General features: G+C 44.2%; 2 protein-coding genes across 5 annotated transcripts; both read right to left on the bottom strand.

Annotated features, from left to right (window-relative positions):
- Nucleotides 1-3,937: 3,937 nt before the first annotated feature.
- On the bottom strand, nucleotides 3,938-17,302 carry RAB39B (RAB39B, member RAS oncogene family). The gene is made up of 2 exons (XM_069942610.1): nucleotides 16,068-17,302; nucleotides 3,938-7,388 (listed from the first exon to the last, which is right to left on the bottom strand). The coding sequence occupies exons 1-2, from the start codon at nucleotides 16,280-16,282 to the stop codon at nucleotides 6,962-6,964; spliced, it is 642 nt and encodes a 213-aa protein (XP_069798711.1). The 5' UTR covers nucleotides 16,283-17,302; the 3' UTR covers nucleotides 3,938-6,961.
- A 14,369-nt stretch (nucleotides 17,303-31,671) lies between these two features.
- LOC138765656 (synaptotagmin-like protein 2) lies at nucleotides 31,672-112,483 on the bottom strand. 4 transcript variants are annotated; one of them, XM_069942615.1, is made up of 17 exons: nucleotides 112,402-112,483; nucleotides 82,273-82,675; nucleotides 76,543-76,694; nucleotides 71,421-71,508; nucleotides 70,438-70,525; nucleotides 69,567-69,651; nucleotides 61,391-62,383; nucleotides 58,296-58,394; nucleotides 55,879-55,970; nucleotides 55,655-55,756; nucleotides 53,327-53,496; nucleotides 50,907-51,009; nucleotides 49,174-49,335; nucleotides 47,201-47,279; nucleotides 46,798-46,897; nucleotides 34,575-34,780; nucleotides 31,672-32,588 (listed from the first exon to the last, which is right to left on the bottom strand). In XM_069942615.1, exons 2-17 carry the CDS (start codon nucleotides 82,392-82,394, stop codon nucleotides 32,443-32,445), a joined length of 2,787 nt encoding a protein of 928 aa, XP_069798716.1. In that variant the 5' UTR covers nucleotides 82,395-82,675; nucleotides 112,402-112,483; the 3' UTR covers nucleotides 31,672-32,442. The 4 variants fall into 4 exon arrangements, with proteins under 4 accessions (XP_069798716.1, XP_069798717.1, XP_069798715.1 ...); XM_069942616.1 differs by lacking the exon at nucleotides 112,402-112,483 and adding an exon at nucleotides 112,283-112,379; XM_069942614.1 differs by lacking the exon at nucleotides 112,402-112,483 and adding an exon at nucleotides 82,801-83,147.
- Nucleotides 112,484-144,179: the final 31,696 nt, after the last annotated feature.

A 144,179-nucleotide genomic window follows, 5' to 3' on the forward strand; every position in this document is an offset into this window, starting at 1 on the left:
CTTACACTTAAACGCCGCGGTCGCGGCGTTTAAGGGGTTAATGACACGCGGCAGCGCGATCGCTGCAGCGTGTCATTACCGGTGAGGTCCCGGCTGCTCACTGCAGCCGGCCCCCACCTGCTATGAAGCGCGCTCCGCTCCGGAGCACGCTTCATAGCGGGAAAAACACCCAGGACGTAAGGTTACGTCATGGGTCGTCTGGGGGTTAAATGCAGATAATGGCATATTTGGCTAATAAACCCAATTACAAAGTTTCTTAAAATCGCCTGGACTATTGATCTCTGCAAAAAATAAAAATAAAAACAAATGACAGTGACTTTTTAAGGAACAACAATAGTTTTGAATTTTGTATAAGCTATCACATAATATAAAAGTTATACATGTTACATATCATTGTAATTGTAACGACTTGAGGAACATATATAACAAGCCAGTTTTACCCCAAGGCGAATGGCGTAAAAAAAAAGTACCCTCCAAATAAAAGAAATGCTTTTTTTTTATTTTCAATTTCACCACATTGATTTTTTTTTTCTGGTTTGTAGTATACTTTATGAAAAAATTCAGCCTGTGATTGGGGGTTTCTAGGTGAAAAAATGCAACTGCTATGGCCTTTTAAACACAAGGAGGAAAAAACGAAAATGCAAAAATTTAAATTGGCCCGGTCCTCTAAGGGTTAAATGGACAGTTTGATAATCCTCCAGTGTAAACATTTCCATACAAAAAGGATAATTTCTCCTCAGCAATGTAAATGGCTAAAGAAAGATTGCAAACATGACTGATGAAGCAGCTAAGGGGCCACAACTATTTATTGGGTTTAAGGGGCAACGTCTTTATTACATGAGTGATACAGGTTTTGACTGAAAATTTTCAGTAAATTTGATCATTCAGAAGCTGTGTTTTGTAGCTGCTTGTGTTTTTATATTCTAAAAGATTTCAATGTGACAAATAGTAAAAATTGGTTGAGGGGCAAATATAGTTCCACAGTTGTATGCAGCCATATTAAACGGGTTCAAAGACTTGGCTTAACTCATTTGTGTCTTCTTTTTTTTTAAATATATACTACCATGCGGATAATCCTGGCTGATAGATCTTTATGTATCCTATACAGGCCAGGACTATATTATTCATTAGGGTTCACGTGTACAGGACTCGCAGCAGATTTGAAGCTCTGTTAAAGGGGTTATCCAGGGCTACAAAAACATGGCCACTTTCCTCCAGAGACAGACCCAGTCTTGTCTCCAGCTTGGGCGGGGTTTTGCTGCTCAGTTCCATTGAAGTGAATGGAGCTTACTTGCAAACTGCACCTGAACTAGAGACAAGAGTGGTGCTGTCTCTGAAAGAAAGCGTCCTTATTTTTGTAGTGCTGGATAACTCCTTTAACGGACACTTAGCACCGCCTTAGCGGCACTGTCCATCAATAATAAAAGCATGAAAAGTGGGGTGACAGTATCATGTTAAGTTCTATACTTTACATAATTTATTGTCACCTTTTTCGTCAAACTTTGAATCTAAGAGAAATAATCTGTGGGAGATGTTCTGTTTGTGTTGCATTACAGGTTGTCTAGAGTAAAGGCCATAAGCGATGGCCCAACCCACCGTGTAAGTAAGCACCCATCTTCTACACAGTATCTCGCTTAAAGAGCCTATTACATGTCTCGACAATCATGCAACCCTTTCTTTTAATCGGGTGTCACCAGCACATATTCTATTTCACTGAGAGATGTGTAATCCATGTCTTCCAGCCCTAAGGCTGCCTCCATCTTTTCCAGCCCGTATCATAACATATTATAGTCCTTACTTTCACAATTGACTTTTTTTTTTTTTTTTTATGAAATAAACACAAAGACTTGTTACAAGTTTTATCATTTCACATATTACCAGTAGTTTTTTCTAGGTACAAGCATGTTTTGTCATTCACATACAGCTAGATAGCATATGTTCACATTTACAGTGCAAAACAGAAAGCAAGGAAGTGTACATTTTTATATTCTGGAGATTCTGAGGAATGCAAAACCAACATGCAGATTTGACTTATTTTAGAATGAAATCTTTTATATATCTATAGAAATGTGTAGATCTTCTTGTTTCTAGAAAATTGAAATCCTTACTCTTCATGAGATTCCATAAAAAGGGACAAAACATGTTCTGGAACGGTGTAGACTTTGTTTAGATAGCAATCTGTTAAGTTCTTAAAATTGAACTTTTTAATATAAAATCCAGAAAAAAAAAAAACATCTAAAATGAAAGTGGTTGTGTCATTGGGACAACTATTGCCTATGTGGCCTGTTATGTGGGCTCTCCTTCTTGGATCCCTTCTCTACCAACCAGAGCTCTTCTAACAAGCAGCATCTGTCCTACTGCCATTCAGGCTGTCTACATCTTACATGGTTGCCAAGTACTGTAATTCCCTTGCTGCAAAGTGTCTGACTTTCCTGTTATGCAATCCAATCCTGTTTATGTTACAGAGCATGATCCCTACACAGACTGTTCATAAATCTATATGAATAAAACCTTACTTGTTGATAAATTGCTCTGGGTTATTTTATCAACTTCCAGAGCCATTATAGCCGTTACCATATTTTCTGGACTTGTGGATTCCTATAATCACATCCTATAAGGTAAAATCGTATACACGTTCTCGTTTTAGCTGAAACTAAGTGCAAAAAGAAGTTGTATAGAGACCTGAGTGAGGCCATTTGGTAGCATCGTGTTGTAGTAATAACGTTATTTTGAAACCAAACCAGCAATGCTTGACACACAAGAAAAAGAGTAATAAGTTCACACTATGGAATCAGCGCCGAGATTCCGCGAGGAATGCCCCGCACGGACTCTGCGCTGAATCCTGCTTTTAATCTCTTTGAACGGGAGGGCTTGCACGCCTCTGCTCAATTGACATGTCAATTCTTTAGGCGGAGAGGCACGCAAGCCCTCCCATTCAAACACACTGAAGGTAGGATTCGCCAAGTCCACACAGGGTTTCCGCATGGAATCTCGGCGCCGATTCCGTAGTGTGAACAGAACTTTTATATCTAATGTCCTGTGTGGATACCGTTCTATCACCATGCCTCTACACTGGCCCCCATCATGTACCCTTCTTACATGAACAGCCAGTGTGCATAAGAAAATAAGGGAAGTGGCCACATGACACTTGTCAGATAATGCAGTTCTGCTTTGTTACAGAGGTTATCTGGGGAGCACTGAGGAATTTAGCCCCCCTGCTGCATTTCTTGAAGAGCCCTGGTTCCACTGCACAGCACTTCCAGGTTTGGGGACGGCACATGGCCACTCAGCTGGACTGGTATACACAAACTGTGGACAAGTGTGGTGCTATTTGCTGAAAACACTTTTTGTTTTTTTTTAAAGCGACTCTGTACCCACAATCTGACCCCCCCCCCCCCAAAACCACTTGTACCTTCGGATAGCTGCTTTTAATACAAGATCTGTCCTGGCCTCCATTCAGCAGGTGATGCAGTTATTGTCCTAAAAAACAACTTTTAAACTTGCAGCCCTGTGCCAAACGGCCGTGGCAAATTGTGTCAAATTGGCGTGGCCTAGAGTACCCATACTCTAGGACTGCGACGTCCCTCCTCCCTGTCCTCTTCACCATTAGGAATGCCCCTGGAACATTTTCTCCTATTCCTCACCTGTGTGAACACTGCACATGGGCTGGATCATTAAGGCACCTGTGCAGTGTTCAAACAGGTGAGGAATAGGAGAAAATGTTCTAGGGGCATTCCTAATGGTGAGGAGGGATGGATGGGTGTCACAATCCTATTGCACACAAACTCTAGGCCACGCCAATTTGACACAGGGCTTCAAAATTAAAAGTAGTTTTTTAGGACAAAAACTGCATCACCTGCCGAACGGACTCCAGGACAGATCTTTGATTAAAAGCAGCTATCTAAAGGTACAAGTGGTTTGGGGAGGGGGGGAGGGGACAGATTGTGGGTACAGAATCACTTTAAATATATATTGCTGGTCTTGCACTACCCCTTAAAGATGAAGTTTGTGTTGCTTTCTGTGTTACTCTGCCAAAATAGGGTTGGATTCCAAGTATGTGAAGAAGGAAAACAATTCATAAGGAAATGCTATCCTCTGTTAAAAGATAAAATAGAAAATATAAAAGGGAACACATGACTTGGATATGAAAATGAGCCCTAAAACTATGGCTAAACTATGACATCAGCACTCACATTAGCACCCTGACATGAGATAAAGGCAATTTCATTTTATGCCGCTTTAACACAGCCTCATTTTAGCATCTGTATTTGGCCAAAATACCTGGAAAACTTTAAATTCTACAGAAATTTAAAGCTGGCAAAACATTTTAGATAGCTCTTGGTCAAACAGACCGCTGTGTCTCCCAATCCTCAAATACGATTGGCCAAGGAAGTGTGTGTGCTGAATAAAGATGAAGCCACTGTTAGACACTTCTGGTGGTGGTTTATCTCCTAAGAAACAAAGAGATTAGGCATGTTGAAGTCTAAAATGCCTGGTTATTCTATCCCTCTGCATCAGGAGATAAGTCAGGAGGCACCATACATATTTAGATGATAGGTCCAATCCAGCTGAAATTGAGTTTAGCTGACTTTTATATGTTTAGAAAGGTTAAGATCAGCTCAGTAGAACTGTAGGGTGTGGGGTCTTGGTGCGCAATAAGTCTTAGTTGAAGAACCAAATAATTTTTTTAAACTGATTTAGCACATGTCAATCTAGAATGCAGACAAGACGACATTAGTTTGTTAGAACAGAATGCAGACACATTTATTTTAGATAAATGTTGGTTACTCGAAATCTTTGTCACTTATGTTAGTAAACATTTTGGAAACTGGCCACTGATCTCTTAATAAAAAGGGCACCTGACAAGGTTAGGCAACTCTAATCTCATTGCTGAATACATAGTTCAGGGACTAAGGGTACTATTACACAAAGCGATTATCAAGCCGTACTTGGCCCATTACCGTCCGATTTATCGTTTTGTGTAGTAGGTTAAGCTTTAAATCAACAATCAGCAGACAAGCACAAAGTCGACTGATCGTTGATTTAAAGCGTGACCGAAAATCCAGATAATGATAGCGATGGTCAATAGTAACAGAGCAGGAGTAGACTGCCACTCTCTCCTATGGGCCACCCAGACCATCTGAAGACCGTCCTGGCAGCCCCTCCTGCAGCTCCTTCCTGCTCACTGTTGGTTTGTGTGATAGCACGGACAGCGAGCGCTGACCTGACAAGTTGGTGCTCACTTGCTCCTTAATGTCGGGCCGTGTAAAGGACCCTAAGGCCATAATGATAACTAAACCTAGAGTGTTACAAGAATTAAGCAACTATCACATAGGTACAGTAGTTGCACTTATATTACTTGCTGTGTGCTGTAGTCTGGGATATCTGGGGTAAATTCTATCCACTAGCACTATTGGAAGATGAGTAGCCTACAAGCCATTGTTCGTCAACATGTCCAGTTTCTTCAATATTATTATAAGGCGTGAGGCTATCTTGGAACCCTAAGAATGTTTGTGGGCTCCTTAAAAAGCTTGTCCAAGATTCCTTGCGTACTTTAAAAAAACAGCACTTTGCCTGTCCACAGGTTGCATGTAGTATTACAGATTACATGTCAAAGAAGTCGAGCTGCAATATAAACCACAACCTGCTGCTGTTTGTACTGTTTGAATTAAAGTAGCCATGTTCTTCTAATCCTGAACAACCCCTTTAACACAGTTACAAGAATAAGCTGCTGGACCATAACCTCATACTGTACACCACTATATCCTACCATAGATATTTATAGGGTTATAGTTTGTATGTCTTTCCTATAATGTACAACCAGCAATCTTCTATGCTCCTATCTAAAGTTACCTATATGAAATAAACAATGTGAAATTATTGAACAATACCCAGTCTAAAGGCAGTAACGGTATTTTAAGCAGACATTGTGAAAAAAAAAGGCCAAAACTTGCTCCTCTACCTTGTTACCTTGTAATCTGCATCTAGGTTGTATTGCCACAGAAGAAAAAAGGGAACATGATCTATTGCTTACATTACATGTTCTTTCTTTTGGAATAGTGCAAAATATTATATTTGGTCAGATTACACAACTTAATCTACAAAACTATTTACCACTCAAGTAAGTACAATTTAAAGTACATTGGTAATGAATAGCAATGCAATAGACTCTCAAATTCCACTTGTCAAAGCTTCAGTGATTTAATTTTTATATTAGTATACTCTTTTACTTGTTACATATTCTCCATTAGTATCTACATTTTATTTAGGACGAGTACCTCCACTGTGTATACATAAAGTGACCCGTCTCCTACATGAAACTGAAGAGGCCGAGAGCTAAAGCTCCTGCTACCAATTTACTAGGAGCACTGAGCCCCATGATCTCTTCAAATTGATCTTAATGAATTGGTAGTGGACAAGTAATGAATGTTATTCCAGTTGGTATCATGGCCGCCCCTTCTGTATGTGAGTGACTTGTGCCTTAAAGCCACTGGTCTGGTTAGGGTCACAGCAAATGACAAATTTTTCAGTAGAAGCTAGAAAATCCTTTTCAATGTGTCTGTTTCCAAAGTACAGTAAATAAAAGGGTTGCTTTTTCTATAACTATATATAATGACCATTACACTGTGGTATTAACTCACGGCATAAACTACCAACATTAAACTACACAGAATTTATCAAATGAATTAGGATGTATCTGAATCCTCGGTATCATTGATTTATGAATCCCAACTCCTAAACATAGACATGCACACTTGGCCCTTGCCAGAGATGTAAGAGCTTCCTTAAGTTTGAGATGTATTTTACGGATTTTACAATTTTTTTTAAAATTCTTCCGCTGTCCAACCTCCCTTCGCTCTATAGTACCATCAGCAATTTCAAGGAACCCTTTACCTCACAGATTGGTTACGGCTGTGTTATTTTAGTTCACAATGGCGACCTTAATATTTACTTCTACTGTTTAGCAAAGGCACCGCCTGTCGGATTTAACTACCTCCTCAGAGGAGTGGACTACATTTGGGACAAAGCCGCTTTTTACCCCCTCCCAGCCTTCTTGGATGTTTATCTCTCCCTTTCTAACAAGCTCATATATATCGCGAGTCAGATCGGTGAAGGCTTTCTCTACGTTGATGGCATCTCGGGCTGAGGTTTCTATGTATCTCATGCCATAGGCAGTGGCCAGTTTCTCAGCCTCATGTCTTGTCACTTGCCGTTGTGTGTCTAGGTCACATTTGTGGCCCACCAGGACAAAAACAATCTGGTAGGGCTGCACATGAGCTTTGGCCTCTTCCAACCATTCATGGACATTCTGGAAGGAGCGGCGGTTTGTGATGTCGAATAGCAGGAGCCCTCCAACAGAATTTCTGTAGTAGGCACGTGTAATGGACCTGAAAAAAAAAAAAATAGTACAGTCAGCAAGTTTTAGTAGGTTTAGTAAGTGTAAAAATATTACATAGAAAAGGGGGGGGCGGCGGCTCACAGTTACCTCCTACCTTAGTTGCCTGTACAGTCAGAGAATGGAGGCGCGCGAGCCATCCAAGTGACACACTAAGGCAGGTGGGATTCTGCGGCAGGGCTCCACCTGTATTACTCAGTATGATCCTACCATGTTGCAGTTACAGGGTGACTGCACTGCGGTTGGCTATATGCACTTAAAGGACAAGTGCCATGAAAAACTTTTTCCCAGTAATTGAAGCACATTACAAAGTTATATAACTCTGTAATATGCTTCAATCACCTATCTGCCTCCCTTCCCTGTCTTTTCCCCCCTCCACCCCCCACCAGGAAGTGTCCTAATGCCCCTATTCCACGAGTCGTTTGAAGGAGCAAACGAGCACTATTAGCGCTCGTTTGCTCCTCGTTCCCCGCACGCTGCCGCCGCTATTCAACGCAGCGTCAGCGAGCGGGTGAGTGCGGGAGGGGCGGCGGGGAGCTGCTGGGGGGGCTGCCCGGGGGATCGCTGATCGTCCGGGCAGCCCATAGGATACAGCAGCGCCTGCTGCAGATGCTCCTATTCAACGGAGCGACGGCAGCAGATCGCTGCTATATCAGTCGCTTGTTTTTCAACATGTTGAAAAACAAGCGACTGCAACGATCAGCCGACATGAACGATGTCGGCTGATCGTTGCACTCTATTCCACGGGACGAATATCGTTCGTAGCGGTCGATATCGGCCGAATACGAACGATATTGCTCCTCTAAACGACCCGTGGAATAGGGCCTTAACTCACACAGGCCTGATTACTGTCGTCACCGTCACCAAGCTCTTCTCTCAGCTCCTTCTCCTGTTACACTAGCCTCCCCCCTCCCCTGCCTTGTCAGGTGACAGGCTTGCTCAGCTCCCATTGGCTAAACAACTGCAAGCCATCACTTGTCACATCTCACTTGCTTATCTTCCCTCAGACTGACTCCGGCAGATAGGCAGCCCCCCCCCCCCCCACCTCATACCCTCTCTCCTGCTGCCGTGGACTCAGTGAAGGAGTCATGTCACTAGAGAAGATAAGCTGAGCAAGCAGAGTCACCTGACAAGGAGGGGGAGGCTGGTGTAACAGGAGCTAGAGCAGCCCTCCTGCTGATGACTCATCCTCACAAGAAGGAGCTGCCTGGTGACGGTGACGACAGTAATCAGGTCTGTGAGTTTCTTACACTTCCTGGTGGGGGGTGGAGGGGGGAAAAGACAGGGAAGGGAGGCAGATAGGTGATTGAAGCATATTACAGAGTTATATAACTTTGTATTGTGCTTCAATTACTGGGAAAAACATTTTCATGGCACTTGTCCTTTAATACTTCTGAAATGCTGCTGTTAAAGGGGTTATCCAGCACTACAAAATCATGGCCTCTTTCATCCAGAGACAACACTATCCAGAGAACCCCACCCAAACTGGAGACAATAATGGTGCTGTCTCTGGAAGAAAGTGGTCATGTTTTTGTAGCGCTGGATAACCCCTTTAGGGTGCTAACACACACAACCGATGTGCAGCAGATTTGATGGTGCAGATTTGATGCTGTGTTCAGTTATTTACATCAAATCCGCTGCATATCTGCTGCGTATGGCAGCAGAAAATTCACTGCGATACGGTGTGTGTGAAGCTACTCTAACCTGTTTTTCTTCCCCACTACTTGACAGTTTTAGCAATCACACCTTAATTGCTAAATAGCAAAAAAGTCAAGTATTAAAAAACCCACAGGGTAACAGCAGTATATCAGAAGTACTTACTGCTTATGGCCAACTGCAACACAAATGTAATACAACTGCAAGCAGACGGCGTGTTTCCACCAAGGCCATTTTGAGGTAAAATATGGCCATATTTTAATCATTACAGTCATAAATACATGAATGGTGATTTAGTTAGTTCCAAAGTCTGTTACGTAGCATAGTATATATGGATTGTGCATGGTATGTGTGAATACCCCTTACTGTGTAGATATGTCCTTTATACGCTCATGCACTTTAAGCCCTCATATACACCAGTGTAGTTGGGTCATACATATCACGATACATATTTGCACCGCAAAAAGAAAAAAGGTTATGTCTTAGTATGGACCCAGATTTTTTTTGTGGATTGCCTATCTGAAAAATACAAATTTCCCAAGAAATATTACAAGCTGAAAGCGGTCATGTGACCTTTTCAGGAGTTGGGCATCTTTATTTAACCTTTTTAACTTTATTAACAAGCACTGTATTTTTTTCTGTAAAAAAAATAGATTATTTTGGACTACAGATGCACTTCATACAGATTTTTATAGCACATACAATGTATGGACCAGAAAAAAACTGAACATGTGAATGAGGCCTAAACAAAAGATGTCCAAGTGCTCCACCACATGCCTCATATCAGACCCGGTTCTCCCTTACAAGCACAAAATGCACAGCCAAGGCCAAAGCTTTGTAAACATGATGGGAATTGTAGTTTTACAACAGCTGGAGGGGCAATGGTTACCCATCCCTGGTTTAAATGGAGTATACCGCCAGTTCCCCACACCAAAAACACTTATACATAAAGACATGACTGTGTGACTGACCAAAACTTTGTTTTAGAGCTACCCTGTATTATGCAATGAGTTGGTTGAAGCGTGGACGTGGGTGTAGCTCTTGAAGCCCCAATATAGCCACCCAGACCACTCCCCTCACATCTTCTTGCCACATGTTGCCCAGTAGAACAAGCCGCCCCTCGTCACTCTTGTCATGAAGAGGTCGCAGCAAAGTTAAATGTTTTTCACATATATATATATTTTTTTTTTACATACAGATTTTTTACCAAATCTTCACAAAGGTTAAAGGGGTTGTCCAGCGAAAATCTTTTTTTTTTTCAAATCAACTGGGGTCAAAAAGTTATATAGATTTTTAATTTACTTCTATAAAAATAAATCTCAAGTCTTCCCATACGTATTAGCTACTGTATGTCCTGCAGGAAATGTTTTATTTTTAGTCTGACACAGTGCTCTCTGCTGACATCTCTGGCCGAGACAGGAACTGTGCAGAGCAGGAGAGGTTTTCTATGGGAATTCATAGAAAACCGAGACAGAGTTCCTGTCTCAGCCAGAGATGTGAGCAGAGAGCACTGTGTCAGACTGAAAATAAAACAACATTTCCTGCAGGACAAATAGTAGCTAATAAGTATAGGAAGATTTAAGATTTATTTTATTAGAAGTAAATTACAAATCTATATAACTTTCTGATATCAGTTGATTTGAAAGAAAAAGATTTTCGCTGGACAACCCCTTTAAGGCTGGGATGACAGTGTTTTTGCAACCTGTTTTTTTCCCCTGTTTTATGCAAAAATGGATGAAAAAACTGATTAATTTGGGTGCATCCGTTTTGATTTGTCTTTTCATTGACTAGTTGACCACATTTTTGTGTACGCTAAAAAAACGTGTTTTAACCCTTTTTTTTATAATGGAAGTCAGTGAAAAGACAGATCAAAATGGATCAGTTTTTTGGATAAAACAGATGACAAAAAATGGATTGCAAAAACGCAGTGTGAACCAAATCTTACTCATGGCATTGGACTGTATGAACTTCCTTTGCAAAGAGCTGGAGTTTTTTGGATGGTGGATGGGTGACATGAAACGTGGGTGGCACAGAAAAAAGTCACATGTCCATCAAGTTCAACCAAGGAGGGGATGGATGAAGGGAAGGGGGTTGGTGATGGGTAGCGTATGCTGCCTTGAGGTACTGGCTTCCTCCCTGTCTGCTATCCCCTGCATGGCGTTTTAAAAGTATCTTCATTAAAGCATTCAAGTTTTTTATGGTGAGCACCCTCTACATTCTCTTTTTTCTACATGTGGATATTCATCTATTTTCTGTCTCAAAAGGAGCACCCCATTTACTCTATAGCATACTCTTAATTTTATCACTGTAAAAGTAGAGATTATTTTTTATCAGTAGTGCCGATCTCTTTGTCCTGCTATTAACGAAGTGTGCAGAATAATTCCCTATAAAAGATGTACATTATTCGTGCTTTTGTTGCCCACAGGCCCTAACCACTGACTACTTATCAGTTTTCCTATGCAAGCTAGAAAACAGGTTTCTACATTATCACCCAGAACCTAATCCCTTCATTCAACAACCCTCCCCCCCCCCCCACATATATCTTGTATCCCAATGCACCTCATATCTATTCATGCGGCTAATGGCCAACACAGTTTTACATGTCTTTCTTTATTTTTTATAATATAATAGATGGCTGAAACCAGGGCTGTGGAGTCGGAGTCAGAGTCGTGGAGTCGGAGCTAGTTTTGGCTGGAGTCGGAAAAAAATGTACCGACTCCGAATCTTTAAAACATTTAGAATTGAGTTTTGATATAAATTTTATAAGTTTTGCTCATCAATATATTTTATGAGCAACATTTTAATAGGTCACTGAGCTATTGTTTCTGAGCTGGAAGAGTCCATTGTGTGTGGGGGGATCTTTGCTGTTCTCTTCCTGGATGCTAGATGATTGTATATGAGCAGCAGTGTAATATGAAGATATCCTGTGTAATATAGAGGAGGAGGTGAAGACATAAGTAGTGTAGCAGTAACCTCTGTCCTATGGTGTTTTCTCTCTGGGAGAAGATTGTGTGTTTTTCTTCAGTGTTCTATGGCTGCAGCTGTGTGTGTGTGCGTGTGTGTGCGTGCGTGCGCACGCGCTATGGCTGCAGCAGGCTGTGTGTGTGTGTGTGCTATGGCTGCAGCAGGCTGTGTGTGTGTGTGTGCTATGGCTGCAGCAGGCTGTGTGTGTGTGTGCGTGCTATGGCTGCAGCAGGCTGTGTGTGTGTGTGCGTGCTATGGCTGCAGCAGGCTGTGTGTGTGTGTGTGTGTGTGCTATGGCTGCAGCAGGCTGTGTGTGTGTGTGTGTGTGTGCTATGGCTGCAGAAGGCTGTGTGTGTATGCTATGGCTGTAGCAGGCTGTGTGTGTGTGCTATTGCGTGCCCCCACAGTGCCCCTCAACATCACTATGTGTGGCCCCTCTATATCACTATAGCTGACCCCTCTGTATCACAGGTATCTGGCATTGTTAGCAGTGTTTCTTTGTGTATGGAGAATATTTAGTTAGAAACATAGAAGACTGTCAGCAGGAAAAGACCCCCTGCTTCATCTAGTCTAGTTGTGAGTAGTTCAGGACATGGAGGCTGGAGACTGGCTGCATCCACTGCACACACAGAAGAAGCTGCTTTATATACAGTATTCCTTTATTCACTCAGAAGTTGCACCAGGATCATGTAGGACATTAGGGAGAAGCTGCTGAGCCAGTGTGATAAATAAATCCCCTGGTATCTGACCGGCCATTTATGAAGGAGTCTGACTCGGGAGTCGGAGTCGGTCCTGATAAAATTCAGGAGTCGGAGTTGGAGTCGGAGTCGGTCCTGATAAGATTCAGGAGTCGGAGTTGGAGTCGGAACTGCGGCTTACCGACTCCACAGCCCTGGCTGGAGCCCTGAACAGATCTTCACGCTTCACCTTTTCTGTCACGCCCCATTTCTTTCTAGATTGTAAGGGTCCATTTACACACACAGATTATTTTACAGATTTTTGCAGCCAAAACCAGAAATGGATTTGAAAAAAAGAGAAATCTCAGTCTTTACTTTATGACCTGTTCCCTGTTTATAGTCCATTCCTGGCTTTGGCTGCAAAAATCTGTCCGATATCTGTCAGATAATCTGTGTGTAAACGGACCCTTAGGGTCCATTTACACGGAAAGATTATCTGACGGATTATCTGCCAAAGATTTAAAGCCAAAGCTAGGAATGGATTTGAAGAGGAGAAATCTCAGTCTTTCCTTTATGACCTGATCTCTGTTTATAGTCTGTTCCTGGGTTTGACTTCAAATCTTTGGCCCTCACTCTACAGCTATATTCCCACACAGTTTTTCCAATTCTAAACAAATGGCCCAAAACACCCACTCCAGGTCTCTTCTTATAGGACATGTCAGCTAATTCAGCCCCCCTGCATATGACATGTCACAAGTAGAGATGAGCGAACCTGGAGCATGCTAGAGTCCATCCGAACCCAAACTTTCAGCATTTGATTAGCGGTGGCTGCTGAAGTTGGATAAAGCCCTAAGGCTATGTGGAAATCATGGATATAGTCATTGGCTGTATTCATGTTTTCCAGACAACCTTAGAGCTTTATCCAAGTTCAGCAGCCCCCGCTAGTCAAATGCCGAAAGTTCAGGTTCGGATGGACTCAAACCCAAACCCGGTTCGCTCATCTCTAATCCTAAGTAATGACAGTACATACACTAGATCTGGTGGAAGGAATGATGAGATAGGCAAATGGCAGGTGAGAGGAAGCAGAGTAATTTTAGCAGGGTGGCATCACGTGACCTGCAATACCATCTGGTCATTTATTGACTTTCAGGACTCCAAGTAAATTACAAAGTTACACTGTTTAATATGTAACAGCCTGGAGATACTATGTATTTACCCTTTCTTAAAACTGTAAGGCCGCATTCACATGTTCAGTGTTTTTCACGGTCCGTGAACGTAGTACACTAGCTATCTCCATGATCTGTGCAAAACCGTCCGTGTTTACATCAGTTTTGCATCCAAATCTATGTCCTTTTTAATTTGTTTAAAGCATTTTAAATTACACTAATTACATAACATCCGTGTTTTACACAGATGTCACATCCGTGTACATCCGTGAAAAACACAGATCTCAATGGGAATCTGTGCCGTGCTTCCGTTCCAAGTTATGACCTATTTTTAAACGGAATGGACTGGAGATCCGTGAAAACGCTGAACATGTGAAAGGCCCAATACAAAGCAATGGGCTATAAATTTGGCCGTGCACACGGACAAATTCATGGAACAGGTGAATGCAGCCTAACATGTTATCTTAATTTTTGTTAGATCGGCGGTTTGAACCTGTGACGGTCAGGCATAGTGGGAGATGTACATATTGGCCAACACTCCTGTATCATCATGCATTAGTAATGACCAGTCACAAAAACAGGTTTACACCCAGAGAAGGAAGAACCATCTGCCAGGGTAGGCCAGGTTCACACCCAAATCTATGGGAAGTGAGTGCTTGCCCCATTGTTTTCATTTGAAATAAACACCATAGTTTTATACTGGGGACTGCGTTGTGTATTTCCTTCAGCACCCTTTCCAAATACACTAGAACAAGCAATATGTCACATATTGTGCATGGAAAACACACCAATAAAAGGTGCTAATCCGTGTCCAAAGCTGTGACAACATAGGAAGCAACCCTACCCTATCGCTGGTGGAATGATACATTGTGTGCACATACCCTTAGGCTATATTCTCATGTATTTTCCCCCACATTTAGCATCAGGATACACGTGAGACACGTTTGTAATATGAATCACAGAATGGAAATCCTAGACGCATAAAAATAACAGATGCGTCACCTATTTATGCATTTTCCACAACACATCTGTGGTAATGGAGAAATCTGAAGGTATGTCTTGGATCCCTGCTATGTATTCCATGGTAGATGTTTTTTTACAGAAAAAATACACTGTGGAAACATAGCCTTAGCCTTACAGATAGAAGAAAAGAAAGGCATGGTGTCTAGTAACACCTGACTACAAACATGGTTTGTTTGTAGTCTGGAACCATGGAAATATAAAAAACTGCACAGGAGCTGTGTACACAAAACAAGGCCATGTGCAGACTATGGGCTGCAGGGGGGAATAGTAAATAATGCGTATGTCATTTTAAGCTGAGATTACAGACTGAGACTATGTACTTTTCTAAAGCCTTTGATCTAATTGTGTAGCCATGTTTAACTTTCAGTAACATGGAGGCCCCACCTGGACTACTCTCCAACCACCATCTCTATAATACTGTAAATTTAGTTCAGGAGACTTGTTTGAGGTCCAGGTGTCCCAAAATAGAACCGGTCAACATGGGTAAAGTACACCCATCTGAATAAGACCTTTCTTACACCCGTTTCTCTATATTGTGTAGCATGGATTATGCACTAAAAATCTGCAATATGAGAACCTGGCCTAAAGACAGCCGTACACATTAGACAAGAACCTCCCGATCATGGAAAGGGCTGGCTCACCATCCATTGTGTATAGGACCTCCAACAATGTTTCATTATAGGAGTGAGGGATTGGCCTTGTTGAATGTCAACTGCTCAACCATTTTGTTCTCAGGGAGACAGGCCACCACCAGAGCTGTCTGATAGCAGATTACGTTCTCTCTTCTCAATGAAAAACACATGTACACTATACAGAGATGAGAGTGGGGGGTGCATCCTATGTGTATGTCCAGCTTCCCCTGTGTGTTACCATATGGTGTTCAATTGGGTGCTGTATGTTGGAGAAGTCCTTTGTAATCTGACAAGTTATGGAGCACATCACGATAATAAATTAGAGGTGCACTAATGTGTATTGGGGCCCCATGCAACCCTGAGGGTGCTATATTCCAGCTCAGTACATTTGCGGCCTCATGGTATCAGCTACCCTTTTCTATAGATATTTCGGATACCGGGATGGAATTGTCAGTTGATAACTTTAGAATTATTAAAATTCTGGATACAATTGGTTGCCATGGACAACAGAAGACACAGGTATTAGCCAGGCGGTATAGTGGTTCCTCCTTACCTGAACCTCTCCTGACCAGCTGTGTCCCAGATCTGCAGCTTGATTCGCTTTCCTGGTTCAATTTCCACCAGCCGTGAAAAAAAATCCACCCCCACTGTGGGGTCAGACACCTGGGCAAACCTGCCCTCTGTGAATCTTCGGATGAGGCACGACTTCCCTACTGTGGAGTCCCCAATCACGATAAGACGGAATTGGTACAACCAGATTGCTTCCATGATTGCGGCTTGTCCTTACGATAAGATATCCTTACAGAATAAACTATTGCTTTCTTAAGCAATGATGGATGAAGTCTATTAAGATACAGTAGCCCCTTTCTTAGGTCTCAGCACAGTAGAAACTTTATTCCAAGACTACACCAAGGAGATTCTCCTAAACCAGAGGACAAAGCCAATAACCAGGCAGAGCTCAACAGTACATGTCCCAGCTTGTTGTGTGATTCAGCTGGATGCAATAGTCCCATGGACCTCCAGGGGGCGCTGTATACAGGTGTGAGTGCAGGGCAGCTGCAGGGCTCACAGCAGCAGGAGGTTCAGCACAGCCATGTTGTTCAGTATAGGAGGAAGGTCTTCTTCCTGATCACTGGCAGCAGGGGAGGGAGGGGTGTGATGCAAAGGTCAGACAGCCTCCATTTTGCAGCAGTCTATAATGCACAGGCCTGGCAGAAGTGAGAGGTGATGGGTGGCATACAAAGGGTTACATTAGAGGGCGCTCGAGGTGTGGACAAGCACATTGCACAGGGCGGCTGGGGCAGGATGCAGGGGCCGGGGGGGTGACGGGATGCTGCCGCTGCTGGACGGCGGCTCCGGGCACCTACCTCTACACGGCAGACAGGAGGCGGCGGCGGCCAGGGATCAGTCACCGGGCACATGCATGGGGCAGCCGATCCCGGAGCACAGCCACGTAATATCAGCTGATGGGCGGCCGCCACCACGCAGCAACAAGAAGCGGGGCAAGGCCGGGGGTGCCCGACAGATGGCAGTGCCCGGGAGACAATGGAGGCGTCACAGGCAGGCCGCGGTAAGATGGAGCGCTGGGCTACAGAGGAGGAGGATGCTGCCCGCACCGAGCTGATGAAATGGCAGCAACATCAGCACCAAACACTCTGACTCATCATTGGCATCAGCAGCTGCCGTAATCACCGCACTAGGCACGCCGGCCCGGCCTCTACCGTACTGCTTACAATAGCTGCGCACCTCCCATCGTCGCTTGTTTTTTTTTCTTTTGTTATAGGGGAGTATGTTAACCCAGTTTAGGCTTTCTTACACTTACTTTCTGCATTGCGTTTTTGCTATTAAAAATTGCAGTTTATGTTCACCATGATGGTGTTTTCCCCACACTCAGCTCCCATTCATTTCAATGGAACTAAGCTGCAAAATCACACCCAAACTGAGGACAAGAGAGGTGCTGTTTCTGATAGATAATTAACCCCTTAAGGTCAAAGTCTATTTTCGTTTTTGCGCTTTTGCTTTTTCCATTTTAAGTTTAAAAGTCCATAGCGCTTGCTTTTTTTCACCTAGAGACGTATATGAGCGCTTATTTTTTGCGAAACCAATTGTACTTTGCAATGACAGGCATTATTTTTCCATAACATATGCTGCGAAACCGGAAAAAAATCATTTGCGCTGTCAAATTGAAAAAAAAAAATGAATTTGTTTTGATTTCGGGGAGTTTTGCATTTACGCTGTCCGTCCTATGGTAAAACTGACTTGTTATGCATGTTCCTCAAGTCGTTACGATTACTATGATATATAACATGTATAACTTATATTGTATCTGATGGCCTGTAAAAAATTCAAACCATTGTTAACAAATATACGTTCCTTAAAATCGCTCCATTCCCAGGCTTATAGCGCTTTTATCCTTTGGTCTATGGGGCTGTGTGAGGTGTCAGTTTTTGTGCCATGATGTGTTCTTTCTATCGGTACCTTGATTGCGCATATACGACTTTTTGATAGTTTTTTATTAAATTTTTTCTGGATTTGATGCGACCAAAAATGCACAATTTTGCACTTTGGAATTTTTTTGCGCTGACGCCGTTTACCGTGCGAGATCAGGAATGTGATTAATTAATAGTTCGGGCGATTACGCGCGCGGCGATACTAAATATGTTTATTTATTTATTAATTTATATTTATAAAATGGGAAAAGGGGGGTGATTTGGACTTTTATTAGGGGAGGGGATTTTTTTATTAATAAAAACACTTTTTTACTTTTTTTTTTACTGTAACTAGAAGCCCCCCTGGGGGACTTGTATATAGACAGCACTGATCTCTCATAGAGATCAATGCTGTGTATACACACAGCAAAGATCGATTAGATCGGTCATAGATTACTATGGCCTGCTGCAGGCCATAGCAATCTATTGCCGAGTTGGGATCAGAGTCATTCCGACGCTGAGGCCCGGGACGGGCCGAAGAACGGATCTCCCCCCCTCGATCGCATCGCGGGGGGGAGATCCATCCCACTAGACACCAGGGACGTGAGGTCTGAAGCCTCTAAGTGCAGCTGTCAGGTTTGACAGCTGCACTTAGAGGCTTAATTAGCCGGCGCGGCAACGGGACCCGCGCCGGCTAATAGAGGCACTGCCCGGCTGCACATGTCAGCCGGGATCAGCGCCGTTCAGAGCGGGGTCCCGGCGGGACCCCGCTCTGAACACCCCGAGCGGCACCATGACGTATCAGATACGTCATGGGTCGCTAAGGGGTTAAAAGACATCTCTCATGTCACCCTGGCTGCAGGATCCAAGCAAAAAAACCCTTCAACTGTTATAGCGAGCAGTGTATGGAATTGTCGGAGGCCCCATAGACTTTTATTGCGACACAAGTCTATAGTACGTCTGGCAATTTCGTGTATTGCCGGCTTCGGCAGCGAAGAAAGCAGTTGTATGGATTTTACCCTAAGATCCTGCCACCTGGGTGTCCTTTAAATGTACACAGTCCAGAGTTACAGATGGCACAGGCTGCTCACCCATTGGCTCCTGCTGGATACTTCTGCTGCTCGTAGTTTCCCAACTTCTTTACAATGCCCAACAGCGAGAGTAGACAGACAGTGAACACAGTGAATAGGACAGGTTACTCCTGGATTTGTTATCTTCACATTGGGATGGGAAATATTTTTGTTAAAGTATTGTATTGCCCCCCAAAAGTTATACAAATCCCCAATATACACTTATTATGGGTAATGCTTATAAAGTGTTTTTTCCCTGCACCTACTACTGCATCAAGGCTTCACTTCCTGGATAACATAGTGATGTCACTTCCTGGATAACATGGTGATGTCACTTCCTGGATAACATGGTGATGTCACTTCCTGGATAACATGGTGATGTCACTTCCTGGATAACATGGTGATGTCACTTCCTGGATGACATGGTGATGTCACTTCCTGGATAAAATGGTGATGTCACTTCCTGGATAACATGGTGATGTCACGCCCCGACTCCCAGAGCTGTGCGGCTGTGGTTGCTGGAGAGGATGATGGCAGAGGGATGCTCAGTGTCCCTCCAGTGCCCTGTTCCCCTCCCATCATCCTCTCCAGCAGCCACAGCCCACACAGCTCTGGGAGTCAGCTCGTGACATCACCATGTTATCCAGGAAGTGACATCACCATGTTATCCAGGAAGTGACATCACCATGTTATCTAGGAAGTGAAGCCTTGATGCAGTAGTAAGTGCAGGGAAAAAAAAACACTTTATAAGCATTTCCCATAATAAGTGTATATTGGTGATTTCTATAACTTTAAGGGGAATACAAAACTTTAATAAAAATTTTAGCCGGACTTCTCCTTTTAACCATATATGAGTATGTAGTGCCAACCTAGTGCCATACCCTAAAATATATTTGCTCTGCAATTATACAATTCAACCACTAGATGTCAGCAGAATACATGACAAACATAAAGGGTATTCCAGTTTATACATTTTTACAATAAAGCTATATACTGAATGAGGTCCGATGAACACAACCGTAGTGTTGCCCGTAGCTGCAGATCTGCAACCCCAGACAAGACTACGGATGTGCATCTGAAAATGTTCATTTAAATAAGCGGACCCTAGCATGGATCCGTAACACTGACAGATGTGTCTATGAAGCTATAGGAAACAATGGTTTCTTATTGGGTCCACAGACAGAGTAAAGGGATGTGTGAAAGAGGCCTATCTTTGTAATATGAAGAGAAAGTGTTCCCGGCACTCACTAGTTCATCTTCAAAAGTAGTCTATTTACATCTATATATACATAACAAGCTCTGCATACCAGACAGCGACACGCTTCAGCAAGTCCATAGGCACGGTACACTCCCGGAGGCCGACTGACCTCCATTATACGTGTACCTTTGTACTATAACTTTAATAGGAAAATGTATCTATTTATTTGTTACATTGAGTAGCAGTAGTAAGGGGCCAGCATGACCCCTCTGCTGCCACCAATGGGAACCGCAGGGCTGCTCAAGCCCTGAACCTGGCGCAGTTACATATCATTAGATTCTGAACCTCCCCTGATGTTAGTTTTAATACATGTTTAAGAGCATTACAGTAGACATCAGACTTGTGGAAGCTGTCTGTGTCAGGATCCCTGCAGGGGCGGCAGCCTGTACCAGATAGAGTCATTGACCCTGTGGCATGGCTGCAGCAATCTGGACACAGAATGCTTACCCAGGCCTAATGTTTATTGGAATGCTAACATGCATTGCCACTACTCGAGGCCAGGGTTTGGGGGGCAATCCATGCAATGCCACTGTGGCTGATGCACTTATAAATCAGGTTTTGTTAGGTTAGGTTTACACTGCTTTAAAGAGTACCTGCCACTTTGACATGTCCCGTGTTCAATCCCCACTTTGTGGTATCTGACCTGGGTGGCTGCATAATGTTAGTCTATGCAGCCAGCCAAGTCTAGGCGGTCAGAAAATGTCAACAAGCCGGGAATGAACGAACAGACTTTTCCAGACTTGTTCTCCGGATCAGACACAGTCCGAACACTTCACAGCTGATCAAAACTCTCTGACCACAACTGTTCGACAAGTGTTTTTTTCATGGCATTGCCTATTTAAAGCAGTACTTCTTAGCTATACTGTGATACTTTACCCGTTCACCTCAACAGCCCAAAATGCAGTCAGCTAGTGGCTATTGAAGTGAATGGGACTTACTGCAGCCTTAAAGCTTGTCGATTGGCTGCTCAGCCTTTTTGTATAGCGGGCACCATCCTGGTATTACTGGTTGCCAAATAGAATGCTGTAACTCAATATGTTACATTGCTTGGGTGGAAGACGAGGTTGCAGTAGTTTAAAGGGGTTATCCATTGCTACAAAAACATGGCCACTTTCTTCCAGAGACAGCCCCACTCTTGTCTCCAGCTAGGGCGGGGATTTGCTGCTCAGTTCTATTGAAGTGAATGGAGCTTAATTGCAAACCACACCTGAGCTGGAGACAAGAGTCGTGTTGTCTCTGAAAGAAAGTGTCCATGTTTTTGTAGCACCCCTTTAAGGGGGTGCCTTAATCTGCCCTGGATGCAGGAAAACCTAACTAGATTGTCAAAGCTCCTGAATGTGTGTGTGTGTGTGTGTGACAATACTTTGTTAGAGAATTAGCCGATCCTGCTTTACCAAACAATACTCCTGTGTTCTGTTCTGTTATATAATAACGAAAAGAAAACTACAAAAGCTTCATTCTATAATTGCTTCTTAGCTCCAGGACCTTCAGAGCGGGCCATGTTTCCAGGATTGCCTAGTAATGCACAGGTGAAAGGATTATTCTCAGGCATTTCTTATCATGGATTATCCTCAAATCCTGGTATTTCTACTACCTCCTTATATACACAATTGAGCAGGCCACAATTTGTGGTATACAGTGGTATACATACTGTACAGTCCCAGGTGTTGTCTCACCCCCACAGCCTAGGGCTTTTACATGTATAAGCCTAGGGGCCGATTATTTCCCCATGTAAAAGTCCCAACAATCAGTCAGTGAACAAGCAAATGCTCATTCTTCAGTTGATCACATCTTGCATGTAGCACTAGAATCAGGGCCGGACTGGCCCTAGGGCACTTCTGGCAAATGCCCTAATGTAGGCAAAAGGAGTCACCGGGCCAGGAGGAAGACGGAGGAGCGCACGTTAGAGACGCTCCTTGTGCCGGAAGTCCCAGGGAGCTCTATGATGCACGCGCTGCCTGAGGATAGGACGTGACAACCCCAGCAGCCGCGCATCCTATAGGGGACAGACCAGGAGGAGAGAGGATTGACGGGGGAGTGCGTTGTTAGGTGAGTTGTTTTCTTTTTTTCTAGCTTCTGTTAGGGGGCCATATATAAAGGAGGGGGGCCATCTATAAGGGGGGAGGAGAGAGGGGGCCATCTATAAGGGGGAGGAGAGGGGGCCATCTATAAAAGGGGGAGAGAGGGGGGGTCATCTATAAAGGAGGGGGGCCATATATAAGGGGTGAGGAGAGAGGAGGCCATCTATGAGGTTGGGGGAGAGAGGGGGCCATCTGTAAGGGGGGAATGGACCATCTATAAAGGGCTATCTATAGGGGGGCAACAGCTGTAGAGGGGGCCATCAATAAGGGGGGCAACATAGGGGGGAGAGGGGGCCATCTATAAGGGAGGGCAACTTAGGGGGAGAGGGGGCCATCTATAAAGGGGACAATATAGGGGGAGAGGGGGCAATTTATAAGGGGACAACATGGGGAGAGGGGGCCTATAAGGGGAGGGTGTAGAGGGGCCAATACAGATGTGCAGTTTGTAGAGAGATGAGGATGGTGACAGAGTGAGGAGCCTAAAATGTCTGTCTGGCAGATTCTGGGGATTTGTGGCTCGGAGAAGTTCCAATGGCCCCGGGTAGATGGAGTAGAAAATGAAAAGGGAAGAACTCTGATAAGAAAAGACATCCCCTGTGAGTCACCTGATGTAACTGCACTGTAATGTATATGGTGTACAGAACCTGTGTGGAGCTGGGTCTACCTCTATATTACTGTATGAGGTGATATTGGTCTTTTTAAAGTGGATTTTATTCAGTAGCAGTGGCGACATTAGTCAGCATGTGGTGGTATTAATCAGAATGTGGTGGTATTAGTCAGCATGTGGTGGTATTAGTCAGTATGCGGGGGTATTAGTCAGCATGCGGTAGTATTAGTCTGCATGCGGTGGTATTAGTCAGTATGTGGAGGCATTAGTTAGTATGTGGAGGTATTAGTCAGAATGCGGTGGTATTAGTCAGTATGTGGTGGTATTAGAATGCGGTTGTATTAGTAAGTATGCAGTGGTATTAGTCAGTATGCAGTGGTATTAGTCAGTATGTGGTGGTATTGGTCAGTATGCGGTGGTGTTGTTAAATTCAGCACGGTGACTGGGGCCAGAAACAGTCTGTCTCTGTACACTGTGTAGTGGTGAGCACCTGTAACTGCAGCACCGCGACACAGTACAGAGACAGAAGCTTCTGACCCCATTTACTGTGTTATTATCTGCAATTGGCCGTGATGATACAACATGTAGCCGTGCTGCACTCACAACATTATCTCATAACTTTTTACCGCGCAGTGAGTGGGCCCGTGTGCTCTGAAATGCCAGGGCTGATTTTCAGTCCCAGTCCGGCCCTGACTAGAATACATGTGCTGCTGACAGTAACGTAAAGGCGGCATGAGCAATCGTTTCTGTGCTCCAATTACTCACAATAATTCAGCTCCTTTTAACAGCCGATCAGCAATTGTATTGGACAGCAATTTGCTCATATAGAAGGTCTTTTTACACTACTATCTCTTAACCTAGGTCTGTACAGTACAGTTCATATTTACAGGAGTTCCCTTCCTTTCCTTCCTTACTATCTAAGGGAAGCATAAACTAGTGACAGAGAAGCTGAACAGAATGATGTATCACTTACATGGTTCTGTGCAGCTGATCCAGAGAGATCCTTCTGAATAACGTGGGCAATAAGTAGTCCTATCCATTATGTGCGTGAGCCCAGTAGTCCATAATATTCAATAGAGGCAGAAAACTCCACCCACCAGCTGTTAATTGGCAGCTATCTCTCCATGCTGTGTGTGGGGGAGGGGTGTGGCAAGAATCCTACTCTCCTGCATATTAGGAGAATGGCTGAACAAAATGATGTAAGTAATACATCGATCTGTTCAGCATATCTGTCACTAGTTTATGATGACCTTATTTAAGGCAACATAAACCTAGTGACAGCTTTAATCTGGAATGGACTTGGAGGTGTGACTAGAGCATTAAAGAGCCACAGCACATCTTCCTGTCCTATAGACTTTTTGTTTTCCCTGTCAAATTAATTCACTCTCTGTCCTGCAGTTGAAGGCCTTTTTACATGTGGCAATTATTGGCCAAACGGACTGATTATTGCCCTATGTAGAAGTCCCAGCAATCAGCTGTCAGCATCCCTTGAATCAACTATTAAAAGCCTGTCCTGTGGTTTTATTTTGGACAACCCCTTTAAGTACCAAAACACTAGGATTCTCCCTAGCACTGCAGCACCAAACTACAGAGACTAGCCCTCCAAATTAAATAATGGGTTGTGGTAGAAATTTGCTCAGTATAGCACATATTGAAAAAAACGCTAAATATTTGCAAAATTAAAGGAGGAACACCTTAAAGTGTCACTGTCGTTTTAACTTTCAAAATCTAAATTAACAGTAGATGTGATATAAAGCAAGATTGCAATTTACATTCATTATTTTCTTCTAGTTATCATGGAAAACACAGCACTTCCTGTGTTCTGAGTCAGAAAACAGGAAGTCCTGTGTTTCCCAGGTCATCTGAGCGCTCACAGAGAGAAGGCAGTCATGTGATTGATAGACACATTGATCTGTGACACTCTGTACTGGCAAGACATCAAGTGTTTAGTCTGTTTTTTACACCGAGCAAGCCTTAGGGTGCCTATACACAGAAAACTTTATCTGACAGATTTTTGAAGCCATAAGCCAGAAATGGATTTGAAAAGAGGAGAAATCTCAGTCTTTCCTTTATGACCTGTTCCCTGTTTATAGTCCATTCCTGGCTTTAGCTTCAAAAATCTGTCAGATAAATCTCTCTGTGGAAAGGCACTCTAAAAAATCTGCCTTCAGGAGACTGGACCTGGATTTCTGGTAAGTTCAGCTTTGTGTTACAGCATGATAACAACAACAAAAAATAATGAATGTAAATTGCAAACTTGCTGTATATCACATCTACTGTTAATTTAGATTTTGAAAGTTATAACGACAGGGACACTTTAACGCCAACCTACGGCAGAACATTGACGGGAAGTTCCCTATACTTTCTAGTTTCAATGCCCTGACATGTCACCCACAGTGCACAATTTCTTCACTAGAAGTAAGCCAGAAATGCCTCTATATATCCTATGTTAGAATCCAGTATGTTAAATTCTTGTTTTCTCCTGGAAGTTGATTCCCAGGTATAATAAAAGGGATTAAACAGGCTTGGAAAAACATGACTGCTTTCTTCCAGAAACAGCACCAATTGTGTCTTTTGGGAGTCCTGAAAAACATGTTTTCATGTTTGGTGAAAATCTTTTTTTCAAATCAACTTCTATTTAAAGAAGTATATTCTTTCCAGTCTGACACAGTGCTCTCTGCTGCCACCCCTATCTGAGACAGGAACTGTCCAGAGAAGTAGCAAATCCCCTTTTCTGATTGTCATTTACAAAATTTGTTATTTATCCTTTCCACTAATATAGTAATTTTATCCCCCCCAACCCCCCCAGTACAACACTGTTTTCTCAGTACGAAAATATTGTGTGATGTGATGTTATATTCCTCTTATTATGTCATCACCTGTCTTCTTATGTTACAATCTCCATGTAATTTTTCTTGATTAGATGTACACCATTCTTAATGTACCGAATTAATGCTTGTGCAGTTATAACAAAAAAACTTTACTAAAATATCTTAAAAAAAACAAACAAAAAAACTCTCCTGCTCAGGACAGTTCTTGAAATGGACCGAGGTGGCAACAGAGAGCACTCTGAGTGTGAGAGAGTGCCAGACTGGAAAGAATACACCACTTCCTGCAGGACATACAGCAGCTAATAAGTACTGGAAGATTTGAGATTTTTAAATAGACGTAAATTACAAATCTATGTAACTTTCTGAAATCAGTTGATTTGAAGGAAAAACGTGTGTTCAGATAACATGTCGAACCCAAACATTTTGACTCAAAACTATTTCACACTTTAGAATACACTGGCAAATTTCTAATACTTGCCAACTAATGGGTTAACTCACAGCGGCTAGTATCTACAGTATGACTGCTCCCACATTTTGGCAAACATTACTGTACCTACATAGACTGGCTATTCTAGTATCGCCTGTTTATCTGGGTGTGATCGAGAAGACAAATATCTGAAGCAATTCAATACAAAGGGCTAAGCCTGAGCACTGGGAACTCTTCTGGTAATATGCAGACATGTTAGAACTGCTGGATTTTATAAAGTATATGTCTTTTATATTATATAAGATAAACCTTTGCTGTCTGAATATTTTTAACCTAAAATCCTTGAAGATGGTTCTGCTGAATATTCTTGTTTTTTTTTGAGTTATAAAATGTTCTGTACAATATAAGTAGATTTAATATGTAGAAGTATCCCTTATGTTATGTACAGTGTTTATGTAGATAGAGAACCCATTTAAAGGGGTTATCCAGCGCTACAAAAACATGGCCACTTTCCCCCCCTCTCTTGTCTCCAGATTGGGTGAGGTTTCAAACTCAGTTCCATTGAAGTAAATGGAGCTTAATTGCAAACCACACCTGAACTGGAGACAAGAGAAGGGGGAAAAGTGGCCATGTTTTTGTAGCGCTGGATAACCCCTTTAATTCCCAACAAGAAGGTGCTGCTCTTTCTGGGGTGTGATAGTCTTTCATTTTCCAGGTTGACATCCTATATACAGTATAAATCAGCTTAGTTCAGCCTCCCTGTTCTGTAACAGAACTATCACTATGCCCAGAGCTGAGATCAAACACTTGTTCAGTCTGAAGTAAAGGTCAGCGAACAACCTTGTTTGTAAAATATGTAGGAAGCGGATTAGTCGCAGAGGTTCCAGTTAAGGGTACAAACCCACTTGACGTATTTACTGCGTGAATCAGTCTTAAAAATAAGCAGGCAAAACGCAGGTTGGCTTTATACAATTGTTCTGCGTTAAAATACGCAATTGCGTATTTTTGAAGCGTGAAGCTTGTTGTTAGCAAAGCATCAGTTGTTAACAACCTGTAAGAAAAACGCATGTAGCTTCACGCTTCAAAAATACGCAATTGCGTATTTTAACACAGAACAATTGTATAAAGGCAAACTGCGTTTTGCCTGCTTATTTTTAAGACTGAATCACGCAGCAAATACGTCAAGTGGGTTTGTACCCTAAATGTCATTCACACTTAGGCTACGTTCACACTGAGCAAAAGGGGCGGATTACGCGAGGAAATATTTCCGCCTGAAATCAACTGACGCTGAATTCCGAGCAGAATATAAGCAGAATGCAAGCAGAATCCCTGCGTATTCAGCTAGGAAAGTGTTCAGCTCGTAATCAGCTCTTGACAAATTCAGCGCGGAATATTCGAGGAATCCGCGCTGAATCCGCATGCATTTAGCGCTGAAATTCAGAGAGTATTTGGCGAGTAAACTAGACTATACCAGAATATATACTAGAATCCTCCCCCCCTTTTTTCCCCATTTCCGCGCTGATTCAGCGCGTAATTTCCGCTTGTATTACGCTTGTATTCCGCGCCGAATACGCGCGTATTCCGCGCTGAAACAGAAAATTAGAGCCCCATTGGTTTCTATAGGCTTCCGCTAGCGGAAGAATGAACATGTTCTTTCTTCTGGCGGAAAGCGGATTAGTTCAGTGCGGAAATTCCACTGTGTGAACTGCAGAGCAGAATTTCCATTCAACACAATGGAAATAAGCTCTGCACCTATTTTAACAGCTGAAATTTCAGCGCTGATTCAGCGCAGAAATTCAGCTGCTTTTGCTCTGTGTGAACGAGCACTGTGACATTTTTTCAGAAAACTATTATTCATTGTGACTACAGGAGCAATATATAGTACCAGGAGTCAAAGACAAGTTTATATACAGCACTGACATTTGCACCACAGTATCATACGTTTGGGGACACCTGCTCATAGGAGACAGCACTACAAGAATGATGGCAAGAATGATTTCAGGTATGTTTCATGAGTATAGAACATTCACATAATAAATCAACATTGCATTGTGTCTTATCTGTGATTTGTATACTTGCTATTAAAGAAAAAAAAAAAGCTAAGTGACTGTCTTCTAAATGTGGGGACTCCATTATTCTGCATGGGATTATACCATATAAACTGAATATAAGAGACAAAGATAAATCAATATTTGTTCTTGTTGGCTGCCCTTGTCTAGTCTGCAGCTCCGCTGATCATAACATGCGGATCACATTCCAATGTGGAAACCCAGCCTTAAAGGGCTTGTCCAGCGAAAATATTTTTCTTTCAAATCAACTGGTTTCAGAAGATTTGTAATTTTCTTCTTCCCATACTGCTATATGTCCTGCAGGAAATTGTGTTTTCTTTTCAGTCTGACACAGTGCTCTCTGCTGACATGTCTGTTTGAGACAGGAACTGTCCAGAGCAGCAGCAAATCCCCATAGAAAACCTCTCCTGGTCTGCACAGTTCCTGTCTCGGCCAGAGATGTCAGCAGAGAGCACTGTGTCAGACTGGAAAGATAACACCATTTCCTACAGGACATACAGCAGCTAAAAAGTATGGTATTTTTAAATAGAAGTAAATTACAAGTCTATATAACTTTCTGAAACCAGTTGATTTGAAAGAAAAATATTTTCACTCAATAACCCCTTTAAGGGTGCTGTTACACAATGCAGTATTGCTCAGGAGTTGCAATGCAGATGTCATTTTATTTATATAGTGCCAACATATTCTGCAGTACTGGCCGGATGAACTTAACTTTTAGGAACTGGGATGTGGGCGCATTCAGGTGTGCCCGCATTCCAATTACTCATAGCACACAATAGAAAGTGCAATTTGTGCGAATAGCCACCGCACAAAACTGACGTGTATAAACTCCAGCCGGGATTCCATAGACTTCAATGCAATGTATATTTTCAATTAATCACTGCCAGTATTGCAATTTGCAACAATGGCTGTGATTAACTGGAAATATTTGGAAAATATTTTTCTTTCAAATCAACTGGTTTCAGAAAGTTATATAGACTTGTAATTTACTTCTATTTAAAAATTGTGTGAACTTAGAGCCCTTTTACACGGAAAGATTATCTGACAGATTATCTGCCAAAGATTTGAAGCCAAAACCAGGAATGGATTTGAAAAGAGGAGAAATCTCAGGCTTTCCTTTATTACCTGATCTCTGTTTATAGTCCATTCCTGGCTTTGGCTTTAAATCTTTGGCAGATAATCTGTCAGATAATCTTTCCGTGTAAAAGGGCCCTTAGCCTCTCAGTGTGATATTGCAGATCAGTTTTATTGAAGTGAATGAAGCTGGGTGAAGCTTATGTGATGATAAAACAGAGCTGTAGCACCTGTGATAAGCATGTTATTCTACATACAGCCCTGGATTTAATTATTACATGTATTTATTAAAGACTGGTGACTGACGTGGAATCATGAGAACAAGAAATTACTGTCAGCATGGCATTTCAATGGGAATAATGACAACCTTGTAACCAAAAGGGCAAATGCGTTGTTACATATGTACATTCTCCCCAGAAAGACATAGTGGGTGGTAACACTTTTTTTTTACTGTGTGACAATTCAAAATAATTACAGAAATGTTTCCGAACCATGGTAATGGCTGCCATTCCTAACCTATTTGGTGTTTGTTAGGGCCCTATTCCACCGGACGATTATCGTTCGCATAATTGTTGACGATTAACAATCTCAAGCGACCACTATTGCGAAAGATCTGAAACGTTCACTCATTTCCATGGAACGATAATCGTTACTTATGATCGTATTTGCGATCGTTTTTTCTTTGCTATTTCTTCGCTATTGCGTTCGCATCTACTGCGAACGATCGAACAATGTCTTATTCAATGCGAACGTTTTGCGAATGAGCAACAATAAAAATAGGTCCAGGTCTTAGAAAGCGATCAACGATTTCTCGTTCGGTCGTTAATCGTTAACTGCATTTCAACCGAATGATTATCGTTTAGATTCGAACAATTAAACGATAATCTGAACGATAATCGTCCGGTGGAATAAGGCCCTTAGGGAATGTGCTTCCTGTGCTATTCTGTAATGATCTAGGTTTTTTTTGTTTTTGTTTTTTTTTAAATGCAAAGTGTCACTTGTCCACAGGTCTAAGGGCCCTATTACACCAAACAATTATTGGCCGTACTTGGCCGATTACCAGATGATAATTGTTTGGTGTAATAGGTCATGTTAAAAGGCAACAATTAGCCGATATGTACGATGTCGGCTGATCTTTGTCTTAAAACATGTTCTATTAAAACAACAACGATAACAATGGTCTGCTAGCGGCCACTATCTTCTATGGGCCAACCGGATGGTCTAAAGATCATCCAAGCTGCCCCTCCCACTGCAGGGAACGAGCAAGTGAGCGCTGAACTTGGCGCTCGCTTGCTCCATAATATCGTCCCATTTAATAGGACCCTTAGTCAGCATTCACATATCAGTGTCCTTATATAAAAAGGCCCATTTACACAAAACAAGTATTCAAACCGTTGAAGAATAAGCTGAACATTGTGAGAGAAAAACAACGGAGGGGCGCTTCCTTGTGCAATATGGTGAGGTTTCGGAGGATATCTTATCGGTGCTAATAGAGCGCACTTACCTGAGAGAGTTGTGGGAATTATAGACACAACTCTATAGAAGACATGTAAAGATGTACGTTGCACGTTCCTAGGGGTTACACCACCGGAGGTGGGAAGAAGACATGCAGCAGTTTGAACGGAAATGATCACTGTACCAAGAGGAGCCATACTATAGTTCCAGGATATACTTGTGGTAAAGGATCATCAAACAGTGGAAGTCGGATCGTTCACCATTGAACGATCCGACTTCCATCTTTTTATGATCCTTGACCACAAGTATATCCTTATATCCTGGAACTATAGTACATCTGCGCTGATCCACTTTTATGGGCTCCTCTTGGTCCATTGATCATTTCAGATCACACTGCTGCAAAACATTGGGAAGCAGTTTCACGGCTGTCCAGTGATGAACCGGTGTCATCTGCTAGGCAGGCAAATGTATTATAAGCTGGGTTCACACTACGTATATTTCAGTCAGTATTATGGTCCTCATATTGTAACCAAAACCAGGAGTGGATTAAAAACACAGAAAGGATCTGTTCACACAATGTTGTAATTGAGTGGATGGCCGCCATTTAATGGCAAATATTTGCTGTTATTTTAAAACAACGGCTGTTATATTGAAATAATGGCAGTTATTTACTGTTATATGGCGGCCATCCACTCAATTTCAACATTGTGTGAACAGAGCCTTTCTGTGTTTTTAATCCACTCCTGGTTTTGGTTGCAATATGAGGACCACAATACTGACTGAAATATACGTAGTGTGAACCTAGCCCGCATGTAAATTTTGGGGGGATTATTTGAATTATACAAAAATGAGCTGATTACTATAAAAACACAAGTACAATGACTTTATTTTTTTACCCTATTTCACAATGTAAAATGCAACACTGAAGCACTCTACAACTATAGGTTTAATTTCCAGAATAGAACCAAGCAATTTTTTTCAACCCACAACATAAAATAATGTGCCCATACATCCCCTCAGACATCAGTGGCAGTGATTGGGAGATAATTCAGATGATTTGCTTGCTTCATGTAGGATTTCTATGCTACTGTATGGCTTGCTTTATTTTTTCCTTCTTTTTGTTTATCCTCTACTAAAGTACCATGACATCTTCGAGTAAAATCGAGTCTATCAGGAGATCATTCAAGACCCCAACTGAAACCTTCATCTCTGAGTTGACCAAAGGTTCATGATTCTTTTGTCACACTCAAAAAGTCACAGTTCTGTTACTTGAGCAGCCAGACACCACCCGTAGCCAAATAAAAACTATTTCTGTATCCTCTGTAAAAAGTAAATGTTCTGCCAAATATTCGACTCCAAGGAAGTCTCATGGTAGTCGACGTAAACCCAAAATAAAGTGCTTTGGCAATGAGAAGTAACCCGTGTGCAGGTCATTGTTTTTAAAATTACATTCACAGGAAGAAAAATAAAATAAAAAACTTAGCAACTAAGAAACGTACCAGGAAAAAAAAATCCAAAAAGTTGTTTTGTATCCGCTACACTCTACTGATGCAGATGTGACAAAAAAAATTCTCACCCTAAAAATATATATGTATATAGTACCATGACTTGTCTGCAAACATCAATTTTATTTGAACTTCCTCCTCCCAGCCAGGGATCTTAAGGGGAGGGATCCTTCAATCCATTCGTTCGGAGTCATCATCATTTCCTGCCATAGGGCCACCTCTTCCTGTGTAGAATCCATCCAGTCCACAGCAATCCCGTAACTATAACCTTTATATAGCAATATAGCAGACAATAAAAAACAATGGTTACATAATATCACATTGTTACCAATAATGAAAATTATTCTACAAAACATTTCACCATTCAAAAAACACACCTTCTCTGCAAACCAGAATTTGTTTTATATGTTACATTCTCCAATGAGGCCTATTTTGCTTTGATCACCGCTTTGCACACTCTTGGCATTCTCTCACTCGCTTCATGAGTTAGTCGGCTGGAATGGTTTTCAATTAACAGGTATGCCTGAGTCAGATAGCATGGCCTCCACAATCACCTCACCAAAACCCAATTGAAATGGTTTTGGATGAGTTGGACCAAAGAGTGAAGGATAAGCAGCCAACAAGTGTTCTCAGCATCTCTGGGAACTCCTTCACAACTGTTAGAAAACATTTCCAGGTGACTACTCCATAAAGCTTATTCTACACTCACCGGCCACTTTATTAGGTACACCTGTCCAACTGCATGTTACCACTTAATTTCTAATCAGCCAATCACATGGCAGCAACTCAGTGCATTTAGGCATGTAGACATGTTCAAGACAATCTCCTGCAGTTCAAACCGAGCATCAGTATGGGGAAGAAAGGTGATTTGAGTGCCTTTGAACGTGGCATGGTTGTTGGTGTCAGAAGGGCTGGTCTGAGTATTTCAGAAACTGCTGATCTACTGGGATTTTCACGCACAACCATCTCTAGGGTTTACAGAGAATGGTCCGAAAAAGAAAAAACATCCAGTAAGCGGCAGTTCTGTGGGCGGAAATGCCTTGTTGATGCCAGAGGTCAGAGGAGAATGGGCAGACTGGTTCGAGCTGATAGAAAGGCAACAGTGACTCAAATAGCCAACCGTTACAACCAAGGTAGGCAGAAGAGCATCTCTGAACGCACAGTACCTCCAACTTTGAGGCAGATGGGCCACAGCAGCAGAAGACCACACCGGGTGCCACTCCTTTCAGCTAAGAACAGGAAACTGAGGCTACAATTTGCACAAGCTCATCGAAATTGGACAGTAGAAGATTGGAAAAACGTTGCCTGGTCTGATGAGTCTCGATTTCTGCTGCGACATTCGGATGGTAGGGTCAGAATTTGGCGTCAACAACATGAAAGCATGGATCCATCCTGCCTTGTATCAACGGTTCAGGCTGGTGGTGGTGGTGTCATGGTGTGGGGAATATTTTCTTGGCACTCTTTGGGCCCCTTGGTACCAATTGAGCATCGTTGCAACGCCACAGCCTACCTGAGTATTGTTGCTGACCATGTCCATCCCTTTATGACCACAATGTACCCAACATCTGATGGCTACTTTCAGCAGGATAATGCGCCATGTCATAAAGCTAGAATCATCTCAGACTGGTTTCTTGAATATGACAATGAGTTCACTGTACTCAAATGGCCTCCACAGTCACCAGATCTTAATCCAATAGAGCATCTTTGGGATGTGGTGGAACGGGAGATTCGCATCATGGATGTGCAGCCGACAAATCTGCGGCAACTGTGTGATGCCATCATGTCAATATGGACCAAAATCTCTGAGGAATGCTTCCAGCACCTTGTTGTATCTATGCCACGAAGAATTGAGGCAGTTCTGAAGGCAAAAGGGGGTCCAACCCTTTACTAGCATGATGTACCTAATAAAGTGTCCGGTGAGTGTACTTGCACTGCCCCATAGGCGGCAGTAGTGGATTATAATAGGTCTGTTTCAGACAGGGGCCCAGGGCCCTGAGCTCCTTTGGGGCCCATGGCCACCAAACAGACTTACTTTCAGTGGTGTATTGTCTCCTCGCTACAGTTCTGACATGATTTGCAGAAAAATCTATCCTGTATCTATAAGCAACATGCTAGTGCTACCATAGTTACAGTAGGATGGGGGCCCAAGCTTGGTGAACAGCCCGGGGCCTATGTTAAAGTTAATCCACCCCTGATAGGCGGTGTCTACTTTGCCTACCAATCCTTATTATCATTTGTTTTATGGATGCTTTACCTGTACCAAGTCCAAGTCTTATTCCCCCAAGGAAATGATTGCTGAGTTTTTCATGATCCCAGACGGTTAACTCGACACATGCGTCTTTTAAGTCTTCAGTGTGAAAGCCGTCATAGACAATGGTGTGGTTGAATACTGGGTTTGAGTCCTTTTTAATGACACGTGTCTTTTGGTAACTCTTCTTGCTGGTGTCCGGTAATACATAGCTGCAAAGAAAGAAGAAACGTTCATTTTATAAGAAGGAACTGTTTAATACATTACCCCCTTCCCCAATACAAGAGCCATAGAGCTTACTATAAAATAATACAGGTCCTCCTCCTACTAACCTGCCTAAAGTTCACATTTTATGATAATATATATATATATATATATATATATATATATAGATCAGACCTGATCTGCTTCTGTTCGCTCTTTCTTCACTGTAAAATATCTTTGGTGAAAGAGCAGCCATAGACTTCTATGGGAGTATACTGAACCTCCAATTTCGTGTCACAGTGTATCAAATATTTTTGGAACATACCTTCCTGTCGGATTTATATGAAATGGCCTATGGGTCCACAATAAAGAACCAAAAGGACTTGGTGTGAAAGGGTACATGGTCTGATCTGCCATGTGCATGGGGCCTTGCAGTGAGGGTAGTAGCAAATCTGCAGCATATCTACCACATGTAAACATACCCCTATATAAAATGTACAAACATCTCGAAACATGCATGGAAAGGAGAATAACAAACTAATGTGAACAAAAACTGTTCTTCATAGCAGCCAATAGTATTCCAGCTTTTATTTTATCAGTGCGGTTTATTAAAGAAAGACTTGATGTGATTGGTTGCCACATGCAAGACCAGCAGCTTTTGCATGCACTATTTCCAATAAGATACATAAAATATGACAAAAATTTGAGAATAGACAAATCAAAAATATGTATTTATGCTGGAACGATCGATTCTAAGCGTGGAACATTGAAACTGGTGTAAACTGCCCACAGCAACCAATCACAGTCTAGCTTTAATTTTGACAGAGGTGCGGGCAGAGCTGTGATTGGTTGCAATGGGCAGTTTAACCCATCTGGGTCATTGTTTGTATCTGTATGAAATGTTATATAAATGCTGTAGAGCACCCAGGGGATATATTGACAAGTCCTGACCCCACCAGACATTGTTAAAAAACAAACAAACAAAAAAAAAACAACACAATTTTTTATATTTGATTTCTGGTAAGCCACCAGCTCTACCGCAATGGTGACATGGCTGCCGCCTCCTTTCAACCTTTAGTGATGATAGAGGCCAGAACCACAGAACCATCCAGTGACCCACATCTAGCCCAGATCCAGCAAGTTTGAGCGGAGACTGGCTGAGCAATAATACAAGCAGACTCCCTAGACCACCCTCCTAGGCATAAGCCTGCCACATGCCTGATATACTAAATAGGGTCTAATGTACGTAAACGTACTGTATGTATATATGTAATGTAATATATGATTCAAATACTGTAGGTTGAGGGTGTATTCAGAGGCGTAGCTACCAAGACCAGGCCGCTACCAAGGGGGGGCCCGCCCTGCGTGACCCCCCCCCTTGCCACCGCACTGCCCCCCTCCCATTCCCCCTTGTGACCGCAAGCAGGGTTTTGCTTGCCATCACAAGAGGGAGGCTGGGACAGGCCCCCGGCTGACGTGCGGCTCCCGGCTCTGTCTGGCCCTGTCCCCGGCAGCACAGCACCAGTAAGCTCTGTGCACGCCGGGGAAGTACTTCCAGCACAGGGTGCGTCTATAACAAGCACCCCCCTGTGCCGAAAGTGACATCCCAGGCGCACACGGAGCTTACTGGTGTGAATGTGCTGCCGGGGACGGGATACAGCCAGAAGTCGGGAGCCGCGCGACAGCCAGGATGAGTTTGGGATGAATTGGACCAAAGAGTGAAGGATAAGCAGCCAACAAGTGTTCTCAGCATCTCTGGGAACTCCTTCACGACTGTTAAAAACATTTCCAGGTGACGACCCCATAAATCTTATTCTACTTGCACTGCCCCATAGGAGGCAGTAGTGGATTATAATAGGTCTGTTTCCGGCAGTGGCCCAGGGCCCTGAGCTCCTGGGGGGCTCATGGCCACTCAAACAGACTTACTTTATTCTAAGTCCATCTATAGGAGGGATACATGGGGGGCCATCTATAAGCGGGATACAGGGGGGCCATCTATAAGGGGAATACATGTGGGGTATCTATAAGGGGAAAACATGGTGGCCACCTATAGAGGGGATGCTTGGGGGCCATCTATAAGGGGGGATACATGGGGGCCATCTATAAGGGGATACATTTGGGACCATCTATAAGAGGGATACATGGGGGCCACCTATAAGGGGGATACATGGGGGCCATCTATAAGGGGGATACATGGGGGCCACCTATAAGGGGGATACATGGGGGCCATCTATGAGGGGGATACATGGGGGCCACCTATCAGGGGGATACATGGGGGGGCATCTATAAGGGGAATACATGGGGGGCCATCTATAAGGGGCATACATGGGGGCCACCTCTAGGGGGAAACATTGGGGCCAGCTCTAAGGGGCATACATGGGGGCCACCTCTATGGGGGATACATGGGGGCCACCTCTAAGGGGCATACATGGGGGCCACCTATAAGGGGCATACATGGGGGCCACCTATAAGGGGCATACATGGAGGCCACCTATAAGGGGCATACATGGGGGGCCATCTATAGGGGGGATAACAGGGGGGCCATCTATAAGAGGGTTATATGGGGGCCATCTATAAGGGGGATATATGGGGGCCATCTATAAGGGGGATAAAAGGGAGTGTTAGGGCATGTACTATAGTGGACCACACAGAGGGGGGCATATACTATAAGGGGGTCACATAGACTCAGCCTACTCACTAAATGAGGGTGTAAAGGGGCCATTACAGATGTGTAGTGTGTATAGAGATGAGGATGGTGAGGAGTGAGGAGCCTAATATGTCTATGGATTTGTGGCTCGGAGAAGTTCTCATAATGGCCCAGGGCAGATGGAGAAGATGATGAAAAGAGAAGAACTCTGATCAGAGAAGACGTCCCCTGTGAGTCACCTGATATAACTGCACTGTAATGTATATGGTGCATACAACCTATGTAGAGCTGTGTCCACCTCTATATGACTGGATGAGGTGATAGTGATCTGTGTACAGTGGATTATTCAGTAGCAGCGGTGGTGTTAGTCAGTAGCAGCGGTGGTGTTAGTCATTCAGTAGCAGTGGTGGTGGTGGTGTTAGTCAGTAACAGCAGTGATGTTAGTCAGTATGTGGTGGCATTATTTGTTGCTTGTTATCTGGTACTGTTTTTTATTGGTCTTAGTATACAGGATTTGGTCGGTAACAATATGATGGAGATGGTAGTGGTTGTGGTGGTAATATCTCCCCCTTGTATACTGGTATTATTGGTAATATTGGTCTCAGTATACAGGATTTGGTTAGTGACAGTATGGCGGTAATATGTACGGTGATAATATTTCCTATATACTGGTATTATTGGTAATATCAGTCTTGAGATTATATATATATATATATATATATATATACATACACATACACAGACATATATACTAATAGCATCGCTTGGTCAAGGAAGGGGGGGGGGGGCAAGTTGACCTCTTGCACCAGGGCCCAGCAGACATTAGCTACGTCCCTGGGTGTATTCTATTTATAAATAAAATGGTGATGTCACAACCCAACTCCCAGAGCTGTGCGGGCTGTGGCTGCAGGAGAGGATGATGGCAGGAGGACACTGAGGGACACAGGGTACTGGAAGGACACTGAGCATCCCCCTGCCATCATCCTCTCCAGCAGCCACAGCCCGCACAGCTCTGGGAGTCAGGTCGTGACATCACAATGTTATCCAGGAAGTGAAGCCTTGATGTAGCAGTAAGTGCAGGTAAAAAAGCACTTTTTGTGTATTTCCTGTAATAAGTGTATATTGGTGATTTGTATAACTTTTGGGGGACAGTACAATCTATATCATAAAAATGAAAGTCTGTCCCATATAGACTTCCAAATGCCAGAACCGCTTGACCCCAAATTCGGCACACAGATACATTGGGTGCCCGGGAAGGTTTTAGCGAAGGTCCCGTCCCCGCCAGATGTACAGGAGAGGAGGGGGAGGGGGAAGAGTGGCGCCCCATAGAGATGAATTGGAAAATCTCAACACTGCAAACACAGGTGATAAAATTAGCTGAAGCTCTGCCCAGAGAAAACGGCAGTTGGGAGCCTTAGCAACCAATAGGATTACTGCTTTCATTTTCACAGGGAGTGATTGCTAGGGAAGCTGCCTCACAACATCCACAGTAAAAACTGGTAGACCCCCTACTCCATCTATACAGTACATGTATACAGGACCCCCTACTCCATCTATACAGGTATACAGGGCAGTATTACCAGCTGCTGCTGCCCTAAGCACTAAACCTGAAGACGCCCCATCCTCACTCACCAATTAGCATCAGGACTGGTAGGTAATAGCTCCACACGTCACATTTAACACCGCCACACCAGACCTGACCAAAACCACCACACTAGACCTGATCAATACCGCCATACTGTGACTGGATAACACTGCCACACCAGACCTGACCAATACCGCCACACTGTGAATGGATAACAACTCCATACCAGACCTGACCAATACCGCCATACTGCGACTGGATAACACTGCCACACCAGACCTGACCAATACTGCCATACTGTGACTGGATAACACTGTCATATCAGACCTGACCAATACCGCCATACTGTGACTGGATAACACCGCCACACCAGACCTGACCAATACCACCATACCGTGACTGGATAACACAGCCATACCAGACCTGACCAATACCGCCACCTTGTGACTGGATAACACTGCCATACCAGACCTGACCAATACCGCCATACTGTGGATGGATAACACCGCCATACCAGACCTGACCAATACCGCCATACTGTGAATGGATAACACCGCCACACCAGACCTGACCAATACCATCATACTGTGACTGGATAACACCGCCATACCATACCTGACAAATACCATCATACTGTGACTGGATAACACCGCCATACCAGACCTGACCAATACCACCAAACTGTGACTGGATAACTCTGCCATACCACACCTGACCAATACAGCCACACTGTGACTGGATAACACTGCTATACCAGACCTGACCAATACCGCCATACTGTGACTTGATAACACTGCCATACCAGACCTGACCAATACCGCCACACTGTGACTGGATAACACCACCACACCAGACCTGATCAATACCGCCATACTGTGACTGGATAACACTGCCACAGCACCTCCACCAACTCTATACTACAGGTATACAGAACCCCAAACTATACACTACAGGTATACAGGACCCCCAAACTATATACTTCATGTATACAAGACCTCTACCAACTCTATACTACAGGTATACAGCACCTCCACCAACTCTATACTACAGGTATACAGGACCCTCTATACACACTGACACTTTATACCCGGGCAGCGCCGGGTACATTTTCTAGTCTGTATCATAAAAATCAAAGTCTGTCTGTCTGTCTGTCTGTACCGTATAGACTTCCAAACGCCTGAACAGTTTGACCCCAAATTTGGCACACAGATACATTGGATGCCCGGGAAGGTTATTGCGAAGGTCCTGTCCCCGCTAGAGGTACAGGAATGGAGGGGGAGGGGGAAGAGCAGCGCCCCATAGAGATGAATTGGAAAATCTCCACACTGCAAACACAGGTGATATAATTAGCTGCATGCCTCCATCAGTAAACGGCAGTTGGGAGCCTTAGCAACCAATAGGATTACTGCTTTCATTTTCACAAGAAGCAATGGTTGCTAGGAAAGCTGCCTCACAACATCCACAGTAATAACTGGTAGACCCCCTACTCCAACTATACAGTACATGTATATACAGGGCACTACAGGTATACAGGACCCCCTACTCCATCTATACAGTACATGTATATACAGGGCACTACAGGTATACAGGACCCCCTACTCAAACTATACAGTACATGTATATACAGAACCCCCTACTCCATCTGTACAGTACATGTATATACAGAACCCCCTACTCTATCTGTACAGTACATGTATATAGGACCCGCTACTGCTTCTATACAGTACATGTATACAGGACCCCCTACTCCATCTATACTGTACATGTATACAGGACCCCCTACTCCATCTATACAGTACATGTATACAGGACCCCCTACTTTATCTATACAGTACATGTATACAGGACCCCCTACTCCATCTAGACAGTACATGTATACAGGACCCCCTACTCCATCTATACAGTACATGTATACAGGATCCCCCTACTCCATCTATACAGCATATGTATACAGGACCCCCTACTCCAGCTATACAGTACATGTATACAGGACCCCCTACTCCATCTATACATTACATGTATATACAGGACCCCCTACTCCATCTATACAGTACATGTATACAGGGCCCCCTACTCCATCTATACAGTACATGTATACAGGGCCCTCTACTCCATCTATACAGTACATGTATACAGGGCCCCCTACTCCATCTAGACAGTACATGTATACAGGGCCCCCTACTCCATCTATACAGTACATGTATATAGGACCCCCTACTCCATCTATACAGTACATGTATACAGGGCCCCCTACTCCTTCTATACAGTACATGTATACAGGACCCCCTACTCCATCTATACAGTACATGTATACAGGACCCCCTACTCCATCTATACAGTACATGTATACAGGACCCCCTACTCCATCTATACAGTACATGTATACAGGACAGTATTACCAGCTGCTGCTGCCCTAAGCACTAAACCTGAAGATGACCCATCCTCACTCACCAATTAGCATCAGGATAGGTAGGTAATAGCTCCACACGTCACATTTAACACCGCCACACCAGGCCTGACCAATACCGCCATACTGTGACTGGATAACACTGCCATACCAGACCTGACCAATACCGCCATACTGTGACTGGATAACACTGTCATAACAGACCTGACCAATACCGCCATACTGTGAATGGAAAACACTGCCATACCCGACCTGACCAATGCCGCCATACTGTGACTGGATAAGACTGCCATACCAGACCTGACCAATACCGCTATACTGTGACTGGATAACACTGCCATACCAGACCTGACCAATACCGCCATACTGTGACTGGATAACACTGTCATACCAGACCTGACCAATACCGCCATTATGTGACTGGATAACACTGTCATACCAGACCTGACCAATACCACCATGCTGTGACTGGATAACACTGCCATACCAGACCTGACCAATACCGCCATACAGTGACTGGAAAACACTGCCACACCCGACCTGACCAATGCCGCCATACTGTGACTGGATAACACTGCCATACCAGACCTGACCAATACAACCATACTGTGACTGGATAACACTGCCATACCCGACCTGACCAATGCCGCCATACTGTGACTGGATAACACTGCCATACCCGACATGACCAATACCGCTATACTGTGACTGGATAACACTGCCATACCAGACCTGACCAATACTGCCATACTGTGACTGGATAACATTGTCATACCAGACCTGACCAATACCGCCATACTGTGACTGGATAACACTGTCATACCAGACCTGACCAATACCACCATGCTGTGACTGGATAACACTGCCATACCAGACCTGACCAATACCGGCATACAGTGACTGGAAAACACTGCCACACCCGACCTGACCAATGCCGCCATACTGTGACTGGATAACACTGCCATACCAGACCTGACCAATACAACCATACTGTGACTGGATAACACTGCCATACCCGACCTGACCAATGCCGCCATACTGTGACTGGATAACACTGCCATACCAGACCTGACCAATACTGCCATACTGTGACTGGATAACACTGTCATACCAGACCTGACCAATACCGCCATACTGTGACTGGATAACACTGTCATACCAGACCTGACCAATACCACCATGCTGTGACTGCCATACCTGACCTGACCAATACCGCCATACAGTGACTGGAAAACACTGCCACACCCGACCTGACCAATGCCGCCATACTGTGACTGGATAACATTGCCATACCAGACCTGACCAATACCGCCATACTGTGACTGGATAACATTGCCATACCAGACCTGACCAATACGGCCATACTGTGACTGGATAACACTGTCATACCAGACCTGACCAATACCGCCATACTGTGACTGGATAACACTGCCATACCAGACCTGACCAATACTGTCATACTTTAAATGGATAACACTGTCATACCAGATCTGACCAATACCGCCATACTGTGACCGGATAACACTGCCATACCATACCTGTTCAATACCGCCATACTGTGACTGGATAACACTGCCATACCAGACCTGACCAATACCGCCATACTGTGACTGGGTATCACTGCCATACCAGACCTGACTAATACCACCATACTGTGACTGGATAACACTGTCATACCAGACCTGACCAATACCGCCATACTGTGACTGGATAACACTGCCATACCAGACCTGACCAATACCGCCATACTGTGACTGGATAACACTGTCATACCAGACCTGACCAATACCGCCATACTGTGACTGGATAACACTGTCATACCAGACCTGACCAATACCGCCATACTGTGACTGGATAACACTGTCATACCAGACCTGACCAATACCGCCATACTGTGACTGGATAACACTGTCATACCAGACCTGACCAATACCGCCATACTGTGACTGGATAACACTGCCATACCAGGCCTGACCAATACCGCCATACCCCCTCAAAAAGACACCAGATTTTCTGGCAAGTCTGAACGGGAGGGTACTGCCCCTCTGCAAGGTGCTACCACTACAGGTATACAGGACCTCCACCAAATATATACTTCAGGTATACAGGACCTCTACCAACTATATACTACAGGTATACAGGACCCCAAACTATACACTACACGTATACAGGACCCCAAAACTATACACTACAGGTATACAGGAACTCCACCAACTATATACTACAGGTATATAGGACCCCAAACTATACACTACAGGTATACAGGACCTCCACCAACTATATACTACAGGTATACAGGACCCTAAACTATATATTACAGGTTTACAGGAACCCAAAACTATACACTACAGGTATACAGGACCTCCACCAACTATATAATACAGGTATACAGCACCCCCACCAACTCTATACTACAGGTATACAGGACCCCAAAGCTATACACTACAGGTATACAGGAACTTCACCAACTGTATACTACAGGTATATAGGACCCCAAACTATAAACTACAGGTATACAGGACCCCAGAACTATACACTACAGGTATATAGGACCTTCACCGACTCTATACTACAGTTATACAGAACCCTCAAACTATGCACTAAAGGTATACAGGACCCCCGAACTATATACTACAGGTATACAAGACCTCCACCAATTATAAACTACAGGTATCCAGGACCCTCAAACTATAAACTACAGGTATACAAGACCTCCACCAAGTATACATTACAGGTATACAGCACCAACTATATACTACAGGTATACAGAACCCCCGAACTATACAGTACAGGTATACAGGACCTTCACCAACTATACACTGCAGGTATACAGGACCTCCCTCAACTATACACTACAGGTATACAGCCCCCCCCCCCCAACTACACACTACAGGTATACAGGACCCCCCAACTATACACTATAGGTATACAGCCCCCCCAACTATGCACTACAGATATGCGAGACCCCTAAAAACTATACACTGTGGGTATACAGAACCCCTCCAGCTATGCACTACAGGTATACACTAATTCCACTGATTAACTCATGAAACAATACCTTTAGCTTGGCCTCCTGGGCACCTTAGAACAAATCTAATTAACACACTGACACTTTATACCCGGGCAGCGCCGGGTACATTTTCTAGTACTTTAATAAAAATTTTCACCAGACTTCTCCTTGAAGTTGTGAGCAATAGACTTTATCCAAAAGGATGTCTAAAGAGTATTCATTCTGCTTCAGTTTGCAGTGCTTTTCAGCTTAACTGTAAGCACAAGGAGAATGTCTATACATTGCATAGGTAGAGGTACACAGTGGTATATATCTAGGACATGTGTTTGGGGGACCATTCTAAATGCATAGAAGCTACCACAGTGATCAGTGGTCTGGGCCTGGTTTCTCTAGACCCCAGTCATCAGCTGTGTAAGCCACAGTTGTAAGTGCCACTATGTAGTAAAAGATGACCCTATGGAAATGAATCAACTATGTTATAGATAACCACTTGGAGTCTTCCAGAGTGGGGGCAACTTTGTTTGATAGAAGAGCAGTTTCTTTAACCTTAAGGGTGCCTTCACACCTGCCGGATTAGCAGCGAGATCCGCTGGGGATCCAGTCCCATTAAAGGGGAACTCCGGATAAGAAAAACTTGTTTTCTATTAAAAGTACATCAAAAGTTATATAGATGTGTCTATACAATGTATTACTGTATCTGTACGGTTCTGCCACACTGGTAGCTGATAGAAATCCAGGAAGTGAAAAAAATGGCCCCTGTGCAAATTCACATTGTCTCCTGCTCCTGCTGCTATCCCCCCCCAGGAGACAAATCTTCCATGCCTCTGTCTCACATTGTGTGTGTTTGCTGATGATGCTGACAGGGGGCAGGGCGTGATGTCACAGGAGGCTTGGCTGGATCCCCCAATCCCCTGACTGATTCACCATCTCTGTCCGGCCAGAAGCAGCTGCTGCACTAATTTTACTGATTGTAATGGATGGGGGCTGTGATGATCACATGAGGGAAAGCATTGCATTCTGGGAAATGCCAAACCAGGAAGAACAGAAACACAAAACCGAGCAAAACTCCCCCAAACAAATGGATTTTTAGTAGTAATGCGTTATGCTTCTGCAGAAGTTTCATTTTTTTTAACCTCTACCTGTAGTTCCCCTTTAATTTCTATAGAGCACATACTCGCAGTGGGATTGAGATCCTGGTGTGAGTATATGTTTTAACCCCCTGTTGCCCGCATGCCCGAGATCATACATTACCTGCTCTGGCGATGCGGCTGCATGTCAGGCTCCCGGCTCCGGTTCTGCTCAGCCAATCAGTGGTGTTGATTAGCTGAGGGGGACCGATAGGACCCGGGAGCCTGACATGCAGCCGCGTCGCCAGAGCAGGTAATGTATGATCTCAGCGGCAAGGCTTCGGGGGTACAGGCAGCGGGGCTGCGGGCATACTCACAGCGGGATGTCAATCCTGCTGCGAGTATGTGCTCTATAGAAATGAATGGGACTGGATCCGCAGCGTGAAATCCGCTGCAGATCTGGTAGGTGTGAAGGCACCCTATCTGAAACTTTCTTGCAAAAACAGCGCCACCCCTGCCCTCAGGTTGTGTTTTGTATTACAATTCAGTTCCCTTCCCTGCAAAACCACACCCAAACTGAGGACAAGAGTGGTCCTATTTCTAGAAAAAGCAGCAATGTTTTTCTAATGCTAGATAGCCCCCTTAAAGGGGTTGTCCGGCGAAAAAAAATTATTCACAGAATAACACACATTACAAAGTTATACAACTTTGTAATGTATGTTATGTCTGTGAATGGCCCCCTTCCCCGTGTTTCCCCCCACCCACGCTAGACCCGGAAGTGTGGTGCATTATACTCACCGCATGTCGTGTCGTCCACGGTCTCCGATCGTCAGCAGTGACGTCTTCTTCGGGAGCTTGGCGGATCTTCCCGAGTGCCGGCCGCCCTCTGCAGCGTCATCCGAAGCTCAGCCGCGATTGGCTGAGCATAACTGTGCTCAGCCAATCGCGGCTGAGCGGCTGATGACGCGGCCACGTCATCAGCTGCTCAGCCGCGATTGGCTGAGCACAGTTATGCTCAGCCAATCGCGGCTGAGCTTCGGATGACGCTGCAGAGGGCGGCCGGCACTCGGGAAGATCCGCTGGCCTCCCGAAGAAGACGTCACTGCTGACGATCGGAGACCGTGGTCGGCACGCGACAGGTAATGTATAGCGCACCACACTTCCGGGTACACGGGTGGGGGTGGTGGGACACGGGGAAGGGGGCCATTCACAGACATAACATACATTACAAAGTTGTATAACTTTGTAATGTGTGTTATTCTGTGAATAATTTTTTTTCGCCGGACAACCCCTTTAAGCATATACTTACCACTTTACAAATGAGTCAACTCCAGAAGGTCTGAGTTGCGGTAAATCTTTAGTATCTTTCACCCAAATGTGGACTTCTCCTGAGGCAGGATGCTTAGGACCTGAAAATAATTAACATCTCAGGAATGTTAAAATACTGTAATGGCAATCTGATTGCTGAAAACAATTTCCCCTTGTATCAGTGCATTAATATACTATCCAATAATTCCCCATGTCAATAATGCCCCATATGTTCTAATGTAAAATTAAAATATGGGTTGGTGAGATTTGTGAATCCTAGTATTGTGTTTTTATTTACATTTTACACAGTGTACTAACTTTTCTGAAATTTGGTTGTACATTAACCCAGATGTAGCCAAGAGCCCTAACCGGAGTTACTGAATACTACCTATTTAGTATCTTACCGAGACTTCCTGGAGGAATATACCTAATTGACAAGTTCATGACTCCAAGATGATCCACACCATTCATGGCGGATAGACTCTGTAGGAAGAAGAAAAACACTCCATATTATGGTGTAAATGTAAGTAGGGAATTTTAAGGACAGTGCACTTATTTACTTTGTGAGGTTGCCAAAAAATTTGCGTAATAAAATGTGATTTTTTTTATGGTTAACTGTAGCTCTATTGTAATTTTACAATGATTTCTTAGTAATATTGTGGTGTACATGCTTGGTATGGTGATCTTATAATATACCTGACTGTTTTAACCAGCCTCCACTAGGGGGAGCACCAATAATATCTGAACTACACCAAACCGCTAAAACGTCCCAGTAGGAAGAGTAGCTGTCATAGCTGCTTACCAAGATGCAGCTTCAAGGTCCAGGCCATGCAGTTTAGTCAACCCCCCCCCCCCCCCTTATAGTCATTCTTTTACACACGTATCTTGGCAGCTTTTTTTCTAAGAAATTTCCCTGCAGATTATTAACTAACCTTTGAACAGCTCATGCACATTGTTGTAGGGTGGCTCTAGGGAGAATATATTATTGTTTGGGTGTATGAAGTAATTTTTTTATGGCGCACATTCTTCATAAATAATTAGACTTTGCTATAGACTTCTGTATGGACTGTCCGTTTAGGGCTCTGCTGTGTATTTGAGCTCTTTCTCTCATCAGTCTGCAATGTTCCATTCATTCCTGCCTGACAAAAGGAGCGTTCTATGTGAGATGTGAAAAAACGTGAAGACCATAGAAGCAGGACCTGTGGGGTCTGTGACCTCTATAGAAGGGATCAAACAAATATAGGGAGAAGAATGTGTAATAAAATATAACTTTTATTGTTTCCAGTTTAAGAATAAATATGACACACAGTGTTATGTACAGTAGTGATATATACAAGTATTATGGTCTCCGATCTGTCCACAAATCTCAGTGCCTGCTAATCAAAAGTTCAAACCACAGTAAGTATCCAATTTTCCAGATACATCAAAGGTCAACCACTAGCATCAGACACAAGCAGTAATATCGTCTCACAGATAAGGGGAGACCTAAGCACCAGAGTAGACCAGCTACCACATACTACCCACTATTAGGCTAGTGTCGCCAAATGCACAGGAATGGAAAGTCAGGTACATCAATCCGGTGATTGACGTACCTGACTTCCCATTCCTGTGCATTTGGCGACACTAGCCTAATAGTGGGTAGTATGTGGTAGCTGGTCTACTCCGGTGCTTAGGTCTCCCCTTATCTGTGAGACGATATTACTGCTTGTGTCTGATGCTAGTGGTTGACCTTTGATGTATCTGGAAAATTGGATACTTACTGTGGTTTGAACTTTTGATTAGCAGGCACTGAGATTTGTGGACAGATCGGAGACCATAATACTTGTATATATCACTACTGTACATAACACTGTGTGTCATATTTATTCTTAAACTGGAAACAATAAAAGTTATATTTTATTACACATCCTTCTCCCTATATTTGTTTGATCTCGATAGTGAAGGACAGATGCAACATTGTGGTTTGATGTACCCTATCGACATTGATTGTTTGGACCTCTATAGAAGGGGACATTATTAAAAACACAACTCTGCCTGTTGTGCAGGACGTATCCTTATTAGAGATGAGCGAACTGGGTTCGGGTTTGAGTCGATCTGAACCCGAACGTTCGGTATTTGATTAGCTGCGGCTGCTGAACTTGGATAAAGCTCTAAGGTTGTCTGGAAAACATGGATACAGCCAATGACTATATCCATGATTTCCACATAGCCTTAGGGCTTTATCCAAGTTCAGCAGCCACCGCTAATCAAATGGCAAAAGTTCGGGTTTGGATCGACTCGAGCATGCTCGAGGTTCGCTCATCTCTAATCCTTATACATAAGACCAAAGAATCATACACTATTATTATATAGGCCCTGTAGTAAAATGCTTACATACCCGTGGTTTTAAGGTATACCAGTTAGGCTTTGTGTTACTCCAGTCCCAGCTGGCCAGATCAATCTCTAGCTCTCCAAGAAAACTGTTTCTGCCAAGCGGATCATTGTGCCATAAAGACAGATTAAGCTTCTGAATCAGCAACACCATTTTGTCAATTTTGTACTGGAATGGAAAAACAAAACATTTAATGTATTGGCCACTAAGGGCCAGATATAGTTTACCTAAACCACATATACAGCTCTGGGGATTTACATATAGGAATATGACAACAAACTGAATGGAAGCCTATATAAATGACTGCAGCCATAGCTCATTAGATGATGTTTATTCAGTATTTTATATTTATTTGTAGAATTTGTTGAATGAATGAAACGTTGTATAATGTATTTCTAATGAATATTTCATCAGGCCTTGCACACATGTAAATACAGGCCGCCTGCTTATAGGATGACTAGACAAACAGGGAAAGGGCGGATTAGTTTGTAGTCTTGGAGCAATCTGGACTACACAAGAGCAAAATCTGACAATGTTTTTTTCCCCTGCAGATTACTTTATATTCCTCTGATAGGTATTATAAGGCACCAAGTCAGATCTCAACATAACTCTAGGAGCTATAGGCCTTGGGGCATAGGATGTAGATTAGGGGGGAAAAAACTGATTTCTGCCATATACCTTAGATAGCCTTCACCAAAATGAGCTCTCTTTCCTGCTCCTCCCATGCACACTCGTCTGACCACATATGTTAGTAGTAGGGGTAACGGTGCGTTTACACAGAGAGATTTATCTGACAGATTTTTGAAGCCAAAGCCAGGAATGGATTTGAAAAGAGGATACATCCCAGTCTTTCCTTTATAAACTGTTCTCTGTTTATAGTCTGTCCCTGGCTTTGGCTTGCAAAGTCTGTCAGATAAATCTCTCTGTGTAAACGCTCCATAAGTTACTTCCAGACTCCTCTGCTGGCAGCTTATTTAGGGTCCTATTCCACAGGCCGAGGAGGGCCCGATCAACGATGTAAACGAGCAGCGATCTGCTAGATCGCCGCTCGTTTACTCGGCCTATTCCACGGCCCAATGATCGTTGAGCGATTGTTACCGATGCCCTTGCAGCATCATACATTACCTGTCCAGGCTTCTTCTCCGTGCTGTCTTCATCCCCGAGTCCCGCGCGCTTTATCTTCAGAATGGCCGGTCAGCTGACAGGCCACACTCAGCCAATCACAGGCCGCGGCGGTCCCGGCCTGGGATTGGCTGAGCGCTCCGTCAGCTGACGGGCCATTCTGAAGATAGAGCGCGCTGGACCCGGGGATGAAGACAGCGCGGAGAAGAAGCCTGGACAGGTAATGTATGCTGCTTGTCAAATCGTCGGTCGCCCGCCGCACACCGCTATTCAACCATAGCAATGCGCGGTGGGGGAACGATGATTTTATGCCTGGCCCTAAATAAACGATCAGCCGATGACACGATCATCGGCTGATCGTTCTCTCTATTTCACCGAACGATAATCGGCCAAATGGGGACGATCTGGCCGACTATCGTTACTGTGGAATAGGGCCCTTACCCAGAGAACAAGAAGATCAGGCATGTTAAACCCAACTGCCCAATCCTTTGCTCTGTAGAGAGACACCATGCACATTAGAAATTCATCTGGTCCCCCGTAACCACAGGTCTGGCAGATAATAACAATGTCTATGCTCAGATATACTACTGCAATGTAGACTAAAGAGAAGGACAAACCCTTAAGACTTCATTGTAAACTGGATTGGTGGTCTTTCTTTTGACCGATGTTTTCCTCTTTCCCATTCTTGCCTTATCCGGTAGTAAATAAGTTTTGACATACCTAGAACATATAATACATTCCTGTTAGTGCTGTACTTGTCTGAGGATTGCATAGGAACACAATAAGTGGCGATCAATGTCAGGTCCTTAGCCCCATAGCTCTCTGTGAAATAGTAATCAACGCTTTAGATCACACATTGGGCACATTTGCATTTACGTGAGCAAATTGGTCTGGAAAACTGGAAAACATCCAAGCATAAAATATTCTAGAATTTTAATCCCATTAGGCAATGGCGATGTGCTTCACGCCTGTAATATTGTGTTTCTAATTGAAAAAAAGAAGGATAGACTGCTTGGTGGAGATTGCAAAAAGCTACTTCTTCCATGATGAGGAATATAACATTCACACATATACTTGCAGACACATATCTACTAATCATACAATAGGGTTCTCTCCAGAAACATTAGATAACAAAGGGTGTGCAAGCAGAAGTGATAGCAGTGAATTACTTCCACATTGGTACAAAAGTCCCGGATGAGATAAGATAGAGATAGGGTACTATACAGTATTTATATATATTGTAGATACAAACTGCATTATATACTGGAAAATCTCTCTCCCACATCTCCCACATATGTGTAGCAATTGGTTTACAGCCAGTGGTGGATTGTTAGCTTCTACCTGTGTAATAAGATCACTGCACTCGTGTCTGGTGGGAAACATTCCCTGCACACTACGGAGAGTGTTATCACAGTAAATAAGGTGTCTGATCGCTACAAGGACCTGTTCTCAGCTATGTATATAATGTCTCATTCATGTTTCTTTTTTTTTCCTGTTGGCACTATCAAGAATTATCCATATTCTTGGCACTAGAATATATAAAAAGCACACAGGTACAGCTTAAAGCAGACTGTTTGCAAATAAAGACATTAATTGCGCTTGGATGCGACATAACAAATGTCAAACAGGTTTTTTCTGAGCTTGAAATGTCCGTTTCACAATACACAAGTTGTACCTTGTCACTACTCATGAGCGCACAGGCCCAGCAAGACAATAGCACTCGTCTCATTTAGGTGTATATGATCCATTCCTATCAATTGCATAAGAGTATAGCATGCTACTGGATTGTCTGACTTTATAAAGACATCATTCTTGAATTGTACAATTCCAGAGGATGTAGCTTAAATTGAATGTACCACCAGGTTCATTCCTTTGGGTATTATACCTTAATGAATCGGTGCCAGCACGAGGATGCCGGTGACGTGGTCCTTTTTTTGAACCACGGCCCGATTCCCGCACATGGTGCCGATCTTTTCAGGCGCAGCAGCACGGAGCACTGGGGGCAGGCCCCCTCCCTTCTGTGACGCAGCTCCATTGATTCTAATGGAGCCACATCACAGAGGGGAGATCGTCACGCCAGGGACGGCAGACCTTCCCCCCAGTGCTCTGTGCCGATGCGCCTGAAAAGATCATGCTGTGTGCAGGAACCGGGCCGCGCTTCAAAAAAGGACCACGCCACAGGCATCCTCATGCTGGCACCGATCCATTAAGGTATAATACCCAAAGGAATGTACCTGGTTCGCTTTAACCTACACCTCGCATCCCCTGATTCTACTGGTAGAAAATTGGAAAACTATGGATATGACCATGCTGGGTGAATTGTGTGCCTTATTCTGTATTAAATCAGAGCACAGTGCTGGTCGGCTACAGAGATGCAGCCAAGGGCAATATTAACTTGCACTGAAACGATCAGGAGTATGGAGGCTTATTTTGCTAATTCATTCTCCTCTAAAGGAAAGACAACTACCACAAACTAGTCTGGCTCGTAACTTCCTTCTGGAGGAGAACAAATTTGCATGTTTTTTTTCCATACAGCACTGCCTGAAAAATAGGTCTCCATGCCTCTGATGTCTACACCACACCATACAGGTAAACAGTGTGACTACACATGACCTCCTATTGTCTTCAGCTGTCCACCGATTATATGACCTCATCATCTAACTTCCCTATTGTTCACGTGGCATGCATGATAAATGGTGACAACAGGCCCAGAAAATCCCTTTACCTAAAGTACATAGAGTACATAAGTGTACACAGTGTATAAACATATTTATTTTTTTTTCAGACCTTAAGATTTAGCTTGTGGATAGAAACTACAATGGGGCCAATTAACTTACACTGTCTAATACCGAAACAGAATAAAATGTTGTCAAATCATGGCCCCATGGTCAGATGCAGTGGAGAAAGACGTTTTTTGTGTAAATTATGCCAGACTTCTGCTGCAAATCCAATATTGCATCTGTCCCAATGCAGAGAGATCACAGGAGAGCTGCACAACACTTTAGCTTATGCAGAACAGTGGAACTGTGATACTCACGGGTCTGATCGCCCTTTCTTCTCATCCACTACAGCCAGGTCCTTACACTGGGCCACATATATCTGAAACTCACGGTTCTTCTCATCATAATCCAGAGAAAACTGGACTGTTCCCTGTGCATCCACACTTCCAAAGTCACCGCTGTACACGCTAAGCACGCTGTTACTGACCTGCCATAAGAAAATAGCCAGAAGTATTATTTAAAGGGGTAGTTCAGCAAAAATGTTTCTTTCAAATCAACTGGTGCCACAAAGTGCCAGAGATTTGTTATTTAATTCTAGTAAAAAAAAATCTCAACTCCAGTACTTATCAGCTGCTGCATATACTTCAGGAAGTGGTGTATTTTTAAAGCGACTCTGTACCCACAATCTGACCCCACCAAACCGTACTTTCAGATAGCTGCTTTTAATCCAAGATCTGTCCTGGGGTTCGTTCGGCAGGTGATGCAGTTATTGTCCTAAAAAAACAACTTTTAAACTTGCAGCCCTGTGCCCAACGGCCGTGGCCTAGATTGTGTATGCATTAGGATGGCACAACCTCTCTGTCCCTCCTCCCCTCCCTCTTCATCATTAGGAATGCTCCAGGCAGATTGTCTCCTATTCATCAGCTGTGTGAATACTGAACATGGGCTGGATCATTAAGGCACCGATGCAATGTTCACTGTAGAGGAATAGGAAAAAGTGGCATTCCTAATGGTGAGGAGGGTGGGGAGGAGGGGCGGAGGGGTGGTGCAAAGTTAGGGCACAGATACTCTAAGCCCCAGCTGCTGGGCACGGGGCTGCAAGTTTAAAAGTTGTTTTCTAGGACAATAACTGCATCACCTGCCGACCGGACCCCAGGACACATCTTGGATTAAAAGCAGCTATCCGAAGGTACAAGTGGTTTGTGGGGAGGGTCAGATTATGGATACAGAGTCACTTTCTGACACAGTGCTCTCTGCTGCCACCTCTGTCTGTGACAGGAACTGTTTAGAGTAGTAGCAACCCCCATAGAAAACCTCTCCTCCTCTCCAGACTGGTAAGAATACCACTTCCTGCAGGACATATAGCAGCTGATAAGTACCGAAAGAATTGAGTTTTTAATAGAAGTAAATTGCAGATCTCTGGCACTTTCTAGTACCAGTTGATTCAGAAAAAAAAATTCCTGAACTTCCCCATTAATATTACATGCTTGATACTTATTTCTACTGACAATCTAAAATCACAAAACACAATTTATACTTAGAGGGATTATGAAGCTGAAATAAGTTATACGTTATTTAATAGGTATATATTTTATACTTTATAGGTATATATTTATTATATTATATTAAGAAAATGTTATAAATGTAATATACTAATACACAAGGTTCAGCAATGTTGACACTGACGCTAGTGCAGCAGATAGATGTTACAGGGTAATCTGTGCCCTGTCACTACTTTGCTCTGTAATAACAGATTGTTGGCTGTTTAGGAAGCAGATCCATCGTGATTAGACCTAGTGCCATAAATGAGCAGCAATCAGCCAGTCGGCACTCATTGGCAGAGTCTCTATCAGGTGTAACCAATAGTGCTGCCTATTAACGTCATCATAGTTGCACATTCCCATTTACAAGGAAAGATATGCCGCCAACTACTGATGATTTAAACGCTGCCATAAAAGATGCAATCAGCTGACAAATTAGCCAGTGAACCTTCCTGTCTACCTGATAATTGGCCCTTTTAAAGTAATACTGTAACCCCCTTTACTCATGCATCATTTCATCGGTTAACAGTGTCAACTGGGTGGGGCTTCACAGCAGGCGGGCCCCATCTCCTGGCTGGGGAAAGGGTCCAACTGCCATGAAGCCCCGCCTAGTTGACACTGTCCAAATAAAATTATTTTAGAGCAGAAAGAAGACACAGACAAGTTTTATACAGGTCTGTATATACAGGTATATATTAAATGTGCTGCATCTAAGCTTGTGGATGGTGTGGAGAACAGCACATAGAGTAAGGAGGGTGACAGTAACACTCTCTGGATAACACTAAATAACACACTATGTAGATCTTGTTAATACATAGGGCCCTATTACACAAAATGAATATCCAGCAATCATGCATATAAAAATATAAGTTCAATATAAAGAAGTTGGATGTGCTCTGTTGGATGTACAACTTTGGAACTCTGTATCAGAGATAGCAATGACAAAACCCATAGAACCCATAGAAGGAATCATTTTTGCAACCTCCAGGATCCCCTCAAATCCTTAGGGGACCACAGCCTTAAACCAGCTCTCCCTACACAACAGCATTCCCAGCCATCACTTGAACTCCACGTTTGTGAGCATTGGTTGCATGTAATACTTACAGATGATACTGACGCCATGTCAGACGAGTTGCTGCCACTGCTAAGGGTCTTTCTATGCCTCTTAAAGTTGAAGCTTATTTCAGAAGCAGTGTCAGATTCAGTCTAAAGCCAAAATGGAGACATATATTATATAAAGTGAAGAGGACTGTACTATAATTCATAAATGTAATAATGACCACCGTGATATAGAGACTATACACACCCCAGTTGTGGCTGTTCCTTACCTCGGAATGCAGGGCCGGAGTGGATCTGCTCAGCTCTTTAGCACGTTCCGGCTCCAGAAGCTGGTGATTTAACGTGTTTGGCTTGTTATATGCTTAGTGAAACAAAAGGAGGACATTAATAGTGATATACATAACCTTGGGAAACAAGAAGGATACATCAAACTGGCAACATATAACTCTGATTCGGCCTTAGTTGTGTCCTTAACACTGTCATACTCTAGCTGTTTTTCTCATTTCTCTATTATAACATGCAGCTATAAAAATAGATGTCATAGGAGTCTTACTACATTAAAGGGAAAGTACATACAAACCAGCTGATATTTACCTGTATTGGCAGAGCTCCCAGCACCAGTCTCCTATTGTCCTCTGTGGTGCCATTTTTGAGTAATCAGAGCTAAAGAAAATATTCAAATTAGTTCTTTTGGTGCACTGGGGGTGTTCCTAGGCCTCTTAGTGCACTATCCTGCCCACCAGCTTGTACATCCTCTCCTACTGGCTCCTTATGCATAGATGAATAGAAGTTGTAGCATGAGCTGGCAGGTGGGTGACATAGTACACTGAGGGGCCACAGAACACCCCTAGTGCACCAAAAGAACTAATTTGCATATTTTCTTTAGCTCTTATTACTCAAAGACGTCACCATGGAGCGAGGACAAAAAGAAGACCGGCGGCAGGATCCTGGTACAGGTACTTTTGAGCAGGTTTGTCACTTGACCTCAACTATTTCTCTAGGTCCAAAGCCAGTGTACTGATAAAAAAAAGTAGCGAATATCTGCTAAACAATAAAACCCTAGTCAAAAAATGTTGCTTCTAAATTACGTTTGAAAATAAATGGTCTGGACATGAACTCTAAAAAAGGTATCATGTAAAAAGCATCATTTCTTACATTGCTTCATAGATCAGTTCTAAAACTCATGTCTCCACTGTAGGCAAATTGTGCAGTGAACAGGGGTCAGCTCTGACCGGCCTGTGGCTGCCATGTAAAGCCTCTATTACACGGCCCAATCTGGAGGAGCAAGTGAGCACCGACCTGTCAGTTCAGCGCTCACTTGCTCCTGGTTCTCTGCTGGCACTATTACATGCACATGCACTGACAGCAAGCAGGTAAGAGCGCAGGGGGCGGAGGGAGCTGAAGACCGTTGTTATAGTTTTTTTTCAACATGGTGAAAGACAAGGATCAGCTGAAATTGTGCATGTCGGCTGATCACTGCCTTTTAACACTAGCTATTACACTAAGCGATTATCGCCCGTAATGGCCGATAATCGGCCAAATAGGGTCATTAATCGCTTGGTGTAATAGGGCCTTAGGGCCAGTTCACACTGAGTAACATCGGCGGAATTCCACGGCGGAGTACTCTCAGGTTTGTCCAAACACGAGCGTGCAACTTTTTATTGGCGGTGGCTGACAAAGTTGTATGCAGCCCTAAGGAGTCATAGATAAGATGGATACAGCCATAGGCCATAGGCTGTATCCATGTCTTTCAGGACTCCCTAGGGCTGTATACAACTTAAGCAGCCACCGCTAATCAAATGGTGCTCACTCAGATTTGGACGAATCCAATGGTGTTCAAAGTTTGGTCAACTCTAATAGTTTGCAATACATATTCAAGCAAGTGGATCTGTGGAATTAAACAAGATGGGCTACCCCTCACTTCCTAAGTCCATCAATAGGTCTTAGGTGCCCATGACTTGGTTGCTTATCAGTATATAACGGGAACACACCACAAGATCTGTCATTTTAGAGATGCTCTGACCCAGTGGTCTAGTGGTCTTGAAGTCACTCAGATCCTTAGTCTTGCAAAAGTTTTCCTGCTTCCAACACATCAACTTGAAGATTTGTCTGTTTACTTGCTGCCTTATACATTGCACCCCGTGACAGAAGCCATTGTAACAAGATAATAATTGTTATTCACTTGTCACAGATTGTAATGATACAGCTGATGTATGTCTAGGCACACAAAAGTATTATTCCCACTGTCCGGTCATATATCATTTTAACTCTTTAATGTCCTGAATACTGAGAAGGATGTGTATTTACCCCTTTTATTTCACATTTTTCCATGTTTTTTGCATCACTGTCTTCCCCTGCACAAGCTGTCAACAGTTCTTTATAGAAGTAGAAAGACCTTTAGGAAATGTTTTTTACACCTGACTCCACAACTTATACCGGGAAAAGGATGTGGATGAACAAACAGAAGATTTGTAAAACAGAGTCAACATTATGAAGTGAATGCTTGGTTTCCTAGGTAAACTGACGGAAGGGTGCTATAACCATACTGTAGTGATCTGCAACCAGCTCTTAAGGAGACATTACAACAATACAGGAACTGTATTTAGAATAAAGGTCACATATTATCTCCACTAAAACATGAAGAACCATCAAATTCATAAACTATTTCCAAGCATGTAAAACTCACTTTCTGTGGTTGTATAGATATTCACCATGCTTCTTGCATTGCTAACGCTACTAGACTTTGACACCGCCACATCCTCAGGGTTATCATCGGTGCTCCGGCCTGGAGAAGAAACCAAAACGTTATGGGGATAATAATCTGCATAATATGGTAACATAGCTGGCTATGTAACAAGAATACATCAGGTTTCACTAATACCCCAACTCAATGTTGTGTGGCAGATACTACTGCCCCATACAGGAGGAAAAAAATCTTACAAATATGGCAGTACATTCACAAAATCTTTAGACCCTTTGACTTTTTCATATTTTGTTATGTTGAAGCCTTGCGCTAAAATAAAAATGAATTGAAGTATTCAGCACTCAATTCCCTATAATGACAATCTTCACTAATTTATTGAAAAGGATAAACTAAAATATTAAGTATTCAGACCCTGCACTCAGTGCTCAGTTTAGACACTTTGGTAGTGATTCCACCCCTTCCCCCCCTTCCCCAGCCTTCTTAGGTATGATGCCACAATGCTTGTGGGCAGCACGGTGGCTCAGTGGTTAGCACTGTAACCTTGCAGCGCTGGGGTCTTGGGTTCGAAGCTGCAACATCTGCAAAGAGTTTGTATGTTCTCTCCGTGTTTGCGTGGGTTTCCTCCCACACACAAAACATACAGATAGGTGAATTTAGATTGTGAGCCCTAATGGGGACAGGGAGCAATAACCCTAACTATGTAAAGTGCTGCGGAATCTGTGTGCACCTAGATTTGGGTATTTTCTTCTTTGCAGATTTTCTCAGGCTCAGTCAGGTTGAGAGAGAGTCTGTGAGTGTTTTGGGTGCTTTTTTGCAGGCTCCAGGCTTACTGAGGAGAGGCTTCTTTGTGGTCACCGTAAAGCCCGGATTGGGGGCCGCAGTGACAGTGGCACATTTCTCCCATCTGCACACAATGGGGGAGATTTATCAAACATGGTGTAAAGTGAAACTGGCTCAGTTGCCCCTAGCAACCAATCAGATTCCCCCTTTCATTTTCCAAAGAGTCTGTGAGGAATGAAAGGTGGAATCTGATTGGTTGCTAGGGGCAACTGAGCCAGTTTCACTTTACACCATGTTTGATAAATCTCCCCCATAATCTTTGGGGCTAAGCCAGAGTGAGTATAGGAGTTTTAGTTCGCCTCGCTTACCAAGGCCCGACTCCCTTAATTATTTAATTTGGTAGGGCAGGAGGTTCTAGTAAGAGTCAGAATCAAATCTGCAGCTTCAAATCAGCGACATCATATCTGTTGCAGATCCTGTATGTGTGGATAGACCCTAATACATCATTTTTTAATTATAAATATTCTGTTTTCACTTTGTCATTATGGAATAGTAAGTTCAGAATGAGGCCATGTTCACATGGTGTAGGACACTAGCCGTCCTGTGACCTGGCCGTGTCACAGAACGGCTGGTGTCACAGAAAATCATCCCGGACGGTACTGTGTACGCCCACATCCGAATTCCACGCCGCATGCTCCATTGTGGGAACTGACAGGTTCTCTGCAGCAGCTATTCAATGAAGCGATCCTGGCCAGAGCGTTTGCTATGGGGGAGATAAAATTTAGACTGGTGCAAGCTGCCGACAGCAACCAATCACAGCTCCTCTTTCCTTTCACCAGAGCTGGAAGCTGAGCTGTGATTGGTTGCAGTGGGCAGTTTGCACCAGTCTAAATTTCACACCCTTTGATAAATCTCAATCCCTATGTGTATGCACTCCAGCCAGGATTCCCTCTAGCTGCACCATAATGTAAGTAAAGTATTAATTATGGCTGTGTTGCAAATCGGCAACAACAGCCATGATTAATACTTTACTTATGTTGTGTAAACATGGCCTAAAAGTGGAAAATATATAATTTTTTTTTATTTTAGCAGTCCTCAGTTTAGAAATCCTCAAAAGCATGCCCAAATGATGAGAAGATCCCAGGGTGTCACAGAACGGCCGGTCTCTGAAAAGATCATCCCGGCCGGTACTGCAGTACCGGCTGGATGATCTTTCCGGCCGCAGTGTTCTGATACGGGCACATCAGCGCACGCCCGCATCAGAACTCTCATAGCACACAATGAAGCAAGTGGCCGGAGCCGCTCGCTTCATTGTGTGAACTGACAGGTCTTTCTGCGGCCGCAAAAAACTGACATGTCAGTTCTTTGTGGCGCTGCATGGGATCCCGGCCGGAACGTATATTAAGTGTATACGCTCCGTCTAGTAGATTTTAAGATGTGATATATATATATTTTTATATATATATATATATATATATATATATATATATATATATATATATGTATATACATACAGTGCTTTATAACATGTCTACACTCTAGCAATTTATAGAAGTGCTGAATGAGCAGATACACTATAGAGTGGAACTACTGTATGGAGTATTTCTTTCTAAATTATTCCTCAAATGTAACAGGTCAGAGCAGATCCTCCCAAACTAAATCAATTCCATACTTCAAAGGGGTATTCCACTCCAACATAACTTTTGATATGCTGCTGCCCATGGTGAGACTAACAGTTCATTCCATACTTGTTATTATTTATTCAGTCACCTTCCCCCAGTTCTGAGCTGCTGCTTTCTGCTGAAGACACAAAAATCTGTGTGAGCTTTTCTTATTCTCCCGCCCCTCCCTTCTGAGAAGGAGTTAAACAAGTCCCCGGCTGGCTTTATCTCCAACATTATAGCCTATTTTTAATGCTTGGAGGAATAATCACACTGAGTTCATCAGCAGCTTGACCTCAGAATAACCCTTCCAGCATTACAAAGAAGCTACAATGTTGCAGATAAAGCCAGTCAGGGACTTGTTTACATCAGCTGTCTAAGAAGGGAGGGGAGAGGAGGGGGAGACAAAGAAAAAAGCTTACTTTTTGTGTTTTCAGCAGAAAGCAGAAGCTCAAAACTGGGGGAAGAAGACTAAATAGATAATAACAAATATGGAAGGAATTGTTAGTCTCACGTTGAGAAAGCAACATTTCAAAAGCTATTTTTGAGCGGAATACCCCTTTAAGATCAACCAAAATCTGAGATAACCCAGTTTAGAAGTAAATCACTGATGAATACATTACAAACAGCAAATACCAATTTCAGTTTCGAGTGGTAACTGTCCTGTCGAGTCTCCATCTTTGGGTTTATTGTCTGTACCATTGTGTTCTTCATCAGAGGACACTGTATCAATTAGAATCTGAACCCTGCTATAAAGTGACTCTGTTACTTCTGGCCTGCATTGTGGCACAATGACCTCCTCCACAGAGTCTGTTATCTCAGAAAAGGTAGGTGACTTGTCTTTTGGAGAAGAAGTAGGGTCAGCTTTATTCTCCTTGACCACTGAAGATGCTTTAACTGGAAGCTTTGATTTCTTAGAAGAGCGGTTGACCCCGCTACTGTCCTCACTGTGTGAGGTTGTCCCATTACTTTCTGATACAGAGACACTTCTAGAATTGGAGGAACCCTTGCTTTTGGCATAAGTTGATCTTGGTATTGAAGGTGGAATTTTTCGAGGTGGAGCTACATGAACCATTTCATCTTCACTGGAGGAAACAATTTGAGGTCTTTGTGAGAAATACTTCAATCGATGTGCAAACTCGGGTACAGACCTCTCCTCACTATTGACTTTTGCTGTGAATTGCATATCTTGTGCTTCCTCTTCTGTCTGGCCATGACCAGCATTCCCTGAATTCCCAGCACCTTTTTCCCAAAAATTTTTTAAAGACTTAAATTGGGCTTTGTCTAGTATGGGATCCTGTTCTCCTTGCATTTCTTTCAATGAATGAACTTCAAAGTTTGCATTTGTTTTGACATTTTTAGGCAAATCTGTCTCTGGTGAGGATAACCCAGACGGTGTAAATGGTTCCAGCTTCTGAGATGCGATGCTTGAATGATTCAATTGTGGTGAAATGTCAGTCTTTAATACTTCTCTACTTGGTTTTCTTTTGACTGGTATCTTGCTTGGGCTTACAATGTCTTCTTTTGGACTTTTCTCAGGACATGATATCTTTCTGGCAAGTGGAATAGGTTTTAATATTGAGTTCTTATTTTGAGCACTGCCCTGTAGCAAAGTGCTTCCATGTTCACCTAAGAAAACATAGAATAATACTAAGTCACAAATCCATCACTATCATCTATATCATAAAAATCAAAGTCTGTCTGTCTGTCTGTCCTTCTGTCTGTCTGTCTGTCTGTCCTCTATAGACTTCCAAACGCCTGAACCGTTTGACCCCAAATTTGGCACACAGATACATTGGGTGCCCGGGAAGGTTATTGCGAAGGTCCCGTCCCCGCCAGATGTACAGGAGGGGAGGGGGAGGGGAAAGAGAGGCGCCCCATAGGTATACAGGACCCCCTACTCAAACTATACAGTACATGTATATACAGAACCCCCTACTCCATCTGTACAGTACATGTATATACAGAACCCCCTACTCTATCTGTACAGTACATGTATATAGGACCCGCTACTCCTTCTATACAGTACATGTATACAGGACCCCCTACTCCATCTATACAGTACATGTATACAGGACCCGCTACTCCATCTATACAGTACATGTATACAGGACCCCCTACTCCATTTATACAGTACAGGTATACAGGACCCCCTACTCCATCCATACAGTACATGTATACAGGACCCCCTACTCCATCTATACAGTACATGTATACAGGGCCCCCTACTCCATCTATACAGTACATGTATACAGGGCCCCCTACTCCATCTACACAGTACATGTATATACAGGACCCCCTACTCCATCTATACAGTACATGTATATACAGGACCCCCTACTCCATCTATACAGTACATGTATATACAGGGCACAACAGGTATACCAAACTGTGACTGGGTAACACTGCTACACCAGACCTAACCAATACCACCATACTGTGACTGGAAAACACCTCCATACCAGACCTGACCAATACCGCCATACTGTGACTGGATAACACTGCCAGACCTGACCAATACCGCCATACTGTGACTGGATAACACTGCCAGACCTGACCAATACCGCCATACTGTGACTGGATAACACCTCCATACCAGACCTGACCAATACCGCCATACTGTGACTGGATAACACCGCCACACCAGACCTGACCAATACCGCCATACTGTGACTGGATAACACTGCCACACCAGACCTGACCAATACCGCCACACTGTGACTGGATAACACTGCCACACCAGACCTGACCAATACCGCCACACTGTGACTGGATAACACTGCCACACCAGACCTGACCAATACCGCCATACTGTGACTGGATAACACTGTCATACCAGACCTGACCAATACCGCCATACTGTGACTGGATAACACTGCCACACCAGACCTGACCAATACCGCCATACTGTGACTGGATAACACTGTCATACCAGACCTGACCAATACCGCCATACTGTGACTGGATAACACTGTCATATAAGACCTGACCAATACCGCTATACTGTGCTGGATAACACTGTCATACCAGACCTGACCAATACCGCCATACTGTAACTGGATAACACTGCCATACCAGACCTTACCAATACCGCCATACTGTGACTGGATAACACTGCCATACCAGACCTGACCAATACCGGAAAACTGACTGGGTAACACCGCACACACCAGTCCTGACCAATACCACCATACTGTGACTGGATAACACCATCATATCAGACCTGACCAATACTGCCATACTGTGACTGGATAACACCGCTATACCAGACCTGACCAATACCACCATACTGTGACTGGATAACACCCCCATACCAGACATGACCAATACCGACACACTGTGACTGAATAACACTGCCATACGGGTAAATACAACCCTGCAGGTATACAGGACACTACAGGTATACAGGACCCCAAAACTATACACTACAAGTGCACGGGACCTCCACAAAACTATATACTACAGGTATACAGGACCCCAAACTTTACACTACAGGTATACAGGACCCCAAAACTATATACTACAGGTATAAAGGACCTCCACCAACTATATACTTCAGGTATACAGGACCTCCACCATCTATATACTACAGGTATACAGGACCCCAAACTATACACTACAGGTATACAGGACCTACACCAACTCTATAATACAGGTATACAGCACCTTCACCAACTCTATACTACAAGTATACAGGACCCCAAATATACTACAGGTATACAGGAACTCCACCAGCTATATACTACAGGTATATAGGACACCAAACTATACACTACAGGTATACAGGACCTCCACCAACTCTATACTATAGTTATACAGGACCCTCAAACTATTTACTACAGGTATACAGGACCCCCGAACTATATACTACAGGTATACAAGACCTCCACCAATTGTACACTACAGGTATCCAGGACCCTCAAACTATAAACTACAGGTATACAAGACCTCCACCAACTATACATTACAGGTATACAGCACCAACTATATACTACAGGTATACAGGACCCCCGAACTATACAGTACAGGTATACAGGACCTTCACCAACTGTACACTGCAGGTATACAGGACCTCCCTCAACTATACACTATAAGTTTACAGCCCCCCCCCAACTATGCACTACAGATATGCGAGACCCCTAAAAACTATACATTGTGGGTATACAGAACCCCTCCAACTATGCACTACAGGTATACACTAATTCCACTGATTAACTCAGATGAAACAATACCTTTAGCTTGGCCTCCTGGGCACCTTAGAACAAATCTAATTAACACACTGACACTTAATACCCGGGCAGCGCCGGGTACATTTTCTAGTATACCATATACTCTGCATTCATACAACATTATATAGCTCACCATACGATATCACAAGTTCTTTTTTTGTGATTTGGCATGGCTACTTCTGGTATGCCATCTCTCTAGTCTACATATTAGCTAATACGTGGTAATTTTTAGCCTTCATTACATCCTGTATTACAGCCTGAAGATGCATTCACAGTTCTGCAGGTAACACTCATAAAGCTTGTCATCACATATCCATGACAGACTGATTCAATGATGATATGTTCTCTACAGTGTTACATTCTGGGACATAAATTTTCCCACATCAGATTACCAGACGCTTGCCTGTATAAAGATCACACTTCACAAAATGTAAACACCCATGAGCAGGCTTTATGTAGGAACCCAACAAGCAATGAAGACCAAGAGATTTCAGCTCAGCAATCAGCAAATTAGTAAATGCAATCCTACTTGAGAATGGGAATAAAGAAGGTTGTATCTAAGGTACACTTATGCTGTCCATGTAATACGTTGATCAGCGCTCGTATATTTTCATTTTTTTTCCCAATCATTAGAAAGAGTCTGTATGAATAACTGTAAAAACCATTGTACATGTGGAGCTAACCCCCCCACAAGTGGTGTTTGGATGCAGGCATATTGCGCTCCCAGAAGAGTCACAGAGAGTTTATAAAGACTTTGCATGTCCTGGGTTAAAGCAGCGGCAGGAATGCAATCAGGATCTCCCAGCATGGAGGAGCTGATAAAACAGTTGGTGCAGGCTAATCAGCAGCAGCAGCAAACCAGCGCCCAGCAGCAGAGAGCCCACATGGAGGCCATGCAGACCCAACAGGAGACCAATAACCTCCTGCTCTGTCAGCTTGCCGCACTGACCGAGACATCCCAGAGGAAAGAGGAGGCAGCTCCTTCTGGGAAAGAGGACATTGCCAGAACCCGAAAATCGGTCAGGGAGGCTCTACAAAATATGACACCTGAGGACGTTGTTGAGGCCTTCTTGACCATATTTGAAAGAGTGGCAGAGAGGGAAAAATTACTGCCAGAGCAATGGGCGGAAGTCCTTGTGCCTTACCTGACCGGGGAGCCTCAGAAGGCCTATTTTGATTTACCACTATCAGAGGCCAAAGACTACAGCAAACCAAAAGCGGAGATCCTGGCCTGCCTGGGTGTGAACCTGGCTGTCTGAGCCCAACGGGTGCAACACTGGGCATATAATAAAGATAAGCCACCCAGGTCACAAATGTTTGACTTGTTTCATCTTGTACAAAAATGGCTGCAGTCAGAGTCCTGTACCCCAGCACAGATGGTGGAAAGAGTTGTCATGGACCGGTTCATCCAAACTGTGCCAAGGACCATACAATATTGGGTTGCCCAGGGAGACCCCCAGTGTGCAGATGACCTGGTGAGCCTGGTGGAACGATACCAGGCAGTGGAAGTGTCCTATGAGAGACAAGGTGGGGGAAAGTCATCTTCCATGCGTTCCCAAAGTGGTCCAGACCCCTCAAAAAAGTGGCCTAAACCCTCTGCAGAGTGGCGTGTCCGAGACACGGTAGATCCCCAACCTGTCCCAGGGAGGCAGCCTTGCCCCGTAATTTGCTGGAGATGTCATGGCCAGGGGCATATTGCAGCACACTGCCCTCTGTCTTCAGAACCGATGGACTGCAACGTAGGCCGCCATGGTTCTTGGTTCGCCTGTCCTGCCTATAGTGCCGTACCTCACCCCAAAGAGGGTCCCCAGGTCTGTCAGGTAACGGTAAATGGGGTTGCAGTGTTTGGCCTTTTGGACTACTAAGGGCCACACTCCCACATGTGCTTGTCCCTGGGAAGCGGGTAGGGATACAGTGTATCCATGGGGACACTAAAGACTACCCGGTTGCCCAGGTCACCATATCTGTGAAGCAGACCACCATGTCCCATACTGTGGGAATTGTCAAAGGTCTAATGTACCCCATAATCGTGGGAAGAGACTTTCCGTTGTTTTGGGACTTGTGGGGTAAGGCCATAGACTCTAAAACAATCATTAATAATCCTGGTAAGGATAATAATGAAACTGTTGATGTGTATGATGGGGTCACACGTGAATTTCCTCTGACTGTGTTAGTGGGGACTGAAGATGAGGAATCGTCCTCTGAAACTAATATCCCTGATCTAGCAGTGTCCCGAGAAAATTTTGGGACCGCTCAGCTCAGGGATCTGACGTTAAAGCATGCCATGGGAAATGTCACTGTGATAAATGGTGTTCCCCAAGAACCAGGTGCAGACCAAAGGTTTCCTTATTTTGCTATGAATAATGACCTGCTGTATCGTGTACATAAAGTAAGGGATGAGGTGGTGGAGCAACTGCTGGTACCCGGCCCATATAGACGGATGGTGTTGGACATGGCCCACTCCCATGTGTTGGGAGGTCACTTGGGTGTAGATAAGACACAGGAGCGTATTTTGCAAAGATTTTATTGGCCAGGATGTTACAGGGAGATAGCTAATTTTTGCCAGTCATGTCCAACCTGCCAAATAACCGCTCCGGTCTCTCATTTCCGTAGCCCATTAGTACCCCTGCCCATCATAGAAACACCATTTGAGCGCATAGCCATGGAGATTGTAGGCCCGTTAGTCAAATCTGCTAGAGGCCACCAATACATTTTGGTTATCCTGGACTATGCTACACGGTACCCAGAGGCCGTACCCTTAAGAAATGCCTCATCAAAATGTATTGCACGAGAATTGGTCCATATTTTTTCCAGAACAGGGCTGCCTACCATCCACAGACTGATGGGTTAATAGAGGGTTTCAATAAGACCCTGAAGGCTATGTTAAGAAAGGCTGTAGAGAAAGATGGGCGAGATTGGGACTGTCTGATACCCTATTATTCTCTATAAGGGAAGTCCCTCAAGCCTCCACAGGGTTTTCACCCTTTGAACTCTTGTACGGACGACACCCTCGAGGGTTACTGGATGTAGCTAAAGAGACCTGGGAAAGCGAACCTGGGAAAGCGAGGCAACGCCATATAAAAGCATAATAGAGCATGTTGCACAAATGCAAGAAAGAATAGCAAATGTTATGCCGATAGTTAAGGCCCATCTTCTCCATAATCAAAGTAAGGGCATTCTTAGGTATCGTAGGCTACTACAGACGGTTTATCCCAGACTTTGCCACAATAGCAGCCCCATTAACTGAACTCACAAAAGGGACCCAGTCAGTTATGGTTAAATGGTCCCTGGAGGCTGAGAGAGCCTTTAATGAACTAAAACTTGCCTTATGTAAGCAGCCAGTCTTGGTAGAACCCGATTTCTCTAAGGAATTTGTGGTCCAGACGGATGCGTCCGATGTAGGCCTGGGTGCAGTAATGTCCCAGGACATAAATGGAGAAGAGCACCCAGTTATGTATCTCAGCCGTAAACTTTCCCCAGCCGAAAAAAAATACTCCATTGTGGAAAAGGAGTGCCTGGCCATTAAGTGGGCATTGGATTCCCTTAAGTATTACCTACTGGGCAGAAGGTTTAAGTTGGTTTCTGACCATGCCCCACTGGAATGGATTAGAATGAAAAAGGGGAATAATGCCAGGATAACACGCTGGTTTCTGGCGTTACAAGATTATTGTTTCAATGTGGAACATAGACCAGGTAAATTGCATGGTAATGCAGATGCCCTTTCAAGGGTACACTGCCTGCTGGTTGAAAGTGCCCAGCCCCACGGCTTTGGGCAAAGGGGGGGGGGGGGGGGGTATGTGACAAGGCACAAGGTATGGTGGTCGATGACAGATATGTGTCACCGTGGTTCAAGGCCTCGGTGAAGTAGGCCGGATAGAATTGGTCAGTAACCATAGGTTACTGACAGTTTTTTTCAAATTTAGTATAACAACTTTCAAGCAGTTGTTCTGGGCCGGCTTTTACTGGAGCAGTCTCAGAGTTGGGTGGGATGACTGCTCCCACGTATCCATCCCGGGTTTTCCCTGGCCTATAACAGCCAGGAAATTAGGTGAGCTGTGTGTGGTGTGTAACTCCAAGGCTGGAGCTTGTTTGGAGGTTCTGCTGTGTTGGTTCCAGGCAGAGAAGCTGGAGAATCTGCTGTAGCCTAAAAAGACTGTTCTGGTGAGAAATCCTGTTTTCATTTAACCCTTTGTGCCTGAAGCAAGGCTATCTTTATGTTATTTGCACCTGCTGAAGAAAAGCTATTTTGTTACTGCTTGGACTTGGTGAAATAAAACCGGCTTATTTTTAACTCTGCTGTGTCTGTGATACCTGTGACGGAGCTAACCCCCCCATATATATATATATATATATATATATATATATATATATATTTGTAAAACAGATGCATTTTAGCTTAAGGGTGAAAGATGTCATGGAGCTTTTCTGATGTACACATGAGGTAAAAACGAGAAAATATATAGAAAATAACAAAAAAACATGTAATTCTGAATGATAATGTGATCAGAGAGATTACGTGTTGGTAAACCTTTATGGCATATGTAACCATAGCAATCAGACTATGTAGATATAAGGCACATTACCTTGCTCAGTAAAGCTTCTGGTCTCAGAAGTTGGTGATAAACTTTCATCAATTATACTGTCTGTTTTATTGTCATTGAGGCTTCTCTGTAAAATATAATAATACAAATATTGGCAAAGGCAGCTGACAAGTAGCAGGCAGACACTGGCAGAGCTGGTATTTCCTGAAATCTTATTATTTGGATCACTTCTATTCTGATCCTTTGAGAGAAAAAAAGAATAAGGGAAAAAAATATGTCTGCCATCTTGCAAAAACAGCACCACTTGTGTCCACAGCATACGTGTGATATTGGAACTAGGCTCTATTCATTTAATCAGAAATAAGCTACATTGGCAAACATACACCCCGGGCAAGTCTAGCAAAGCTTTTCTAAGCATCCAGAACCATATAGAAAGTAAATCTGGGGAATTCTAGTAATAAAAATTAGATGATATCCAAAGGCTTTTCCTAAATGTATTGTGTCACATGCGCTAGCACTGGAGGGGGTAGAAAAGAGGAAGATAAATGGATGCCTCATGGGATAAAAGACTCGATCAATTGATTTGTCACTCTTTGGACTGAAGCATAGGACAAGACAGGATCAAGGAAGAGGAAGACACTAAGGTAAATATAGCTACTATTTTTATTGGTTTTTATTTGCCTATTTCTTAACTGATTCTTACTCATAATATGCATCGAGAAATGAAGGGCGTGACTGAGTAAGGAGAGTGGAAATGTACAGATGGCTGGTTTTCAGAATAGTATTTACCAATGGGTCCATGTCTAACAATTGCAGTCATTCATATTTGGCTATTATTATTATTATATACTATATGATATAGGTCTATATGAACATATACACACATAGCCAGACTCGGCTTATAGTTACTAACCTTTTCTGTTACATATTGGGTGGATGATTCAGGTAGCCTTATTGGAGGCACACTGGCAGTCCTATCAAAGTTATAATCATCAATGGCACTGCAATAAAAAAGTATGAAAAATGTTTACTTATTCCCAACTTTACAGATGAGAAACCAACTATACTGGTAAATGATATCATGATACCCTCCCAATGCCAAGGTTTTTCTATGGCTGCACTAATCCCCAGCTTAAGCCCTGGTAACAGTCAGCGCCTCCAGTCCTAGGTTAAGTCACTTCACATCACTGAAGTCATGGACATGAAAAATAAGCATACTATGGCTCCCAACTAGAGATGATCGAACAGCGCGAATTTCCAGGTTCGTTAGGCATTTGACTCCCGCTGTCTTCCCGTTCCGTGGAGAAGGTGGAGACAGCCCGAGTACACAGAGATACAGCCTATTGCCTAGGCTGTATCCCTGTTTTCCAGGCGGTACTCGGGCTGTCTCCACCTTCCACATGCAACGGGAAGGCAGCGGGAGTTAAATAGCGATGGTTCGAGTTAGAACGAACCTGAAAATTCCCGCTGTTCGATCATCTCTACTCCCAACCACCCTAGACAAGTGACCTGCGTCAGGGCAAAATCCTGCCTCCTAAGTCCACAACTTCTGGCCGAATCTACAAATAGATACCTTCATCCCTAACTAGTATATTGTGTAGGTTACAACACATTTTTACCCTCAGTTCAAAAAGAAAAAGCTACTCTGTGGAGTACTAGAAAGAAATCAAGCATAATTTGTGATTGTTCATAGAGACCAAAAAAGACCAACCAAGAAAATCTTCAGAGAAAAAAAATATATAGACACTGTCTTATTTTTGGAGAAACGTGGTAAAGGAGCCAAAGTTCCTAGAATATCTAAGATCTAACTAAGCAATTGCATCCCATGATGTTTATAAGCCCAATAGTTCTCAAAGACCGGGTCTTGTTATACTTGGTGTTTTCATGTGACGTCACCTTGGCTGTCCCTGAGAGTCAAGCTCGGCACGTGTGGATAGATTCCGTATTGCTTCTCTGAAATTATCTTCTTTTCCATTCTTTACACCTGATTATGAAGTAAATGCAGACATGTTAGTCATTTATTTCATCTCATTACAAAGTTTACTCTTTAGACCACTATGGGTCTTCATTTTGATAGGCCGCTTTTTTTGCCCTGCACATTAAGCATCTGCCAACATAAGCAATTTTATTAGTTCTTCTTTGAGTCTCATAGGTTTATAGGTAAATCTGGCTCTGACTGTAAGCATAATTTTCCAAAATGAAAGAATAAATCAAGGCTGTGACTTTTATATTAATGTAAAACTGGAGATTTAGGGTCCTTTTAGACGCGCAGATTTGTTGTCCGTGGGGGCTGCAAATGAGCGCTGATCAGTAAGATTGGCGTCTTGTTTGCAGTGCCTTTACACAGCTCGAGATATGGTGCAGATGGGCTGCATGAACGATCCTTGTATTTCTCATGCAATGCTGGAAACTGACAGTACAGATATGTATCCCGTGCTGTCAGTTTCCAGATCACAAGCAGCAGTCTGTACCTACCATGTATCTTCAGGTCTGTCAATCATTCCAGTGGAGCCATCAGCCTGAAGTTAAAGCAGAGGCCCGGAGAAAGAGATGCTGCTGGATCACAAGCAGTGTGGCTGGTAGGTATAGACTGCTGCTTGATCTGTAAACCGGATATATACATATCTATGCTGTCAGTTTCTCTTTATCTTTGCTGCACAAACCCCTTTTTACACAGGGAGATGTGTGGTTGATAGAGAGACATTTTTGAGTAGTTGCAAAAGATGCGATCAGCCGATAATCAGGTGTTTGCTCGGTCTTTGACTTGGTCTTTCGCTGCCTCTTTTATACGGGCTGATTATCGGCTGCAGGAGCTTCTCTAGTGAGGCACCTGGCCGATAATCATCCTGTGTAAAAGGGCCCTTACTAATCGATACACCAGTGATTCCAAGCAGTTAGCTGATGTGTGGTGCAGATTCAGAGAAGACATTAAACAATCACTTACTCAGCAGATTTTATCACCTATGCGGTTACTCGTGTTACTGTCACTCTATTTATAGGATGTGATTTTACTGCTATATTATCCGTAACAAAATCTGTTACAGCTGTCTATATATGCAGTAACACATACGCACACTGATCTGATCACTATATTGTCATACATGGCATATCATATGCACAAAATGCTGATAGCAGAAAGAATGGTTGAACTGGCTATACTGAAATGAGTGCTACTTTTTAATATGCAAACAAGTTATTTAGTTGTTGCTTAAATGGAAATTACTAAAACATATTAATGTTCTTTTATTCTAAATCCTGATCCAATATTCTGATTCCAGACCCCATCCCACATTCAAACATGGGAATTGAATAGCTAACCCAGCTACTGCACAGGCACAAAGGGGAACTGTCTTAACTAATGGGGGGGAGCGTTTTGCCTGTGTTGAAATGTACAAAGTGAAAGTACCAGGATTACATATACAACTGAAGCAGTAGTTAGAATGAAAGTACAAAATTGGATCAATTTACATTTGGTAAATAATCAAATACTTAATGTCCCCATACAACCCCTTTAATCAGGGAAATGTCCTCATTCGTTCACTCTTTGTTTTTTTGCCCCTGGTCCTAATAAAAGTTGCAGCTGCATCTCCCTCCTCCCTCCTCTAAAACTGCATTTCAATAAGTTAGAATATCATCAAAAAGGTTGTTTCTTTTTCAGAATTTCAGTTTAAAGAGTGAAACACCTATATTATATAGAATCATTACAAACAGAGTGAACTTTTTCTAGTGTTTATTTCCGTTAATATTGATGATTATGGCTTACAGCCAAGGAAAACCTAAAATTCATTGTCTCAGAAAATTAGAATGTAATATAAGACCAACTGTAAAAGAAAAAAAATTAAGACAGAAATGTTGGCCAAATGAGAAGTATGTACAGTAAATGCACTCAATACTTGGTTGGGGTTCCTTTTGCATGAATGACCGCATCAATGCGGCATGGAGGTGACCAGCTGTTGGCACTGCAGAGGTGTTATGGAAGCCCAGGTTGCTTTGATAGCGGCCTTCAGCTCATCTGCATTTTTGGGTCTGGTCTCTCTCATTTTCTCTTGATATTACCCCATAGATTTTTTTAATGGGTTAAGGTCATTCAAGTATGCTGGCCAATGAATTTTGGCTTTCCCTTGGCTGTAGCCATAATCATCAACATTATAGAGGTTTCCTATTCTGAATTGAATTACTAAAAAAATTATAACTTTTTGATGATTTACTTTTTGCATTTACTTTACAACACTACCCAGATTACTGTATGATGCAAATAGTTTCTTAACATTTAAAGAGGACACATTATCCATTGTGTGCTGTGGGGAGTTCTGATGCGGCGCTAAAGATCATCCGGCCGGTACTGCGGTACCCACCGGGATGATCTTTTCTGAGACCGACCGTTCTGTGACCCGGCCGGGTCATGGAATGGCCAGACTCATACTACGTGTGACCATAGCCTTACACTATGAACCTTAAAGGGGTTATCCAGCGCTACAAAAACATGGCCACTTTATTTCAGAGACAACACCACTCTTGTCTCCAGTTTGGGTGGGGTTTGCTTCTTAGTTTCATTGAAGTTAATGGAGCTTAATTGCAAACCACACTTCACCTGAAGACAAGAGTCGTGTTGTCTCTGGAAGCAAGTGGCCATGTTTTTGTAGCGCTGGATAACCCCTTTAAAGTCTGGGAACCTGTAATGGAGGCCACAGTCAGTGGTGTACATAAAAAGGCACAACCAGGGAGGGGGTCAGTTTTGGCTCTTTTAGCAGGCCACTGTTTGTAAATTACACACTTATTACCATTTGTGCTGGTCTACGCCAGGCTGCCAAAAGGTAACCAACCACGCTGAACCTTTTCATCCATGGTTGGCTAAATAAAATTAAAATAATGCATGACAAGACCAAATTTAGATGATCATTTGCTATTTGCCCAATCTCAGTTTTGTTTTGTTTTTAAATGACAGCGATCTGCCAGTTTGGTCTGGCATATTGCTGGAACAATCGTACAACATGATTCTTTGTTATACAGTTCTTCAATAGAAGGGACTACAGCATATGTATTCACAAAGGGGAAGAGACCAACAATCGCTGGGCCTCCAGTCAATAAAGGCACCATAGAAATCTGGGTATAGGTAACTGAACTAAAAAGTAAGCAAAATGTTTGCAACTTACTGTAGGTGGAAATGCTCTTTAAAGGGGTATTCTCATAAGGATTTATGGTATAACCATAGATACACTATAAATGTCTGACATGTTTAGACCACGCTTAGTGAGCCTTCTTCTTATGCCACAATGGCCTAAACTAGGAACTATGCAAATTGGTGGGACTCTCACTTCTCATATAACGCTATAAATTTATTTATGCTGTGTCACTGCTTTATGTATAGTGAATAAAGACCAGAATATCACAAATTGTTGCATGCAAAACTAAAAAAAAGTAGAATGCAAGGATTTAAGTGTACAGCACATCTTCATACACTGCTGTAATATTAATGTGTCTTGTGAGTCAATATATCATCACTTTGTCGGCATGTTACAGTGATGTAGATAGAGCCTGACACGTAACCACTGAAGCTAATCCACTCCAGGACTTTGGTTTAACAACTTCCTGTTTAGTGAGAAAGTCATCTGATATGGGCAAACATAGGAGGAGGCTAACAAATACAACATAGCAGCAAGGTACTGTGTGCATTGGCATAGGCCCAGACTGAACTGCAGACTATTAATGGAGGGAATTGAAACTAAAACTAGTACTCTTTGTGGCACTCTTTAGAATACAGCAATGGCCAGACTTCAATAAATAAGAACTGCATGACTAGAAGAGAAACCATGCTTCAAGGGAGCATGTACCATAACAGCAGCACCTTCAAATCTGCACAAAAGTCCATGGAGTCTCAGTTATGAGTCTCAAAACATGGGACTAGCCAGATATCCCTCCAGGAAAGGTCCTAGTAAAGGGCTGGCTCTTGAACAGAGACTACTAAAAACATATTAAGTGGCCCCTTCAGTCAATACCCGACTCAATTACAAGTCTGATGATATGACCAGGGAAATACCAAAATATCCACAGACAGCTGTTTCAGGGTGTTGCCCCTCATCAGTGTGGAGCAGGATTCTGGCTAGGTGGGAGCAATGCCAAGTAGACAAATATGGCAAACAGATCACTGATCTCAGGGAGACCAGCCAAAGAACACTGTCAGCTGCTAGTCTCCATACAGGACCCACCCCTTTGCTAGGTCCTTCCCTGGAGGGATATCTGGCTAGTCCTGTGTTTTGAAACTCGTAACTGAGGCTTGGCTGACTTTTTTACATACTGATTTTTCCCAGGAGTAATGCACCTAGGATTTCACTGAGTGCTTTAACTGGCAGCCTACAGTGTTTTCTTTGTCTGGTCCCCCTGAGGTCAGTGATCTGTTTGCCATATTCACCTCTTAAAGGGGTTTCTGGGCAAAATAGACTGATTGGCAGAGTGGCAACATCTGGCATTCAGACTGTTTAGCCGTTTACAGCCCGAACACCACAGTTAACAGGACTGAAAGTAGTTTGCCTCGGTCCACTGACTTTTAACTGCACCTCAGCTCCTATTCACTTAAACGGGACCTGAGCTGCAGTTACACATCATCACTACTACACAGTGAATGGAAGCAACTGCTTTCAGACCCATTTAATATGTGTGTGTATGCATGTGCATGTGTGTTCTTATGTGTTTACCTGGGCATTTTGGTCGCAATTTTTTTGGGGGGAAATAGCTGTTTTTTTTAATATATAAAACTTAACCCATTAGGAAGGTAGCTTTACATGGCTAGAGTGCCAAGAACAGTATATTTGTGCTTAAAAAATTCTTGAAACATCATATTTAACACATAATACTGTATATCTGTTATTTATATTTATAGAACCCAATAAGACTAATATGACTGCAAATCTAACACATGTAATGCATGGATAAGAAAAAATTATATCTTATCAGAAAAAAATATACAAATTGGGCTAAAACTACATAACAATACATTACACCTGCCAACCATGGCACTTACTTTGAGTTGGATTCCCCTTTTTCCGAATGGATGCTCTAAGCAACTCAGAACCTTGTAAGTCTTCCTGGAAACGTCGAGACTTAACATCCTGGAACCACTCTCCGGTCACAAATTTTTTCTTTTTCTCATCTTTCAATGATCCTTGCAGACGTCTAAATGAAAAAAAAAAAAAAAAAAAAAAAAAAATATATATATATATATATATATATATATATATATATATATATATATATATATATACACTCACCGGCCACTTTATTAGGTACACCTATCCAACTGCACGTTACCACTTAATTTCTAATCAGCCAATCACATGGCGGCAACTCAGTGCATTTAGGCATGTAGACATGGTCAAGACAATCTCCTGCAGTTCAAACCGAGCATCAGCATAGGGAAGAAAGGTGATCTGAGGGCCTTTGAATGTGGCATGGTTGTTGGTGGCAGAAGGGCTGGTCTGAGTATTTCAGAAACTGCTGATCTACTGGGATTTTCACGCACAACCATCTCTAGGGTTTACAGAGAATGGTCCGAAAAAGAAAAAACATCCAGTGAGCGGCAGTTCTGTGGGCGGAAATGCCTTGTTGATGCCAGAGGTCAGAGGAGAATGGGCGGACTGGTTCGAGCTGATAGAAAGGCAACAGTGACTCAAATAGCCAACCGTTACAACCAAGGTAGGCAGAAGAGCATCTCTGAACGCACAGTACCTCCAACTTTGAGGCAGATGGGCTACAGCAGCAGAAGACCACACCGGGTGCCACTCCTTTCAGCTAAGAACAGGAAACTGAGGCTACAATTTGCACAAGCTCATCGAAATTGGACAGTAGAAGATTGGAAAAACTTTGCCTGGTCTGATGAGTCTCGATTTCTGCTTGAATATGACAATGAGTTCACTGTACTCAAATGGCCTCCACAGTCACCAGATCTCAATCCAATAGAGCATCTTTGGGATGTGGTGGAACGGGAGATTCGCATTATGGATGTGCAGCCGTCAAATCCGCGGCAACTGTGTGATGCCATCATGTCAATATGGACCAAAATCTCTGAGCACCTTGTTGTATCTATGCCACGAAGAATTGAGGCAGTTCTGAAGGCAAAAGGGGGTCCAACCCGTTACTAGCATGGTGTACCTAATAAAGTGGCCGGTGAGTGTATATATATATATATATATATATATATATATATTTAGCAGTACCCATTTTATACTTCATAATGGTTTGCTCCCATTCCAATTCAATGGTTGCAATAATTTATGTAAATGACATTTATGTACACTATAATCACATAATAATGAATGAAGAATGAGCCTGTAGTAATTACATAAAAGCAGTAGCTCGCTGTGACACATACATAGTGAGGAAGATGGTGGTGACCTTGGCAAACAATATACTGTATATATTTGCTGGCTGCTATATTTCATGTACTGTTTTATGATAATGTGGGGACCCGGAACCTAAACACTTTATTTTGTTGTTTTTAGGGGTAATACTTTTAACTGTTTTTATTGGATGGGTTTTGTCAATAAAGTATATCTTAAATACTATAACTGTGTAATTGTATTTGCTTTGGGGGGGTTATAGGTGTTAGTTTTCTGTTATTTTGTCCTATTCCTCATTTGCTTTACAATAAAAAGAAAAGAAAATGTTCACAGTTGTCGCCATGTTCTACACATGAAATGATGCAAACCCTTAAAAAATATAAGTGTGAATTCTTTCCCTTAAAGGGGTTATCCAGCGCTACAAAAACATGGCCACTTTCCCCCTACTGTTGTCTTCAGTTTGGGTGGGGTTTTGAAACTCAGTTCCATTGAAGTAAATGGAGCTTAATTGCAAACCGCACCTGAACTGGAGACAACAGTAGGGGGAAAAGTGGCCATGTTTTTGTAGTGCTGGATAACCCCTTTAAGGCTCTGCTCACACTAGGTAACACAGACACATTTTTTCTGCCTCTACTAGGCCGGAGGCTGTTAGTTAAGATCATCAGATCCATAGTCAGGCCGGGAGTGGCAGCCATGATACAGATTTAAAAATACTAGCATACTAGTGTGACCAGAGCCTTATTACGGCGTAATCAACTATAGTAAATTTTTAATTTGCTGATTCTAGTCTCATCCTCTATAAATAAAATGATGGCACATGTCATAACATTAACTCTGTACCAAAATACTGAAGACAGGGGTGTCCTAAGAATAAATAAAAAGTAGGTGCCTCATTTATTTATGCACATTGATCCAGGCATCTGTGTGGTTTCCCACTTTCTCGTAGGCAAATACACTATATACCACTTCCTTATTTACCCTAAAGAAGTCAGCATGCTGTGATATAGCATTATAAGACATATGATTTAATATTCATCATCAACCATTCATATGAAATAGACTACCTCTTTAAGACATGAGACATTTAATTTTTATAAAAGTGAAGATACTTTTTTACCAAAAATGAAAAAGTCCTTTGATGCCAACGTTTCATAATGTGACGCACATGCCAGATATTATATTATGCTATATATCCCTTTTATTGCATATCTGTCACACTGAACATTTTCTGATGCCCTATGTAGAACTACACAGTCATATCACATTATTATGGCCACCAACTAATATTGAGAGTAACCACTGTGTGCAGCACTGACAGCAGATATACAAGCAGGGAGTGATGTAATAAGGTCCTGCTAGATGGTCCCAGGTATCTGGAGTCATGCTGACTGCAGTGTATGCCACAGCTGCTGGATGGTGCATGGGGAGAATCCATAAAGTGAACATAATGATCACATGAAATAGGACAGTACTTGGAAGTCTTGGTCATGCTCTTCCAAACAATGTTGGATATTTCTAGCCATGTGACCTGTCATATTGTCTTGCTAGAAGATCTAATGTCCCCACATAAAGACAATCAGAATGTATGGGTGTACAAGGTTTCCAAGAATAGATTTATACCCAAACTGGTTGGCAGTGCCCTCCACATGGGTAAGTGGCTTAGAGAAAGCTAGAAAAACATTCTCCAGACCATAACACTGTCACCACCAGCTTCTGTGCTTCTAGCAATGGTTACAGTGTTTGTTTGCTGATGTTTCTTGCCTGACACGTCAACGTCCATCTGTTCAATGAAGCAGAAAACGTGACTCATTAGAGAAAGCAGTCCTTCACCAGTGGAGGTCCAGTTCCAAAAGTTTGTTTCAATACTGCTGATTCAAGTTTGTTAGCAGAGATGCAGTAACCATCCGTCTGCTTCATAACCCCACACAGAGTAGGGTCTGAGCTGCTGATGTAGACACATGTCAGGTTGCCCTCTAATTCATTGTGGTGGTGAGCTGCTGTGTGTCTGTCCACCATTGCACACCTTAGCATGCTAACTTTCCCCTCCGCCTTTTGCCTACCATAGCAGCTTGTGAACAGTTCAGAAATACCACTACAGTTGTCTGGAAAGCCAATAATCAGCCTTTTTTGGAACTATGATAAATTGCTTCTTAAACTCAAGACAGTAACGAAGAATATGTGTGCAGACAGCCTATCGTACACCACATTTGCCCACCGAGTAAGCTCATGACAAGTCACTTGCTTCAAGAGATATGAGCTGCTGACAGTGGTTGTAGTGGTCGTAATAATGTGACTGGACTATGTAGATAAAGGTAGCCTTAAAATACATAACATAGATCACATCTGACAAACAAAAATAGTTTTTTTTTTATCATGAATCTGGTGTGACCAAAGGCTTGAATAGATCCACCAGGGTGCTGTGACTCCTTGGTGGAACCCTAAGACTGGAGTGGGCCTATACCCTCAATGTGCCCTTAAATAGATCAGCACAATTACACAGCTTAAAAAATGCCATCCAGCCAGGGAACGTCTGCTCCTGTGCAGATACCCTGAGCTCCTCCCTTAAAGGGGTTTTCACATTGATAACCTATCCTGTCATTAGGGCACCAATCACTGATGGCCGAGGTGTAGACACCGAGAACCCCTGATGATCAGCTGTTTGGCGCCCATACTAAACAGTGAATGAGGCCTAAAGCAGTTGGCTCCATTTACTGTGTATTGTCTGGATCTGGTTACTGCAGTCCAGTTGCTGTTCACTTGAACGGGTGTTGAGCTGCAGTTACAAATCACTGACACAACTGCTTCCAGTCCTCATCATTTTGTATCAGTAATAGATGACGTATCCTGTGGATAGACCATTAATCTATTTTGCCCAGAAAACCCCTTTAATAATTGGGAAGAACATTCCTGAATTGCTCTTCTGGAACACAGAAAGAACAGTGAATTCAGGTAGCTGTGCAGTCCTCTCTCTTCTCTCCCTGCACTTATGTCTATGATCATTGAGAGAATGTGTGGCTTATAGTTAGGTACACAGTCCTCTCTATCCCTTGCCTGCACGCATCTTTATGATCATAGAGAGAACTATGTGGCGTACAGTTACACAGTCCTCTCTATCCCTTCCCTGCACTCATCTCTATGATCATAGAGAACTGTGTGGCTTACAGTTACACAGTCCTCTCTATCCCTTCCCTGCACTCATCTCTATAATCATAGAGAACTGTGTGGCTTAGAGTTACACAGTCCTCTCTATACCTTCCCTGCACTCATCTCTATCATCATAGAGAACTGTGTGGCTTAGAGTTACACAGTCCCATCTGTCTCTTCCCTGCACTCATCTCTATAATCATAGAGAACTGTGTGGCTTACAGTTACACAGTTCTCTCTATCCCTTCCCTGCACTCATCTCTATAATCATAGAGAACTGTGTGGCTTACAGTTACACAGTTCTCTCTATCCCTTCCCTGCACTCATCTCTATAATCATAGAGAACTGTGTGGCTTACAGTTACACAGTCCTCTCTATCCCTTTCCTGCACTCACCCTATGATCACAAAGAGAACTATGTGGTTTCCTTTAGATTTGTACAGTCCTTGCACCTAACACCTTCGGAACACGGGTACCCTCACTGACTCCTGCCACTCTGTGCACCCCTGCCCCCCACAGTGTTCCTGCCACTTTATGTCCACCTCTGTTCCAAAAAGTACCCCTTCCACTTTCTGTGTCCCCCTCTCTTAAAGTCCTTTTATGTCTCACCCCTTTTCCAGAGACCCCAGCACCCTGACCAGAAATGGCACCTCTGACGCATTGACACCATTGCACCAATTCCCACCCACATTATTCTCTATATATTTCAAAAGAGATGTGATCACATGAAAATGCAGTAACCTTTCCATCGAAGTGTAAGGAGAATGCGACAGCCATGAATTGGTGAACAGGAGATAGGTAACATTAGCATTTAGTCATAGAGAAGGTCCCCACAATCCTCTTAGTAATTGATTTATATTCCGAACTTTAAAGTACTACCCCAATATATAAAGCTCAAACAGCTTTTCTCCTAGAGGGCAGATGCCCACCCCACCTCAAACTTCAACTAACTATGCCCCTCCAATACAGAGACATTAAATTTACTTATATTTCATTATGCAACCGTTGTAATGGCTGGATATTTTACATACAGCTGCTATAGGAACATTAGGGTATCCTGCAATACCTACACGTCAACACAAGAGAGGTTATTCCAAGTATATAAAAGATATTGTGATATCATATGTTGCTGTGGCCCAGTGAAGGGTTAATCTATTTCTGTTCCACCAGCACAGGATATGATCCCACAGCCCGTCTGTAGGTGTACGTTTGTGTTACCTGGTTCTTAGTGTAGGAGACAGTGATGACTATGTAGAGTATACAGGGTCCTACCTGATGCGGTCACTGTCTTTCTGCTGTAGCTCAGCATCTCTCTGCAGGACCTTCATCAGCTTCTCATACTCTTCATCTGTCAAGAAGCTGAGGTCCAGCATGGTGCCTGAGCTGTTCTTCATTGTGGACAGAACAGAAACTACTGAAAAGCAAGCCGGTAAACATCAACCATGGAGGGATCATAGGCAGGAACAACGTCTCGGAGTTAGCAGAAGCTGAACATGTGGAAAGCTGGCAGCTTCATCTTCTTAATTTAGTTGCTATCCAGAAGTAATGAAGGATAATTTCCATCCACTTTTTCTAATGCAGTCACTGTGTTTCCAAGTAACGCAAGCAGACTACACTGGTCCCCATTGTCTGTAGTAATAGGGTTTAGGGTCCATTCCAGACGTCAGACTTTTTCCTGTGAAGAAAACAAGAGTTATAAACTGAGCTGGTTACTGAAGAGACCAAATGATTCTTTCTAGATTTAGATCAACATGACATATGGAAAGTGAATGTGTACTATGGGGGCGGATATTTACTTACTGGTACACGTTCCAAGGAAAGCTACAGAACTCTGCTTATTCCAATAGTGCTGGCAAAGCTCTGCAAAGGTGGATGTGGTGATATCAGCTCTCTACGGTAAGGGCACGGGAAAAGTAAATACTCAAAGGCCACGACGTGTTGTTTTAGAGAAGAAAAAAAAAGTGAACTGTGTAAACAAGGTGCACAGCGCATGTGGGTGGAACAAAGCAGAGGTCATCCATCAAATCCTAAGGTCACCTGGAGAAGAGGAGCTCAGGTAAAATTAGGAAGGGTCTTTAGGAATAGACACAACATACCGCAAACCCCATGTTCTTCATGACTCAGATCTCGGGACATCTGCACAGCAGTAATAAACTTCACATAGGAGTGTCTACCAGTCCTACCACTTTCCTCAACCATCCCGCACACCAATAACAGCTATAACCCATTAACTCATCATAGCCTGTGGGCATAGCTAGAAATACATTGAGACAAAACCCTTTGCGGACACACTATAATGACAATCAGTGTGTTAATATAGATTCCTGAAACCTTAGCCAGCCCGGTTTCCTTAAAGCTATAGTGAACAATTGCTGGAAAGGAGCCAGCGGAGTCTGTTCTCAAAATGTGGCACAGAAAAGGTTACAAAAATAGAGCAATTATAGTGCAGGTTTCTGTCTATAACGCTGCACAACATATATATAGATATCAATGCATATTGTTATCCATTTCTATTGTGCACAGGCAGCTCCATTGTTTCCTCCACTAAACCTGGAGTCTTATCTGCATTTGCTGTGCAGCTGGACGTAACTTATTGTTCCCTGTCATCGGCCATGTTAGTCCCGGAAGAGACTGATTGTAATGTTCTTCTGTACTGACAAGTAGAAAATGACTGAGCCAGTGATCATATATCTCCACTTCTAAGCATCTCCATAAACAACCAATACATATATGTGAATCACTTATTATCTTAGATGCAATGGTGCAACAATGAAAATGAATGTGAACTTGTACATATCTACAAAAAATAAAACAATCATATCAATGATAATGCATTTGTTCCTCTTGGCATCAAGTGTATATTAGAGTATGCTTCCATGCGTTCAGAGATTACTATTGAATATATTATTCCGAAATTAAAACTATTACCTATCCACAGTCCCAGTGGTTTGACCTCCACTAATCAGAGACTTATCACCTATATTTTGGATTGGTTTTATTCTTGGGATAACACTTTCAATACTAAAAAACGGACCAGTGGCGGAAAATCCATTTAACACAAAGGAGCACTCTGTTCATATTTTACGGGCAGAATTTCAAGAGGAATCTGCATGCATTTCAACACAGAATCAGCTTGAAATTCCTTGCTGATTCCTCAGTGTGTACCTACCCTTGGGCCCCGTTCACAAAGAGCAAGAAGGGCGGAATGCCATTAGCCTCCGTGTCATAATGACACTCTATGGGAGGCGCGCGCGCGGAATTGTCCGCCGCGGAATTCCGCCCCTCTTGCTCTGTGTGAACAGGCCTTAGGGCAGAAAACTAGATTATTGCTATGGGCAATGGAAACACAAATGCAGCAAGCTTTAAATTGACTCTGTACCCACAATCTGCCCACCCCAACCGCATGTACCTTCAGATAGCTGCTTTTAATCCAAGATCTGTCCTGGGGTCTGTTTGGCAGGTGATGCAGTTATTGTCCTAAAAGACAACTTTTAAACTTGCAGCCCTGTCTCAAATTGACGTGGCCTAGAGTGACTATGCATTAGGCTGACACAACCTCTCTGTCCCTCCTCCCTGCCCTCTTCATCATTAGGAATGCTCCAGGCAGATTGTCTCCTATTCCCCACCTGTGTGAGCACATGGGCTGGATTGTTAAGGCACCTGTGCAGTGTTCACTGCAGAGGAATAGTACAAATTCTGCCAGTGGCATTCCTAATGATGAAGAGGGTGGGGAGGAGGGACGGTGGGGTGGTGCAAGGTTGGGCTACAGTTACTCTTGGCCACGCCAGTTTGACACAGGGCTGCAAGTTTAAAAGTTGTTTTTTAGGACAATAACTGCATCACCTGCCAAACGGACCACAGGAGAGATCTTGGATAAAAAGCAGCTATCTGACGGTGCAAGTGGTTTGGGGGTACAGAGTCGCTTTAACTAGACATTTTTAACTGAAGTTGATGGCTCTTTTGTCAAAACTGTTAAGGGACCACCAGTGAAAAAAAATAAAACCACTCTCTCCATTGCTTGCAGCCTAGCACCACTGCTGCTCCAGACTGCCCAGAGGAAGCACCTGATGATGTCCCTGTACACTCAGCTGCAGAATTCACATGCACTTGCAACCATTCTATTGCATCTAAAATAAAAAATGAAGCAACGTGTAAAAAAAAAAAAAGAGTATCATATTGTTTTGTGTCTACGGCTCCTATGGAGACCTATGCTTGTTCATAGCAGCAGACTACAGAAAAAACTGTAATCATCATTCATGTGCACCATATATTTTTTTTTGCTAACATACACATGGATGGCAATATTACTACAGGGCCAAGATAAAATTCTTATGCTTGTAGTCTGTTACCATGGACACAGACAAAGCACTTGTAAAAACAAAACAATTATATATTTTAAACTAAATCGACAAAGTTAATAAGTTCTTAACTTTTTATCAGAATACAAAAAAAAATGCTGCACCTGTCATTCTGCCATTTAGAGAGGCCATGCAAATGTGTTTTGTTCTTGTAAAAAATGTGACATAATGTGCTGGGAATCTGTATGATCGATAAAGATTTCAAAGAAAAAGTTGAAAAAGTAGAATCTGCTTTGTCCTAGGACTTTACAGACATTTGAAGTGTCACTGTCGTTATAACTTTCAAAATCTAAATCAACAGTAGATGTGAAATAAAGCAAGTTTGTAATTTACATCCTTTTTTTTAGTCATTATGGAAAACACGGCACTTTCTGTTCTCTGACTTTCCTTAAAGAGTCAGAAAACAGGAAGTCCCGTGTTCCCCATGCCATCTGAGCGCTCACAGAGAGAAGGCAGTCATGTGACTGATGGACACATTGAGCTGTGACTCTCTGTAATGGCCGGAATTCCTGGGTTTAGTCTGTTTTTTTCAACCAGCACAAATCAGAAAATCTGCCTTCAGGAGACTGGACCTGGATTTCTGGTAAGTTCAGCTTTGTATTACAGCAGGATAACAACAACAAAAATAATGAATGTACAGAGGTACCTTGGTTTAAGAGTAACTTGGTTTGAGAGCTTTTTGGTTTAAGAGCTCACAGTTTTTCAAAATTGTGACTTGGTTTAGCAGCAATGCTTTGGTTTAAGAGCTCTCTGTACTGGGTGGGAAGGCAAGTGGAGGAGGGGCATGGTCTGCATAGTGGGGTCTACAGCACTGTACTCTGACCCAGGAAGTCTCCCTCACTTTCCAAATCATAGCAGATCTACTTCAGGCTGGAGCTTGCATCAGGGGACAGGACTGTGAAGGTAATCTCTCCATAGCTGTAACCTTGGACAGAGTGCTGCATGTATGTGTCCACATCTGCCCTGCTCATTCCTTCATAGACACACTGAGTGTTTGGGCGTCCACTTGGCAAATGAGGTTCAATGTGGATAAATGTAAAGTTATGCACCTGGGTACTAATAACCCGCATGCATCATATGTCCTGGGGGGAGTTACACTGGGAGAGTCGCTGATGGAGAAGGATCTGGGTATTCTTGTAGATAATAGACTACAGAACAGCACACAATGTCAGTCAGCTGCTTCTAAGGCCAGCAGGATATTGTCATGCATTAAAACAGGCATGGACTCTCGGGACAGGGATATAATATTACCGCTTTATAAAGCTTTGGTGCGGCCTCATCTGGAGTATGCTGTCCAGTTTTGGAACCCGATTCATAAAAAGGACGTTCTAGAGCTGAAGAGAGTACAAAGACGGGCAACTAAACTAATAAGGGGAATGAAGCATCTTAGTTATGAGGAGAGATTAAAAGAATTAAATTTGTTTAGTCTGGAGAAGAGACGTTTAACCCCTTCAAGACCAAGCCTATTTGCACCTAAAAGACCAGGCTCATTTTTCAAAATCTGACCTGTCTCACTTTATGCGCTTATAGCTCAGTGATGCTTTAACGTATGCTAGCGATTCTGAGATTGTTTTTTCGTCACATATGGCACTTTATATTAGTGGCAAAATTTGGTCACTACTTTTTTAATCTATTTGCTTCAATTCCACCTTTTAAAATTGTGTAATTTTACTTTCCATCATTCTGAGATATTTTATATATTTTATTTATATATTTTTCTTTTACAGATTTCTAAATTTCCTGCTTTCCTTTTAGACAGTCATAAAGGAAATGATCAGTCATCCTTTGTAAGATTACTAAAGATGCTAAAGATGCATATATACTTACTTATACATTTGTCTCCATGATCTCCTCTATTTGGTCGCTGCAGACAGCTACAATTTTATTATTTAAGTGGGAAGCCCTATGAAAAGCAAAGCCTACAGGAGGTGCGGAAACTTAAAGTGAATGTACCACAAGGTACATCACGTTGTGTTTTGTACATGAATAGATCGGCGCTGGCGCGGGGATGAAGAGGTCCTTTTTTAACCCCTTCAAGACCAAGCCTATTTGCACCTAAAAGACCAGGCTCATTTTTCAAAATCTGACCTGTCTCACTTTATGCGCTTATAGCTCAGTGATGCTTTAACGTATGCTAGCGATTCTGAGATTGTTTTTTCGTCACATATGGCACTTTATATTAGTGGCAAAATTTGGTCACTACTTTGTGTGTTTTTTGTGAAAAACATCAAAATATCATGAAAAATTGAAAACATTTGCATTTTATGAACTTTGAAATTCTCTGCTTCTAAAAAAAGAAAGTTGTATTACATAAATTAGTTACTAAGTCACATTACCAATATGTCCTCTTTATTCTGGCTTCATTTCATAAAGATATTTTACTTTTTTAGGGTGTTACGGGGCTTAAAAATTTATCAGCAAATTACCACATTTTCGTGAAAGATTCCAAAACTGATTTTTTTAGGGACCAGTTCTTATTTTAAGTTGATTTAGGAGGTTTGTATACTGGAAACCCCCATAAGTGACCCCATTTTGGAAACTAGACACCTTAAAGAATTAATCTAGGGGTATAATGAGCATTTTAACCCTACAGGGGCTGGAGGAAAGTATTCACCATTAGGCCGTAAAAAAATGAAAAATTTAAATTTTCCAATAATATATACATTTAGATTAAAGTTTCTCATTTTCAAAAAGAACATGAGAGAAAAAGCACCCCAAAATTTGTAACGCGGGTTCTCTTGAGTACTACGGTACCCCATATGTGGGCGTAAACCACTGCATGGGCACACAGCGGGGCTCAGAAGGGAAGGAGCGCCAATTAGCTTTTCCATTGCAGATTTTGCTGAAGAAGTTTCCGAGCGCCAGGTGCATTTGCAGTGCCCCTGTAGTGTCAGCAGAGAGAAAAAACCCCATAAGTCACCCCATTTTGGAAAGTACACCCCTCAAAGAATTCATCTTCGGGTAGGATGAGCAATTTGACCCCACAGGTGTTAGAGGAAAGTATTCAAAATTAGACAGTAAAAATGAAAAACTCTAATTTTTTCCAATAATATGTTCGTTTAGTTTGAAATTTTTTAATTTCACGAGGAAAAAGAGAAAAAAAGTACCTCAAAATTTGTAACGCAGGTTCTCCTGAGTAAAAAGGTACCTCATATGTGAGCATAAACCACTGCATGGGCACACAGCCGGGCTCAGAAGGAAAGGAGCGCCAATTAGCTTTTTCAATGCAGATTTTGCTAAAGAAGTTTCTGAGCGCCAGGTGTGTTTGCAGAGCCCCTGTAGTGCCAGCGGAGTAAAATCTCGCCATAAGTCACCCCATTTTGGAAAGTGAACCCCTCAAAGAATTCATTTTGGGGTGTGGTGAGCATTTTGACCCCACAGGTATTAGAGGAAAGTATTCAAAAGTAGACAGTAAAAATGAAAAACTCGAATTTTTCCAATAATATGTTCCTTTAGTTTGAAATTTCTCAATTTCACGAGGAACAAAAGAAAAAAAGTACCCCAAAATTTGTAACGCAGGTTCTCCTGAGTAAAAAGGTACCTCATATGTCGGTATAAACCACTGTATGGGCACACATCAGGGCTCAGAAGGGAAGGAGCGCCAATTAGCTTTTTCAATGCAGATTTTGCTGAAGAAGTTTCTGAGCGCCAGGTGGGTTTGCAGTGCCCCTGTAGTGCCAGCGGAGTAAAATCTCGCCATAAGTCACCCCATTTTGGAAAGTACACCCCTCAAAGAATTCATCTTGGTGTGTGGTGAGCATTTTGACCCCACAGGTATTAGAGGAAAGTATTCAAAAGTAGACAGTAAAAATGAAAAACTCGAATTTTTCCAATAATATGTTCCTTTAGTTTGAAATTTCTCAATTTCACGAGGAACAGGAGAGAAAATTCACCCCAAAATCTGTAACGCAGGTTCTCCTGAGTAGAACGGTACCCCATATGTGGGCATAAACCACTGTATGGGCACACAGCCGGGCTCAGAAGGGAAGGAGCGCCTATTAGCATTTTCTCTGCAGATTTTTCTGAAGAAGTTTCTGAGCACCAGGTGCGTTTGCAGCGCCCCTGTAATGTCTACAGAATAGAATCCCCCCAAAAGTCACCCCATTTCGGAAAGTACACCCCTCAAAGAATTCATCTTGGGGTAGGATGAGCATTTTGGCCCCACAGGTATTAGAGGAAAGTATTCAAAATTGGCCAGTAAAAATGAAAAACTTGAATTTTTCCAAAAATATGTTGGTTTAGTTTGAAATTTCTAAATTTCACAAGGAACAGGAGAAAAAATGTACCCCAAAATCTGTAACGCAGGTTCTCCTGAGTACAACGGTACCCCATATGTGGGCATAAACCACTGTATGGGCACACAGCAGGGCTCAGAAGGGAAGGAGCGCCAATTTGCTGGAGCAAAACCGCAGCTAGTAACAGTTATTAGAATAGCGCAGTTACTAAAATACAATAAAAAAAATTAGATTACAGGTAATGTGGGGTGGTTACGGACAGTCTGGGGTGGTTCTGGGTAATCTAGAGGTGGTTACGGGCAGTCTGAGGTGGTTACGGACAGTCTGGGGTGGTTACGGGTAATCTGGGGTGGTTACGGGCAATCTGAGGTGGTTACGGGTAATCTGGGGTGGTTACGGATAATCTGGGGTGGATACGGTCAACATGGGGTGGTCACAGGCAACCTGCTGTGGTTACGACAACCTGGGGTGGTTACAGGCAACCTGGTGTGGTTAGAGGCAACCTGAGGTGGTTAGAGGCAACCTGGGGTGGTTACGGGCAACGTGGGGTGAATACGGACAACCTGCTGTGGTTACAGACAATCTGGTATGGTTACAGGCAACCTGCTGTGGTTACGGACAATCTGGGGTGGTTGCGGACAATCTGGGGTGGTTACAGACAATCTAGGGTGGTTACAGGCAACCTGCTGTGGTTACGGGCAACGTGGGGTTATTACGGACAATCTGGGGTGGTTACGGACAATCTGGGGTGGTTATGGACAATCTGGGGTGGTTACGGACAATCTGGGGTGGTTACGGACAATCTGGGGTGGTTACAGACAATCTGGGGTGGTTACAGGCAACCTGCTGTGGTTACGGATAAACTGAAGTGCTAATAGGTAATCTGAGGTGGGTACCTGTAATCTGGCGTGGTTACGGGCAATCTGGAGGGGGTCACTGGCAATTTGGGGTGGTTAGAGGCAAGGTGCAGTGTTCAGAGGCAAGGTGCGGTGGTCAGATGCAAGGTGCGGTGGTCATAGGCGACGTGCGGTGGTCAGAGGCGACGTGCGGTGGTCAGAGGCGACGTGCGGTGGTCAGAGGCAACCTGCGGTGGTTGCGTGCAATCTGGGGGGTTACATGTAATCTGGCATGATTACGGGCAATCTGGGGTGGTTATGCCCAACCTGCGGTGGTTATGCCCAACCTGTGGTGGTTACGGGCAACCTGGGGGGGTTACAGACAATCTAAAATTGTTACGGATAGAGTAAAGTGCTTATAGCTAATCTGGGGTGGTTACATGTAATTTGGGGTGGTTACAGGCAATCTGGGGTGATTACGGACAATCTGGAGGGGGTCACTGGCAACGTGCGGTGGTTACGGGCAACGTGTGGTGGTTACGGGCAACGTGCGGTGGTTACAGGCAACGTGCGGTGGTTATGGGCAACGTGCGGTGGTTACGGGTAATCTGGGGGGTTATGTGCAATCTGACGTGATTACAGACAACCTGGGGTGGTTATGGGCAACGTGCGGTGGTTACGGGCAACCTGCGGTGATTACGGGTAATCTGGGGGGGGGGGGGGGGGGGGGTTAGGGGTAATTTGGGAGTAAACTGCAATTATTACTATAATAAAAAGTGTGTGTTTTATTTTTTTGTATGTTTGTCACTTTTTGTACTTTATACATTCATGTTCACTGTATTACTATGATTACTGTGATATTTTCTATCACAGTAATCATAGTTCAGTGACAGAGACCAAATTGGTCTCTGTCACTTTAAATTTTCAGAGCTTGGCTGGTTGTGGAGCGCATGCGCACTTCATAACCAGCCAGGACACGGAAGAGGAAGGAGCTCCAGGAGCAGGTGAGTATATGGGGTAGGGGAGGGTAACTCGGGGACGGGGGTGACTGGGGGGGTGGGGGGGACATCACTTTTTATCCCCTGTCACCAATCATTCATGGTGACAGGGGATAAAAAGTGTCGGCGGCACATGGCACAAGCGATCAGCGGTATATAGTATATACCGCTGATCGCTTGTACCGGGACCCCACAGGGGGGGTCCCGATGACTGCCCCATGCTCTCCGCTACCTCCGGTGGCGGAGAGCATGGGGCTTTCATTCATTTTTCTTTTTTGATCACTGTGAACAGACATTATTCTGTTCACAGTGATCGCGGCGGCCATCGGATCCAAGGGAGGGGGGGTTAGTGACTGGGGCACTAGGGGGCTGATCTGGGGTCTGATTTTTACTTATTTCATCTCCCCCCACCGTGGATTCACGGTGGGGGGAGATGAAATACAGCGGCGGCACCGGCCCATTAGTGACCGCCGTTCCGGCGGTCACTAAGGGGTTAATGGGGGTCAGCTGCGGAATCACAGCTGATCCTCATTATCTCCGGTGCTGTACAAAGATGAGAGCGGGATCGCTGTCCCTGCAGTGATCCCGTTCTCATCACAAAGCCCCCTCAAGTCAGGAACGTATATGTACATTCCTACTGCACGGGGCATGTGCAATAGGAACGTATATATACAGATGGCTGACGTGAAGGGGTTAAGGGGAGATATGATTAATTTATTTAAATATATAAATGGCCCCTACAAGAAATATGGGGAAAAGATGTTCCAGGTAAAACCCCCTCAAAGGACAAGATGGCATTGCCTCCGCCTGGAGAAAAAAAGGTTCAATCTCCGGAGGCGACAAGCCTTCTTTACCATGAGAACTGTGAATCTGTGGAACAGTCTACCACAGGATCTGGTCACAGCAAAAACAGTAGAGGGCTTCAAAACCGGCCTAGACAAGTTCTTAGACCAAAATAATATAAATGCATATGTATAGAACCTATCACCCCTCTCCCTTCCCTGTATCCATCCCCTCCTTGGTTGAACTTGATGGACATGTGTCTTTTTTCAACTGTATTAACTATGTAACATACTGTTCATAGCACTAAACATGTTACTGTACCGGCACATACTGTTCATAGCACTAAACATGTTACTGTACCGGCACATACTGTTCATATCACTAAACATGTTACTGTACCGGCACATACTGTTCATATCACTTAAGATGTTACTGTACTGGCACATACTGTTCATATCACTAAACATGTTACTGTACGGGCACATACTGTTCATATCACTTAAGATGTTACTGTACTGGCACATACTGTTCATATCACTAAAGATGTTACTGTACCGGCACATACTGTTCATATCACTAAACATGTTACTGTACTGGCACATGCTGTTCATATCACTTAACATGTTACTGTACCGGCACATACTGTTCATATCACTAAACATGTTACTGTACCGGCACATACTGTTCATATCACTAAACATGTTACTGTACTGGCACATGCTGTTCATATCACTAAACATGTTACTGTACCGGCACATACTGTTCACACAGAATCCTTGTGTGTATTTTCAATATTTGACAACTTCCAACTGTTTACTTCAAAGGTGGAGGCTATTGACACAACACTTGTTATCAGGTGAAAAAAGTAATTTACAAAATGACCAACATACCAACATGGCCAATGCAAGGTACGAACTTCACTGCACACTTCCAGAAAGCTATAAATGGTACACATCGCTAGTGCTAGACCTTCAATTAAATGAATTTTGCAGCATGTTCCTCCAGATAGTATTCAAATTGTAATGTAATAAGTTATTCTAAGAAGTCAACAAGTGCAGAATAACAACCAGAAGAAAATTAAACACCATAAAAAAATATCCAGCATATAGAAATATCCAGCATAGTTACACTCATGGACGTTCTCCTGGACGGGTGGAAGCCCACTTTATGGGTATATGGCTGTATGTGAGTGTTTTTTTTTTTTACTTTTCAGTAAAGGAATCTATAGCCCACACTATGAAATATAAAAAAGAAAATATGAATCTGTACAGAATACAGATATACAGATGTGTACACATTCACTGCCATTGGTCTTTATTTTAGTGTACTTGTGCGCAGCCCACAGAAAGTCATTTGGAGAAGTCCGGCAAAAAAATGTTTATTACAGTATTGTATTGCCCCCCAAAAGTTATACAAATCATCAATATACACTTATTATGGGAAATGCACATAAAGTGCTTTTTTTCCCTGCACTTACTACTGCACCAAGGCTTCACTTCCTGGATATAATGGTGATGTCACGACTCCAAGAGCTGTGCGGGCTGTGGCTGCTGGAGAGGATAATGGCAGGGGGACATTGAGAAACACAGCCTCTTAAACAAAAGGGACACTGAGCATTCCTCTGCCATCATCCTCTCCAGCAGCCACAGCCCGCACAGCTCTGGGAGTCAGGTCGTGACATCATCATGTTATCCAGGAAGTGAAGCCTTGATGCAGTAGTAAGTGCAGGGAAAAAAGCACTTTATAAGCATTTCCCGTAATAATACAATACTTAAGGGTGCTGCATCCTATCTCTACTACGGCAAGAGGCACTCTCTTTACACCTTTGGGACTGGTGCTGTTGGATAATTCTCTTTATGGTATATCATACAGACATGTCAAAAATTTTGATTGGTGTCCTCTCCCCGATCCTTCTCACAACTGATACAGGTCTGAACACTTTTCATGTGTCTCTGACATCTCTCTGTCAAATGTTTTTTTTTTTTTAAATGACAGTGACATTTAAGGCACAATATGCTTTACACAACAGCTGCTTTCTCTGATGTCTACTGATTAATAAAAAAAGCCAACAGAAATGAATAACCTTCTATCATGCACAAATATTGAATTTCCATCAATGATAAATATATATTTGTATATGATACACTCAGATGATTAAGAGCTTCTAAGAGTAGAATTGTAATAGATAGAGATAGATAGATAGATAGATAGATAGATAGATAGATAGATAGATAGATAGGAGATAGATAGAATCAGTACTGACCCGTGGTCTAAATACCTGAAATATTGAAAGCCCATGTTATTTTATACAGCAATATAAAAGCAATGGTTTCCAGATGTTTACCAGTCAGCTGTAGATGGAAAGGACACTGATACATACACTGAGCTCCATAGACTTGTTCCTATGTAAATATATTCTTCTGACGTAGTCTATAAATGTGGTACAAAACAAATGTGCTGGCTTCCAGTGAAAACCTTCATAACAGGTTATTGACAGGAAATTGTGTGACAAAGTTCTATATGTAACACTTTCCATTTTTGTAAGCTTGCTCTTTATGCAGTGACATTTTATACGAGCGCTGAGCAGATGGTATATATCCCAGCAACTCCGCTGCAGTCGAGAGATAAATATTTTTTTTAGCTGCTGTAACAGGAAGATTGTTTCTTTCCATTCACTTACAGAGGAGGTTTGGACCCATCTGTCTAAGTAGATTTCACACAGTACTTTTTTTTTCCTTCAAGATGTGGATTTGTTAGATAAGATCTTCTGTATCTGGAAGGAGGAAAACTCATCTTGTCTAATGACAGGAGTACAAATTGTTTTCATCAGCTTCTAGGTCTGCACATTTGAATACAGGTATAAGCAGCGTCTTAAGTAATAAAACGATCTAACTTATTAACTGCAAAGTAATAAAAAATATGACATTACCTGCAAGCCAAAATAATGTGTATACACATAGCCCTAAGGCTATGTTCACACTACGTAAGTTTCCGGCCGTAGCGCGTTCCGTGAATAAGCGGCCGGAGACTTACGTAGTTTGCGTACAATGGAAAGTATACGATGTACGGCTGCACCGTTCACACTACGTACGAACTTACGCCAGGATCGTACGCGGCGCCGTAAAAAATGAACCAGACCATTGTTTGAGGACGAAAACGTAACATGCAGTCCCGTACGTAGTGGAGATTTCTTCATTTTTGCAGCTTTTTGGGCCGATCCAAAAGGTTCTGTGGGGTGTCCGGGGCTAGCCGAAGCTTTCCAAGTAAAAGACCGCTGTCAGACCACTACGTAGGGCGCTCGGGAAGCGTAAGTAGACTACAGGCGTAAGTTCGCGGTCCGTACGTAGCCGGCCGCAAGTAGCGTAAATCTCCGGCCGGAGTTTACCGCGTATATGTCCGGCCGCGAAAATATGCGGCCGGACATATACGCAGTGTGAACATAGCCTAAAAAGGTATTCCCATCTCAACTAATATAGTTATACTTGTAGGGCTTATATAGTTAAATATTTTTGGAAATACACTCACTTAGCAAACTTGCCTCCTTCTCCTGATATGCCGCTCCTTCTCTCTGATTGTTGACATCTTTTTGGTGGCTGGTGTGTGTGTGTATATATATATATATATATATATATATATACACACACTATGGGGAAGATTTATGAATTATAGTGTAAAGTGAAACTGGCTCAGTTGCCCCTAGTAACCAACCAGATTCTACTTTTCATTCCTCGCAGACTCTTTGGAAAATGAAAGGTGAAATTTGATTGGTTGCTAGGGGCAACTGAGCCAGTTTCACTTTACACCATGTTTGATAAATCTCCCCCTATATCTTAATACATCTACATATCGATACACACACCAGCCAGACCAATGCTTTTAGAGCAGAGCAGTGGTCAGTAAACTGGACAATGAGCCATCAACAATCAGAAAGAGAAAGAGCTAGAAAAGAAGAGTGAAACACTGAGCTAGAGCATAGAAGAAACTGACTGCACATTAGGTATTTGAATATAAAATAGCTTTATTGACCCAGCTTAAGATGAAAAACACTTAAAATAGACAATGCAACATTTCAAAAATCAGAAGGAGGCAAGTTTGCTAAATGAACGTATTTGCTAAAATATTTAAAGAGTAAGGCCATGTTCACATGGTGTATAACTGCGCCCTTTGGTAACACTGGCCATTTTTTTGTACCACAGTACCAGCCGGATGATCTTCACTTCTGGTGAATTCGGATGCGGGCGCACCCGTGTGCGCCCGCAACCGAATCCAGCTGCACACAATGGAGCGTGCGACCAGTGCCACACACTCCATTGTGTGAACTGACATGTCTGTGCAGCCGCTATTCGTGATTTATGCTAAACATATGTTGTGTGAACATGGCCTAACTATCATTTAATAACTTTTGACATGTCATCAGACAAGTCAAAGGTTATTAATTGCAGCAGGTCTCTGCCAAGACCTGTTGTTACCAGGAGACATAGCTGGGGAGAGAGTGCGGCAGCATTGTGATCCCTTTCCCGGCTGTATCTCTTCATCATCTAATTCCCACAATATATGTCTATGAGGCTACTTTGATGGAATTAGCGAGCAGCCAGGGAGTGGATCGCACTGCTATCGCACTCTCTCTCCTGCTATATCTCCTGATCACAGGGGGTCTCAGTAGTTGTGATCAATAACCTTTGACACGCCTGATGACATGTCTATGCAGTGAAAAATGCATCATAAATCTACAGATGGCAGGGGATTTAAAATCACTGACACCTTGTACATTATCAGAAGACTCTACGTCTAGAAGAAAGAAGGTTTCGCCATCATTATAGAGATTCTTTATACGCGCAAAAAATGTGTCAGCCAGATTTTGCTGATTAAAACTGACCTTTTAGGCTTATGTTTTAGGGTACAAACCCACACACCGTATATGCAGCAAATACGCAGCAAATACGCAGCAGATTTGATTGGTAAAGATTTGATGCTGTGTTCAGTTATTTAGATCTAATCTGCTGCGTATTTGCTGCGTATCGCAGCAGTAAATACGTTGCATATACGGTGTGTAGGTTTATACCCTTAGACACAGCAACAATATGCTAAAGGAAAAAAACAAGATGGAGCATAGAATCAGCAAGGAACAAGTCTTAAACTGATCACCTGGGGCACTATGGCCTACAGCATAACAGAAGTTAGTGACAAACAACAAAAGACAAAAAAGTAGGGTAGGCGTTTCTGTTTATAATGGTTAGTAAAGAAGACTTAAGCTTGCAGGGGGGGAAAGGAGAGTAAAGGTTTTTGATAATTGTTATAACGTCTAATAAAATTGCTAATCAACATTTTGTAGGTTCTTCATGTTCGGTGGCGGCATACTAGGCCATGTTGTCAGCTGACCTTAGAAGGATGTGGCCACAGACATTGTACACTTGCAGCACTCAACTTATCATAAAGAACATTCAGCTATTCACCGAACTACAACCATTATATATAAATGCCTATGAAATAAAAGATGAAAGAGCAGAAAAAACTATTCAGTCTGAAAATGTTGTGTCGGCAAATGAATGCACTCCAATAGATGTTCTCTGTATCTATGTAGATATACTTTTAACACAAAAAACTATTTCCAGATGTAAAGAATTTCTGATCATTCCAGACTACATGCATTTAGTATGGGAATAAATCATGGAGCTTCCTATGTATTTTACTGTCCTCACGGTCGCATCATGATCAATGGAGGAACCAATCTACGCATAGTATCACCATGCAAGGCATACTTGTGCAATTCTGCTAAAACTGATACTGTTAAAAAAAACTAGTGATAAAACCTTTACATAAGACCAATTTACCACAGAGTAAAACCAATGTAAATGAATCCGTGTCTAACAAACTGCTGCTGTGTGAAAATCTATTATACACCTAACCAAAGAAAACACAGAGTCGGTCATGCGCTGCGTCCTCTAAGCTCTTTCCATTTGCTGTGTGTGCAGACAGGATGTGCACACACACATTTTGGCAACACCTTTCTCAAGGAGACAGGACATAGATGAAGTAACCCTCCCAACTTAGCACCAAAAAAAAAAAAAAAAAACACTTAAAGTGAACTTACAGCTGAACTTTAGACATTCCAGGTGGATTTTCTGCTTAGAAAAGACTTTTTAGGTAAAACTCAACTTTTATTCAACAATTCTAAGTATGTGCAACAAACCATACAAGTAAATTTTAAAGTGTAAACTTCATCTTTAGGTTATGTTCACACATAGTTTTTCCATCAGTCTTTCGGTCAATCTTTTTTCAACCAAAACCAGGAGTAGATTGAAAATACAGAAGCTGTGCAAATTTTTCCATTATAATTTTGTCCTTCCAGTTTCACTATTAGGGTATGTTCACACTGAGCAAATTGGCGAATTTTGCGGCGCAACCCTCCGCCGCGGAATCCCGCCTGCTTCAGTGTCAGACCGCATCTCTATGGGAGGGCTCGCGCGGAATTCCGTCCCGTTTGCTCAGTGGGAACATTCCTTAAGATTGGAATTGGAAGGACAAAATTATAATAGAAAGACTTCTGCCCCATTTGGCCAGTGTGAACATAACCTTAGTTTTGGTGGAAAAAATACTGACCGAAAGACTGACGAAAATACTATGTGAGGACATATTACGCAATGTGAGGTGTACGGTATAATATCACCCTATACTTTAAATATGCTTACTTTTTTACAATGGAGAATTCACGAAAGTCTCCATATACCAACTGGGACTCTTCAATCAGTAACCTATCCTTCCCCCAATGAATCTGATACCTGTGAAACATGTATCATCTCTCAACACCATCTTCTATAGCTTAGATGGACATATTACTATAACAGACTGGAAGAACCAGTTAGCCCAACCCAAGATCCAATTTGACTAGAAACCCTACAATAAGAAAAGAAGCTAAAGCTTAGGCACCAATAGTGAGTAGTAGGTGCACCAGCTCCCTCCAGCTCTGATCTACGGGACAGCTGAGGCAGGGCTGGCTGCACAGGGGCACATTGTCTCAATTATGCTATAATTATATAAATAGATTATCTGCTTAAAGCAAAGAAGCTAAGAACCTCATAAGCCTCAAGGAATTTGTGTCAACCCTTTGGAAAACAAGACAAATGTATCTTTCAGTGTAATAGATGACAAGAAAGATGTTGTAGGAATAACAAGAACAAAGTAATAGGTTATTGGTGCTGGGGGTTATGTTGGCATTGAATACAAAACATAAGCCTTTCATCTAGGACCAGGTGGAAGGGATGTCTTATATGGCTCTTAACGAAACACCCAACTGGCCGACAGCTAGACCTTCCTACATCCCATAGACATGCATGCTTGGTCAAATGCACATGTGTTTTCGGTCCGGCATGTCTAAAATGTATTTTCTCCGACCAGTTAGTTCTGTTTGCTGGTAAATAGTTCTCCCAATTGTTGTAAATATGAGAAGGGTAAGATTATATATATATATATATATATATATATATATATAGGGTAAGAGGAATAATAAAAACTAGAACTTTATATTGGTTATCCTACCCACAATGTGCCTGGTAGCTGAAAAATAACAGTGCTACATAGAACCAAGAAACAGCGTTAAAAAAATAATTAAAAAAAAAAAAAAAAAACTACTATGGTGACTTCATCTGGTGAGGATTCAGATGCATATAAAAACTGCATTTTGCAAGTCTAGAAGTTATGTCCGGTCATGCACACTGGGAAAAATATACGCAGATCAGCCATAACATACATACCATGGGTGAAGTGAATAACTGATTATGTTTTGACAATGGAGAACCGTAGTTAGTGCCAATAATGAAGAACTGTGGTTAGTGCCGATTATGGAATACTGTAGTAAGCATCTACCGTTAGTACCTACCATAAATGGTCCAAGTAAGGACAACTGTCATGGGTAGCCTAGGCTCACTGATGAATATTGGGAACAAAGGCTAGAAAGTCTGCTCCAATGGCATCAAAGGGTTTCTGTAGCATGAACTGCTGAAAAATGTAACACTGGCTATAGCTGTCAGTAAACACAATGCATATTAAGAAACCCACAGACTAAACAAAGTGCCCGTGCTGACCAGTATCCACCTGACAATGGAGTAATGGAAAAAGATCATGTGGTATGCCAGGTGTGTACAATATGTGTTGCTTACCTAGGGAAGAGAAAGCCTCAGGATGCCCCTTGGGAAGAAGGCAAACTGGTGGAAGCAGAGTGATGCTCTGGGCAATGGTCAGCTGGGAATACCCATTCATGTGGACATTACTTTCCATATATCACACACAAACTTTGTTGAAGAACAAAACCACCACTTCATGGTAGAAGTATTCTCTAGTGGCAGGGCTCTGGAGTCAGTAAGCCACAGCTGAGAATCCTGTATTTTATCAGGCTCTGACTAAGGTGATTATTCTGTTTGATAATGACACCCGATACTTGTAAGGGTTAATTTATGTCTGTCTCTCTCTCTCTCTCTTTCACACACACACACACAGCCTGCTGCAGCCATAGCACACTAAAAAAAAACACACAATCTTCTCTCAGAGAGAAAACACCATGTTGAGGATAGAGTTTACTGCTACACTACTTATGGCTTCTCCTCCTCCCCCTTCTCTATATTACAAAGGATAACCCCACACAATGGACTCTTCCAGAAACAAGTATTTTTTCTGACCCCAACTAAAACTACCTCTCACTACCTCTCCTATGCGCTATCTCTTATCTCCCTCCCACAGCTCCCTGTGCCCCCCCACTCTTGCCCACTCGCTGCCGGCGCTATTACACCTGCCAAGAGCAGGGAACGAGGAGCAAGCAAGCGCTGATCTGAAAGGCCGCCACTCACTTGCTTCTCCGGATTGGCACGTGTAATAGAGCGTTTAGGCCTTCTTCCTCGACAATTAAATTTCACAGAAAAATGGGATTTTAAAAATTTGGAAAAGGCCATAAGGTGCAACACTAATATTATTGATTTTATTGTCCTGTGAGCTATCCAACAATGCAGCTCATAGAGTGATAAGGAGCTGATAGAGTCCCCTTATAGGAAGTCTTGGTGACAGATACTACAGGACACCTTCATAGGTTTCATGGAGTGCAAGACTGATAAGAGCTGTTCTAGTGGCACGACAGGGACCTACAAAACATTGGCCAGGTAGTGTTATATTTTACAGCTAATTCATGTATAACAAAGTTTTCACAAAATAAAGGAATGTTTATGGCAGCAAAGCAGAAAAGTTTTATTTACGGCCATCAATAAACTTCTTATCACTGTTTAATCATTATCACGATTGTTTTACGTTGCACTCCTCCATCCTGAGCAAACACAAACATATCATTTTTCCTGAAAATCCAGTATGGGAAGCGTTACATCAGTTAGGCTAAGTAAACATGGTGTCACCTTCACCTACATAATGGACCATATGCAACATAGATAGTGCATTCCTGTGACTAATGGCTTCCATGGCTCCACACCTTAGCACCCTGGCTGATTGTAAACTCTGAGGCTTGCTTTTATCTTCTTTTTTTTTGTTTTTAAGAAATCTAATATTAGAGTATCAGTGATTCTTGGCTAATACAAAAGTTGCACAGCCAAAAATCACAGCATTAGACTGTCTGCATTGCAGATGATGAAAGTCAAGGTGGTCGACTAGCATTCACTTTCATTAGGTGGAGCAATGTCTATGCCAAAACAGTCACCATGTAGCCCAAGACTAAATAAAAAATGCCAATTCCCAGCCACTTTTGTGACCTGGTCTCTGTTGTTCCAGCTCCAACGTCAATCACAATCGCTACAGTGTAACCTCAGTGTTGTTGACAGGTCATCTCTATGGCCAGTGATTGACATTGCTTAACAGGATAAAGGGAGACCAGCAAACTACCATTATACACCATTGCTAGACTTTTTTCACACAATCAGGGTGTCTGGCAGGGGGGTATACATCAGGGGACTCCCAAATAGATACCTCTGCAGCATATAGCAAAAATATAATTCACAGCACTCCAAAAGAAATAAAAAAAAATCACAAGTGCAGTAAACAAAACATAACGTTTTGATGGCCTCTCGTCGTAATTTTCAAGCGTTTAAAGTGATATAATCTCACATTATCTATACAATGCATTAATTAGTTCACAATTTCATTGGTGATTTCACAGAATTATTATTAAAAACACAGCACTGTGCAGTACCGATCATTGAGAGTGAACTTCAGATCACTGAGAGTACACTTGTAAAAGATGTAACTTTGTGATGCTCATGTCAAAAAGAAAAAGAAAACCTTTTTTTCTTTTTTTAATGGATCCTGCTCTATTCCATCCAGCAAAAAAGCCAACCCTGATGGAAAACACTCAAACAGAGGCCGAAATTACACATTTCCAGCCTTCTGGGACATTGCTATCTATGGATACATTTGCCATATGAGATCTTTCTACGTATACACCAAGGTGACGCTGCTGTGAAAAGAATCTAAGCAGTTAAAAACATAGGAAAAATAGTGTAGCTGGATTCTGTTGTCAGCACAGTGTCACTACTGCTTTGGAAGTAATTTGGAAGGGACTGGTTGCTATGTTACATATATTTCCCTGAAGTTATTTGCGCCCTATAGACAGTGACACCTCTCTAAATACCACTGTTAGGTGACTGCTCCTTTTCTGTGAATTTCTGTTCCCCTCCATGTTATATATATGTATGGGTATATATATATATTTGATGAAACTCAAAAACATGGCTGGATTCTGCTGTTTTTGAGCCTGAATACAAGACCCCAGTGCCACAAGGCAACAACTTGGGCCACCAGGCCACACTCCTATGTGTTACAGGGTAATAACCAAATTAATAGGAGCATAAAAAATATGAAATCTATGAAACATGAGCAAATCTATGAAACATACAAGTAAGGTGAAATGGCCGTGTGAAATAACCAGCTTGGATTATGATTCATGCAAGAAATAGCAGTTTAACTGGTTGAGTCTGGTCACTTAAAACCACAGTAACTCTCCAATTATCAACTTACATTGTTTTGACATGGACATAAATAAATGTTAGCATACTTGGCCGCCGCTCAACTCACTTTCTATGGGACTTCTGACGATGGGCACAATCGCTCTTGGAACTGCTTACATGACCCACAAGGAGAGCCCCTCTGGCAGGTCCAGTTTTTCATGGATTACACGGAAAGGCCGCCATGTAATGTCCCATAAGTGTATGGCCGGACATTGTTCCATATGCGTATGTGAAATGATTATTGAGGTCAGTGATCCTGGGTCTGTGGTCCAGCAGAGATATATAACGTAAATTGTTTTTGGATTCAGTTTCATTTTTGGTTGAAAGAAATCACATGTAAAAACTTAAAAGTTTTACTGTCGCTATAACTTTCAAAATCTAAATCAACAGTAGTTGTGATTAGAGATGAGCGAACCTGGAGCATGCTCGAGTCCATCTGAATCCGAACTTTCGGCATTTGATTAGCGGTGGCTGCTGAAGTTGGGTAAAGCCCTAAGGCTATGTGGAAAACATGGATATAGTCATTGGCTGTTATTCAAGTTCAGCAGCCCCTGCTAATCAAATGCCGAACGCTCGGGTTCGGATGGACTCGAACCAGAACCCGGTTCGCTCATCTCTAGTTGTGTTATAAAGCAAGTTTGCAATATACATTCATTATTTTTGTTGTTGTCATGCTGTAAAACAAAGCTGAACTTACCAGAAATCCAGGTCCAGTCTCCTGAAGGCAGATTTTCTGACTTTTGCTGGTTGTAAAAAAGAGACTAAACACAGGAATTCTGGCCAGTACAGAGAGTCACGGCTCAATGTGTCTGTCAATCACATGACTGCCTTCTATCTTTGAGCGCTCAGATGGCCTGGGATACACAGGACTTCCTGTTTTCTGACTGTTTCCTGTTTTTTGAGAAAAAAAAAGTCAGAAAACAGGAAGTGCAGTGTTTTCCATGATAACTAAAAAATAAATAATGAATGTAAATTTCAACCTTGCTTTATATTACATCTACTGCTGATTTAGATTTTGAAAGTTATAACAACAGTGACACTTTAAGTGTGTTAAGTACTAAAACCAGTGTGTTCATGCACCAAAACGTCAGTGCAGGTTTATTTTTTTAGCCAGAGCCAGGAGTAAGTAAGTATAAGTCTTTCCTTTATCCTTGTCAGTGGCGGAACTACCGCCATAGCAACCGTAGCGGTTGCTATGGGGCCCGCAGCATCAAGGGGCCCGGGCCCGGCCGGCTGGTCCTCTCTCCCCGGTTTACCTAACCGGGGAGAAACTGTCTGCAGCCTGCATTCAAACTTAGGATGGGGCCCGGACGCATCTCTAAGTTGCCACCTCCAATCTCCTGACGGCATAGCTCCAACTGTCCCGGATCAAGCGGGACAGTCCCGATTTCGGGGTTCTGTCCCGCTGTTCCGGAACAGCCCCAATGTGTCCCGCAAGTTAATATCATTAGACCATCATGGCCCAGTCTCCACCAATCACTGAAGGTGGCTGTGCTGGTCATGTGATGGTCAGCAATCAATCAGTACATTGGGTCTCCTGGCGCGGGAAGTTTCAGCAGCCGCCACTAGGACCCCTCAGAGACTGACCCAGATGGACGTTACCCCCAAGAGCAGCTCCAGAAGCCTGGCCGGGACCTCCAGAGTCACCCAGCAGCCAGTCCGAGCTGATGGTAAGTAACCATACCTCCCAACCGTCCCGGATCTAGCGGGACAGTCCCGATTTCGGGGTCAAGTCCCGCTGTCCCGGAACGGGCCCCAAGTGTCCCGCTTCCCAAAACGTACCTGGCCCTTTAATTGCGAGCGCACCTGATGAGCAGATACGGGCTGTGCACAGCTTCCTCTAGTGGCCGGAAGCTGCATTCTGCCTCCGGTCACTAGAGGTCTCTCTCATCCCCTGCTTTCCCGCGCGGAGCAGGGGAGTGACGTCACCGGCAGAGCAGAGAGAAGAAGGAGACGCTGGAGCCGGCTGAAGCACAGAACCTGAGTGAGTATGTGCTTATTCTTATTTTTAATCAAACGAGGGATGGTGGGGGGAGGTGTTCATTATGGGAGTGCTGGGGGAGGGGGGGTCTTCATCTCTCTGCTGTCTGACTGCTCTGCATTCCGGCCGGGGACGGAGGGGGGAGGCGGTGCAGTCACAGAGCAGAGTGATCAGCAGTGACCAGGGGTAGGGGGCCGCAGTTAAAAGCAGGAGAGGGGGTGAGGGGGGGTGCCGCTGCTGCCACACACTGACCACTGACTGACACTGAAGGCCATCTGACACTCAGCAGCTGCGGCCTTCAGTATCAGTCAGTGGCCGCTGACAGGTCACATGCTCTGTCCCTTTCAAAGCCCTGAGCCCGCAGCTCACATACCGCCCAGCCCCCGAAGCTCTTATCTCCAGCCCCGCGGCACTTGTATTCATCTTCTCCTCGCTGCTGATGAGGTCACCTGTCTGGGACAGACAGGAGAGAAGAGAGTGCAGGGGCCGCGGGACTGGAGATAGGAGCTGCGGGGGCTGGGAGCTGTGTGTGAGGTGTGCACATAGCCACTACTGGGGAGAAATACACTGCTGTGCTGCCATGTGAGTATGCTTTTTTATTTTTCTGGTACACATCTATCTATCTATCTCCTATCTATCTCCTATCTATCTATCTATCTATCTATCTATCTATCTATCTCCTATCTATCTATCTATCTATCTATCTATCTATCTATCTATCTATCTATCTATCTATCTCCTATCTATCTATCTCCTATCTATCTATCTATCTCCTATCTATCTATCTCCTATCTATCTATCTATCTATCTATCTATCTATCTATCTATCTCCTATCTATCTATCTCCTATCTATCTATCTATCTATCTATCTATCTATCTATCTCCTATCTATCTATCTATCTATCTATCTATCTATCTATCAGATAGATAGATAAATAATTGATAAATAAATGATAGATAGATAGATAGATAGATAGATAGGTAGACAACAAATGTCAGCAGCACAAGCCATGATGTTGGTGCCAGCAAATTAAATCTTCTCCAGAGATAGATGTCTATACCATACAGATACTTCACGGCACTCCAACTTCTATATTGCAAAAGAAGTGTTTATTCCATCAACGTGCAAAGCATTAACAAATAGTGCAGCACAGCAAACAGTCACAAACGCGAGGTTTCGGTGAGTCAATCACCATTTTGAAGCGTGAAAATGGCGATAGACTTGCTAAAACGTCGTGTTTATGACCGATTTAGGGGCGTGTCTTGGGTTTAGGGGCGTGTCTTTGGGTGGGGTTAGGGGCGTGTCCATGTCCCTCTTTCCTCTCAGCCAAAGTTGGGAGGTATGAGTAACCCCCTCCTGCCCTGGTAATTAAGGTTCACAGATGACACAAACGCAGGGTCCCGGCTGTCAGACAGGGACCTGCCTCACCTGTCAGCACTGGAGCCGCGCTTCAGTGCTGACAGATAACCCTAAATGCTGTGGCCAGCACGGCTCCAGCATTTCTAGGGTTACAGAGAGATGATTCTCCCTGTATCTGGGAGAATCCTCTCTGTTCACTATCGGGTCTGAGAGAGACAGGGGTCGGGGAGAGGTCACACTGTGTGGTACCAGAGGCACTCGGGAGCTTACCACGGCATCCTGACACCACTGGGGGGGAACAGCATCACACTGCTGTGACTGCTATGAATTCTGTGTAGGTATACAGCAGGGTGTATATATGTGTGTGCATTCTGTGTAGGTATACAGCAGTGTGTATCTATGTCTGCATTCTGTGTAGGTATACAGCAGTGGGTATATATGTGTGTGCATTCTGTGTAGGTATACAGCAGTGTGTATCTATGTCTGCATTCTGTGTAGGTATACAGCAGTGGGTATATATGTGTGTGCATTCTGTGTAGGTATACAGCAGTGGGTATATATGTGTGTGCATTCTGTGTAGGTATACAGCAGTGGGTATATATGTGTGTGCATTCTGTGTAGGTATACAGCAGTGTGTATCTATGTCTGCATTCTGTGTAGGTATACAGCAGTGGGTATATATGTGTGTGCATTCTGTGTAGGTATACAGCAGTGTGTATCTATGTCTGCATTCTGTGTAGGTATACAGCAGTGGGTATATATGTGTGTGCATTCTGTGTAGGTATACAGCAGTGGGTATATATGTGTGTGCATTCTGTGTAGGTATACAGCAGTGGGTATATATGTGTGTGCATTCTGTGTAGGTATACAGCAGGGTGTATATATGTCTGCATTCTGTGTAGGTATACAGCAGTGTATTATATACTTATTATCCTCCTGTATGAGTGTGTATATATCCCCCCATTCTGTGTAGTTATACAGCAGTGTATTATATACTTATTATCCTCCCCCTGTATGAGTGTGTATAAATCCCCCCATTCTGTGTAGGTATACAGCAGTGTATTATATACGTATTATCCTCCTGTATGGCTGTGTATATATCTCCCCTGTGTGTAGGTATACAGCAGTGTATTATATACTTATTATCCTACTGTATGAGTGTGTATATATCCCCCCATTCTGTGTAGGTATACAGCAGTGTATTATATCTCCATTCTGTGTAGGTATACAGCAGTGTATTATATACTTATTACCCTCCTGTATGAGTGTGTATATATCTCCATTCTGTGTAGGTATACAGCACTGTATTATATACTTATTATCCCCCTCCTGTATGAGTGTGTATATATATCCCCATTCTGTGTAGGTATACAGCACTGTATTATATACTTATTATCCCCCTCTATGAGTGTATATATATCCCCCCATTCTGTGTAGGTATACAGCAGTGTTATATACTTATTATCCTCCCCCTGTATGAGTGTGTATATATCTCCCCATTCTGTGTAGGTATACAGCAGTGTATTATATACTTATTATCCCCCTCCTGTATGCGTGTGTGTATATCTCCCCATTCTGTGTAGGTATACAACAGTGTATTATATACTTATTATCCCCCTCCTGTATGAGTGTGTATATATCTCCATTCTGTGTAGGTTTACAGCAGTGTATTATATACTTATTACCCTCCTGAATGAGTGTGTATATATCTCCATTCTGTGTAGGTATACAGCACTGTATTATATACTTATCCCCCTCCTGTATGAGTGTGTATATATATCCCCATTCTGTAGGTATACAGCACTGTATTATATACTTATTATCCCCCTCTATGAGTGTATATATATATCTCCCCATTCTGTGTAGGTATACAGCAGTGTATTATATACTTATTATACCGTCACGGTATTGTTTAGATCTGGTGTGGCTGTATGCTTTAAATGTGCATTGTCTGTAGCTGTTGCCTACCAATCCTGTGACAAGAATCGCTACAGACAATATGCAGATAGTGTAAGCAGTTAAAAACCATGTAGAAAAAAAAAATTCAGACACTGCATGTGGCCGAAACCACACGTCCATTTTCCCCCCAGTAGCCGGGAGGGGGGCCCCATTGGAAGGTTTGCTATGGGGCCCAGCCATCTCTAGTTACGCCCCTGATCCTTGTCCTTAATTTGGGATCACTGTCTGCAACCACTTGTTGAACATGAACTTGGATGTGTATTCCCTGTGTCATGCAGCAAGTCTGTCCTGAGTTCAAGCTTATTCCTTTTTCACAAGAGGGCCAGGGTCTATTAATGCCGCTGCACCGATGAGAGTGACCCAGAGGGCTAACACTAGTTTTTTCCAACAACCAGAGAAGGTGGGAAAACATCTACTTACTTTTAGGCTTTTACTTAAAAGCATTTTAATATAATCTCTTTGTAAACTACAGTGACTGTATTGGCAATAGAAGAGCTGGCATCCATGCAGTACCAGTATTCTAACAATAGAGGGCAGGAGCACAGTCTACATACGAGCTCTGGTGGATGAGCTTAGCACATGTTCTCTGATGTTGGTAAGCACATCCTGGGTATGTTGCACTTTTGTTTGCCAACAGATCTACATTTCCTATGAGAATAAATAGATTACAATATTTCAATTTGTGAGCACGCAAAACTCCAGCAAACAAAAGAATTCCTACCATGCGTGCATTCTATTCCGCGTCACTAACACAAGAGCTTCTTCTACGTAACAAATAAGCAGTGAAAGCCTAGGGTGAGGCTAAATCTACATGGTATGTAGAAGATGTCAATGAAACATAAAGGCATTAAAAGAAAAACTCCTTAAAGAGAAAATGTTTCTTCATGTCCCTGTGTGGATATGTATGATAGCAGCATACAGAATAAACATTTTACTTTTCTGAATATCCACAGCAGAAGCGCTCCTTTAGGATCATATAAAGTGAAGAGAATGGTGCAATGTAACTTTATATGTGACAGCTTACAGAAGAACAATGCATAACGTACAAATCCACACATTCCAGGCTAATGTATAGCACTGTACAGGGGGGAGGGGGTCATCCATCCCCATATACTTTTACAAGACTAGAGGAAATTCACCATCTCTGAGGAGGAGAAGAATAAAGAATAGGGCTGGGGCATTCTGGCCTGTCTCTCACATGGAGGATTTATAGAGGGGCAGTAAGAGAGACAATGTGGAGTCTGGAGCCTGCAATTCTTTCCTGTGTTAATTCAGTCTCAACCGAGTGAATCAGCATTTACATTCAGCCCATAGGCTGCATTCTCTATGGTAATACAAAGCAATGTTAATGACCTATTGCTTTTCTGAACTGATCAGTGAATTTACTGTGTTTTACACGTTTTTTTGTTTGTTTGTTTGTTTGTTTTTTATTCATTATAAGTTATGTCACTCTTTTATCATGTGACTCAATGATTTTTATTGAAGAATTAGGAGAAAAAAGATATATAATCAAAAACACCAACATGCATGCTGCAATGTCGAAGACCTGTCACTAAACCCAAAACCACCACAAAACAAATCCCAAAACAGACACAGTATGTGGCTATGGTGTTTTATATTTCCCTACTGACTCTCAGTGGATCGGCCATCTGGGGAGGGGCAGAGCTCCAAAGTATCCTACCGCACACAGGATTACATTAAATTGCACAGGAACAGCGCTGAGGATTCATCTAACCTGCTGAGAGTTCCCCTTTAATGTGGGACCTTTAAGCTGGCTTCACATGTAGTATCTTGATCAGTATTTGTAGCTTAAAGTGTCACCCTCAGCATAAAAAACTTTAAAGGTTTATCAAAAGTTTTGATTGGTCCAGGCCTGAGTGTTCAGATCTGTACTGATCATGAAAATGAGCCAGGAGAAGACCGCGTTAAGTGTGGTCCTCTCCCCGCTCTGTCATTGATGACTTGGGCTCATAATGGAGCTCTATGGAGCCTGACTGATCATACTGGCACAGAGCGGGGAGCAGACGCCCTGCAGCACGGTCCTCTCCCCACTCATTCTGGCGATCAGTACAGGTCTAAACACTCAGACCCGGACTGATAAAACCTTTCCCCATGTCTCTATGACATGTCACAAGTAGAGATGAGCAAACTTTGAGCATGCTCGAGTCCATCCGAACCCGATTGTTTTTTACCGCTGCTATTTTTCCACATCTTAAACCAAATATCTTCTTAGGCATTTCACCCCATAACAATTCCAAAAAGGTTAACATAACATTTCTCCTTCCGGAGGGTGCGTGTCCATGGACGCCATCAATTCATTACCTCTCTTTTAACTACCTTACACCTTCGTATCCCAGCCGGTCTCCTCCATCGTGCAGGGGACCGCAGGAGAGAGAACCCGCCCCCACACACTCCAAACCCGATTGTTCAGCATTTGATTAGCGGTGGCTGCTGAAGTTGGATAAAGCCATAAGGCTATGTAGAAAACATGGATATAGCCATTGGCAGTATCCATGTTTTCCAGACAACCTTAGAGCTTTATTCAACTTAAGCAGCCACCGCTAATCAAATGCCGAACGATCGGATTTGGATGGACTCGAGCATGCTCAAGGTTCGCACATCTCTAGTCACAAGCTTTCTATGGTGACAATGTGACAGTGACACTTTAAAACCAGGAGTGCTCCAAAATACACAAAAAGGAGCACATCTTCCCTTAATATGCACATCTTTCCCTGTGTCATTTTACCTCCTGATGTTTGGCAAAAATTTGTGACCAAAATACATATACAAGTAAATCCAACCTTAGGGTCCCCACACACTGGGGTACTTCAGACGCATTTCATGCTTCAATATTGCAGCCACAAGTCCTGGCCAGACGACTAGAACTCACAGCTGGCATTAGATCCGCAGTCAGGCACCAGGTACCTACAGATGCTATACAGACACAACACCTCCATGACTGGGGACTGGGTACTGGGTTTATAGAGGGTAACACTGTTAGCTTGCATTTATTCATATTGGATCAGAACATAAGCAGACCTCCTCTATAGACACCGGTCTGATCTTGGTGAAGTATATGACATATTACCCAATAAAGTGCATTGGCACACCATGTCCATGGCACATCTTAACTCTCTTACTGGTACAGGTGATGCTGTTATGTTGGGTAAAGTGTCTGCAGGCTCTGATATATATATATATACAATAGTGAGGGAGGACACAGGAGATATGTGACAGGTGCAGGACAGTGCGGCGGCCTGATTACTTCCTGACTGTGCACCCTGTCATGGTGGAGGCACCTTGCCCTGCAGGCATGCTATGTACGTGCAGGTGACATGTGTGACTTCTCCCTAGTGATGTGACACATAACAATCTACTTCTATGAAGAAATGTCACCATCCAGGCTTATAAAATGGCGCGTATACCCATAATATCCAGATAAATCTGAGAAGCTGGAGGAAATATCCATGGAGGACAGATCACCAGTCCGCACTTGGAATACTGGGAGACAAGGGGCTGGTATAATTTTTTTACAGACGTCATTTAAGCTTTTTTTTTTTTTTATAGAGAGGTGTAAGTCATTTTCTGTAAATGCATAAAAAATTAAGCCCTCAAGTACATAAAAGTGATAAAAATATGAGAAAACAAATACATGATATCCATGCCACACTAGACAGATGCAGTTTTATTTATCACTCCCGGTTCAGTCTCTTTTGAGCACTTTTTAGATCACCACATAACACACAGAGGGTGAAGAATAAGCTGTTTTACACTTACCTCTGCAATCAAAGTAGTACAGTCCCATAAAGTGCACAATATGTAAGGTGTAGAATAAACCACTGTGGATTCGGGGGTGTCGGAGTGTGATATCCCCGGCAGCGGGGACAGTCTCTTACCTGTGTCCTCGGCAGCAGGTGCGGGCTAGTGAGGGAGCAGCTCAGCTCTGACACCGGGACTGCAGCGCCACACCCGCCCTGGACTGCACGGATCCGGGGCCGCGGCTGACAAAGACCCGGAGAGCGGAGCAGAGCCGGAGCCGGATCAGGCAGCGCAGCCTGACAGACTGGTTATGTGAGCGGCTGTGGCTGCGGTGACAGCCTCCTCTGCTGCCTGTCAGCCTCCTCTGCTGTCCATCAGCCTCCTCTGCTGCCCCTCAGCTGCCCGTCAGCCTCCTCTGCTGCCCCTCAGCTGCCCGTCAGCCTCCTCTGCTGCCCCTCAGCCTCCTCTGCTGCTGGTAAGCCTCCTCAGCCTCCACTGCTGTCCCTCAGCCTCCTCTGCTGCCCGTCAGCCTCCTCAGCCTTCTCTGCTGCCCCTCAGCCTCCTCTGCTGCCCCTCAGCCTCCTCAGCCTCCTCTGCTGTCCCTCAGCCTCCTCTGCTGCCCGTCAGCCTCCTCAGCCTCCTCTGCTGCCCCTCAGCCTCCTCTGCTGCCCATCAGCCTCCTCTGCTGCCCCTTAGCTGCCAGTCAGCCTCCTCTGCTGCCCCTCAGCCTCCTCTGCTGCCCATCAGCCTCCTCTGCTGCCCCTCAGCCTCCTCTGCTGCCCGTCAGCCTCCTCTGCTGCCTCTCAGCCTCCTCTGCTGCTCATCAGCCTCCTCAGCCTCCACTGCTGTCCCTCAGGCTCCTTTGCTGCCCGTCAGCCTCCTCAGCCTCCTCTGCTGCCCCTCAGCCTCCTCTGCTGCCCCTCAGCCTCCTCTGCTGTCCCTCAGCCTCCTCTGCTGCCTGTCAGCCTCCTCTGCTGTCCATCAGCCTCCTCTGCTGCCCCTCAGCTGCCCGTCAGCCTCCTCTGCTGCCCCTCAGCCTCCTCTGCTGCTGGTAAGCCTCCTCAGCCTCCACTGCTGTCCCTCAGCCTCCTCTGCTGCCCGTCAGCCTCCTCAGCCTTCTCTGCTGCCCCTCAGCCTCTTCTGCTGCCCGTCAGCCTCCTCAGCCTCCTCTGCTGTCCCTCAGCCTCCTCTGCTGCCCCTCAGCCTCCTCTGCTGCCCGTCAGCCTCCTCTGCTGCCCCTCAGCCTTCTCTGCTGTCACTCAGCCTCCTCTGCTGTCCCTCAGCCTCCTCAGCTGCCCCTCAGCCTCCTTTGCTGCCCATTAGCCTCCTCTGCTGTCCCTCAGGCTCCTCTGCTGCCCCTCAGCCTCCTCTGCTGCCCATCAGCCTCCTCTGCTGCCCCTTAGCTGCCAGTCAGCCTCCTCTGCTGCCCCTCAGCCTCCTCTGCTGCCCATCAGCCTCCTCTGCTGCCTCTCAGCCTCCTCTGCTGCTCATCAGCCTCCTCAGCCTCCACTGCTGTCCCTCAGGCTCCTTTGCTGCCCGTCAGCCTCCTCTGCTGCCCCTCAGCCTCCTCTGCTGCCCCTCAGCCTCCTCTGCTGTCCCTCAGCCTCCTCTGCTGCCCGTCAGCCTCCTCAGCCTCCTCTGCTGCCCCTCAGCCTTCTCAGCCTCCTCTGCTGTCCCTCAGCCTCCTCTGCTGCCCCTCAGCCTCCTCTGCTGCCCATCAGCCTCCTCTGCTGCGACTCAGCCTCCTCTGCTGCCCGTCAGCCTCCTCAGCCTCCTCTGCTGTCTCTCAGCCTCCTCTGCTGCCCCTCAGCCCCCTCTGCTGCCCCTCAGCCTCCTCTGCTGTCTCTCAGCCTCCTCTGCTGCCCATCAGCCTCCTCTGCTGCCCCTCAGCCTCCTCTACTGCCCCTCAGCCCCCTCTGCTGCCCCTCAGCCTCCTCTGCTGTCTCTCAGCCTCCTCTGCTGCCCATCAGCCTCCTCTGCTGCCCCTCAGCCTCCTCTGCTGTCCCTCAGCCTCCTCTGCTGCCCATCAGCCTCCTCTGCTGTCCATCAGCCTCCTCTGCTGCCCCTCAGCTGCCCGTCAGCCTCCTCTGCTGCCCATCAGCCTCCTCTGCTGCTCCTCAGCCTCCTCTGCTGCCCCTCAGCCTCCTCTGCTGCTCGTCAGCCTCCTCAGCCTCGACTGCTGTCCCTCAGCCTCCTCTGCTGCCCGTCAGCCTCCTCTGCTGCCCCTCAGCCTCCTCTGCTGTCCCTCAGCCTCCTCTGCTGCCCGTCAGCCTCCTCAGCCTCCTCTGCTGCCCCTCAGCCTTCTCAGCCTCCTATGCTGTCCCTCAGCCTCCTCTGCTGCCCCTCAGCCTCCTCTGCTGCCCATCAGCCTCCTCTGCTGCCCCTCAGCCTCCTCTGCTGCCCGTCAGCCTCCTCAGCCTCCTCTGCTGTCTCTCAGCCTCCTCTGCTGCCCCTCAGCTTCCTTTGCTGCCCCTCAGCCTCCTCTGCTGTCTCTCAGCCTCCTCTGCTGCCCATCAGCCTCCTCTGCTGCCCCTCAGCCTCCTCTACTGCCCATCAGCCTCCTCTGCTGCCCCTCAGCCTCCTCTACTGCCCCTCAGCCTCCTCTGCTGCCCCTCAGCCTCCTCAGCCTCCTCTGCTGTCTCTCAGCCTCCTCTGCTGCCCCTCAGCCCCCTCTGATGCCCCTCAGCTTCCTCTGCTGCCCCTCAGCCTCCTCTGCTGTCCCTCAGCCTCCTCTGCTGCCCGTCAGCCTCCTCAGCCTCCTCTGCTGCCCCTCAGCCTTCTTAGCCTCATCTGCTGCCCCTCAGCCTCCTCTGCTGCCCGTCAGCCTCCTCAGCCTCCTCTGCTGTCTCTCAGCCTCCTCTGCTGCCCCTCAGCTTCCTCTGCTGCCCCTCAGCCTCCTCTGCTGTCTCTCAGCCTCCTCTGCTGCCCATCAGCCTCCTCTGCTGCCCTCAGCCTCCTCTACTGCCCATCAGCCTCCTCTGCTGCCCCTCAGCCTCCTCTACTGCCCCTCAGCCTCCTCTGCTGCCCGTCAGCCTCCTCTGCTGTCTCTCAGCCTCCTCTGCTGCCCCTCAGCCCCCTCTGATGCCCCTCAGCCTCCTCTGCTGCCCCTCAGCCTCCTCTGCTGTCCCTCAGCCTCCTCTGCTGCCCGTCAGCCTCCTCAGCCTCATCTGCTGCCCCTCAGCCTTCTCAGCCTCATCTGCTGTCCCTCAGCCTCCTCTGCTGCCCCTCAGCCTCCCCTACTGCCCATTAGCCTCCTCTGCTGCCCCTCAGCCTCCTCTGCTGCCCGTCAGCCTCCTCAGCCTCCTCTGCTTTCTCTCAGCCTCCTCTGCTGCCCCTCAGCCCCCTCTGCTGCCTCTCAGCCTCCTCTGCTGTCTCTCAGCCTCCTCTGATGCCCATCAGCCTCCTCTGCTGCCCCTCAGCCTCCTCTACTGCCCATCAACCTCCTCTGCTGCCCATCAGCCTCCTCTGCTGCCCATCAGCCTCTTTTGCTGCCCGTCAGCCTCACTGCCAGCACTGTCCCTTATGTCACCGCATTTAACCCATTGTGGTTGGGGTTCTCTCCCTTAGAATTTCACCAGTTTTATATGTAACACAGATTGATAGATCTCTGCTGCCGCTCAGACCCCTCTGCTGCCCCTCAGCCTCCTCTGCTGTCTCTCAGCCTCCTCTGCTGCCCATCAGCCTCCTCTGCTGCCCCTCAGCCTCCTCTGCTGCCCATCAGCCTCCTCTGCTGCCCCTCAGCCACCTCTGCTGCCCCTCAGCCTCCTCTGCTGTCCCTCAGCCTCCTCTGCTGCCCGTCAGCCTCCTCTGCTGCCCTTCAGCCTTCTCAGCCTCCTCTGCTGCCCCTTAGCCCCCTCTGCTGCCCCTCAGCCTCCTCTGCTGTCTCTCAGCCTCCTCTGCTGCCCATCAGCCTCCTCTGTTGTCCCTTAGCCTCCTCTACTGCCCATCAGCCTCCTCTACTGCCCATCAGCCTCCTCTACTGCCCATCAGCCTCTTCTGCTGCCCCTCAGCCTCCTCTACTGCCCCTCAGCCTCCTCTGCTGCCCGTCAGCCTCCTCAGCCTCCTCTGCTGTCTCTCAGCCTCCTCTGCTGCCCCTCAGCCCCCTCTGCTGCCCCTCAGCCTCCTCTGCTGCCCCTCAGCCTCCTCTGCTGTCCCTCAGCCTCCTCTGCTGCCCGTCAGCCTCCTCAGCCTCCTCTGCTGCCCCTCAGCCTTCTCAGCCTCCTCTGCTGTCCCTCAGCTTCCTCTGCTGCCCCTCAGCCTCCTCTGCTGCCCATCAGCCTCCTCTGCTGCCCCTCAGCCTCCTCTGCTGCCCGTCAGCCTCCTCAGCCTCCTCTGCTGTCTCTCAGCCTCCTCTGCTGCCCCTCAGCCCCCTCTGCTGCCCCTCAGTTTCCTCTGCTGTCTCTCAGCCTCCTCTGCTGCCCATCAGCCTCCTCTGCTGCCCCTCAGCCTCCTCTACTGCCCCTCAGCCTCCTCTACTGCCCATCAGCCTCCTCTGCTGCCCATCAGCCTCTTTTGCTGCCCATCAGCCTCACTGCCAGCACTGTCCCTTATGTCACCGCATTTAACCCATTGTGGCTGGGGTTCTCTCCATTAGAATTTCACCAGTTTTATATGTAACACAGATTGATAGATCTCTGCTGCCCCTCAGCCCCCTCTGCTGTCTCTCAGCCTCCTCTGCTGCCCATCAGCCTCCTCTGCTGCCCCTCAGCCTCCTCTGCTGCCCCTCAGCCTCCTCTGCTGTCCCTCAGCCTCCTCTGCTGCCCATCAGCCTCCTCTGCTGTTTATCAGCCTCCTCTGCTGCCCCTCAGCTGCCCGTCAGCCTCCTCTGCTGCCCGTCAGCCTCCTCTGCTGCCCCTCAGCCTCCTCTGCTGCCCATCAGCCTCCTCTGCTGCCCCTCAGCCTCCTCTATTGCCCGTCAGCCTCCTCTGCTGCCCCTCAGCCTCCTCTGCTGCTCGTCAGCCTCCTCAGCCTCCACTGCTGTCCCTCAGCCTCCTCTGCTGCCCGTCAGCCTCCTCTGCTGCCCCTCAGCCTCCTCTGCTGCCCTTCAGCCTCCTCTGCTGCCCGTCAGCCTCCTCAGCCTCTTCTGCTGCCCCTCAGCCTTCTCAGCCTCCTCTGCTGTCCCTCAGCCTCCTCTGCTGCCCCTCAGCCTCCTCTGCTGCCCATCAGCCTCCTCTGCTGCCTGTCAGCCTCCTCAGCCTCCTCTGCTGTCTCTCAGCCTCCTCTGTTGCCCGTCAGCCCCCTCTGCTGCCCCTCAGCCCCCTCTGCTGTCTCTCAGCCTCCTCTGCTGCCCATCAGCCTCCTCTGCTGCCTGTCAGCTTCCTCAGCCTCCTCTGCTGTCCCTCAGCCTCCTCTGCTGCCCATCAGCCTCCTCTGCTGTTCATCAGCCTCCTCTGCTGCCCCTCAGCTGCCCGTCAGCCTCCTCTGCTGCCCGTCAGCCTCCTCTGCTGCCCCTCAGCCTCCTCTGCTGCCCATCAGCCTCCTCTGCTGCCCCTCAGCCTCCTCTGCTGCCCGTCAGCCTCCTCTGCTGCCCCTCAGCCTCCTCTGCTGCTCGTCAGCCTCCTCAGCCTCCACTGCTGTCCCTCAGCCTCCTCTGCTGCCTGTCAGCCTCCTCTGCTGCCCCTCAGCCTCCTCTGCTGCCCTTCAGCCTCCTCTGCTGCCCGTCAGCCTCCTCAGCCTCTTCTGCTGCCCCTCAGCCTTCTCAGCCTCCTCTGCTGTCCCTCAGCCTCCTCTGCTGCCCCTCAGCCTCCTCTGCTGCCCATCAGCCTCCTCTGCTGCCTGTCAGCTTCCTCAGCCTCCTCTGCTGTCTCTCAGCCTCCTCTGTTGCCCATCAGCCCCCTCTGCTGCCCCTCAGCCTCCTCTGCTGTCTCTCAGCCTCCTCTGCTGCCCATCAGCCTCCTCTGCTGTCCCCCAGCCTCCTCTACTGCCCATCAGCCTCCTCTGCTGCCCCTCAGCCTCCTCTGCTGCCCCTCAGCCTCCTCTGCTGTCTCTCAGCCTCCTCTGCTGCCCCTCAGCCCCCTCTGCTGCCCCTCAGCCTCCTCTGCTGTCTCTCAGCCTCCTCTGCTGCCCATCAGCCTCCTCTGCTGCCCCTCAGCCTCCTCTACTGCCCATCAGCCTCCTCTGCTGCCCATCAGCCTCCTCTGCTGCCCCTCAGCCTCCTCTACTGCCCATCAGCCTCCTCTGCTGCCCATCAGCCTCCTCTGCTGCCCCTCAGCCTCCTCTACTGCCCATCAGCCTCCTCTGCTGCCCATCAGCCTCCTCTGCTGCCCCTCAGCCTCCTCTACTGCCCATCAGCCTCCTCTGCTGCCCATCAGCCTCTTTTGCTGCCCGTCAGCCTCACTGCCAGCACTGTCCCTTATGTCACCGCATTAAACCCTTTGTGGCTGGGGTTCTCTCCCTTAGAATTTCACCAGTTTTATATGTAACACAGATTGATAGATCTCAGCCATTATAGCTACGAATATAATAACTATATAATATATCCAAGGCGGAAACTGCTGGGCAGAAATCCATGACAATAGTAGTTATAATAATTATTATATTTTTTAGTGCTTTAACCCCTTCCCATCGCAGCAATAATTTTTTCTTAGCTCACAGTAATAGTAAAAATGACGTTATTAGGCTATGTAAGGCTATGTTCACACAACGCATATTTTCGTAAAAGTACAGCCATTGTTGCAATCGGCAACAACGGCCGTACTTCGTATGAAAATATACGTTACCTATGGGATCTCGGCCTGAGCGTATACACATAGGGGGAGATTTATCAAACATGGTGTAAAGTGAAACTGGCTCAGTTGCCCCCTAGCAACCAATCAGATCCCACCATTCATTCCTCACAGACTCTTTGGAAAATGAAAGGTGGAATCAGATTGGTTGCTAGGGGCAACTGAGTCAGTTTCACTTTACACCATGTTTGATAAATCTCCCCCATAGTATACGCTCCGGCCGGGATCTCTCGCGGCGCCGTAGAAAACTGACATGTCAGTGCACATGTCCATAAATTCTTTGGATGGACGAAGGAATCCGTCCGTGCATAGAATGGAGTCTATGACACGAGCAGAGACGCGTGCACCCGCCACAGTCCACGATCTGGTGCTGGTCCGTGTAAGGCAGTCATAGGATAACAAAGACTCCCACATTTACCATGCATGCACATCTACAGTGTTTGGCCCTGAAGGGTCTAACAGGCAGCCTGACAGTAGTACACTGACAGGTAGACATAATACACTATACATAAGGGTATTATGTAAGGGATCAAAGGATCCAAACCTTAGGTTCCCATGTGGGACTAATAAATATTGGAATGAAATATGATTAAGTAAACAAATAAACATACCCTCCATACACACACACACACAATAAAAAGTATAAAAATAAAATGGAAAATAAACAATGACTGAAAGTATGGGAATAGCTTCTCCTGAAAAGAAAAAAAAAGGGTCTCCCCAACAATTTTTGTCAACATAGGATCCTTGATCTGCTGCCATATCATTTTGCAGTTGTACGGTAAATGACGCCAGTACAGGCAGGCTGTGGCTGACCCATCCTTCAGGTATGAGGTTTATAGCCCATGCTGGGTGATGCATATCTACATGTGTTGTATTTTATTTGGCCCCTAATTTCCTATACTACTCTGACAAGTGACGCTCGCACTATGATTGGTTGTCATGGTCTATAAGTCCAGGTCTTGTCCCCAGTATGCGTACGGCTGCAAGCTACAAGTGGTTACTGCCTCCACTCATACAATAATTACAATATAAAACAAAGAGTGTTGTGCCGCGCCAAGTACTTAATGCAATCCGAAATGCCAATGTATCACAATGAGAAAACGGCTGGCTTGGATCACAATTAAAAAAAGGGCTGGTATGGATCTGTAGTCCTACACGTCCGTGATCCCACATGTCCACGATGTAGCTTTCTAGTAGATGCTGTGAGTATTTGGAATCAATGAAGTTGGTAACTATGTTATTGCAAGTAAATGGCGAGAATCCTTTCTACTCTCAAGGCGCGCGCCCCGGCCGCTGGCGCTTATAGCCCTTGCTAGGTAAAATCCTGGACGAGAAGCCTTCCGGGACGTCACAGATACTATGAGTGACTTCGTGAGGCAAAAACTTCCTCGACCGCGGGGCGCACGCCTTGTGAGTAGAAATGATTCTTTGCATTTACTTGCAATAGCTAGAGATGAGCGAACTGGGTTCGGGTTCGAGTCATTCCGAACCGGAACTTTCGGCATTTGATTAGCGGTGGCTGCTGACGTTGGATAAAGCCCTAAGGCTATGTGGAAATCATGGATATAGTCATTGGCTGTATCCATGTTTTCCAGACAACCTTAGAGCTTTATCCAAGTTCAGCAGCCCCCGCTAATCAAATACCGAACGATAGTTACCAACTTCATTAATTCCAAATACTCACAGCATCTACTAGAAAGCTAGATCGTGGACGTGTGGGATCACGGACGTGCCGGATCTCCACTATTTACTGACATAGGCAACACCTATCAGGTAGCATTGATGCAGGACTAAAGGAATGTTACAGTAATCTGAACAGAGCCTTATTCATGTCAGGGAGGATATGAGTAAAGGAATTATCTTTAAATGCCTTCATTTTCTGTATGGATTATCTTAAAAAAGAGCAGGGACCATATCAGCCAGTAACCAGGTAAGAAAACACTATGTAAATCACTGAGTCACTTTCCCTGACAAGCTAATGTCACACACTTGTAAAAAAATGAGTATAATGGGTAGTATGAGTAGCACTGTTACATATAGAAGGACAGGATTTCTAGAAGGACTTGTTACCATCTCATAAGTGATGGCATATCACATATCACTAGGGTCCTCTAACTTCTGGGACCCACACTGACCCTAATGATGAAGGGGACAAAGCCCTGGCTGTGGCACTATGTGCAGCGGAGCTCCTAGCTGTGCAGGACATGCACTTGGCCCCATTCACCTGAAGGATTACTTTAATAATATGGCCACTTTCTTCCAGAGACAGCCCCACTCTTGTCTCCAGCTTGGGCGGGGTTTCGCTGCTCAGTTCCATTGAAGGGAATGGAGCTTAAAGGGGTTATCCAGTGCTACAAAAACATGGCCACTTTCTTTCAGAGACAACACGACTCTTGTCTCCAGTTCAGGTGCGTTTTGCAATTAAGCGCCATTCACTTCAATGGAACTGAGCAACCAAACCCCGCCCAAGCTGGAGACAAGAGTGGGGCTGTCTCTGGAAGAAAGTGGCCATGTTTTTGTAGCGCTTGATAACTCCTTTAATTTCAAAGTGCACCTGAACTGGAGTCAAGAGAGGTGCTTTCTCTGAAAGAAAGTGGCCATGTTTTTGTAGCACTGGATAACCCCTTTAATGGTGAGAAAGTGGGGAGCTAACAAGGAAAAAGTAGGGAAGGTGTTTGGTAGTCTATGCCCAGTGTTCAGACCAGGGATTTAGGCTAATGGTCAGGATGGCTAAGAAGGCCATTATTGGGGATTTGAAGAGACTATTCTGGGGGAAATAGCAATATAGTAACCAGAGCCAGCATCAGGCTAGCACCCAGGATTTTGTTGCTCAGTGCCCCAGATCTCCAGGTAACCGCTTTTTCTGGTTGCAGATGTTCTTAAATATAATATATATAATATACAATATATCATACTTCTCCACACATGTTCGGCTTGCAGTTTATGACATGCTAAGATAGGATCCATGTACAATAATATGAGGTCAGCATGCCTGCCTGGGCATCCTGTGCATTGTCCTACAAGCTGCAGGACTGAAGAGCTACTAAGTATTGTGTTAATATGGATAGGTGAGTATATGTCCACAGAACACTAGTACTATTAAGAGGGTTATTATTTTTAATTGGGGGCAATAATGTGGGCACCATTAGCCACTGGATACTTCATCTGGCACCATTACTATAGGGGGTTGCTGATAAAAAAAATCTGAAGAGCAGAAGGCAGCATATAGGAAAGCCTCCTGGTTCTTCATACTGTATCTGGTGGCAGTGTTTAGTTTAAACAAATTTTTTAAAGATTTTGTGGGATAATATTTATAACATTCTGTTTTACTGTCTTTGTTTTCAAATAATGCTTCAGGGTGCATTCACATGTACAGGATCCACAGCAGATCTGCAGTAGATTTGATGGCCCAGATTTAAATTGCTTTGAATCTGCAACTTCAAATCTGCGTCATCAAATCTGCTGCGGATCCTGTACGTGTGAATGCACCCTTAGGGTAGCTTCACACATATCGTATCACAGCGTATTTTATGATGCGGATCCGCAGCAGATTTATTTTAAATAACTGAACACAGCATCAAATCTGCACCATCAAATCTGCTACAGATCTGCTGCGGATCCTGTAAGTGTGAATGCACCCTTAGGGTATGTTTACACTGAGCAAATCAGGCGAAATTCCGCGGCGGAACTTTCGGCCGTGGAATCCCGCCTGTCTCAGTGTGTCATTGACCCTCTATGCTGCTGCGGCTCTCCCCTTAGAGGAGTGACATATCACTTCTTTGAGCGAAGAGGGGAGGAGGCGGACGCGCGTACACCCTCCCATTCACTCACTGCAGGAGTGAGCATGGCGGGATTCCACTGCGGAATTCCGCCGTGTTTGCTCAGTGTGAACATACCCTTAGTCTTGCATTCTCACCACTAAGCCTAAAACAAAGCTGAGACTTCGTGTTCTGTTTTCTGCCCCCATAATAATGTACCAAAAAAAAACCCATTCAGGGTGCATTCACACGTACAGGATCAGCAGCAGATCTGCTGCGGATTTGATGGCGCAGATTTGAAATTGCAGATTCAAAGCACATCTGTGCCATCAAATCTGCCTCAGATCCTGTACATGTGAATGCACTCTAACTTAGGCTGGGTTCACACTACGTATATTTCAGGCAGTATTTGGTCCTCTTGTCAGGTCCTCATAGCAACCAAAACCAGGAGTGGATTGAAAACAAAACACAGAAAGGATCTGTTCACACAATGTTGAAACTGAGTGGATGGCCGTCATATAACAGTAAATAACGGCCATTATTTCAATATAACAGCCGTTGTTTTAAAATAACAGCAAATATTTGCCATTAAATGGTGGCCATCCACTCAATTACAACATTATGTAAACAGATCCTTTCTGTGTTTTTAATCCACTCCTGGTTTTGGTTGCTATACAGCCTCAAATATATGTAGTGTGAACCCAGCCTTAAAACAGAAAATAAAAACAGATTATTTTGACTGTCTGTAAATTTTAGAAAACACCCCAGTGGCCATTATTATAACAATGTATCCTGTTCTTAATTGTCCCTATTGTCATTGACATGATCATGACAGGATGATCTACTGAGATGTAAAACTTACCATGATCATATAATTGTCTGGAAATGTTTAATTTATTTTATTTTAAATTTTTGGAAATGTTAATAAAAAGCTAAAAAGATATTTCTGTATCTGGCTCTCTAGGCGACACATTCTCTATAATTGCAATACTGCTATATAAATCGATATTCAGTTAGCTCCCCCTAGTGGTGCCAGACTTATATAGTTAACAGTGAGAGAAAGGCTATCTGCACATTATGTTTTTGGCCCATATTTTATGACAATGTTTTGCTTTTTAAAAGAAAAGATAAAGTCTGAAATGTATGGCCTTTTTTTCCATAGAATGTGGATTTTATCCTTTTTTTGGTCTTTTCCCATTTTGGATGAGTTTTAGCCTATTTCCAACTCAAAATATGCTCCACATTATGTACCAAAAATCAGTATCAAAATATGGCCACATTCTGGAACATAAATGGAAAAAAAGAGACTTAGACTTATATGACCTCAAGTGGATTGTATGCTGAGCAGTCAGATGAAGTCTACTGCTCCCCGGCACTCACTTCCTGACATTTCATGGCCTAAGGCTAGGTTCACACTACGGTATGCGCACAGAGAAGTCCCAGAGGATTCCATCGCTCTTATCCGCTCACGTGCGGCGGAACACGGAATCCATATTCATCCATAGAATAGTGTCTATGGCAGGGGCAGATATGCATGCCGCTGTGAACGGATACAAGCGACGGAACTTCTCAGCGTAAATTCCGTAGTGTGAACCTACCCTAAGCCCTGATCATTGCGAGCAGTTAAAACAACACCAGCAAGCAATGTCAAATAGTTGAACATTGTCTGTGATGTTGCTGCGACACTGTGCAGCTATTCGACATCCCTTGTGGACATGTTTCACCCGCATAAAATGGTCAGGACTTAGACCCGACACTCTATGTCCTGGAAAGGGGTTGATATGTTTCAGTACCAGGGAGCAAAAGACATTGGTCGTCTTCTGTTTCCCGGACAACCTCTATAACAATTATATGTGTGGGAACTGAGGAAGGACTTGAAACGTCAGGGACTACAAAAAAAAAAAAAAAAAAAGCACCAAAAGAAATGTATAAAAATGCGATGAAAGGGGGGGTATTTGTTTCAGAAAGATGCAGTGTGTGAAACCAGCCTAACATATACATTATTGCTGTTCTGAAGACTGTAGGTCACTGCTTCAGACCATGGCACCAGTCTGGGATTCGATAAGAAAGTTAGAGATGCTCTATTGGCACTAAGACACATTAGACAGCACTAACTTGTTAATCCTAAAGGTCTCTGTGTCCTTCCTCTGTGAATTATCTTGTGGCACAGACAGCAGCTTAGAGGAAAGAATCATTTTCTTTTACAGTAGATGATCATACAAATCAAATGACTTTCTCAGCTTTCTGGTCCATTAGAGCATTCAAGCAGCAAGGTCATTAGTGGAGAGCTAGACTAATATGAGGCTAAAAGTATTGAACGTTAGTTGGTGTCCTTAGCGTTACCCTTAAGAGGAATCTGTCAGGTTGCTTCATATAGTGTAACTAGTCACAGCCCCAGGTAGGAATTATGAGCACCTTCACAGTCATAAGGTTAGATTTCTGAACTTGTTAAGCAAGTAGCGTACGTTCGTCTAAATATGCAAATGATCAGCAGATGCCCGCAGGGTGGAGCCGATCACCTCAGGTGCCCAGCCTTTCCATCATCTACAGGATGCATCACAGTGGCTGTCAGTCAAGGAGAAGTCGACAGGTGGTAAAAGGAGATGGAAAGGCTGGCCACTTGAGGTAATCGGACATGCACTTTGGGCATTTGCTGCTTATTTCATATGTGGGAAATGTTCATTGGCTCACAAGCATTAAATAGGAAATGTAAAGGTATGTCCAATAAGGTGTTTTAATCCCCAACCTGGCACAGTGATTAGTTATACTATGAGAATAACAGAATACAGATGAGAAAGGCTTCTAAAGACCAAAACGTGTCCATTCTACAGGTACTATGTATGAATAAACTACAAGCAAACTGAAAGACACATGAATGCCAGTAGATCTTCTTCTGCCCATAAGCAGAACACCGACCATTCCATTACATATTTCACCACTATTACATATTTCACCATGTGACTGGCTTCCTCAGGTGGTACAATGTTTGTACTGGTGGGCATAGTGACAACTGTAGACAAACTTTACTAACCTATGGGATCATTATGTACATACGTTAATTTAAATGGTCCCTGTCCTTTCATACAAGTTCCCTCCATTTGATGATTTGACTCCTATTTGATTCATACATTTTTGGAAATGACTAGAGATGAGTGAACCTCGAGCATGCTCGAGTCCATCCGAGCCCTAACGTTCGGTATTTGATTAGCTGGGGCTGCTGAAGTTGGATAAAGCTCTAAGGTTGTCTGGGAAACATGGATACAGCCAATGACTATATCCATGTTTTCCACATAGCCTTAGGGCTTTATCCAACTTCAGCAGCCAACGCTAATCAAATGCCAATTGATCGGGCACGGATGGATACGAGCATGTCGAGGTTCGCTCATCTCTAGATATACCATAATTTACCAAAAATAACTTTTTATCTGCAAATCCAATCTACTAGCTCTACTACCACAGTCCACACACAACATGGCCATTCATTTCCCTGTAATTGATCCTATGAACACAGTCTACTAGTAGTTGCTTGCTCCACCTTGTAAGAGAACAAAGCAACCATCCTTCATTGGCCACTATTCTACAGGACACGACCATTTCTATTCAGATAACCATTCATGTACTGTTGACATGAGATTGAAGACCTACCGGGGAGCCCTGATCTGAGCCGCTTTACTAGTGTTCTTTACTTTTTTACAGTACTTTGCATTTAACTGGCAGTCAACTCCTTCAGCACTGTCCCAATTCACTAACCCTGTTAGAAGTATTCCTATAGTGAATTGGTTGGTGGGGCGGAGGGCAGCCTGCTGTGAGTACCTTTATTTAGCACCTTCTTGAAAGGCAACCATCCTGACTAAAGCTTAGCTTTACTTGGCAGAACTACCTTAAGACCTAAAAACTAAGATAATGAAGGATAAAGCTCAGAATGGACAGTTCAATGGCGATAACATGGATCATCATTTATATTTAAAATTATGAAAATTCTCCAATGGTAAAGGGTGGAGAAATGTTGAGACACAAAACCAGGTTGTCAAAAATATCTTTCACTTGAGTATCCCCTTTAACAACAGCAGACTATAGTCACATTGTCTATTCCTATTGTACGTGGCTAAATACTGTTCATAACCGCAGACTAGCCCAGGGCATCTTCTGTTACTATCATCCATTGTATACCTTACACAATTTACCATCATTACATCCCAATTACTGTATGTCTCATAGATTCCTGGCAATGATTTATACCAATGTATCCTGTTGATATTCATGTTGTTTATATTCCTACACTAGGCTCTAGGTCTTATTCAAAAAAGACAAGTATCCAAAAACCTCCTCTGTACTAATGGGCTATACATATATACCATATATGCCTATAGCTTTTTTGTATTTTTCAACAGGCCTGTCACTGTTGTTAAAACTTTTTTTTGCAGAAATCAATAGGACAGGCGATTTTAAGAAACTTTGTAATTTGTTTTATTAGCCGAAAAATGAGTTTTTATCATGAAAAAGCAGTTTGAAGCTCTCCCCCTGTCTTCATGGTTTTCCTATGGAGAGAGGGAGATGAGGAACAAAAACTGTACAACAAAGAGTTAATTTACAGCTACATCACCGGGCTCTCTCCTCTGATGTCACCACTGACCTCTCTGACCTCTGAATACCACTCTGAATAGCTCCCCTGCTGTGTAATCTTTTGTTCTCTGCTCTCTGCTGCCAACTAATCTCCCTCCTCCCTTCTCCCCTCTCCATAGAACAGACAGGATCTGACTGATGAAAAAGAGTCGAGATTTCCTGATTCTGAGCAGTGGATGACAGAAAGGATAGGAGGGGGGACCTAGGAAAAGGCTTTTTAAATGCAGATAATGGCATATTTGCCTAATAAACCCAATTACAAAGTTTCTTAACCCCTCAATGACACATGGCGTATATTTCCGCCCTGTGGCCGCCCCGGGGAGTTCAGAGGGGGGCCGCGCGGGACCCCGCTCTGAACCGCCATGGTCCCGGGTGCCGCATGTAGCCCGGGACTGCGGCTATTAGCGGGCACGGTCCGATCGCTGTGCCTGCTAATAAAGTAATCAGATGCAGCTGTCAAAGTTGACAGCTGCATCCAGGGTGGATTTGTTTTAAATCAAACTGATTTAAATCACGATTTAAATCACTAGTCCGGAAGGCTTGATTTAAATCAGTGATTTAAATCAAAGTTTCTACCTAAACTAGTTCTTGCTACTTTAACATGCAAGTAGATGAAGATTTTTAGAATCACTTTTTATATTACTTTTTTCTCCCCAGTTTAATGGGTTAATCATTCATATTTGGACACCACTGTTCTGTTGTACTTAGGAAGGAGAAAAATAATCCTGAACTTAATAACAATTTAAATGGATTTATTCAACTGAAACAATAACAACATTACAGCATACGTTATTTGCTTAAACAAACATCCATGTTAACTAATTTGGCTAAACAAAAAAAAAAAAAATAGTCCAAACAATCAGAAACATATTGTCTAACTTCTTGGACTTGGTACTGAAGGGGATGATTCTGTATTCATAGGTTTGTAGAACAATAGGATTAAGGTCTTTTTCTCAACTCTGTTCATGTTGTAACATTTGAGAACATATACAGCCTTTATTCTACTGAGTTAAACAACTCAGCTTTATCTCATGATGGAAGAACCTTTGGATGGTAAAATATTTTCCTCAAAAAGCAGTTTATTGAAAAAAATCCGATTTAAATCAAAAAAATCCGATTTAAATCAAAAAAATCCGATTTTTTTGATTTTTTTAAAAAAATCATTGATTTTTATCCACCCTGGCTGCATCTGATTACTTATGCAGCCCGATCAGTGGTGGTATAGTGGTGGAGATCACCCCCCCCCCCCCCCCCGGGACGTTGTCCCAGAGGAGCAATCTCTGTGTCTGCTGCCGGCCGGGGTCTGCGCCGTAATGGCGCTGATCCCGGCTCTGCACTCGAATGCTTTGAGCTGCAGCAGCCGAAAGCAATCGAGTGCCTATCTCATTGATCTATGCTGTATTACTATACAGCATAGATCTCAATGAGAGATTAGTGTGCATATACTAGAAGTCCCCCAGGGGGGCTTCAGCTATAAGTGTAAAAGAAAAAAAAAAAGTGTTATTATTAGTAAAAAAAAAAACCTCCCCTAATAAAAGTTTGAATCACCCCCTTTCCCTATGTTATAATTAAATATAAATAAATAAACAAACATGTTTGGTATCGTAGCGTGCGTAATCACCCAAATCATAAATTTATCACATTCGTGATCTTGCACGGTAAACGGCGTAAGCGCAAAAAAATCCCAAAGTGCAAATTTGCCCATTTTTTGGTCACATCAAATCCAGAAAAATTTTAATAAAAAGCACTCACACATCCCCATAGACCAAAGGATAAAAGCGCTATAAGCCTGGGAATGGAGCGATTTTAACCCCTTAAGGACAGAGCCAATTTCGATTTTTGCGTTTTAGTTTTTTCCTCCTTGTGCTTAAAAGGGCATAGCACTTGCATTTTTCCACCTAGAAACCCACATGAGCCCTTATTTTTTGCGTCACTAATTGTACTTTGCAATGACAAGCTGAATTTTTGCATAAAGTACACTGTGAAACCAGAAAAAAATTCAAAGTGTGGTGAAATTGAAAAAAAAAAAGCATTTTGTTTATTTAGGGGAAATGTGTTTTTACGCCATTCGCCCTGGGGTAAAACTCACTTGTTATATATGTTCCTCAAGTCGTTACGATTAAAACGATATGTAACATGTATAACTTATATTGTATCTGATGGCCTGTAAAAAATTTAAACCATTGTCAACAAATATACGTCACTTAAAATCGCTCCATTCCCAGGCTTATAGCGCTTTTATCCTTTGGTCTATGGGGCTGTGTCAGGTGTCATTTTTGCGCCATGATGTGTTCTTTCTATCGGTACCTTGATTGCGCATATATGACTTTTTGATCTCTTTTTATTACAATTTTTCTGGATTTGATGCGACCAAAAATGCGAAATTTTGCACTTTGGAATTTTTTTGCGCTGACGCCGTTTACCGTGCGAGATCAGGAATGTGATTAATTAATAGTTCGGGCGATTACGCATGCGGCGATAGCAAACATGTTTGTTTATTTTATTTATTTACTTTTATTTATAACCTGGGAAAAGGGGGGTGATTCAGACTTTTATTAGGGGAGGGGGCTTTTTACTATTAACAACACTTTTTTTTTTTTACTTTAACACTTATACTAGAAGCCCTCCTAGGGGACTTCTAGTATAAGTGCTTTGATCTCTCATAGAGATCTCTGCAGCATAGATATGCTGCAGAGATCCATGAGATAGGCATCCATGAGATGGAGCCGGGGACGGCGCCATCTTGGAGCGGTCCCCGGCCGGCTTTAGAAACGGAGATCGCTCCTCCGGGAAAACATCCCGGGGGAGCGATCTCCGCCACTAGACACCAGGGAACAGCTGAATCCGGCAATCGGATGCAGCTGTCATGTTTGACAGCTGCATCTGATTACTGTATTAGCGGGCACGGCGATCGGACCGTGCCCGCTAATACCTACGGTCCCGGGCTACAAGCGGCACCCGGGACCGCCGCGGTTCAGATATATATAAATAGCATGTTTATTATTTGGATGATTGTAATTAATTATAGTTGGTATTCTATTCCAGGGTTGGCGAACCTTCATCACTCCACCTGTTGAAAAACTACAATTCCCATCATACCTGGGAAGCCGAAGCCACGTCTTTGGTTGTCCGGGCATGGGAATTGTAGCTTTGCAACAGCAGGAGTGCTGAAGGTTCCCCATCACTGGGTGTGTTCACTGCTGTCCCATTTCCCATTATATTGAATATATTGACGGACAATAATCACGGATGCATTGTACCTTTATAATATGATGTGTGAACATAGCCTAATTTTCACCAGCCTATTTTCTTTATTGCAGGGATACAACAAGGTGCTAAAAATCTTTCTTCAAGGCTCTAGTCAAGTCTCTGGTCACACAGTTGGTGCAGATTTCTCAGCCATGTCACTTTACTCAGTTTTTTCACACAATAGTTACAAAACATACAAAACATAGGCGCATTATCCAACAGCTTGTAATATAGTCTCAGGAGGAATTATTGTATCTGATTAAATCATATGCTGAATATTTACTACATTCTACATTTAGAATAGCTATGGCTGTGTCCATGTTTTCCTGGACTCCCTAGGGCAGCATCCAACTTTTGCAGCCACAGGGAATCAAAAGAGCATTTGGGTTATGATAACTTTGCTGAACCCAAACATTTTGACAGGTTCACTCACCACTACCTATTAGTATCAGTGACAGTATCCCTGCTCCTTCTACCCCCTGTCTTCTGTGGTCACCAGTACCAATGTGCCTGGCACTGTTTCCTCTTCGGCCCCGTAGGGCATCTCACTGCTCCACACTCCTGCTCCCCACGGTCCTGGCTGGCTCAAGCCCCCCTGTCTCCTAGGGGGCGTGTATCCCTAACTGGTTAGTGTACCAATCACTTTCCCTATAAATGCTACACCTGTGCTAACATTCTTTGTTGGAGCCTCTGCATGCTTACCAGTGTGGCCCAGTGTGTTGTTCCAGCTCTCCGTAATTCCTGCACGTGATTCTTGCCGTTCCAGGTTCCAGCTACCTGCTGCTGTGTTCGAGCTTGTCTGCCTACGTGTCTCCAGCTGCACCTCGCCTGCCATTACTAGCAAGCCAAGCCAGGGGTAACGACCTGGAGGTCGCCTGCCACCGCGAGTCTGTCCCACCTTCCAGCAGGCACTGGTGGCACAGGTGGACCATATAGGGCGCAGAACTAGAGATGAGTGACTCTTGAGCACACTCTGGTTCATCTGAACCCAAGTGTACGGCATTTGATTACCGGTGGCTGAAGAAGTTGGATTCTTGTATGGCTCTATTCATGTTTTCCCAATTAGTCTCAGGGCTGCATTCAACTTTTTCAGCCACTGGTGATAAAATGCTGCACGCTCAGGTTTGGATGAACCAGAGTGTGCTTAAGAAACACTCATCTCAGAACTTCAGCACTGAAGGTCACCTATATTAGATGGTTTTAAAGAGGGGTTATCCAGCGCTACAAAAACATGGCCACTTTCTTCCAGAGACAGCCCCACTCTTGTCTCCAGCTTGGACGGGGTTTTGCTGATCAGTTCCATTGAAGTGAATGGAGTTTAATTGCAAACTGCACCTGAACTGGAGACTTTTGTAGTACTGGATAATCCCTTTAAAAACAATCACAAGGCTTCTGTTCTAGAGACGAGTTGGTGGTGCGAGATGGTGGAATGTCCTCAGACACCAGAAGATGCTACAGGCTTCTAACCAGTAGATCCGCCCCGTCTCCATTCTTATCCATTGCTGAGTCTGTTTCACATATGTTAACATTGTCATTAACCACATACTAGATGTTGATTTAATTCCAGCAAATAAACTTTTTGGTGTAGTTGAAAGAGTCTTGGATATTGGATATTGCATATATTACATTTTTATAGCTGTATTTAGAGGTTTACTATAGTCAATTTTTATTTTATTTAATTTATAGTAAAGATGAATTGTGTATACTTGATCCATATCAAACCAAGCTCTGCTTTTCCAATGCAACATCCACATACTATGTACAATTCAGAAAAAGACTTGTCACTGCTCCCCGGCTCATTCACACAGTCCAACTATTCTGGTTTAGAAATAATTAACAAAACAAAATTCCTGTGAACAAGGATGTTGTTATTTAACACTGCCGGGAAAGAAATAACAAAGAGACATGCTGACATATTTTCTTAAATAGATCGCCTTTTATGTTTCCTAAAATATCACCTAAATGTACAGGTCCTCTCACCTTGGTAAGCTAAAGATTAACCTGATCACTCATGCTGCAAACATTCCTTGTGAAACATTTCTTAAAGCAGACATTACTCATTCCCTGACAACAGATAATGCCTTGTCTACCAGGTTGCTAGGATTAGATATTGCCCTCTTATTCAATGTGACCCTCTTAAAGACAAAGGATAAAACTTATCTTACTATTAGATGAATAGTTGCCTATAATAATGTATATTGGTCCTACATGTACGGGAAATATCAGACTGAAATACCTTGTGCTCCCCACAGGATTTTATTATTTAGGTCCACCATTCTTTTACCCTATTGCTATGTTATATAAATATATTGCCAGGACGGGACTCAGAGACAATGGACAGGTGAGGCCCTGTACTGGCCTTCCTTACTCCCAAAACTGCCCTAGGCGGCAGCGGATAACTGGGCGACAGTCCCTAACCTGAAAAAGTGGAGACACAAAAATGAAGACAGGACAAACAAAACACTATGAATCGGAGTCAACAAGCAGCGCTGGTATCAGTCGGTTGTCGCGGCACAGAATCAGTAATCAGAGGAATAATCAGGAAGCCAAAAATCATTGAATACAATCAGGATAAACACCAGCTTAGTTACTCTCTCAATGAGACTGTATTGCAGGCAAGGAGGATGATTAGAGGAGTAGTCTTATTGAGACTGGAGTCCCAGCCCCTGGAGTCCTAGCACACTATAGAGCTGACTGGTGGTGCTGGCACACAGTTATCCCTGACAGCAGAGCCCTCTGGCCGGGAGGCAATGGGGTCTCAGACGCAGCATACAGTAACTATGGACACTGCTGGCACGCCCCTAGCAACTGGCCAGACCAGTTACCTGGGACGCCATCCCTCAGGCGGCCGCGTGCTCAGCCAGCACTGGTGTCAGGAGCCGAGCACGATGGCCGGCACCAGCCCCTGACAGATATTTTTTCACCCCCTAAACACATAAAAAGGAAATAAATATATACCTTATATATCGTAGAAAACATAGCTGTAAGACAATGTTTGGTGTATGATAATACTGTATACTTCTAACTATGTACTCCTTCATATTTCCAAGGGGTTCTAACTCATACAGTCATACAGCAACTAAATAATACCAGGATGCAGGAACAAATATTATCACCATACCATATTACTATTATACTGGCAATAATTAAAACCCTGTGTACCAAGACCAATATTACCAATAAGACCATTATACCAAGGGCAAATAATACAACTACACCATGACCACATAAAACCATCACATAGTGACTATATACTGCTACCAAATAGTAGCACCACACCATGATCACACATTACCACCTTACTGCTATTAAAAAAAATCCCCTATAAACAGACTAATATTACCCCATAAATTACCATATTGTAGTAGGTATCTATTGTTCACAGACATTCGGAACACCATAAGTAATTACATCCATTTACATCCAGACTCCAGTAACTCACCAATGACATCTTCTCCTGTCGGTCTTCTCCATACAAAGCAGAGCGCCATGATGATCAGACACAAATTATCTCCTTTCTAGCACCCTCCCTTCCTCTATACAAATTTTGCATCCATAGTGCCCCAAAGATAATAATGCCCCACACAGTAGGTGGACACATATTTGTGCCCCACAGCATAGTTACTGACATTGTGCCCCACACAGTAGTTAGTCTTTCATTTGTACACCTTAATAAACATAGGAAATAAATGTGAACAGGGCTTTTTTGTGTGAGTATAACATATGAATGTGTATTTCTTTATTCTTGTTGGCCTTTTAATTTTTAGTCTTAGAACTAAATTCTTTGTTTGCTAAAAAAGTTTTTGGCAACAATCCCTAGGCCCGCTTCTCAATTCCAGAGGAATTCCAAAGTCCTACTACAGTATTTTTCTTTATTGGGAGTGGCGGCTGCTTTCATATAATCTCCACAGTCACAGCAGCCCCTGGTATAACTTGCTTAAGCTTAGTGGCAGATTCTACTTGGCAATCCCTTTGTCATAGTCTTCTCAGTGCTGCCACATGATGAAGACTGTCCCTACCCTAGCATTGCTGTTGGTGTAGCCTTTAAATGAGCTCCTCAGAAATAAATTATAAGCAAGTTCAATCGATGAGAAGGATATAATTTACTATCAGAAGTTGCACCATTGCCTCAAGAGAGGAAGTTTTGATGTGTCCTGAAATTAGCCTACAGCTTTAGGCTATGTTTAGACGCTGTATGACATCGGCTGTTCTGTGACACGGCCAAGGAACGGACGGTCACAGAAAAGATCATCTTTAGCGCTGCTGAGCTAAAGATGAACTCCCCACTGCACACAATGGAGTGTGCGGCCAGAGCCGCATGCTCAATTGTGTGAACTGACAGGGTTTTCTCTGAATAGTGGCCGCAGAAAACCTACATGTCAGTTTCCTGCGGCGCCGCTAAGGATCCTGGGCGGAGTGTATACACTCCGGACGGGATTCCTTCAGCACAACGTAAGTTCCGTACTAATCACGGTCGTTGCAACAGCAGCTGTGATAACTGTGGAACTTACGTTGTGTGAAGATAGCCTTAAAATATACTCTGGAGAAAAAAAATGTTTCTACAGAAACTGGTATCAGAAAGTTATACAGATGTTGATTAAAAAATCTCAAGTCTAAAGTACGTATCAGCTTCTGTATGTCCTGCAGGAAGTGGTGTATTCTTTCCAGTCTGACACAGTCCTCTCTGCTGCCACCTCTGTCCGTAAAAGGAACTGTCCAGAGTAGGAGATATCTTCTATAAGGATTTGATGCTGCTCTGGACAGTTCCTGTCACAAACAGAGGTGGCAGCAGAGAGCACTGTGTCAGTTGGAAAGACAACCTTAATAAAAGTAATTTACACATCTCTATACCTGATTGATAATGAAAAATGGATGTAATTGTGTGCAATCCGTTTTGATCTGTTTTTCGATTGACTTCCATCATAAAAAAAGGAGCAAAACGGACACAGGTTACATGGAGGTTGTCCTGACCTGACTGATGTTGGGATGCTATTTGTAAGAATCTGTAGGTGCTAATTAAATTCAGACTTATATTAAGATTTTCACCGGAAAAGAGTAACCAATGCTCATTTGGGAAGTTGTGACTCATTCAGCATTTCCTGATAAATCTCATGAATATTTTATTAACATAAAAAGAAAAATAAGTTATTTTTGGAAAAATAAGTTAAATTTAAATGATGATGAATTCTGTGTTACATAAAAGTAGATTTCTTCTATAAAGCATGTTACAGCTTCTGTACATAGTACATAAACTAGACTGATAACTTATAAAAGGGGTAATCCGATATCACATTATTATATTACGATGGGGGTGCAGTAAGAAAATAAAGGCCCTATTACACCCCACGATTATTGTCCGTACTTGGCCGATTACCGGCAGTTCCAGAGGATAATGTTTTGGTGTAATAGGACGATGTCGGCTGATCGTGGTTTTTCAAGAGGGAGAAACGCAACATTCATGACGGCGACGGTCTGCTGTTCCTTGCTCTATGCAACAGGAGTGGGGGCAGCAGACCATCGCTGACTTCAATGGGCAGCCCCTGCTGTGGCCCCTCCACTGCTCTATGCTCCACTGCCCTATGCAGCCCCTTCCACTGCTCCTTGCTCGCTGTCTGTGCGTGTTAGGGGAATTGAGTACTAAACTGACAGGTTGGGCTTACTTCTCCCTTAACATGTGCTATGTAATATGGCCATTGCCATGCCTATCTATCCTGATCCCTGGAATTGCTTCAGCAACTTCCAGTACCCCACTTGTCAAGACACATTTCTATTTTCGAGATGAGTTATCTCAGTTTGACCTGCCCACCCAGCCAATCATTGGCCACAACAGTGTCCCACCTGCCCCAGTCTATACTTGCCAGGTTATGCACTTTCTTTGCTTGTACCATACACAGGGCCTCTGGCACAGCTGGCTTCCGGTTTATATGGGCGTTTGGGTGACAAAGCCTCAGTGGGCCCTTTTTCAGTGTAACTTATGCAGGAGCAGTAAAACAGCAGAAACTACTCACACCGAACGTAATTGTTGGGCATCCGCTATAATCGCAGCTCCCCGTCAGCTTTCAACCATTGCATTGCAAATATTAAAAGTAATGGATGACACCTAGAAGAATAGCTGGCATGCTGGGTACAAACCCTGCCGTGCAGATTTGCATGGTGGGTTTTAGTAGAAGCATGTGGATGAGCATTAGGAATTTTGTATACAATGCTGCCCTGCTAGAGAACATAATAAAGATGTTATTCTGTTCCCAAACCCCTGAATTACTGTAAGCTGGAATGCCTCCTTGTTCCCCCTCCCATCCCCACCCCTGCTTCATTGACAGTCAGATGGAAGCTAAGCCTCAACAGCGTTCATGGCTGATTCTACCATCATCACGGCCTACTTTCGAGTGTTATTGACGCCATAAAGAAATGGCCAACTGAATTGCCGTGACTATGGGTATCAGTGGACTGGTGATTAAGAATCACAGAAAATGCTGTAATACAGAAGATGCGTCAAGAAGAATCTGTGAGCAATTTTTACATGATGTATAACAGCATTATTTTTTCACCCATTGAGCACACCAAGTGCCTAACCAAACATATATACGTGACAAGACCTAGTCAGTGGCGTAGCTACCAGGGTCGCAGCGGTCGCCGCTGCGACCCGGCCCGCCATGAGGGGGGCCTCGAGGCCCCCCACCCCGCCACTGCACTCTCTTGTGACCGCAAGCATTGTTTTGCTTGCGGTCACAAGAGTCCAGATCTTACTGTCCCCGGCTGATGAGCGGCTGCCGGGGGTATCCCGTCCTATCTCCGGCAGCGCCACGCATCAGTAAACTCCCTGTGCCGCCTGGGGCCCTGACTTCCGGCACAGGAAGCGCACTTAAGAGACGCTCCTGTGCCGGAAGTCCCAGCCCCGGCGTACGGGGAGCTCTCTAATGCGCGCACTCCTGGAGATAGGACGGGACACCCCTGGCAGCCACTCATCAGCCGGGGACAGACCACGAGGTGAGAGGTTCGACGGGGGAGCGGATGGCAGGTGAGTTGTTTCGTTTTTTTAGTTAGTGCTATGCACTGGGGGGGGGGGGGGGGAGAGGGGAAGAGGAGGCCATCTATAAGAAGGGGGAGAGGGGGGGCCAATCTATAAGAAGGGGGGAGATGGGGGCCAATCTATAAGAAGGGGGAGAGGGGGCCATCTATAAGAAGGGGGAGAGGGGGGTCATCTATAATAAGGGGGATAGGGGGGCATCTATAAGAAGGGGGAGAGGGGGGCCATCTATAAGAAGGGGGTAGAGGGGGGCATCTATAAGAAGGGGGTAGAGGGGGGGCATCTATAAGAAGGGGGAGAGGGGGGCATCTATAAAAAGGGGGAGAGGGGGGCCATCTATAAGAAGGGAGGAGAGGGTGGCCATCTATAAGAAGGGGGTAGAGGGGGGCCATCTATAAGAAGGGGGAGAGGGGGCATCTATAAGAAGGGGGAGAGGGGGCCATCTATAAGAAGGGGGAGAGGGGGGCATCTATAAGAAGGGGGAGAGGGGGGCCATCTATAAGAAGGGGGAGAGGGGGGCCATCTATAAGAAGGGGGAGAGGGGAGCCATCTATAAGAAGGTGGAGAGGGGAGCCATCTATAAGAAGGGGGGAGAGGGGGCCAAACTATAAAAAGGAGGGAGAGGGGGCCAAACTATAAGAAGGGGGGAGAGGGGGGCCGTCTATAAGAAGGGGGGAAAGGGGGGCAATCTATAGGAAGGGGGAGAGGAGGCCATCTTTAAGAAGGGGGAGAGGGGGCCATCTATAAGAAGGGAGAAGGGGGCCAATCTATAAGAAGGGGGAGAGGGGGCCATCTATAAGAAGGGGGAGAGGGGACCATCTATAAGAAGGGGAAGAGGGGGGCCATTTGTAAGAAGGGGGGAGAGGGGGGCCAATCTATAAGAAGGGGGGACAGGGGGCCATCTATAAGAAGGGGGGAGAGGGGGTCCTCTATAAGAAGGGGGGAGAGGGGGGCCATCTATAAAAAAGGGGGGGAGAGGGGGCCATCTATAAGAAGGGGGAGAGGGGGCCATCTATAAGAAGGGGGAGAGGGGGGGCAACCTATAAGAAGGGGGAGAGGGGGAGGCATCTATAAGGGAGGGGGAAGAGGGGACCATCTATAAGGGAGGGGGGAAGAGGGGACCATCTATAATGGGGGGAGAGAGGGGGCCATCTATAAGGGGGTATAAGTAAGGGGGGCATTATTTTGTGTATTGCTCAGTTCCTGATGGCCAGTTTATGCTGACACTAAATTGCCACAGTGGATTCAGAAGTACTTGTGTAAACTAGAGAACTTCTAACTCAAATCCACTAGGGGTCACTGCAGTACATTCAGTTTCTTTAACCGTTCAGATTTTCCTGTAGCACACCTACATACAGAAAATGCATTATATGTAGGGATGAGCGAATGTACAGTAGAAACTAAGCGAAGGGCGTTTTTAGGATCAGCCGGCAGCTTATCAGGCTGATGGCTTTGAAGTCTATGCCGCTCCGAATGCTGGGAAAAGCTGGATACAGTCCTGGGAAACTAGTCTTTTCCTGATGCCACACTTGCTGTCCTATACAGCTGAAATAGTGTGTCTGAAATGGGTGTTATAAAAGTTATAGCAGATTATGGGGGAGATTTCTCAAATTGGTGTAAAGTAGAATTAGCTCAGTTGCCCCTAGCAACCAATCAGATTCCACTTTTTATTCCTCACAGATTTTTGGGAAATAAAAGGTGGAATCTGATTGGTTGCTAGGGGCAACTGAGACAATTCTACTTTACACCAGTTTGATAAATCTCCCCCTATGTGGCTTCTGTTGGGCTTAGAGATGAAGGAATGTCTAGTGTTGATAATGTCCCCAACTCCAACATTCTCAAGAAAGGACTGCCGCCTACAGCCATGATCTGCAGGATTAGCTACAATAATTGTACACTATGTAGGAGAAATAAAAGCAACAAAGTACAATATCAGGCTATGTTCACTGCTGGCAAAATGGTACACTAACATATGCCAGCAGCAAGCCCATTGACTTTAAGGTACTAAATGTGAACTGTGTTTGGTCTGTTTTCCAAATGTGCAGTAGATAAAAAAAATATACACGCAAAAAACAAATAGAACTTAATCACTAGTAGCGTATATTTGGTCTGAGAACAGGGCAAGCTATTGGTAAGCTGCAGTATACACTGGCATGCCTATTTGCTGATATCAGATGTCTGATATCAGATGTCTGCAACATACTGCAGTTTTCTGATATGAACTGACCATTGGTTTCCTTTACACCCAGTGGCGTAGCTACAGGGGTCGCAACGGTCGCAGGCGCGACCCGGCCCGCCAGCCAGGGGGGCCCAGCTGGGCCCCCACATGCCACCTTGCTGTGTCCCCATCTTTAAGAAGCTTCTTGCATTCATGGGTCACACAGACCTATGGATGCACGCAGTTGCTAAACAGCCCGCCTCCCGCCCGTTCTCCGCGCCGGCGTCCTGTGCGTTTTCTTTAGTCACCTGTGGAGCTAAGTTGGGTGTGTGTGGTGCTGTGTGCGGTAAGCCTGTGCTGTGTGTGGTATTCCTGTGCTTGTGTGCTGTGTGTGCCTTGTGTGGTGTGCCTGTGTTTGTGTCCTGTGAGTTGTTAGCCTGGGTGTGCTGTGTGTTAAGCCTGTGCTTGTGTGGCGTGTGTGGTAAGCCTGTGCTTGTGTGCTGTGTGTGGTGGGCCTGGGCTTGTGTGCTGTGTCCTGGGTGTGTGTGGTGGGCCTGTGCTTGTGTGCTGTGTGTGGTAAGCCTTTGCTTGTGTGCTGTGTGTGGTGGGCCTGTGCTTGTGTGCTGTGTGTGGTAAGCCTTTGCTTGTGTGCTGTGTGTGGTGGGCCTGTGCTTGTATGCTGTGTGTGGTGGGCCTGGGCTTGTGTGCTGTGTCCTGAGTGTGTGTGGTGGGCCTGTGCTTGTGTGCTGTGTGTTGTAAGCCTGTGCTTGTGTGCTGTGTGTGCTGGGCCTGTGCTTGTGTGCTGTGTGTGGTGGGCCTGTGCTTGTGTGCTGTGTGTGGTGGGCCTGTGCTTGTGTGCTGTGTCCTGGGTGTGTGTGGTGGGCTTGTACTTGTGTGCTGTGTCCTAGGTATGTGTGGTGGGCCTGTGCTTGTGTGCTGTGTCCTGGGTGTGTGTGGTGGCCCTGTGCTTGTGTGATGTGTCCGGGGTGTGTGTTGGGCTTGTGTGCTGAGTAATGGGTGTGTGGTGGGCTTGTGTGCTGTGTACGGTGGGCCTGGGCTTGTGTGTTGTGTCCTCGGTGTGTGGTGGGCTTGTGTGCTGTGTTCTGTGTGTGGGGCGAGTCTGTGCTGTGTGCATATGTCTGTGGTGGGCTCAAAGAATGATGGGCCCTGGTGCAAATCGGCACTGGCTTAGAGCCGGTTCACACTGAGGAATCTGTTAAGAAATTGTTCCAGGCGGAAAGTGTTCTTGCGGAATTCCGCCCGGAATCATCTTTGATGCAAATTAATTTTTCATTTAATCAAATATATAAATTTTTCCAATTTCGCTCAGAATTTCCGCAAACATTCTGTGCGGAATCCACGCTGATTCTGCGCTAAAAATTTCAGAGCAGAAATTCACAGATCAATTCATTTCAATGGAGTTCCACCAGCAGAATAAGTCAGAAGAATTTACATGTCAATTCTTCTGGTGGAAAGCGGATCCGCCGCGGAAATTCCACTGTGTGAACTGCAGAGTGTAAATTCTATTGAACTCAATGGAAGGGGGGGGCACTGGTCTGCCAGATTGTAAATCTGGGCATGGAGTGAGAGCAGCAGTGCAATTTTCCCAGATGGCTGTGATTTTCACAGCCCATAGGGGAGAGCTGCTAAGTGACAGAAAGTGGTATTTGGAGGGGGGGGGGGTCGGCGGGCCCGCTGGCCCCCTCCCCAGCTACAGGGCCCGGTCACCATGGTGACCGTTGCGACCCCTATAGCTACGCCACTGGGTGGGCTGTCTGTCTGTATGCTAGTGCCATCCTCTGCCGCGCCCACCCCCTTAGTTCTTGGTCATACAGTGGATGCTCTGCCTACTGATGCCACGCGCAGCACACCTTCAGCTCACTAGGGAGGAAGAAGGAATGCCTGAGGACTGCAGAGCCAGGTGAGTATGTTTTTTTTTTAAATGTTTATATTACAAATGGGGGATACCTCCAAGGGGCAGCGATACCTACATGAGGGGCAATATCCACCGGGTTAGCATGGCGGCGTGGAATACTATAGGTGAGGGGTCTTACAGCCCGGGGGCATGAGACATAGGGGGCACGATTACCTTTAGGAGAGGAGGGACTGCCTACATGGAGTATACCAATTGGGGGGGGGGGGGGGTAACTACCAGGGGATTATTTACAGGGGGGATGCACGGAGGGGACCTACATACTATATGGGGACACAGAGTCACCTTAATACTATATGGGTCATAGCAAGGTCTGCACAGAGGGTTCCTAATACTATATGGAAGCACAGAGGTGGCTTGTCTATTATTTGGGGGGACATATTGAGCATAATTGCTTATATGGGGCACAGAGGGGCACTGATACTGTGTGAAACAATACATATGAAAAGTTTGGGTAGAGATGAGGAAAATGTTGAGGTGAGGAGCCTAAAATGTTTTTCTGCCAGATCCTGTGGCGACGAGTCATGTCTGAAGACGTTTTTATGATGGCCAGGCAAGATAGAAAAGAAAAGGAAGAGTGAAGAACTCCGACTTGCAAAAAGGTCGCAAAAAGAGACGCCCCCCCCCCCCCTTTGAGTTACTGAATGTTTCCAGGACCGTATTTACCACTAGGCACCAGGGTCCAGTGCCCAGGGCAGCACCTTTCAGGGGGGCAGCACCAGGGAGCCGGGGGAAGGAAACAACTTTTTATTTTTTATTTAATTCTTTTTAATCTCCCACCTCCTGTTCAGACTTACCAGTAAATCTGGTGTCTTTTCGGGGGGAGGGGGTATGGTGGAATTATTCAGGTCCGGTATGGCGGTGTTATCCAGTCACAGTATGTTTTAGGCAGTAAAAAACATGAAAATGCGATTCCGAAACCACTCTCCCCCATGCTCCCCAAGATGGGGCGTCTTCAGGTTTAGTGCCTAGGGCAGCAGTAGCTGTTAAAGGGGTACTCCGGGCTGGGGGGTATTTTGGAGGATCGTGGGGAGGGGGTGAAAATTGAAGCCGGAGGTCACTTACCTCCCCCGTTCCAGCGCCAATGCCCGGATCGCACCACCCGGTACTTCCGTCTTGCGGCCGCTTCCTGGTCAGAGCTGCCGCATGAGACGTGATGTCTCAAGGCAGCTCTGCCATTCAGCAGCCGAGGAGGGACTTCGCTATGGCCGCTGATTGGCAGAGCTGCCTTGAGACGTCACGTCTCATGCGGCAGCTCTGACCAGGAGGCGGCAGCGGGACAGGAGTACCGGGCAGCTCGATCCGGGCACTGGCGCTGGAACGGGGGACGTAAGTGACCTCCAGCTTCAATTTCCACCCCCTCCCCAGCGATCCACAAAAATACCCCCGGGCCCGGAGTAACCCTTTAATACGGCCTTGAATGTATCACTTAAAAAGTCTGCAGAACACAGTTATCACTGATGAGGAAGAATATTGACCTTTATATAGTAGATTTTATGCAGTAAAAGTACAGTAGTATTATGCAATGGCAGTGTGGAGTAAGGCTGTTAGGGGGATATGTATGGCATCACTGGTCAAGGTGGGGGCCCTGTTTACACCGGACTAGGTTACTATGACTGGGAAATCTTCACAAGTAACTTTATAGTGGGTCCCAGAGTTAATTTTACTGGTGGGTCTTAGGCACCCCACTCTGATACTATAAGAGGCTTCAAATGTTGGTTGTAAAAATGACTAATTTTGTCTGTATTCTATTAGTAATTTACTATGTTGCAGAATGAGAGTGACTTGTTGCTGTGTCTGCATTCATCTTTATTGTACTATGTTCATGTCTCTTAATACTGTAGTATTCATCCACCTAGCACTGGATCAGAGGTCCTGCTGGGGTGTCTGAATCTGTACACTTCATTGTTTCTAACATTTCACTTACATAATAGTATCAACAGAATGTGAGTGCTAAGCTAACAAATCTCTTGGCAGGTGTGTCAGTCTATGGTAGGATAGAACCTATATCATTGAATCATTTCCTGTATTTCCACCAAACAAGCAAATATGCAGATGTAGCCTTACAGCGAACTTGTCAGCATGATGCAGCCTATACCACCAAGGGCAGTGTGCAATAGATCTTTAATAAGCTTTCCTACCCTGTCTTGTAGTGTCCTGTGAAATCCTCAAAACATCACTTGTTGAGGCTCCTGATGGCTGCAGTCTGTGGGTTAGAACCATCAGCCCTGAATCAGGGCCGTATTTATCACTAGGCACCTGTGGTCCAGTGCCTAGGGCAGCACCTTGCAGAGGGGCAGCATCAGGGAGCAGGGGGAAAGAAACAACTGTATGGCGGTGTTATCCAGTCACGGTATGGCGGCATTGTTCAGGTCTAGCGGTGTTATCCAGTCACAGTATGGTGGTATTGGTCAGGTATAGTATGGAGGTGTTATCCAG

The sequence above is a fragment of the Dendropsophus ebraccatus genome, chromosome 10 (genome assembly GCF_027789765.1).
Source record: "Dendropsophus ebraccatus isolate aDenEbr1 chromosome 10, aDenEbr1.pat, whole genome shotgun sequence".
NCBI lineage: Eukaryota > Metazoa > Chordata > Amphibia > Anura > Hylidae > Dendropsophus > Dendropsophus ebraccatus.

Bases quoted from the DNA above. Each gene is read 5' to 3' on its own strand.
- LOC138765656 (XM_069942615.1), bottom strand. From the start codon at position 82,394: ATGAAGAACAGCTCAGGCACCATGCTGGACCTCAGCTTCTTGACAGAT. The intron at 71,509-76,542 runs GTAAGTGCCATG...CTTCATAATCAG, and splicing joins AAAGGGGAATCCAACTCAAA to GTGTAAAGAATGGAAAAGAA. The intron at 34,781-46,797 runs GTAAGTATATGC...CTTTCTTTGCAG, and splicing joins GTTGACTCATTTGTAAAGTG to CTATGTATTACCGGACACCA.
- RAB39B (XM_069942610.1), bottom strand. From the start codon at position 16,282: ATGGAAGCAATCTGGTTGTACCAATTCCGTCTTATCGTGATTGGGGAC. The intron at 7,389-16,067 runs GTAAGGAGGAAC...TTTTTTTTTCAG, and splicing joins GCTGGTCAGGAGAGGTTCAG to GTCCATTACACGTGCCTACT.